The sequence below is a fragment of the Heterodontus francisci genome, chromosome 7 (assembly GCF_036365525.1).
Source record: "Heterodontus francisci isolate sHetFra1 chromosome 7, sHetFra1.hap1, whole genome shotgun sequence".
Lineage (NCBI taxonomy): Eukaryota > Metazoa > Chordata > Chondrichthyes > Heterodontiformes > Heterodontidae > Heterodontus > Heterodontus francisci.
In genome coordinates this window covers 87,936,178-88,080,356 of record NC_090377.1, presented here as the reverse complement: position 1 = coordinate 88,080,356, position 144,179 = coordinate 87,936,178, and the positions used below count along the sequence as shown (strand labels likewise).

Here is a 144,179-nt window from a genome sequence, read left to right as displayed (position 1 = left end):
CAGGCATGTCCACGAGGTAGGCAGAGTCCTGCACAGCAAAGAAAGCATTGAAAGAAGCAAAGTTGAGCGAGAAAGTGAACAAACTTTCCATACAGTAATGGTCACACAGCATTTGGATACAATCACACAACTGGAAGCTTGCACCACAATTGAAATTATATGTCCTTTCAAAAGTGTCAAACGCAAGCTACGACTGAAGATAGATACTGGAGCAAGTGCCAACAATTTACCGTTGTGGATACTCAAAAACATGCACCCAGCAAAGTGGGAGTCTACATTACAGCCAACAAGAACTAGACTCACCGCATATAACGGTTCACCAATCTACTGCATGGGAGCGTTGATAATTGGAGTGCAGGTACAGAAGTTCTGCATGGCCACCACAAGTCTTCTACGTTGTTGGCACCAATAGTCCAGCTTACAGTGAAATCCGGATCGTGATGATTCACTAGATCAGTAAAGCACCAATGCTAGATAATCAAGGCAAATGTGACCCTCTTGAGTCTATTCAAGATCTGCAACAGAAATACCCAGATAGATTTGATACCAGAGCAGTTTTATAGGAGAAGCCATTCTTCATCTGAAAGACAAGCAGTTGCCTCCATAGATCTACCACGGAAGTGCATTGTCCACATAAAGGATAAGCTAAAAGCTGAGCTTGCCAGGATGGAACAGCAAGGGATTACTGACCGTGTTCAGCAACACACTGATTGGTGTAGATCTATAACCACTGTAATTAAAAAAGGCGGTACTATCAGAGTATACCTTGAGCCCAGAAGATTAAATTGAATACTCGAAGGGTCTCCACACAAGATTCCTACTTTCGAGGAGCTCAATCCAAGGTTTGTTCGAGCCAAGTTCTTCTTAAAGTTGGATTCAAAACATGGTTATTGATCAGTCTACCTTTCCGAGGATGCACAGGAACTAACAACTTTTAGAACACCGTTTGAGAGGTATTGCTTTCTATGGTCTGTCAGTGAGTCAAGACCTGTTCCAACAGCATATGGATTGCATTACCGAGAGTGTTACTGTCTCTGTTTGCATTGTGGATGACATAGCGATCATGAGAAGTACCAAGGTAGAGAATGACAAGAATCTTCACATTCTAATGGAGATGGTTAGAAGAGAAGGTGTCATGTTTAATATCAAAAAATGTGCTATCGATGTGTGTTATATTAATTTCTTCAATTCAATCTTTTCTGACACTGGAATACGACCAGATCCCAGTAAAGTTGAGGATGTACAATCAATGCCTACTCAAGATAAGGAACATTTACAGAGGTGTTTGGACCTGTTTCACATCTTAGCACCATATATCTCAAATTTCTCTGAGGAAGCGTCATCACTGCGTGAACTTCTCAAGAAAGATATGCAATTTTTGTGGCATGAAGATCATCAGTGCACATTCGATTTGTTAAAACAGTCACTTTTCTGTTGAAGCATGTTTACAATATTATGACCCAAGAAAAGAAACATCACGTGAAGTAGATGCTTCACAACAGCTCTCGAAGCATGTCTGTTACAGGAAGATAGACCAATTGCATTTGGTTCTAAAGGTCTGTCAGCCACTCAAGTGAACTAATCGAACATAGAATGAGAAACATTGGCATTAGTGTTCAGTATCACCAGATTCCAAACGTACCTATTTTGAGAAAGCTTTGTCGTCAAACACTTGCCAGCGCACCACCTCAACTCCAAATACTTCTAATCAAAGTACAGAGGTAGGATTGTGAGATCCAATACCAACCTGAAAACCTCAAGGTTATGGCTGATACATTGAGCAGGCTACCCAACCCCAAGAAGACAGAAGATATACCATTAGATGCCCAATGGGCAAAGTAAATGTGGAATTAGAAGATGTATACAACATTGTCCAAATGTAATTTGGACAGAACAAATGCAAAGAGCTCCAAAGAGAGACTTCCACAGATTTTGCCCTCAGGGAATTATAGCAGCTCATCATTAGTGGATGGTCAGATACAATGCAAGAGGTTCCCACAGACCTCAGAACCCTTTGTCCATATTGTCATGAATTATGGATATCAAGTGGAGTAATTTTCAAAGGCAGATAAATATTGATACCAAAAACGCTTTGTCAAGATATCCTGACCCAATCACATTAAGGTCACAGGGGTGACCTTGAAAGATCAAGACAACATCCACGTAAGATAATTCATTGGCCAGGGATCAGTAACGACATAGAACGAGCAGTGAGGATGTGCGATGCATGTCAGGAGCATCAACTGAGCCAACACAAACAGCCACTCCATCTTCATGATGTTCCATTACATCCATGGCCAAGAATAGCTACTGACTCATTTACTGTCAGAGGTGATGACTTCTTACTTATTACTGAATACTTCTCCAAATTTCCTTTCATTTGCCAACTGGGGGATACATCAAGCGCATCAGTAGCAAACACGATGAGTGCAATTTTCAGTCTTTTTTGTTCCCCGGAGGAGATAGTGTTGGATAACAGTCCACAGTACACCTAGAAGCCATTTCAAGATATGTCTGCAAAGTGGGTTATAAATCACATTATGTCATTTCCACACTATCTAAGGTCACATAGACTAGCAGAAAGGATGGTGCGGACTGTAAAATCACTAATCTTGAAATGTAAGGAGACCAATCAAGACATTCAAATACCAATGTAGCACCTACAAGCAACACCACTAGATAAGGGATTACCATCCTCAGCAGAGATTATGTTTGGAAGGCAAGTCAGGACAACTCTTCCCAGTCTTCATCTGATCAGATCGTCGTCAGTCCAAGATAAATTACTGGTAAGACAAGAGAAAATGAAAATCACGCATGACAAACATGCAGGTGTGGAGTAACCTACAAAAGGTCTGAGTGATCCACCCACAAGAGAAGACATGGTTCCCTGCGGAAGTGTCCAAGATATTTATTCATATGAGGTAACCACCCTGAATGGAGCAATATTGAGAATGAATAGATGTGAGCTGAGAGAGTTATCCAACAGCATTGTACCTAACAATCCTGTAGCTTCAAGAACACATTCACATTCAAGTTCTGCGCATGGATTTAAGGTAGATGACACGTACGACACTCAAGTATAAGATAATTGTCAATCTAGACCAGTGAGTCAAGAGAAAAGAATTGACAAATCCAGATCTCAGCAAAGTTTCACCGTTACCAGATCAGGTCGAGTCAGCAGACCACCAATACGTTTCAGAGACACTTAATGTGACAGTCCAGACATCTGTAAATACTGTTCATAATTTTCCTATTTCATTACATACATAGCTTATAACTTATGTAACTTTCATTTAAGGAGAGGGGATTGTTGTGATATTGTTTTAATACAGATTAACATACTACTGAATATGTCATTAGTTTAGCATACGTCATCACAGGAAGTGATGCAAGTTAACCTGTGATACAGTAGTTGGAGCAGTGTTAGTCAGCAGGTAGCATGTGTATTGAAGAGCTCTTCTAGAATCCTGTATTATTCAATAAGGAACCCTTTGTTTAGTTTACCAATCATTGTCATAGTGTTTAGTATGTTTGTGTTAACAGCCAATACGCAATTAATGGGAAAATACTGAGAAGTGTAAAGGAAGTGAGGGACCTCGGAGTGAATTTCCACAGATCCCTGAATGTAGCAGGACAGGTCGATAAGGTGGTTCAGAAGGCATATGGAATCCTTTCCTTTATTAGCAGAGGTACAGAATATAAGAGCAGGGAGGTATGCTGGAACTGTATAACTCATTGTTTAGGCCACAACTTGAGTACTGTGTGCAGTTCTGGTCATCTCATTACAGAAAGGATGTAATTGCACTAGAGAGGGTAGAGAGGAGATTCATGAGGATGTTGCCAGGACTGGAAAAATGCAGCTATGAGGAAAAATGCAGCTATGAGGAAAAATTGGATAGGTTGGGATTGTTCTCCTTGGAACAAAGAAGGCTGAGGGAAGATCTGATTGAAATGTACAAATTTGTGAGGGGCCTGGATAGAGTGGAGGTGAAGGGTCTAGTCATCTTAGCAGAGAGGTCAGTGACTAGTGGACAAAGATTTAAAGTGATTGGTAGAAAAATTGGTAGAAAAACGTTTTCACCCAGAGGGTGGTGGGGGTCTGGAACTCACTGCCTGAAAGGGTAGTTGAGGCAGAAACCCTCAACTCATTCAAAAGGAGTCTGGATATGCATCTCAAGTGCCGTAATCAGCAGGGCTATGGACCAAATGCTGGAAGTGGGATTCGAATAGGTGGATCGTTTTTCAGCCGGCACAGGCATAATGTGCCAAGTGGCCTCTTTCTGTGCCTTAAAATTGCTATGATTTCTATGATTCTAACACAACAAGGCAGATAGAGGGTGCCTCCACATTGAGGTGCCCTCTCAGCACTTTGTAAAAATCTTTGAAAAAAATGGCCATAGCTGCTGGACCAGCATTGTGAGGGTGACCCATAGCCACAGCTATGACCAGGTAGGCACCTACAGCGCTCAACCCCTGGTCTGCTACCTCTGATTAATGGCCTTAATTGGCCTATTAATTACCTTAACTAGCTACCCATCACTTTTGGGTAGGTTGCCGTTCCGCCCCCAATCAGTCCTTCCCCAAAATAGGTTGGGGATGGGATGGTGCCAGCAAACTGGCACGCCGACTGGCAGCTCGAAATTATGTGCCCACCCGCCTCTGTTTCCGTCCCCATTGGCTCCAGAATAAACCTTTTGGGAGGCTCCCTATAACCTTCTACTACAAAGCAGTAAAGTAGACTGCTGCTTACCAAAAAGCAGCTGGTATCTCAACTTATCCTGTAGCTGACTCCCAGGGCTCTTTTGATCTACTGTTACCATTCCTGTGTACTTAAGCATGTCAGAAAAGGAAGAAAGTATTATAAATAACTGTAGAAAGATAAAACTCAGAAGAACTCTGAAGAGGAAAGAGAAAGGAAAATAAAAAGACACAAAAAACAAAAAGGAGAACAGCCCAGTAAGTTGGGAAGGAAAAGGGTAGAGGAGATGAAGAACAGAGAACGTTTTTTGAAAAAGAAAGATAACCTCACATAGCCTTGCTTGGCCTTCAGCTTCATCAGTACCATCATGTGTCTTACCTCTTTTTCTTTATGCAGCTTTTTTTTAAGAAAATATCAGTGAACTACATCTTGGGGGTCACAGAAGGGGTGTTCACGTCGCAGTCCTTGACAGGTTTTGTCTAGCCTGCGAATCCTTCTACAATGCTGCACCCAACTTCCTGCCACCCAGAATTCTCAATCTGGTACTGGAGAGTGGAGAATGAATCCAAAGTCAAAACAAATCTAACATGGCAGTGGGCATCAATGTCAGAAGCTTGGGCCCTTATCATGACCGGCATTGACTATCATCTTGGCCAACATTGAAGTACTTTCAGCAGTCAAGCAACATTTATTGGCTGATATTTACATAAGAAACATATATGACGTCCTTTGCCAACAAGAAATACATCAGGGGCTAAAAGCATCCGGTCAGGAATGTGTCTTGTGGTAAACAGACCCGATGATCGGTATGGAATTGTTGTTTCCATTTGAAACAGAATTACTGTTGATTAATCTTCCCTGTCAGAACATGTCAATATCAAAGTCCCAAACATCCAGCTTACGGGAATATCAGTCAGTGCAGTATATAAGCCACCAAATAAGCAGTTCATTTTCCCAGTTCCAAAAGTTGTGATTGGCGACTTCAACAGTCGCAGCATGCAATGGGGGTCCTCAGAAACTGATGAGGATGGAAAATTCGTAGAAAGATGGTCAGAGACAAGCCAGCTATCTCTCATTCATAATACAAAACTACCAAGATCCTTCAGCAACAGCCGATGTAGACATGGTTACAACCCGGACATGGTGTTTGCATCTAGCCACATAGCTAATCAATATGAGAAAATTGTCCTGAATCCCATTCCAAACTCCCAATATCATCCAATAGGAATCAAGATCAATGCAATAGTCATTCTGTGATGGGATATAGGTATAATAGGCTTAATTAGGTAGCATTTAGATTAGTTAATCTATTATACCTTTTAGAATTAAAGATTGAATAAATGGTCAGTTTTTAAAACTCACTGACATTCCCCTTTAAGAAGGTAGAGTTAAAAATTTCAATTCCTGTAAGAATAGAATTTCTGTTGCCAGGGAATTGAAAGATAAACACACACATTGAAATATCCTGTGTGACATCAGTAAGATGTAGCAATAAACTTAATTAGTTTATGGGGTTGTTGATGCAGACAAATTGGCTCAAAAGATTGCTTTAAGGTACCATAAAAAGGCAATTATAGATAATAAAACAATAAATGAAAATGGACTTACAGGAACAAGAGGTCAAGTAAACACAATTATAAATATTTTAACCAGCTAAATGCTCACAACTTCAAAAAACAGGGGGTTTCCAGTAAAACATTAAGTAGAGAGTTAGTTAGTGATGCTTCAAATATGGATTTTGAAAGCAAGAAAAACACACACAGAAAGGTAGCACCTTTATGCTAAGAGGTCATATGACATCTTAGTACAAAAAATGAGAAGTTTTGAAAGCAAAGATTAGAAGCATTGAATCCTCAAACAACGCTTCTCAACTAAGGGGCATTAAAGGTAAAAGTTTACTTTAAATTTTGATAGATATTCTAAGATAGTTTTGCTGTAACATTAGCAAGGTTAAACTTTTGGATTCTATGTTAGAAATAAGAATATGCGCTACCTCTTTCAGTGATATTTGATATACCTATCCACTTAAGAAGTTTATTGCATGTTAAATTCTTTAATATATATATAAAAGGTAATAAATCATCTCATGTAGTATTCTGTATATAACTACAAGAACCCCCTCTCTGTGTCTCTTTAAGTGGAGAGATACATATTGAAGAGAGTTTCCCAGACCCTTATAATATCTGGGATATTTATGACTTAGCCATAATATTAAAAATAGGTTATCCGAAAGATGGTAATATTCTGTCGTTTTCCTTCTTTCAGGGAAAGCTAGTACAATTCTTTGGACCCAAATAAGTGTCTGAGAATTTGTCTGGTTTGAACGTGATTAAAGGAGATTCATAGGGATGTACTCCTGATTTGGTTAAGTCCCTATAAGGGGTTAAAGTCATAAATCACTTTAGTTCCTCACTCAGTATGCCTTTGTCGATGTTTCAATTTCAAAAAGACAAACTGGGAGAGGTTCTCCCCAGACCTCAACACTGCAGTCAGAGACATCCCTCCTTCTCCAGAAAATTATGACATGTTTGTAGAGATGGTGAAAACCTCCTCTAAAGATAGCACTCTCCGAGGATGCCGGACAAACTACATCCCAAGTCTATCAGAGGATGCTAAAGACCTCCATGAAGCCTATGCCAACTGTTTTCAGGTGGATTCATTTGAAAATGATGCCCTGGAAGCTGGACAAAGGCTTGTAGATGCCATATCAGATGAGAGAAGTGGCAAGAATTGATTTAGTCCACAGATGCGTCGCACAGCAGCAGGAGAGCATGGAAAACAATCAGGATGCTAGGAAATGACTTCACTAAAGCACAACCACAGTACAAGGTCATAGCAGAGCAAGTCTCTCATCAGCTCCTCTTGAACAGCTGAGGAAACCCAAGTCATCGTACCAGCAAGGCAAAATAACTAAGATCTACAGAAGATTCTGACTTTACAAAACCCTTTACCATGGGTGAGCTGTTACTTGGTATCAAAATGATTTTAAAAAAATCAAAGCAGCTGGACTTCATATTTTATGTGAACAAATCAAGCACTTTGGACCTGTGGCTATACTATGGCTACTATAGGGGAAAGTGGTGGCATAGTGGTAATGTCACCAGATTAGCAATGCAGAGACCCAGGCCAATGCTCTGGGAACATGGGTTTGAATCCCACCATAGCAGATGGTGAAGTTTGAATTTAATTAATAAATCTGGAATTAGAAAGCTAGTGTAATGATGATTCCATGAATTAATTGCAGCAGCTTATTTGGGAGCAGAGAGTGCGAGCGAGTGAGCAGCTGGGAAGGTCAGTTTCAGCTTAAACTTAATTCCCTTTTGTTTTCGGCGGACCAAGGGGCTGCTGGGTAAGTAAAACCCTATATATTTGGGCCTTTTCTGAACCCGAGAAACTACACGGGTAGTGTCTCCCACCCGCCCTCCTCCTCTAACCAAAAAAAAAGGACTCGGTGGTGTGTAGATAAGGTAAAGCTTTTTCTACTTTTTTTTTAATCGTGTGATTGGTAAAAACTTTTCGTTCCTTTTTCATTTTTTCTAAGTTTCAGACTAAGTTAAGCTTAAGATTAAAAAGGGCAGGAGATCTCAGACCCGTGTTATGCTCCTCTTGCTCAATGTGGGAGCTCAGGGACACGGCTGATGTCCCTGACTCCTTCACGTGCAGGAAGTGTGTCCAGCTGCAGCTCTTGTTAGACCGCATGACAGCTCTGGAGCTGCGGATGGACTCACTTTGGAGCATCCGCGAAGCTGAGGAGGTCGTGGATAGCACGTTTAGTGAATTGGTCACACCGCAGATTAGGATTGCTGAGGGAGAAAGGGAATGGGTGGCCAAAAGGCAGAGAAAGAGCAGGAAGGCAGCACAGGTGTCCCCTGCGATCATCTGCCTCCACAACAGGTATACCGTTTTGGATACTGTTGAGGGAGATGGCTCACCAGGGGAAGGCAGCAGTAGCCAGGTTCATGGCACCGTGGCTGGCTCTGCTGTTCAGAAGGGCGGCAAAAAGAGCGGAAGGGCTATAGTCATAGGGCATTCGATTATAAGGGGAGTAGATAGGCGGTTCTGTGGTTGAAAACGAGACTCCCGAATGGTATGTTGCCTCCCAGGTGCACGGGTCAGGGATGTCTCAAATCGGCTGCAGAACATTCTGAAGGGGGAGGGTGAACAGCCAGTTGTTGTTGTGCACATAGGCACCAGTGATATAGGTAAAAAACGGGATGAGGTCCTACAAGCAGAATTTAGGGAGTTAGGAGCCAAGTTAAAAAGTAGGACCTCAGAGGTAGTAATCTCAGGATTGCTACCAGTGCCACGTGATAGTCAGAGCAGAAATGAAAGAATAGTCAGGATGAATGCGTGGCTTGAGAGATAGTGTAGGAGGGAGGGTTTCAGATTTTTGGGACATTGGGATCGGTTCTGGGGGAGGTGGGACTATTACAAATTGGACGGTCTACACCTGGGCCGGACTGGAACCAATGTCCTTGGGGGTGCTTTTGCTAACGCTGTTGGGGAGGGTTTAAACTAATGTGGCAGGGTGTTGGGAACCAAATGAGGAGGTCAGTGGACAGTAAGGAGGTAGTAACTAAAGCCTGTAAGGAATTAGATAATGACGTCAGCGTGACTGAGGGAAAGAGTAGGCAGGGAGCAGATGATGAAAGCAAAGGGACTGGTGGTCTGAGGTGCATTTGTTTTAATGCAAGAAGTGTAGTAGGTAAGGCAGATGAACTTAGGGCTTGGATTAGTACCTGGGAGTATGTTGTTATTGCTATTACTGAGACTTGGTTAAGGGAAGGGCATGATTGGCAACTAAATATCCCAGGATATCGATGCTTCAGGCGGGATAGAGAGGGAGGTAAAAGGGGTGGAGGAGTTGCATTACTGGTCAAAGAGGATATCACAGCTGTGCTGAAGGAAGGCACTATGGAGGACTCGAGCTGTGAGGCAATATGGGCAGAACTCAGAAATAGGAAGGGTGCGGTAACAATGTTGGGGCTGTACTACAGGCCTCCCAACAGCGAGCATGAGATAGAGGTACAAATATGTAAACAGATTATGAAAAGATGTAGGAGCAACAGGGTGGTGGTGATAGGAGATTTTAATTTTCCCAACATTGACTGGGATTCACTTAGTGTTAGAGGTCTAGATGGAGCAGAATTTGTAAGGAGCATCCAGGAGGGTTTTCTAGAGCAGTATGTAAATAGTCCAACTCGGGAAGGGGCCATACTGGACCTGGTGTTGGGGAATGAGCCCGGCCAGGTGGTTGAAGTTTCAGTAGGGGGCTACTTTGGGAATAGTGATCACAATTCCGTAAGTTTTAGAATACTCATGGACAAAGACGAGAGTGGTCCTAAAGGAAGAGTGCTAAATTGGGGGAAGGCCAACTATACCAAAATTCGGCAGGAGCTGGGGAATGTAGATTGGGAGCAGCTGTTTGAAGGTAAATCCACATTTGATATGTGGGAGGCTTTTAAAGAGAGGTTGATTAGCGTGCAGGAGAGACATGTTCCTGTGAAAATGAGGGATAGAAATGGCAAGATTAGGGAACCATGGATGACAGGTGAAATTGTGAGACTAGCTAAGAGGAAAAAGGAAGCATACATAAGGTCTAGGCGGCTGAAGAAAGACGAGGCTTTGGAATGTAGGACCAATCTGAAACGAGGAATTAAGAAGGCTAAAAGGGGTCATGAAATATCTTTAGCAAACAGGGTTAAGCAAAATCCCAAAGCCTTTTATTCATATATAAGGAGCAAGAGGGTAACTAGAGAAAGGATTGGCCCACTCAAGGACAAAGGAGGAAAGTTATGCGTGGAGTCAGAGAAAATGGGTGAGATTCTAAATGAGCACTTTGCATCGGTATTCACCGAGGAGAGGGACATGACGGATGTTGAGGTTAGGGACAGATGTTTGATTACTCTAGGTCAAGTCGGCATAAGGAGGGAGGAAGTGTTGGGTATTCTAAAAGGCATTAAGGTGGACAAGTCCCCAGGTCCGGATGGGATCTATCCCAGGTTACTGAGGGAAGCGAGAGAGGAAATAGCTGGGGCCTTAACAGATATCTTTGCAGCATCCTTAAACATGGGTGAGGTCCCGGAGGACTGGAGAATTGCTAATGTTGTCCCCTTCTTTAAGAAGGGTAGCAGGGATAATCCAGGTAATTATAGACCGGTGAGCCTGACGTCAGTGGTAGGGAAGCTGCTGGAGAAGATACTGAGGGATAGGATCTATTCCCATTTGGAAGAAAATGGGCTTATCAGTGATAGGCAACATGGTTTTGTGCAGGGAAGGTCATGTCTTACCAACTTAATAGAATTCTTTGAGGAAGTGACAAAGTTGATTGATGAGGGAAGGGCTGTAGATGTCATATACATGGACTTCAGTAAGGCGTTTGATAAGGTTCCCCATGGTCGGCTGATGGAGAAAGTGAAGTCGCATGGGATCCAGGGTGTACTAGCTAGATGGATAAAGAACTGGCTGGGCAACAGGAGACAGAGAGTAGCAGTGAAAGGGAGTTTCTCAAAATGGAGACGTGTGACCAGTGGTGTTCCACAGGGATCCGTGCTGGGACCACTGTTGTTTGTGATATACATAAATGATTTGGAGGAAAGTATAGGTGGTCTGATTAGCAAGTTTGCAGACGACACTAAGATTGGTGGAGTAGCAGATAGTGAAGGGGACTGTCAGAGAATACAGCAGAATATAGATAGACTGGAGAGTTGGGCAGAGAAATGGCAGATGGAGTTCAATCAGGGCAAATGCGAGGTGATGCATTTTGGAAGATCCAATTCAAGAGTGAACTATACAGTAAATGGAAAAGTCCTGGGGAAAATTGATGGACAGAGAGATTTGGGTGTTCAGGTCCATTGTTCCCTGAAGGTGGCAGCGCAGGTCAATAGAGTGGTCAAGAAGGCATACGGCATGCTTTCCTTCATCGGACGGCGTATTGAGTATAAGAGTTGGCAGGTCATGTTACAGTTGTATAGGACTTTGGTTCGGCCACATTTGGAATACTGCGTGCAGTTCTGGTCGCCACATTACCAAAAGGATGTGGATGCTTTGGAGAGGGTGCAGAGGAGGTTCACCAGGATGTCTGCCATGTGGGGAGACCACCCAGAAACACCAGGCAACCTCCCTGCGGGTTGGGGTGGGGGCCCTCCTACTTGGGAATCCGTGGTCCATGGAGGGCCCCCGTGGCAAAGACTGCACCAGTGCCAGCCCCCTCCACTGCTTACAACAACCACCACCCGCCCCAGACCCCTCACCAGGGCCTGCCTCACTGGCTACGGCAAGCCAGCTCCCCATTACTTGCAGCCAGGGGTTCCATGGCTGCTCCTGGTCCCAGGCCTACTGCAGTTCCAGCAGTGGCCACTGCTCCAGTTGGCACTGCCGAACCTGCTGAACTGCCAGCTCTCTGAATGAACAGCAGCTCTTGGAAGTGGGCACCCCTTCCTTAAAATGACAGGGACCCCAGTGCCGGGCAGTTAACTGCCTGAGCACTGTAAAATGCAGCCGGGGTTCCCCTCACCTTTCTGACCCAGTGTCGGGATCCCTGCTGCCTGCATAAAATCAAGCCCCATGTCATCAAATTAAAGGCAAAGGTGGCAGCCAGAAACAACATCTTAAGGAAGCTGGCCAACTCTAAGTGGAGAACTGACCCAAGAACATTACAAACAACTGCCCTTGTCCTGTGCTGCTTAGCAACTGAATATCTCTGCCCCGTCTGGGAATGCTTTCCCCATACCAAGATGTTGGACCCCATCCTCAATGCAGTTTGTAGATCTATTACTGGCTGACCGAAATCTACTAAAGTGGGCCATCTGTACCTGCTTTCATCAAGTATAACAAAAAAAGCAGACCAGTGATCCTTGTCAATCTCTCTTCCAGAAAGAGCCAGTAACAAAGAGACTCAAGTTGAAGGGCAGCTTCTTACATAATGTCCAGCCCCTAGATTGCAACCCCCACAGCTGCTGCCTTGATGATTGGTCAACACATTGCAAATGAAGGCACACGAGTTGTCTAATGACTCAGAGGAATCCCTCCCATCAGCAGCCTACAAAACGTGGCCGAGCTGGCTGTGTCTCAATCACCTCAAGGTTGGTGTCAGCTGCTGCAAAGCCCTTATACTGAAGTGAGGATACATCCAAACAAATTCTGTTGACTGTGAAGAAACATGCCAAACAATGAAACATCTCCTAGAATGCCCTCTACTACAAGAGCCATACAGCCCTGAAGATCTGAAGGTCAACCTGAGCCAAAGCCTGTGTGGAACAGTGTTGAGGGAAGATGTAGCAACATGACAAGAAGAAGAAGAAGAAGACTTTGGGACATCAACATGTTGGGAGCACACTTCTTACTACAAATGCTTGTTTCCTGGCTGATTCAGATAGTACAAAGTGATTGGTTTTTAATTGCAAAGCTTTCATATTAGCCACACTGCAATACACTTTGTTCAAGGTGAATTCAGCACCCTATGCTTCATCTGGAGAAACAAATGTCTGCTAAGCTACATGGTAAATATGAGTAAGTCAAACTAAAAGGAAAAAATGGTTCTTCAGGTTTCATTAAACAAAGGTGATTCAAAAGAATATATTTCATTCGAAAACTGTGGAATGCTGCAAGAATTACTGTTCACCTTAGAAATGAATCCTTCAAGTAAAAATTTGATTGCCCCTGAAAACGGGCACAGGGATCGTGATGAACCCATGCCTGCTCAAACCAAACTTTGTGCTGCCTACTAACTATATTGATAGTGGTGTGCAGCCCAGTGCTGAATGGTTGCGTGCTTCAGCAGAGGGCCCAAGTTCATTGAGGCTAGCACTACTTAAAGCTAGCCTTTCGTAGTTAAAACCAGCCTGCTCCTCTTAAAAGAGAAGTGAATTTGGCTGCGACAGGGGCTGAAACTGCTTGGAGAAGAGTGGAAGACCTAGAGGAAGTCACTGAAATGGCACAACAGGCCAAAGAGTGTGCTCTAAGGTTCTCAGCAGCCATTCTGAAGGCCGTGGTGCAGGAGGAGAGATGTCCTCTTCCCTCAGGGGGCTGGGAGGCCCTCCAAAAATGTACTAAAAAGGTAGTGAGAGCAGATAGCCATTGTTGTCAATGTAAGTAGTCTGGCCCTGAAGACTTGGATGAAGCGTTGAAAAAAGTTCACACAGGCAGTCCAGTCCAGTGCATGGATCCTCACATACCATATGCTACCAACGTACCAGTAGCTTCACACACTGCTCCATTCACTACACCCATTTCACTCACTTACTAACAATCTCTATCAACAATGACCTAAAACTCACATGCATATACTTCACCTCACCCCCGTACTCATAGCATTGCTGCAAGCCACACATTGACATCTAACAGCCTTCACATACTGCCAGCTATTCAACTGTGGCAGGCACATCACTCAAACACATCGCACCACACTGACTGACACACGTCCCTCTCTTTTGCAGGATGAGGTGGTCCACAATAGGTGGCAGCAGCAGATAACAGGCGGAGGCAGACATGGCTGCATGTTGTCACCCACACGGGCTGGGAATAATTGGTGCAACCATCAAACAGGTCGTAGCCAGTGGAGTGGCTGAAACCATCGAGGATGGCGCAATGTTCCTACCTAATGCATCTTCTCAAATCCCACTTCACCCTCATCCTGCAATCTGTTATGATACTGTAAACATGCACCTCTTGCTTTCCCCACCCTTCACTCAACCCAACCCTTCCCTTGTGCCTTTATGCTTTCAGATCCCAGCCAGTGTAATGAGAGGTTCAAGACCTCAATGGAGCAGAGACGAGGAAGAAGAACACCATCACTCAATCTGACATTCACAGTTAGCAGTTCAGTTACTGGCACTGTGTGAAGTTTAGAAGGCAGCATAGAGGTCGTATCTGCATGTGGTGAGTCACTAGACATAAGTGGACTGCAGCTAGGCCAGGGGGAAAGGATCACGTAAGTGTCAGCTCACTGTAAGGCGAGACCGCACATCAGATCTGCAGAGAACTTAAATGGGGCCTTCAATAAGGCAGCATATGGAAAAAGACTGAAAAGTATGTGCACAGAAATGTTTGAGGCATTGACGGCTTGCCAAAACGCCTGCTGTCACTGTCAAGAGCATGGAGTCTGGCTCCAACTTGGCACAGGGTTTCATGCAGAGCTTGGATCCCATCCTTTCCAGCATGGAAGTGGAGGCCAATTCCAGTTGAGCACTTGTGAACCCAATCAGTTGCAGCGTCTGATGGCCATGTCTCAACTTCCATTCGAGCACAAGCAAAGGCCACCTAACATCTGGCTGCTGCAGTGGAAGCTCAGACTGAGATCATGAAATCTCTGCTTGTTGCTATGCAATCCCACCTTGGTGCAATGCAGGTTCAGACCATCATGGCTGAGGATACCAGTGCCCAAAAGGACTTGCAGAGTCTTATGGCAGTCCGGCAATCTGTTCACCAACAGAGTGCCAGTGGCGTGTGGGGCACAAATCTTTTGTCATGCTCCCACCACTGCCACTCTGCCGGTGCCCTTGCTGTTGCCTGTCAGCCAACAAGCTCAGACTGCTGCCATCCATGCTGAGATGGTTCTGTCTAAAGCTTGGTTTACTTGTACCACAGCTGCTCATGGTCATCCTGCAAGACCATCTGAGTCTCCCCCAGTGAAAGTCAGCAACCTTCCATGGGCCATGCTGCAGCCACTGGGGTAGCACTGCATAGGAGCACTTCTTTGGCCTCCTTGTCTCGAGCGACAATGGGTAAGTGCCTGGAGGTGGTCAGTGGAGCACTAGGACAGGCAAATGAACATGGATGACAGGCACTAAGGGAATGCATAACCTTGATTATTTGAGTTTTGCATGGAATATTGGATGTTTTGTTGGATAAAGTTGGTGTGGAATGGATGTTTTGTGGCGTCTTTTATTTCAGGACTGTGACCAAGAGGACACTGTGATGGTCTGTAACAGAGGAATGATTGGGGATCTGGAGTTGTATTTAGGGGAATCAGGGTTGAATGATGCGCTCACAGAGAGCCTGTCCAGAATGTGGATATGCCGGCTGCCACGTCCCTTCTTCCTCCTCCTCATCTTCCTCTTCTTGTGCTCACCGAATCGTTGCTGGTCACTGAATCATTGCTGGCAAGGGCTGTGCCCAGGTCATGAAGCATGCCACAAACCACCACAAATCCAGCTCTGGTGAGTACTGGAGGGCTACTTCATAGCATTCGAGGCAGCAGAACCATTGCTTCAGCATCCAATAGTCTGCTCGATGACATTCCTTGTGGCAGCATGGCTCTCATTATATGAGTGCTGGCCATGAGTGGCTGGATTGCAGAGGTCAATCATCAATCAGGTGTATAGTAGATAGCCTTTGTTATTGAGCAGCACCCCCTGGTTCGACATGGTGGCTGGAAATTTGGAACAGTGGACTGGCACAGAGGAATGCCAGGACAGTGGGTATTCATCAGCATAATGGGTTTGCATTTTTTAAATTCTTTCATGGGATGTGAACATTGCTGGCAAGGCCAGCAATTCTTGCTGATCCTTAATTTCCCTTGAGAAGGTGGTGGTGAGCTGCCTTCTTGAACCATTGCAGTCCATCTGGTGCAGGTACACCCACAGTGCTGTTCGGAAGGAAGTTGCTGGATTTTGATCCAGCAACAGTGAAGGAACAGTGATTTGTTCCAAGCCAGGATGGTGTGTGACTTTTCGGGGAACTTGCAGCCGGTGGAGTTCCCTGCGTCTGCTGCCCTTATCCTTCTAGGTGGTAGAGGTTGCGGGTTTGGAAGGTGCTGTCGAAGGAGACGTTGTGAGTTGCTGCAGTGCATCGTGTAGACGGCACACACTCCTGCTACTGTGCATCAGTGGTGGAGGGAATGAAGGTTTAAGTTGGCGGATGTGGTGCCAATCAAGCGGGCTACTTTGCCCTGGATAGTGTCGAACATCTTGAGTATTGTTGGAGCTGCACTCATCCAAGCAAGTGGAGAGTATTCCATCACATTCCTAAATAGTGCCATGTAAATGGACAGGCATAGGGGAGTCAGGAGATGAGTTACACATGTCAGAATTCCCAGTCTCTGAACTGCTCTTGTAGCCACAGTATTTATATAGCTGGTCCAGTTCAGTTTATGGTCAATGGTAACCTCCAGAATGTTGATAGTGGATGATTCAGTGATGGTAATGCCATTGAATGTCAAGGGGAGATGGTTAGATTCTCTCTTGTTGAAGATGGTCAATTCCTGGCACTTGTGTGGCATGAATGTTGCTTGCCACTTATCAGCCCAAGCCTTAATGTTGTCCAGGTCTTGCTGCAAAAGGACACGGACTGCTTCAGTATCTGAGAAGTTGCGAATGGTACTGAGCATTGTGCAATTATCAGCGAACATCCCCACTTTTGACGTTATGATGGAGGGAAGGTCTTTGATGAAGTAGCTGAAGATGGTTGGGCCAACGACACTACCCTGGGGAACTCCTGCAGCAATATCCTGGGACTGAGATGATTGGCCTCCAACCACCACCTTTGTGATAGGTATGACTCCAACCACTGCCGGGTTTTCCCCGAGATTCCCATTGACTTCAATTTTGCCAGGGCTCCTTGGTGCACTCAGTGAAATGCTGCCTTGATGTTAAGGGCAGTCAGTCTCACCTCCCTTTTGAGCTCTGCTCTTTTGTCCATGTTTGGACAAAGGCTGTAATCAGGTCAGGAACCAAGTGCCCCTGGCAGAACCCAAACTGAGTGTCAGTGAGCAGATTTTTGCTGTGTAAGTGCTGCTTAATAGTACTGTCATAGACACCTTCCTTCATTTCGCTGATGATCGAGAGGAGGCTGATGGGGTGGTAATTGGCCGGGTTGGATTTGTCCTGCATTTTGTTGACAGGACATACTTGGGCAATTTTCCACATTGTTGGGTAGATGCCAGTGTTGTGGTTGTACTGGAAGCTTGGCTGGGGGCATGGCTAGTTCTGGAGCACAAGTACTACTGCCGGGATGTTGTCAAGGTCCATAGTGTTCAGCTGTTTCTTAATATCACGTGGAGTGAATTGAATTGGCTGAAGATTGGCACCTGTGATGATAGGGCCCTTGGGAGGAGTCCAAGATGAATCATCCACTCGACACTGCTGGCTGAAGATGATTGCAAATGCTTCAGTCTTGTCTTTTGTACTGATGTGCTAGTATGAGGATGGGAATATTTGTGGAGCTTCTTCCTCCTGTTAGTTGTTTAATTGTCCACCGCCATTCACAACTGGATGTGGCAAGACTGAAGAGCTTTGATCTGATCTGTTGGTTGTGTGATCACTTAGCTCTGTCTACTGCATGCTGCTTATGCTGTTTGGCATGCAGTAGTCCTATGTTGTACCTTCACCAGGTTTGACACCTCATAATTAGTTATGCCTAGTGCTGATCCTGGCATGCCCTTCTGCACTCTTCTTTACACCAGGGTCATTCCCTTGGCTTGATGGTAATGCTGGAGTGAGGGATATGCCGGGCCATGGGATTACAGATTGTGGTTGAATACAATTCTGCTGCTGCTGATAGCCCACAGCGCCCCACAGCGTCCAGTTTTGAGCTACTGGATCTGTTCAAAATCTATCCCATTTAGCTTAGTGATAGTGCTACACAATACCATGGAGGGTACCCTTAATGTGAAGACAGGACTTTGTCTCCACAAGGACTGTGTGGTGGTCACTCCCAATTATAATGTCATGGGTAGATGCATCTGTGACAGGTAGATTGGTGACGACAAGGTCAATGTAGGTTTTTCCCTCACCACCTGCCACAGGCCCAGTCTGGCAGATATGTCCTTCAGGCCAGATCAGTCAGTCGTGGTCAGTCGGTCACCATTCTTGGTGATGGACAATGAAGTCCCCCACTCAGAGTATATTCTATCTCCTTGCCACCCTCAGTGCTTCCTCAAAGGGGTGTTCAACATGGAGGCATAATGATTTATCAGGGAGGTCAGTAGGTGGTAATCAGCAGGAAGTTTCCTTGCCCATGTTTGACCTGATGCCATGAGACTTCATGGGGTCTGGAGTCAATGTCGAGGACTCCCAGAGCAACTCCGTCCTGAGTATATGCTAGAGTCTATTATAAAGGATGTAGCAGCAGAACACCTGGAAAGCATAAACGGGATTGGACAAAGTCAGCATGGATTTACGAAAGGGAAATCATGCTTAACAAATTTACTGGTGTTTTTTGAGGATGTAACTAGTAGAATAGCTAAGGGAGAACAAGTGGATGTGGTGTAGGCTTTTGAAAAAGTCCCACATAAGAGGTTAGTGTACAAAATTAAAGCACATGGGATTGGGGGTAATATACTAGCATGGATTGAGAATTGTTTGACAGACAGGAAACAGAGAGTAGGAATAAATGGGTCTTTTTCCGGGTGGCAGGCAGTGACTAATGGGGTATGGCAGGGATCAGTGCTAGGGCCCCAGCTATTCACAATATATATTAATGGCTTGGGTGAAGGCACTAAATGTAACATTTCCAAGTTTGCAGACGACACAAAGCTGTGGGGAATGTGAGCTGTGATGAGGATGCAAAGAGGCTCCGATGTGATTTGGACAAGTTGGGTGAGTGGGAAAATACATGGCTGATGCAGTATAACGTGGATAAATGTGAGGTTATCCACTTTGGTTGTAAAAACAGAAAGACAGATTATTATCTGAATGGTGATAGATTGGGAAAGGGGGAGGTGCAACGAGACCTGGGTGTCCTTGTGCACCAGTGACTGAAAGCAAGCATTAGGATGCAGCAAGCAGTTAGGAAGGCGAATGGTATGTTGGCCTTCATTGCAAGAGGATTTGAGTCGAGGAGCAAGGATGTCTTACTGCAGTTATACAGGGCCTTGGTGAGACCACATCTGGAGTATTGTGTGTACTTTTGGTCTCCTTATCTGAGGAAGGATGTTCTTGCCATGGAGGGAGTGCAAAGAAGATTTACTAGGTTGACTCCTGGGATGGTAGGATTGATGTATGAGGAGAGATTGTGTTGACTGGGCCTATATTCAGTAGAGTTTAGAAGAATGAGAGGGGATCTCATAGAAACCTATAAAATTCTAACAGGACTAGACAGGCTAGATTCAGGGAGGATGTTCCCAATGGCTGGGGAGTCCAGAATCAGGGGTCACAGTCTCAGGATACGGGGTCTGCCATTCGGAACGGAGAGGAGGAGAAATTTCATTACTCAGAGGGTGGTGAACCTGTGGAATTCTCTACTGCAGAAGGCAGTGGAGGCCAAGTCATTTAACATATTCAAGAAGGAGATAGATATATTTCTTAATGCCAAAGGGATCAAGGGATATGGGGAGAAAGCGGGAACAGGATACTGAATTAGATGATCAGCCATGATCTTTTTTGAATGGCGCAGCAGGCCCGAAGGGCTGAATGGCCTACTCCTGCTCCTATTTTCTATCTTTCTATATATATACCACTGTGCTGCCACCTCTGCTGCTGGTGGAGCAGGACATATCCAGGAACGGTGGTGTCAAGGACATAGCTTGTAAGGTATAATTCCATGAGTATGACTATGTCCGGCTGTTACTTGACTAGTCTGTGGGACAGCTCTCCCAACTTTAGCACAAGCCCCCAGATATTAGTAAGGAGGACTTTGTAGGGTTGGATGAGCTATTGTCATTTTTGGTGCCTATGTCAATGCCAGGTTGTCCATCTGATTTTATTCCTTTTTAGCAGTTTGGTACAACTGAGTGGCTTGCTAGCCTATCTCAGAGGGTAGTTAAGAGTTAACCACATTGCTGTCTGTCTGGACTCACATGTAGGCCAGACCAGGTAAGGACGGCAGATTTCCTTCCCTGAGGGGCATTAGTGAACCAGATGAGTTTTTATCATAATTGATGGTAATTTCATGGCTCCATTAATGAGACTAGCTTTTAATTCCAGATTTGAACACATGTCCCCAAGGCTTTAGCATGGGCCTCTGGATTACTAGTCCAGTGACATTACCACTACACCACTGCAACTCCATGCACGGTCACATGGTGGGTGGCTATTTTGCATAGTGGGAACCCGGGCTCGGCACAAACACTTGGTGGTGGCAGGATGAGAGTCGCCGATTACAGCATCATTTGACTCCAATGCAAGAGCTGGTGCCATGTTTAAAAGCCTGTCAGCCCAGCATTCACTCCTGCCTTAGAGTCATTGTCAATTTTGTGCACAAGAAATCATTGCCTAACTGGTTTCTGGACCCCCAAGCTCCCTGAGAAGGACAGCACAGGATGGCCGGGGCAAGACAAAAGGTGGCCCCATGGTTCAGTGATGCCACCATGCAGAAACTCCTCCAGGCTGCAAGGGAAAGATGGGAGGTTCTCTTCCCCAGTGATGACAAGAAGAGGTCCTCCCGCTTGACCAAGCAAGCTTGGGTGGAGATCGCAGAGGAGGGGGGACAGCAAACATGGGGTCACCTGAGTCCAGTACAGGAAGAGGACCAATGACCTCCTGCATTCAACCAAGGTGAGCGCTCCATATCACTCTGTGTGGGAAGGTGCACGACATGGGGAGTGTGGCATTACCATGGCAATGGCAGAGGGGCTAGGGTGTTACCTGATCCTGATAGATGCATGACTGCATCTCAGCCACAGGCCAGCTTCCTTCATAGCTCACCCCCATTAACTCACCTGACAGCAGGTGCACAACATGAGATATATCAGATCCCCCAGTAGGGGACAAGGTGTTGACACTGGCAGAACTGTCATGTTGATCTCACTGCCATGCTCTACTATCTCCATCTTTCCTCTTGCAGGACAAGACGACCCACAACGGTCCAAAGGATGGAGACAGCCCGGACTGGAGAAGAAGTTCCTGATCTGCATTCTTTCACCACCGCTGAGGAAGAGGCCTTGGAACAGGTGGGTTCCCAGGGTGGCTGCGCAATTTCAGATCGGGAGACTAGAGACCCTGCGCAAGAGAGTGAGGGTTGGCTTCCATCAACATACTCATCACTTTTGGAGACCTACATCACGTTTGGTTTGTAGGATGAGATCTGAACAACCTAACCCACACTTGTTTATGATCTCTCATGCAGGTCAGTGTCCGCAGGTGACTGCAGCTATGGGGGACAGTTGTCAACCTCTGAGGAGGAGGACCAGTCAGAGGATGCACTGCCCATGACTCTCCTGTGCCTTCCATCAACACAGATACTTTCACCTCAGTGGGTAATCACTCTGCTTTAGAAACAGGGCCATAAGCTGGTGAGAGCACCACATACACACCTGATCAGCTGTCTGAGGCTAAGACAGCCAAGGCGTATGGCAGTCAGAAGACTCGGGGTGGCCAGACCCATGCTGAACCCCAGGCTGATGATGAGCCTCTGGTGCTGACAGCATAGGGCATGCTGGAGTTGCAGAGAGAGGTAAAGCAACATCTGGTGGAGATGCCAGAGGCCACGCACAGCCATGAGTGGACAATGGAGGAGTCCAACCATGTCATGAGTGCTGCCATGTCTCAGGCGTGTGAGCACATGGCTTCCTCCATTAAGATGTTGGCGATTCTCATGGAGATCCAGATCTCACAGATGCAGCTCCAGCAGCTTGCCTCTAATCCAGCTGCTGCCACAGGGATCAAACCATGTAGGAGCACCTGCAAACATATTAAGATCACCTAGCCACACTTTGGGACTCACGTGTGTAGGCAATATGTAATTTTTAATGAAAAGTTCTTTTGTGCAAATCATTAGCCATCATTGTCTGAAAGCCATTTTCCAATATGCCTTTATTGTGAGCTAACTTCCCTCTGTCTGCTTAGAGCAATGCCAATGTGACCACAGACCTCATTAACATATGTTTTCCTATGAGCACTAGTGGCACTGCAGTTGGTCGCATGTCAGAGAACACAAATGTGAAGGAGGCGACAGAATACATGCATTAAGGTGAGTCTTTATTGGGTTCTCTGAGTGGCCTCCAGGGTGGTTGGAAGTGGGTAATTATGTGGTTGTCTCTTGCCTCTTTTGGTGCATTGCTGTGACAACCAGGTGAGAAAGAGTCCTAGGGTTTCCTTTCAGCCTTCACCTGGTCTTACTGTAACAGTGTTTAAATTTTAAACACAATGTGTTTTAGTTCCCCCTTGGTGAACCCTTGTTCACCACTTTCCAATTATAAGGCAAAGAAACAAGCACAACAGGCTTTCTCAGGTTTAATGGAGCCATGGCAATTGTTGCATTTCCCCTCTGCTGTAGTGCAAGGGTTCCTCACAGGCATAGGAGCCATGCTTTCAATGGGTAGCCCTTGTCCCTGAGAATCCATCCCTGAAGATGAGCAGGTGGCCTGAAAAGCTGTGGCACCCGGGACTGTCAAAGTATGTAAGCATCGTGGCTGCTTCCTGCGAAGCAGTCACACACCTGCAGGAAATGCTTTCAGTGGCCGCAGACCAGATGTACGTTGATGGAATGGAAGACCTTCCTGTTGATGAATGTGACTGGCTGATCCGTTGAAGCCTTGATGGCCACAAGTGTGCAATCTATCGCACCTCGCACCTGGGGAAATCCAGCAATGGCCCTGAACCCGAAGGCCCTGAACCCAATGGCCCTCTCTGCTTGACTGTCAGGGTCGGTCTGGTAGTGCACATACTCACCGGCCCTCTTGAACAGGGCATTGGTCACTTCCTTGAGGCCACATTTTTTGCTGACTGGTAGACCCCATACATGTCCCTAGTGGATCCCTGGAAAGATCCAGATACGTAGACATTTAGTGATCTTCAGGGCCACTGGCATTGGATTACTCCCAAAGTCCAGAGGTTGCAATTCATAATGCAGCAGGGCACATAGGTCGATGTTGGCATTTGGAGGAAGCTGATTTGAGTCCAGTGCACTCTCTGGCATATGTGGGCCCTTCTTGGCATAGCTGGCTGCTGTTGCTCTTGTCATGGAGCTTCACAGGCAGGCGCAGTGGCTTGTTGGCTCTTCCTCTATCGGAGGTGCGCATCACGCCATGGGGGTCCAAAAATACAGCATGTATGAGACCCATGCCTGGTGATCTGTGGGCCTGCAGATCACTGTCGATGCAGAGACGACCCTGTCTTGCCAACTGACCTTTGACAATTCTTTTGGCGGAGTCCCTGATCAGCCTCAGAGCCCAACCTTGCTGATGGCCAACCCTCTCTTCCAGCAGTAGGTGACCAAGTCCAACACACAGCAGTTTGCTAACCCAATACAGCCTCCGAAACAAACAATGAACCCCTGCAGAGCCCCCAAGATCCCAAATCCCCTTGCAGAGCCTCCAAACCCCCTTGCGCAACCCACAAGGCCCTGAACACCCTTGCAGAGTCCCTGAGACCCCAAAACCCCTTGCCCATCCCCCGAAACCATGGACCCCCTTGCACAGCACGCTGCAACTCAGTCCGACAATTGCCTCCGAAACCCCTTTTTCCACTATGCAGCAATGCCCAGGGCTGTCTTCCAGTCATGGCAATGAGGCCTCTTGCCTTGGTGTCGCCCGGTTTTAACCGTTGTGAACCTGAAGGCGTATGAGTGCCACCCGCATCTGCTAAATCGAGGGCCAATCATTAGATTGGCAATAATTGCATTTAAATAGAAGCAACGGCAGCTTGAGAAAAACCTTTTTTATGCAGCGAGTGGTTAGGCTCTGGAACACACAGCCTGAGAGAGTGGAGGAGGCAGATTCAATCAAGGCCTCCAAAAGAGAACTGGACAATTATCCGAAGAGAAAACAAATTGCATGGCTGCAGGGAAAAAGCAAGGGAGTGGGACTGGGTAAATTGTAGTTGCAGAGACCTGGCACAGACATGACAGGCCAAATGGCCTCCTTCTGTACTGTAACCTTTCTATGATTCTATGATAAATGCATTTAAAAAAGCTGCTCAGCAATTTAAAATAGCTTCCCATTGTGTTAGAGTGTCTATGCCGCCATGGTGCTTTCCCTCCACTGACAAAATCCAGAACCGATGTCACAACGCCAGATTTCTGGACAGATGGTTCCTATGTGATTCTCCATCTCCCCACACCACCATTCCAGCCTTAAATGGCTGCATTAAATTCTGCCCTGAGTGAGTGGAACCCTGTGTGGTTTTGGTACATCCCACCAATGAGATACAGTGCCCGCAAAGCCGTATGTACAGTCGATGGCACCCTGTGGCACAGGGAAACCAACTATCCTGCCAAGATCACATGTGTGCTTCTCTTGCTTCTCTCTGCTCTGAGAAAGACAATGAATTCTCCTCTCCTGGCTATAGTGCCTCTGTTACCTCCCGGATGCAGCAATGAATTGCAGCCACTGGTTTAGGTAGAGGTAGGAGAAGTGCTGCCGGAAGACCCTAGGTGGGTAAGGCCTCCTGCTGAGAGTCCTCCTTTTCATCTCTCTGTGATAAACTCGTCTTCTTTGCTGCCTGCGTTCCATCTCCCTCTGATGCTTCAGCCGAAGTAGAAGCATTACAATAGCCTGAATGCCTGGGGGCAAGTGGTGTGCTGAGAGCCATTGCAGTAGCAACCAATTCTTTCCCCATGTCCAACACCACACCCTACAGACTTTACCAACTGTTATGAACTCCTCCAAACACCCACTACATGCACAAACCCAGCAAGAGCCAGTAGAAACTTATAAGCACCTGGCCTACAGGTTGTTAATGATCCCTGTAAATAGCCCTCATGGGAGGTCCTTCATGCTGCTGAACATATGTTCAGATGTGTGTTTAAGAGAGGGTATTAGCTGGAAGGATGAGATCCAAAAAGGCAGGCCAGACTTTAAAAGCTGACTGATGTCATGATAGAAATCACAGAAATTTACAGCAAGGAAGGAGGTTATTCGGCCCATTGAGTGTACATCATCCAACAAGTAGCCATTCAGCCTAATCCCACTTCCAACTCTTGCTCCGTAGCCTTGTAGCTTACGGCACTCCAGGTGCATATCCAGGTACTTTTTAAATGTTACGAGGGTTTCTGTCTCGACCACCTTTTCAGACAGTGATTTCCAGATCTCCACTACCCTGTAAGATTTGATAAGATAGGGGTGTTTTATACCCCCTTCAAAGTGGGAACAGACTTGGCAGCACAAAGCTTGTTATGAATTTACTTTATTGAGATAAAGGTAAGGATAAGTTTGTTAAAGTTCTCAGATAAACCATAGTCACAAACTCAAGCAGTAATTAACAGTCTAACACAGATAATATCCGTATTAGAGACTGGATGGCAGAGCGTACGACTCTTTCACTTGCAACTTTGGGTCCTCAAGCTTTTGGCTCTCTCTCTCTCTCATAGTTTTTCTTGTCTCTTGCTGTTGTTGTCGTTCTCTGCTGTGCAATAGCAAGGACAGGGCTCATTTTATCCTGGTAGCTTTCCAGTTAACCCTCCCTTCTCCCAATCAGCGAGTAGTCTTGTATTAAAGAATGCCTTTTTTAACCCACTGAGGATCGTTCTCTGATGGTTGCTAACCTTTCAGATTTGTGCAAATAGAACACAAAAAGGGGTCTTTGTGTTGACTGCTTTTATCTCAATGCTTTTACTTTTAGAATGTGCCTTATCTCACTACGAGCCAAATCTATGCAGAAGCTGTTTTCACTGTCTGTTCCCATGGTCTCACACTTTTGCTGCAAGTACGCATTTTAAAACTTGACATAATCTCCCAGAATCCCTCTGCCTTGACATCTTGTCTATACTGTGCCCTATTTCCTAAATTTTTCCACTTTATCATACGACAAAGAAGGGTTCTAATAAAGCAAAGTGCTAGTTTATCATAATAAGTCATTTGTTAGTTTATAATAGCCAGATTTTAACAATTGGTACAAAAACAAGAAATGCTGGAATCACTCAGCAGGTCTGGCAGCATCTGTGGAAAGAGAAGCAGAGTTAACATTTCGGGTCAGTGACCCTTCTTCGGAACTGACAAATATTAGAAAAGTCACAGATTATAAGCAAGTGAGGTGGGGGTGGGGCAAGAGATAACAAAGGAGAAGGTGCAGATTGGACCAGGCCACATAGCTGACCAAAAGGTCACGGAGCAAAGGCAAACAATATGTTAATGGTGTGTTGAAAGACAAAGCATTAGTACAAGATTAGGTGTAAATACACTGAATATTGAACAGCAGCAAGTGCAAACCTGAAAAAAAACAGTGGGTAAGCAAACTGAACAAACTAAGATGAAATGAAATAAATGCAAAAAAAGATTGTAAAAAATGTAAAAAAGAATGTAAAAAAAAGGAAGAAAAAATAACTAAAAATGAAAGTAAAATGGGGGGCTGTCATGCTCTGAAATTATTGAACTCAATGTTCAGTCCGGCAGGCTGTAGTGTGCCTAATCGGTAGATGAGATGCTGTTCCTCGAGCTTGCGTTGATGTTCACGGTGAAACAGAGTCAAATTTTGCAGCCATGGAGTTTATTGAAATCAGCCTAAAAGAAACTTGATTGAAAATCTTTTTTCTTAACTTTTAAAAATAACTTATGTGACAGAATGTGACATTGCTTGGGTTTCATAAGGAAAAGTAATCTTTTCCTCCTGAAAGTGGTTTCATTTTAAAAACATGATATTGATAATTTTTCTGAACCTATTGTGCATCTGAAAATTCCATTACTTGTTCTTCTGTGCTGTATTTGATTCAATTTATGCTGAAAGCATTCAATTGTAACATTTTTTTCTTGGACTGTTTAATAATCTAATGCAGTTTCATATAGATAATCGATGAAAGGTCATTGACCTGAAATGTTAACTCCCTTTCTCTCTCCACAGATGTTGCCAGACCTATTGAGTATTTCCAGCATTTTCTGATTTAATTTCATATAGATAATGTCGGTTGGTTTGCACATTTGAGTTTATAGATATAGCTTATTTTTAAACAAAGTAAGAACATTTTATTTTCCAGCTTTTGGGTAGTGGCAGCTGCAGCAACTCAAAGCTTTTGATTAAATATTGTCTCTCATATTGAGACAAAAGGAACACTGAAATCTATTTCAACTAGAGTCATCGAATCACATACAGCACAGGAGGCCATTCAGCCCATCAAATCCATGCCAGCTCTCCACAGAACTATGCAGTCAGTCCCACTCCCCAGCTCATTCTTCGTAGCCCTGCAAGTCTATTTCTCTCAGGTGGCCATCTATCTTCCTCTTGAAGTCATTGATCGTCTCTGCTTCCACCACCCTTGTGGGCAGCGAGTTCCAGGTCATTATTACCTGCTGTGTAAAAAAGTGCTTTCTCATATTCCCCCTGCATCTCTTGACCAAAACTTTCAATCTCTGTCCCCTATTCATTGTACCATTTGTTAAAGGGAACAGCTGTTCCTTGGCTAAATTATCATAAGCCTGTCATAATCTTGTTCATTTCTATTAAATCTGCCCTCAATCTCCTTTGTTCTAAGGAGAACAAACCCAGCTTTTCCAACCTAACCTTGGAACTAAAATCCTCCATCCCTGGAACCATTCTGGTAAATCTCCTCTGCACCCTCTCAAGGGTCCTCACATTCTTCCTGAACTGTGGTGATCAGAACTGGACTCAATACTCCAGTTGGGCCCTAACCAGAGCTTTATTGTGGTATAAACATAACTTCCCTGCTTTTGTACTCAATACCTCTATTTATGAAGCCCAAGATCCCATATGCTTTACTAACAAAGCTCTCAATATGTCCTGTCACCTTTAAAGATCGATGCACATGCACACCAGGTCCCTCTGTTCCTACACGCTCTTTACAACTGTGCCATTAAGTATATATTGCCTCTCCCTATTCCTACTGCCAAAGTGCAACATCTCACACTTGTCAGCATTAAATTCCATCTGCGACCTCTCTGCCCATTCTTCTAGCCTATCTATGTCCTGTTGCAGGCAGTTCATATTATCCTCACTGTTTGCCACTGTTTCAAGTTTGGTGTCTTCAGTAAATTTTGAGATTCTACTCTGTATTCCAAGATCCAAGTTATTTTATATATGGAAAAAAAATGCTCTGGGATAAAGAATAGAGACCAATAACTTAACAGGTAAGCTATCTAATACTGAACTATATTTCTAAATGTGAAAGAATGTTAGACTGATGACCTGAGAGAATTGCTTTCTTCTCTAATGGTTGTCGATTACTCCTAACTAAATGTGAGAGTTCAAAATTAGAGGGCAGCAACTTTAATTTTCACCACACTTCATTGCTATTTTTGGAAGTGAACTGGCCCTTCTCAAAGGCAATTAGGGATGGGCAACAAATGCTGCCTTTGCCAGCGATGCCCACATCCCATGAAAGAATAAAAAAAATTGCTGTGTGCTATCCTGGGAGCACCAGCACCACAACAACTGCAGTGGTTCATAGTGATGTCCCAACACCAATTTCTCAGATCAACTACGGGTGGGCAATAGTATGGCCTTCCTAGCATTACCCACATCCCATGAAAAAATCTTTAAGAAGTGCAGTTTTTTGTGGCAATAAACTGGAGCACACACAATAAAAAGAGACAAAACATTGTTGTTGCACAAGCAGTTTCCTACTGACAACAGTGCCTTAATTGTTTTAATCTTATTTGTTAAAAGTATGACGCATACACTAGATAGGTACAACTGTTAATAAATGAATAATTAACAGATTCATGTTTACATTTGTAACAACAGGGTGTGGATTTTAAAACCATACACTTAATTTGCCCTGGTGTTGTACTGCACTTAATAGGCTCCAGCATAACCTTACTCACATGAAGGCATTTAATGCAAGAGTCCAACAGAAATGAATAGTTGAAAACTAGTTTTAAAAAAACATACGAACATACGAATTAGGAGCTGAAGTAGGCCATTCGGCCCCTCGAGCCTGCTCCACCATTCAATAAGATCATGACTGGTCGGTTTCTGTCTCGAATTCCACACTACCATCGAACCCCAATAACCTTTGATTCCCTAAAAAGAATCTATCCACGACCACCTTAAAAATATTCAATGACCTCGCCTCCACCACCTCTGAGGCAGAGAGTTCCAAAGTCGCACAACCCTCTGAGAGAAAAAATTTCTCCTCATCTAAAAGGGTGACCCCTAATTTTAAAACATTGTCCCCGAGTTCTGGACCACAAGACGACCCACAAGAGGAAACATCCTTTCCACATCCACCTTGTCAAGACCATTCAGGATCTTATATACTTCAATCAAGTCTTCCCTCACTCTTCTAAACTCCAGTGAAAATAAGCCCAGTCTGTCCAACCTTTCCTCATGAGACAATCTGCTCATTCCAGGTATCAATCTAGTTAGGGCGGCACTGTGGCGCAGTGGTTAGCACCGCAGCCTCACAGCTCCAGGGACCCGGGTTCGATTCTGGGTACTGCCTGTGCGGAGTTTGCAAGTTCTCCCTGTGTCTGCGTGGGTTTCCTCCGGGTGCTCCGGTTTCCTCCCACATGCCAAAGACTTGCAGGTTGATAGGTTAATTGGCCATCATAAATTGCCCCTTGTATAGGTAGGTGGTAGGGAAATATATAGGGACAGGTGGGGATGTGATAGGAATACGGGATTAGTGTAGGATTAGTATAAAGGGGTTGTTGATGGTCGGCACAGACTCGGTGGGCCGAAGGGCCTGTTTAAGTGCTGTATCTCGAAACTAAACTAAACTAAACTGCCTCCAATGCGTTTACATCCTTCCTTAAATAAGGAAACCAAAACTGCACACAGTATTCGAGATGTGGTCTCACCAATGCCCTGTATAACTGAAGCATAACTTTTATTTTCAATTTCTCTCATAATAAAGGATAGCATTCCATTAGCCTTCCTTCTGACTTGCTGTACCTGTATACTAACTTTTTGTGACTCATATACTAGAACACCTAGATCCCTCTGCAACTCGGAATTCTGCAGTCGTTCCCCATTTAAGAAATACTCTGCTTTTTTATTCTTCCTGCCAAAGTGAACAACTTCACATTTTCCCACATTATAGTCTGTCTGCCAGATTTTTGCCCATTCACTCAACCCATCTATATTGGTCTGCAACCTCCTTATGTCATCTTCACAACATACTTTCCTACCTATTTTTGTGTCATCTGCAAATTTAGCTACCATGCCTTCGCTCCCCTCATTTAAGTCATTGATATAAATTGTAAAACGTTGAGGGCCCAGCACAGACACCTGTGGGTCTCCACTCGTCACATCCTGCCAATCAGACAAGGACCCATTTATGCATACTCTCTGTTTTCTGCCAGCCAGCCAGCCAATCTTCTATCCATGCTAATATGTTACCCCATACAACATGAGCTCCTACTTTGCGCAGTAACCTTTAATGTGGCACCTTGTCAAATGACTTCTGGAAATCCAAGTACAGTACATCATCGGGCTCCCCTTTATCCATAGCGCATGTTACTCCTTCAAAGAACTCCAGTAAATTGGTTAAACATGATTGCCCTTTCATAAAACCATGATGACTATTCCCAGTTACTTTGAGCTTTTCTAAGTGCCCAGCTATAGCCTCCTTGATGATCGATTCTAACACCTTCCCCATGACAGACGTCAAGCTAACTGGCCTATAGTTACCTGTTTTATGCCTCTCCCCCTTCTTGAATAGAGGGGTTATATTTGCTACTTTCCAGTCTGATGGAACCTTTCCAGAATCTAGCGAATTTTGAAAGATTAACACCAACGCATCTACTACCTCATTAGCCACCTCTTTCAAGACTGTAGAATGAAGCCCATCAGGATCCGGGGACTTGTCAGCCAGCAGCTCCATCAGTTTGCTCAGTACCGCTTCCCTGGTGATTGTAATTTCACCAAATTTCTCTCTTTTCACCTCCTGATTTACAGATATTGCTGGAATGTTTTTTTGTATCCTCTATAGTGAAGACAGAAGCAAAATATTTGTTCATTTCTTCTGCCATTTCCTTATTATTTACTATTAACTCTCCATTTTTACTGTCTAAAGGACCAACACTCACTTTACTTACTCTTTTCCTTTTTAAACACCTGTAGAAACTCATGCTATCTGTTTTTATATTTCTAGCTAGCATCCTCTCATACTCTAATTTCTTTCTCCTGATTAATCTTTTAGCTATAGTTAAGTAATGAACTTGTGAAGTATACTCAACCCCCTCCTCAACTTCCAAAATGTGCTTACAAAAATGTAAAATGTGCAATGCAGTCATATGCACGTATCCCACACAAGCACACAGTACAACCTATAAAACATTTTAGATTATATTGAAAGTGGCCATCATTACAAGAGGGCTATTTACTCAAATATTTTATGTATTTAAAAAAAATTGTTTTCTATCAATTTTCTTGGAAATGAATTTTTAATATTTTACCATTGCAATCTCAGTTGTGACCCATCTCTTCCTAAATCATTTTTTAGTTCAGAGAATTGAGAGACAATTTCTTTTCCAATGTCTTCCAATACTCTTATCACCATTTGCTAGTAGGTGTTTATGATTGGCCTGGGGTGACTCACCAACAGATCATTTCCCTTCTCTGCAGGGGAGCACTGTATCTGGGAATTAATTCTGAACCAACTATCTAAACTCTAATAGCATGACACACCATTAAGCCAACATGCTACATCATTGTATTTACAAACAGAGAACATTTGTATTTAAATGCTACAGATAATTGGGTCTTTTTAAGAACTTTTTCCAACAAGGTTGAAATAAACTTTGCTGGTGCACAGCATATAGATTAGCATCTGCTACAAAAATTCATTTATATTGTTTAAATAACACATTCCATGGTAAAAACATCTCACAGATATTGTTTGCTATAAGTATCTCAATTTGGTATAGGAAATGGAAGTTATTCAACAAAAACTCATTTATTTTGTGATTTTAATGCAGAAAATCTATCCCAAGGGACTTCACAAAAGCATAAGGACAATGGACATTTAGCAGACAAAGAGGGAGATATTTGGAAGTGTGACTAAAAGAGGTAAGTTTTGTGGAGGAAAAAAAAGGTGCATTGGTGGAGGGGTTTAGAGAGGGAATTCCAGATAGTGGGATCTCGGCAGCTGAATCAGAGAAATGCGAATGTGGCAAATGTGGAGGGGAAGAAAGAAAGACTTGCATTTATATAGCACCTTTTCTGACCTCAGAACGTCACAAAGCACTCTCTCCTCACTATCCAAGGCCCCAAACACTCCTTTCAGGTGAATCAGCGATTTACTTGTACTTCTTTCAATTTAGTATACTGTATTCGCTGCTCACAATGTGGTCTCCTCTACACTGGGGAGACCAAATCTAGATTGGGTGACCGCTTTGCGGAGCACCTCCGCTCAGACTGAAAGCATGATCTCAAGCATCCAGTTACTGGCCATTTCAACAGCCCCCCTGCTCTCATGCCCACATCTCTGTCCTGGGATTTCTGCAATGTTCCAGCGAACACCAACGCTAGCTCGAGGAACAGCACCTCATTTACCGATTAGGCACGCTGGAGCCTGCCGGACTAAACACAAGGGAACCCCTTTTTATTTTTAGTTATTCTTTCTTTTTTCTTTTTTAAATTTTATTTTAGTTTGTTTAATTTGTTTCTACTGTGCCTACCCACTGTTTTTTTTGTTTGTGCTTGGGGCCAGGGCTGTTGATTTTTCTGTCAATTGACACCCTCTCTGTACTAACGCTTTGTCTTTCACCACACCAATAACATGCTCCATGATCTTCTGGTCAGTTATTCTCTATGACCTTGACCTATCAACACCTATTTTGTTATCTCTTGCCCTACCCCCCCTTTCCTTGCTTAAAACCTTTTACATTTCTTATATTTGTCAGTTCTAAGGAAGGGTCACTGGCCTGAAACATTAACTCTGCTTCTCTCTCCACAAATGCTGCAAGACCTGCTGAGTATTTCCAGCATTTCTTGTTTTTATCTCTTGTAGAAGGTCCTGTTTGAGATGCAATGCCAAGCGGTTTAGCAGGACTCGTGGAAGGGAGCAAGATTCCTCAATGGTTGTCGCAAGGTCGACAATTTCTCTTCCTTTTGTAAAGATGGGTGATTGGTGCATCTTTGAATTCCTGAGGAATGACTTCCTGGTTCCACGTTATCTGGAGTAGTTTGGTGAGTTTGTCAGTGAGTATTGTGTCTCCTGTCTTGTATATTTTACCTGGTATTGCATTTGACCCTGGTGTCTTGCTGCTGAGATTGATGGCTTTCATGATCCCCACTTTGTTGGGGGTGTCAGCAAGTGACAGGTTAACTTCAACTTGGGGCAAGTGAGCAATTGCCTCATCATTAATTATTGAGGACTGACTCAAAACATTGTTAAAATGTTCTGCCCATCTCTCCAGGATTTTGGTCTTGTGCGTAATCAGTGCTGGTCCATCATAGAGTCATAGAGTTGTACAGCACAGAAACAGGCCCTTCGGCCCATCGTGTCTGTGCCGGCCATCAAGCACCTAGCGATTTTAATCCCATTTTTCAGCACTTGGCCTGTAGCCTTGTATGTTATGGTGTTTCAAGTGCTCATCTAAATACTTCTTAAATGAGGGTTCCTGCCTCTACCACCCCTTCAGGGAGTGTGTTCCAGATTCCAACCACCCTCTGGGTGAAATTTTTTTCCTCAGATCCTCTCTAAACCTCCTGCCCCTTAATTTAAACCTATGCCCCATGGTTATTGATCCCTCTTCTAAGGGAAAAAGTTTCTTCCTATCTATCCTATCAATGCCCCTTATAATTTTGTATGCCTCGATCAGGTCCCCCCTCAGCCTTCTTTGCTCTAAGGGAAACAGCCCTAGCCTAACTATTTTGCCATTACTATTACTGAGACTTGGTTGAGGGAAGGGCATGATTGGCAACTAAATATCCCAGGATATCGATGCTTCAGGCGGGATAGAGAGGGAGGTAAAAGGCGTGGAGGAGTTGCATTACTGGTCAAAGAGGATATCACAGCTGTGCTGAAGGAGGGCATTATGGAGGACTCGAGCAGTGAGGCAATATGGGCAGAACTCAGAAAGAGGAAGGGTGCGGTAACAATGATGGGGTTGTACTACAGGCCTCCCAACAGCGAGCGTGAGATAGAGGTACAAATATGTAAACAGATTATGGAAAGATGTAGGAGCAATAGGGTGGTGGTGATAGGAGATTTTAATTTTCCCAACATTGACTGGGATTCACTTAGTGTTAGAGGTCTAGATGGAGCAGAATTTGTAAGGAGCATCCAGGAGGGTTTTCTGGAGCAGTATGTAAATAGTCCAACTCGGGAAGGGGCCATACTGGACCTGGTGTTGGGGAATGAGCCCGGCCAGGTGGTTGAAGTTTCAGTAGGGGACTACTTTGGGAATAGTGATCACAATTCCGTAAGTTTTAGAATACTCATGGACAAAGACGAGAGTGGTCCGAAAGGAAGAGTGCTAAATTGGGGGAAGGCCAACTATACCAAAATTCGGCAGGAGCTGGGGAATGTAGATTGGGAACAGCTGTTTGAAGATAAATCCACATTTGATATGTGGGAGGCTTTTAAAGAGAGGTTGATTAGCGTGCAGGAGAGACATGTTCCTGTGAAAATGAGGGATAGAAATGGCAAGATTAGGGAACCATGGATGACAGGTGAAATTGTGAGACTAGCTAAGAGGAAAAAGGAAGCATACATAAGGTCTAGGCGGCTGAAGAAAGACGAGGCTTTGGAATGTAGGACCAATCTGAAACGAGGAATTAAGAAGGCTAAAAGGGGTCATGAAATATCTTTAGCAAACAGGGTTAAGGAAAATCCCAAAGCCTTTTATTCATATATAAGGAGCAAGAGGGTAACTAGAGAAAGGATTGGCCCACTCAAGGACAAAGGAGGAAAGTTATGCGTGGAGTCAGAGAAAATGGGTGAGATTCTAAATGAGTACTTTGCATCGCTTTTCACCGAGGAGAGGGACATGACGGATGTTGAGGTTAGGGACAGATGTTTGATTACTCTAGGTCTAGTCGGCATAAGGAGGGAGGAAGTGTTGGGTATTCTAAAAGGCATTAAGGTGGACAAGTCCCCAGGTCCGGATGGGATCTATCCCAGGTTACTGAGGGAAGCGAGAGAGGAAATAGCTGGGGCCTTAACAGAGATCTTTGCAGCATCCTTAAACATGGGTGAGGTCCCGGAGGACTGGAGAATTGCTAATGTTGTCCCCTTGTTTAAGAAGGGTAGCAGGGATAATCCAGGTAATTATAGACCGGTGAGCCTGACGTCAGTGGTAGGGAAGCTGCTGGAGAAGATACTGAGGGATAGGATCTATTCCCATTTGGAGGAAAATGGGCTTATCAGTGATAGGCAATATGGTTTTGTGCAGGGAAGGTCATGTCTTACCAACTTAATAGAATTCTTTGAGGAAGTGACAAAGTTGATTGATGAGGGAAGGGCTGTAGATGTCATATACATGGACTTCAGTAAGGCGTTTGATAAGGTTCCCCATGGTTGGCTTATGGAGAAAGTGAAGTCCCATGGGGTCCAGGGTGTACTAGCTAGATGGATAAAGAACTGGCTGGGCAACAGGAGACAGAGAGTAGCAGTGGAAGGGAGTTTCTCAAAATGGAGACGTGTGACCAGTGGTGTTCCACAGGGATCCGTGCTGGGACCACTGTTGTTTGTGATATACATAAATGATTTGGAGGAAAGTATAGGTGGTCTGTTTAGCAAGTTTGCAGACGACACTAAGATTGGTGGAGTAGCAGATACTGAAGGGGACTGTCAGAGAATACAGCAGAATATAAATAGATTGGAGAGTTGGGCAGAGAAATGGCAGATGGAGTTCAATCAGGGCAAATGCGAGGTGATGCATTTTGGAAGATCCAATTCAAGAGTGAACTATACAGTAAATGGAAAAGTCCTGGGGAAAATTGATGTACAGAGAGATTTGGGTGTTCAGGTCCATTGTTCCCTGAAGGTGGCAACGCAGGTCAATAGAGTGGTCAAGAAGGCATACAGCATGCTTTCCTTCATCGGACGGGGTATTGAGTACAAGGGTTGGCAGGTCATGTTACAGTTGTATAAGACTTTGGTTCGGCCACATTTGGAATACTGCGTGCAGTTCTGGTCGCCACATTACCAAAAGGATGTAGATGCTTTGGAGAGGGTGCAGAGGAGGTTCACCAGGATGTTGCCTGGTATGTAGGGCGCTAGCTATGAAGAGAGGTTGAGTAGACTAGGATTATTTTCATTAGAAAGACGGAGGTTGAGGGGGGACCTGATTGAGGTGCACAAAATCATGAGAGGTATCGACAGGGTGGATAGCAAGAAGCTTTTTCCCAGAGTGGGGGATTCAATTACTAGGGGTCACGAGTTCAAAGTGAGAGGGGAAAAGTTTAGGGGGGATATGCGTGGAAAGTTCTTTACGCAGAGGGTGGTGGGTGCCTGGAACGCGTTGCCAGTGGAGGTGGTAGACGCGGGCACGATAGCGTCTTTTAAGATGTATCTAGACAGATACATGAATGGGCAGGAAGCAAAGAGATACTGACCCTTAGAAAATAGGCGACATGTTTAGATAGAGGATCTGGATTGGTGCAGGCTTGGAGGGCTGAAGGGCCTGTTCCTGTGCTGTAATTTTCTTTGTTCTTTGTTCTAACCAGTCTCTCTTTATAGCTGAAATGCTCCAGCCCAGGCAACATCCTGCTGAATCTCCTCTGCACCCTCTCTAGTGCAATCACATCTTTTCTATAGCGCTGTGACCAGAACTGTATGCAGTACTCCAGCTGTGGCCTGACTAGAATTTTATACAGCTCCATCATAACCTCCCTGCTCTTATATTCTATGCCTCGGCTAACAAAGGCAAGTATCCCATATGCCTTTCTAACCACCTTATCTACCTGTGCTGCTGCCTTCAGTGATCTATGGACAAGTGCACAAAGGTCCTTCTGACCCTCTGTACTTCCTAGGGTCCTACCATCCATTGTATATTCCCTTGCCTTGTTAGTCCTCCCAAAATGCATCACCTCACACTTCTCAGGACTAAATTCTATTTGCCACTGCTCTGCCCAACTTACCAGACCATCTATATCGTCCACCACCAATTTTCATGTCATCTGAGAACTTACTGATCATACCTCCTATATTCACGTCTAAATCATTAATGTGCACTACAAACAGCAAGGGTCCCAGCACCGATCCCTGTAGTGCACCACTGGTCACAGGCTTCCACTCGCAAAAACAATCCTCAACCATCACCCTCTGCCTCCTGCCACAGCCAATTTTGGATCCAATTTGCCAAATTGCCCTGGATCCTATGGGCTCTTACCTTCTTAACCAATCTCCCATGCGGGACCTTATCAAAAGCTTTACTGAAATCCATGTATACTACATCATCTGCCTTACCCTCATCTACATATCTAGTCACTTCCTCAAAAAATTCAATCAAGTTTGTTAGACACAATCTCCCCCTGACAAAGCCATGCTGACTATCCCTGATTAATCCCTGCCTCTCCAAGTGGAGAGTAATCCTGTCCCTCAGAATTTTTTCCAATTGTTTCCCGACCACTGATGTTAGATTCAGTGGCCTGTATTACCGGGTTTGTCCCTGCTACCCTTCTTGAATAATGGTCCCACATTTGCTGTCTTCCAGTCCCCTGTGACCAGAGAGAATTTGAAAATTTGTGTCAGAGCCCCTGCTATCTCCTCCCTTGCCTTACATAACAGCCTGTGATACATCTCATCTGGGCGTTGGGATTTATCCACTTTTAAGCCTGCTAAAACAGCTAACACTTCCTCCCTTTCAATGCTAATTTGTTCAAGTATATCACAATCCCCCTCCCTGATCTCTACACCTACATCGTCCTTCTTCATAGTGAACTCAGATGAAAAGTAATCATTTAAAATATCACCTATGTCCTCCGGCTCCACACACAGATTGCCACTTTGGTCCCTAATGAGCCCTACTCTTTCCCTGGTTATCCTCTTGCCCTTAATATACTTATTAAATGCCCGCCAGTGTTTTTTCATGTCCCCTCTTTGCTCTCCAAATTACATTTTTAAGTACCCCCCCCCCCCCCCCCTACACTTTCTATACTCCTCTAGGGCCTCCGCTGTTTTCAGTGCTTTGAATCTGCCATAAGCCACCTTTTCTTTCCTTATCCAATCCTCTATATCCCTTGACATCCAGGGTTCCCTGGACTTGTTGGTCCTACCCTTCACTGAATCCTAGCCAATACCATTGCATCAATCTCAGACCTACTACTTCTTGTCTCACATATTCCCTTTCTTGTTCCTTGTATTCCCTTCATCTTCTTCATCATCATCATCATCTTCTACTAATTCCAGATGTTTAGCTATTATGTCAATTATCTCTGCTTTTTTGGCACCTAATTTCAATTCCATTCCCCAATTTCACTGCCAGTTCTTTTAATTTGTTCTTATAAAGTTAAAGTTATCAAGTCACTCAGGGAAACATTCTGCTTTCCCAAAAAGTCTGCTGGAACCACTAATGCCATTACAAGAGATAGACTGTACCTTATTATACAAGAGACCTGGTTGTTTTAATTTCTTTGCAATTGATGTTAGGTTTAGATCCCAACAACTGAGTTTCCAATTGCTATGATCCCAAATGTAAGCAAAATAAATGTGACGCCAAACGCAGGACCCCAATTTAAATGTTATCCCAGAAACGAGTAATTAATATGATTCCAAATGCGAACACTCCAAATTAGTCTGATTCTGATCCCAGACACTGAATTAAATATGATTCAATCCCGGATGAGCCCCCAATTAATAAGTTATGAGCGACTGCTCAAGACAAAGCCCCCAGTCAAAATATACGATTCTGATTTTGGTGGGAGAAACGCACTATTGATTCAGTCCCATCCCTCCACAGATTGCCTAACATATCATTTTTAAACTTTCCAAATTAAAGACCCAGCCAAATTGTACCATCTATTAACCCCTGAATGAGGCTTCCCAAAACACGTGTCTTTAGATCAACAAATTAAACCGTTTAATTAGAAAAAATAAATTCTTAAATGCTACTAAGATATTAAACAACATTTAAAATGGAAAAAATTAGTGTCCTTGCATATTTACGCTCCTGCCGAAGTGAAATCTTCCAATGTGCAATAGTCCAAGATTGCTTGAAGTCCTCACTGCCATCTGCTGGGGGAAAAAAGTTCTTCAACAGTAAAACACTCCATAGTCTAGTTCAGCAGTTGAATTGATGGTCTTCTTTTCCAGCGATGAATTTCAACAATTACAGTTCAGTCGTTAAAGGAATTGGTTATTTTCTTTTTTAAGAAATTAATCTGCCTTGACATCAGAATTCTGAGAGTATAATAAACTGAGAGAGAGCTCTATTTTCCTTCAGTATATGCTGGCAGACAGTCTGTGTGTGTCTCTGTTAACTGTGTCTCAAAAACCAGTTTTTCAACTAATTTCCAATGTCAATCGGCAACAATATATCTCTCGATCCTCAGTCTCTGAGTCACTGTATCCCGGGGCAATCAGAATGCACCCTTTGAATCACAGTCTCTGAGTGGCTGTATCCCAGGGCAACGAGAATGCATTCTTTGACTCTGTCTCTGGAGCTTGTTGCCTTAAAGCAGTACTGCTCCTTTTCCAGCCTTAAAGGCATACTGCATTCCTCCCGGAAAAAAAACAGGATCATAACAACCTCCTTTTCAGAGGTGAATAGCAGGATCCTGAATAGCTGCTGTCCAAAAGAAAAAGAAAAGGGAAATGAGAGAAAAACAAGAGCATAAAAATAACAGCAAAGCAAAGTAAAACAAAAGGGGGCAGTGATCTGAATCTAAAAGTGGTAATATTCACTATAAGCCCACTGACTGCCACAGCTACCTTGAACGTACTTCCTCACACCCTGATTCCTGTAAGGATTCTATTCCATTCTTCCAGTTTCACCATCTCCATTGCATCTGTTTGGACGATGCAACCTTTCATACCAGCACTGCTGATATGGCTTCCTTTTCCCCAGCTTTTTTCACCCTATCACAGACCTTCCCTTTTGGTCTTCTTCCCACACCCCCGCAACCCCCCCCTCCCCCGGCACCCTTTCGCTTGCTCAGAACCTATTACATTCCTAACTTTTCCCAGTTCTGATGAAAGGTCACTGACCTGAAACGTTAACTCTGCTACTCTCATTACAGAAGCTGCCAGGTCTGCAGAGCATTTCCAGCATTTTCTGTTTTTATTTCAGATTTCCAGCATCTGCAGTATTTTGCTTTTGTAGTATTCTATAAGGCTCCTTCTGAAATCTTGAGCACCCTCTAGGCACATGCAAGGAACTCCACTCAAACTGAGAAAGTTCCGACCATAACTATCTATAGAAGGAACTTTGTGTAGATATAACGTGTAATGTGTTTGTATAATTTAGCAATAATGTGATGATGTAATGACCTGATAACGTCATGACGTAAATAAACACTTCCTTGAACTGGTCATGCTTGTGTCTATCTTGTCTGTTAATGCCACCCAAATATATCACAAAAAGTGTCAATGAGGATGAGATAAAAGTCTGTCAATTTAGGCAGCAAACAGCAGCAGGGCCTGCAGTGAACAAGATCAGCCAGCTCCCAGTGACCTATCCGCTTGGATGGGGGAGATTTTGGCTTTTTTGTGTGACGCCTGGGCCTCAAGCTGTCTCCTCGGTTGACTGGGATGCCGCAGCGTCCTAGTGTGAGTGGGTCAAAGTGTTCATTTTAGTAAGAAAATATTTTCAACCACCAACTAGACTGGTTTTAAGTATCACTGTTATGCACAGTCGCAGTAAAATATTTACTGGGTTTCTGTGAATTTGCAAACAGAACAATACGGCTGTGCCAACAGATACATTGGAAGTTTATGAGGGCTAAAGAAACATTCAGTTCATATGTTGGAAGAATGGACATGTATTTCAGAGCCAATAACATTCTTGAACTTAAAGGTGATCTTGAAGAGGTCAAGACTCTGAATAAGACAATTCTTAATTGTAAGTACGCAATTTTGCTAACGGAAATTGGCCTGGAATTGTATGGCTCGCTAATAAATCTCCTTGCTCCCAACAAGGCAAAAGATGTACCATTCAAAATAATCATCACCAAGTTGAAGCTACTTTTCAACCCTAAGCCACTAGACATAGCAGAAAGCTACAAATTTGGAACGAGAAATCTGTAAAGTAGTAAATCAATTGGTGGGTTCATTGTGGCACTGATGAATTTATCATTACATTGCTAAATTTGGCACATTGTTAGACCATGCATTGCGAGACAGATTTATGTGTGGATTGGTGGATGAAAGAATCAAATCGAAGTTAATGAACACATAAAATCTTACATTTGAGCTAGCGCTTAAGATTGAAGTTTCGACACAGATGGCATCAAGGAATGTTCAGGAATTTTGTCCTGTGACAGTGATTAGTACAATTCCTGTCCACTGTCAGAAGGCTTATGTCAAGCCGAAAGTGGAGAGACCTAGTCAGAAGAGTGCTGATGCTAGCAGTTTAGTGTCTTGTCATCACTGTAATGGCAACCACATTGGCATAAGCATGTCAGTACAGAAATGTCAAGTGCTTTAATTGCCAAAAGGTCATATTGCAACTGCTTTGCTGAGTGAAGGCCAAAGCAGGAAAGGGAACTCATTCCAGTTGTAATGGAAACAACAACATCACAAGGGTGGAGTTCACAATTTTGAAGTGAATCCAGAGGGCCTAAATGAAGAGAAGCTGTGGCTGTACAGCATTTATGCCACGAGCACTCACTCAAAAGATTGAGACTTTTGTACAACAGTACAAAATCAAATACATCAACATGCGCATTGATAGAGCTGCAGATTGCTCCATCATAAGTTGAGACATGTACGAGAGTAAATTCAATGACGTACCTCTAGCTGAGAGCACAGTTTGGTTGAAAACTTACTTTGGTGTTGTGTTAGAAACGTGTGGACAAATGGAGTGCAATGTCCAATATAAGGGCAAGTCCCTCAAGTTACCCATTGTTGTAGTGAGATATGTCAACAAACCAATGTTAATGGGAAAAGACAGGACTTGTAAGCTAAATTTAGACTGGAAGCATGTTTTTCAAGTTGAGAAGACCAAGAAGCTTGATCAGCTATTGAATAGTTATCACAAATTTTTGAGGATTGTTATGAAGCTATAATCAGTGTGAAAGCACACATCCGAATCAGGCCTGATACAAAACAAGTATATTGTGAGGCTAGGCCGGTTCTTTATGTTCTCAAAACCTAGGTTGAAGAGGAACTAAAGAAGCTAAAGAGGAATGATGTGTTAGTGAAAACTGACCACAGTGATTGAGCAACCCCAATTGTAGTAGTGCCCAAGTCAGACAAAATTATGAGTCCATGCGAGAACTGCAAAGTCAGAATCAACCAGACAGTGAATGATCAGCAAGATCCACCAGCGACCTTCAAGATTTGTATGTGGTATTAGTGGGATCCAAGCTGTTCACAAAGTTGGATTTGGCCCATGCTGATGCACAGCCCAATCAGGAGCGACAGAGTCAACAGTATACAAAGAACAAAGAACAGTACAGCACAGGAACAGGCCATTCAGCCCTCCAAGCCTGCGCCGATCTTGATGCCTGCCTAAACTAACACCTTCTGCACTTCCAGGGCCCATATCCCTCTATTCCCTTCCTATTCATGTATTTGTCAAGATGTCTCTTAAACGTCGCTATCGTATCTGCTTCCACCACCTCATGATAAACACATTCACGGGGTTATATTCCTACACAAAGCTGCCCTATAGTGTGACATCTTATCCAAAAATCTTCCAAGCTACAATGGATAGGATTTTGCAAGGAATACTGCATTGCTTGTGTAATCAGGATGATGTGTTGATCGCAACTACAACAAAGGAAGAGAATCTTCAAATGTTGGATGAAGTGTTAAAAAGGCTCCATGATCACAATGTGAAGTTGATAAAGAGAAAGTGCTTTCGTGCAATTTGAGGTAATGTACCCTGGCCTTAAAATCAATGAAAAAGGACTACAGCCAGTGAAAGATAGGATAGAGGCTATAGTCAATGCCCCAGAGCCAAAAGATGTGTCTGAGTTAAGATCTTTTCTAGGCATTGTCCAATACTACCGAGGATTTCTGCCTGAGCTTGCAATGGTGTTAACTCCACTACATGAGCTGTTGAAGATAGAATTGAAATGGGAATGGTCTAAAGCACAACAAGATGCTTGACCAGTGATGCACTACGCATTCATTGCAACACAAATCGTGACCTGAAGCTAGCTTGTGATGCTTCAATTATGCAGTTGGAGCAGTGATCAGTCATGTCATGGATGATGGTCAAAAGAAACCCATAGCATTTGTGTTGCGTACCCTGACCAAGAGTGAATGCAACAATGTGCAGGTAGAAAAGGAAGTGCTTGGAATTATCTTTGGAATCAAAAGATTTCACCGAATATTTTTGGGGGGAGAAACTTTACGCTAGTAATAGATCATAAACCTCTAATAGCTATTCTGAGAGCAAAGTCTGCAATACCAAAAATGGCAGTGTCAATGCTGCAGCAGTGGGCTGTACCTCTCTCCCAGTATAAGTATAACTATAACATTGAATATTGCAGTTTGAAAGTGAATGCTGTCGCTGACGCAGTTCTCATATTTGCCACATGAGGACTGAGAAGTAGGCTGTGAATGTGCAATCTTCACAATAGGAAAAGTACATGATGGGCTGAATTTTATGAGCCCCTTGAGATGGGTTTGGAGGTGAAGCGGCCCATAGAAGTGCAACATGAGGTGGAGGGCGGAGGGTCTATTGCCTTCCCATTGCAATGCAATTTTGTCGGGGCGGGATAGGCCGAAGATAGCCTTCCTGCCCAGAGGCCAATTGAGGCCCTATTGTGGACTATTAACAGCCACTTAAGGGCCTCTTCCTGCCACCACTGGGATTTAACAAGTGGCAATGGGCCCTTCTCTGTGGGCAATCTGTGGCCCATAGAGGGCCCCCGCTGGGAAAATCTGTACCTGCCTGATCCACTCTCCCCCTGTAGTGAACATACATACAAACATACGAGCATATGAATTAGGAGCAGGAGTAGGTCACTTGGCCCCTCGAACCTGCACCGCCATTCAACAAGATCATGGCTGATCTGATTGTAACCTCGACTCCATATTCCTGCGATCCCAATAACCTTTCATCCCCTTGCTTATCAAGAATCTATCTACCTCGGCCGTAAAAATATTCAAAGACTCTGCTTCCACTGCCTTTTGAGTAAGAAAATTCCAAAGACTCACGACCCTCTGAGAGAAAACATTTCTCCTCATCTCTGTCTTAAATAGGCGACCCCTGATTTTTAAACACTGACCCCTAGTTCTAGATTCTCCCACAAGGGGAAACATCCTTTCCACAGTCACCCTGTCAAGACCCCTCAGGATCTTATATGTTTCAATCAAGTCGCCTCTTACTCTCCTAAACTCCAACGGATACAAGTCTAGCCTGTCCAATCTTTCCTCATAAAACAACCCACCCATTCTAGGTATTAGTCCTGTAAACCTTCTCTGAACTGCTTCCAGCACGTTTACATCCTTCCTTAAATAAGGACACAAGTACTATACACAGTACTCCAGATGTGGGCCAGAATTTTACCATATAAAAACGGGTGTCCTCCGAGGTGGCTGAGGCGTAAAATGGCAGGCGATTACATCAGGTCCCTGACGTCATGACACCCAAACGCCATTTTACACTGGTCGGACGGGGTGGGGGGGGGGCGGGATTGAGACACCGCTTGCCATCCGCTTAGAGTTAATTAAAGGCCAATTGAGGTCGTTAATAAAGCACTTGACAGCCATTTTACGTCGGCTGTCAACCAAAAAGTGACATGGCAGTCTGAGATGAGGCATAAACAGGAGCTGGAAGTGCAGAGGCACTCACCTTCGAGGGAAATCTCAGCTGATACGGGCCACCTTGCCATCAAACACCACACAGCCCTAATGTGTCACCTCTCAAATTATCCTTCTCATGCAGAACAACCAGCTCGCCTAAAACATCAGCATTGACTTGTGATATATGAAAATGCCAAGTGAAAAATTTAATAAATGTTAGTACATTTATACATCAAATAAATATTTACAAATTGCACCAGTGACCCTGGAGTGCTGTTAGTTTGATTTTTTGAAAAATTTGCGAGTGCTCACGCGTGTAGACACCTGTCACCGCCAGCCACAACAGAGGTAGGTGGCTGATCAGGCTGCCGCGTTGCTTTGGATGACTTTGGTGGGCATCCTCTGCCTGCCCAAGGCTGTGCGGACTGCAGCAACTCAAGGTGACCCTGAGGAGGCTCAGGACCACCCTCTGACACCCTGGGATTATGCGGTGCTGATGTCACTGGTAGAGGGGACAAGGAGCTGCAGGATGCATTAGGAGCAACATGAGAGGAGATTGCATATGAATTCTGCTGCTGTCCAGTGCACTCTTGAGGCTCATTTGGTCCTCTCTGCTGACCTCAGAGGGATGAGCAGCTTCCAAATGTCGCCTGAGCATCAGAGACAGATCTCTAATGCTCTGGGCCATGGAGCCCACTCTCTCTGTGAGGTTATGCATGGCCTCCAGGATTGGGCCCTCCAGCACAGCACCAATCTGTCAGTGGAGGAAACCTGATGGGCAGATGACAGGGACTGTGCAGTACTCTCCAAAGTCCGAGTCATAGCACACAACGTTTCTGGTATCTCCTCCAGGTCTCCGCGCACCACATGCTGCACTTGCAGCATCTCCCGCCAAATGGATGTCATCAGAGGCTCGTCATCAGCATGGGGCTCTGCACTGGCCTGGTCTCCCACAGTCCTCTGAGTGTCAGAGATTTCGGCCGGTACTGCCTCTGATATCTGGTCTGGTACCTGTGTGGTGCAGGCATCAGGTTGTGACCATGAATCCAACCAAGGTGACTGTCTCTAAGCTGGCACTTGGTGTGGGGTCAGGATGTGATGCTACACCCTCTGAGGTCCCCTCCTGCTCCTCAGAGGTGGACGGATGTGCCCCAGAGACGATGCCTGGCCACTGCTGTGTTTCACCGACAGGGAAAATCAGAATGATCAGCTGTAACCAGCACTCATGACTGGAGGACATGGTATAGACTGCAGTGTGGGCACATCTGTGTGATTTTACATTTGACAGCACCCTTCAGTGCCTGAAACAATTGCCGCCCCACACCCTGCCCCCGCCCTCTGCCCGCTGCCCGCTCCTCGACCACACTCCGGGGAACTCACCCTCCGGGCCAGGTGTGTTGGCCTTACCATCAGCTATTGCGCGTCCTCAATCCTACCTTGCTACCGTTAACGTATCCTCCTCCAGTCTGGTCAAAAATGCCAGGTTGGCCACGCTGCCACCGGTCCGGGACCTCTCATGGGCATTATGTGCCCTCTTCTCCTGTGTAGACACAAGGCAATTAGTTAAGACATATCATTTGAAAGATCACCCACTCACCCCTTGGGCTGAGCACTGCATCTCAAACCAATGCCAGTGAAGTGCACAAATGGAACACATCTGGACCACTGTGCATCACAGATGTGCCCATTATACGGCCCAAGGCATGGCTGCAGCCAATCACTGACCATGAATGGCTTCGACCTTGCAGCATCAGCACCCATTGACCCTCTCATATCAGTTAAAAGCTGCGATGATTGCGGAATGCCCTTTACCCTGGCAGAGCGCAGAAGGTCATTGACCCACTTGTGGCACTGGAGCCATGTCTTCCTAACAACTCTGTAGCTGCTGATGTCCTCCGCTACCTTCTTGCTGACCTGGGGAGGCCTCCTCCTTCCGTCTGATGGGAAGAGGACCTCCCGCCTTGCCTCAGCCACCTGGAGGAGGACATGCAAGGAATCCTCTGAGAAACGGGTGCCATGCGTCTATTTCTCCCTTCCGTTGCTGCCAGCGGGATCTGGTAGGCTTCTGTTTTATTTACATTTGTTGGATTGGTGGGTACTTTAGGTCCTTTCACCCTCAGGCTCCTGTTTTTCCTTTTGGAGATATGCAGTTTCTCCTCCCAACGTCCTCCTTGTTGCAAGTAAGCCTCTTGGAGCCACAGAGGTTGCTAAAAGCCCTTTTATATGGCTTTCAGCAACCTCTTCCAACTCTAGCCTTGCTCCCAACGACATTCGGCGTCCCGCCCGCGCACCCCCTTTTCATTCAGAAATACGCCGCGGAGCTGATAAGTGACTGCCTCACGCGCGATAGTGGCACAGAGCGGGAGCGAGTTCTGCACCCGCTTCTGCCTCCCTGAACTCTGAGCCGCCGACAACTGCAAAATTCTGGCCATGGTCTCACCAGTGCCTGTATAACTGAATCATAACTTCCCTACTTTTTGTATTCAATTTCCCTTGCAATAAATGACAACATTCTATTAGCTTTCCCTATTACTTGCTGAACCTGCATACTAACCTTTTGTGATTCATGCACTAGGACACCCAGATCCCATTGCATCTCAGAGTTCTGCAATCTCTCACCATTTAGATAATATGCTTCTTTTTTATTCTTCCTGCCAAAATGGACAATGGCACATTTTCCCACAGTATACTCCATTTGCCAAATCTTTGCCCACTCATTTAACACCCACCCTCCCCCAACTCTTGCCGGAGCCTGACTGTCTGTCCCTGACGACCCCACCTCGCTTACCTTGGATTCCGGTCTCCAGTGCTCGGCCTGGGTCCAAGGCCCCTTGCAGTACCAGCAGTGGCCACTGCTCCTGGTGATGTTGCCGATGCTGCTGAGCTGCAGGCCCTGTGATTGGCTAGCAGCTCTTGGAGGCGGGATCCCTGTCTTTAAAGAGGTCAGAGATCCCGGTGCTGGACTGTTAATTGGCCCGGCGGCATGGAATAGTTCAGGGTTGGGGAGTGCTCCAGCTGGTTGAGATTGGTTCCCCCTACCTTTTCGGCTCGGCGCCGGGAGCCCCACCGTGGGCACAAAATTCAGCCCGATTACTTTCCAATCGCTGCAACTGAAATTGCAGCTGAAACTCAGAAAGATTCAGAGTTGAAAAAAAGTCATTGAATGGTTGGACAGAATTTGGCAGTGTACAGATGAGGAACTGAACTCATTCCGCAATCATTGTAATGAGTTGTTATGTAATCAGGGCTGTTTTAAGTTGGGTCATAGAGTGATATTTCCTAGTTCTTCGAGAGATAGGATTTTGGCAGAACTTTGTGCTGAACAGACAGGAATAGTCAGTATGAAATGCATAGTTAGAGACTTTGTTTATTGGCTGGGCTACCGAGTGATCTAGAATCATTGGTTAGTAAATGTACTATCTGCCAAAACTATAGAAATAAGCCACCTAAAACTCATTTGCAATCGTGGACATGGTCAATCTGACCATTTCAAAATGTTCATGTAGACTTTTGTGAGAAGGAAAATGACAATTTTTTAGTGCTCATTGATAGCCACTCGAAGTGGATCGAAGTCAAGCATTTGAGTCAAAACACCAGTGCTGAACAAACAATAGACAAGTTAAGCTCTATTTTAGCTTGCCATGGACTACCAGAGGAGCTTGTCTCAGATAATGGTCCTCAATTTCATTCTGCTCTTTTTCAAAATTTCATGAAGCAAAAAGGTATCAAACATACCATCAATCCTCCTTATAATCCAACATCAAATAGAGCAGCTGAAAGATCTGTGACACTTGTTAAATATGCAATCAAGAAACAAGTGCTGCATGGGTGTTCAAATTTCAGTATGAAACAGCGTTTGGCTAATTTTCTGCTGAAGTATAGGACAACCCCACACTCTATGACAGGATTTACACCTGCTGAGCTTTTGATGAAGAGACGGTTAAGGACAAGTTTGAGTCTAGTCCTACCTAACTTGACTGCTAAAGTTAAATGCAAACAGTTTAGTCAGAAACGTCAATTTGACGCAAACTAAAGAGTTTGCAGTTTCAAGCAGAGTGAGCATGTTCGTATTCTGAGTCCCCCTCACAAATCGCACAAGTGGGGTATGAGAAAAGTAGCAGATGTGTGTGGAACCAAAAGACACTTGGTTGAGACCGAATGTAAAGTGAGAAATGTCCATGTAGATCCCATGATCCCGGCAAGGGATGAACGAAAACATGAGCACGATCTGCTTGATCATGAGTTCATGTCAGAGTTTGAACCAGTTCAAACGTCAGTGTCTGAAGTACCAATTTCTGACAAAGAGACAAGATCTTCTCCAAGTTCTGGGCCTAAATCAAGTATTCCAAATTCTGACTCTATGACAAGATCTGTAAGGAGATCAGAAAGACTTTGTAAACCAGTTATTAAACTTGATTTGTAAATATAGTTCATTGTAAAGTAAAAATACTTTTCTTTGCAATGTATTTGTATAATATGCTAATAGTGTGATGACACAATGACTTCATGACATAAATAAACACTTCCTTGAACTAGCTATTCCTGGTGTATATCTTGTCTGTTAGTGCCACCCAAATATATCATAAATGGGATAGAATTCCCACTTTTGCACAATCTGGTGCAAATTGCACCAAAATTGAAACCGTCTTGAAAAGTGATTCTTTTTCCCCCTAGTTTCCACTGAAACTCATCCGCCATGAACCAGCACACCTGGGCACCATTTTAGAACGAAGTTTAATCTTTTTTGAATTACATTTTGATATAGTTAAGAATGGTCATTTGGGGAAGTTTGATTTATACAGCTGAAAATGGGGTTATCACAAAAAAAAGCATATTTAATCACAATGTCAATTCACCACCTGTGAGTCGTAATTTGGAAGTACTGTAAACTACTTTTAAAAAATAAAATATTTTCTAGTTATATTAAGATACAGTTGTCAGTTTCTTAGTAATTAAAAAAAAAATCAAATCCTTTTTGAAATGTACCTATTAGTGTTATTGTTTAATTTTTAAGAGCCTCCTTGAAGGCCTGCAAGCAAGCTTAGTTAGCAGTAAGTCCCAGCGGTGATTAATTCAACCTGGGGATGTCACCAGTTCTGTGGGCAGGGCCTGCTTCTAGTACAATGTTTTTAAAACTAGTTTAAAAAACGCAGAATCTCCATTTGTGCTTAAAATACCACAATCTTTTTCGCTGGTCAAGCCGGTTCCAGGTGAATTACGATGACAAATTCAGCAAAATTGAGAAGAAACTCCAGCTGAACATGTTCTGGAGCTTTTTGGGGGGAAATAGTGATGACTTATTTCTCCAAAGCAACCAAAAGAAAATGGTAGTGTAGTGGCAATGTTAGTGAGCGAATAACCTTATGACCTGGAGGCATGAGTTCTAATCCCATCATAAAGCCTGGTGAATTACAATTTAGTTACTTTAACCTGAAATTAAAATGCTGCTATCTTTGAGGGTCCAAGAGAAGATGTAGAATTTTAGGCACAAGGTTAGTTTGGAAAAGCTGGGATCATTCTTCTTGGAGCAAATGATATGGAGGAGAGATTTGACACAGATGTATCAGATTATGACAGGTTTAAATAAAGGTAGACAAAGAAAAGCTGTTCTCAGTAGCTGATGATACAAGGACCAGGGGACACAGATTCAAGTTTTTGGTAAGAGATGCAGGGGGGATGTGAGGAAGAAGTTTTTTTACGGACCAATTGATTACGTCCTGGAACTCGCTGCCTGCTAGGGTGGTGGAAGCAGAGACGATGGATGATTTCAAAAGGGAATTGGATGGAAGCTTGAGAGAAATAAACTTTCAGGGCTACAGGGATAAAGCAGGGGAATGGGACTGACTGGATTGCTGTACAAAGACTCAATGGACTGAATGGCCTCCTGCTGTGCTGAAATGACTCTATGACTGTATGATCATAATGGTGATCAGGGCCAGGATTTTATGCTGGCGATGGGGATCTAACATCTGGAAAAAGCGACACCAAGAACCCCGTGTTGCCTCTTCTCCGGAAGGCCCACCGATTCTAGTGCCAATCAGGCACTTAAATGGACACTTGCGGGCCTTCCTTGGGATCAATGACTCCAGTGCCGGAAGTCCACCCTTGGAGAGCTGCCAGCCAATCAGAAGCTGGCAGCTCTTCCACTGTGCAGCACCACAGCTGCTATCGGAAGAGAACCTACCTGAGGCCCAAACCACAGGTAGGTCAGGGCAGAGGGGTCTCATGGAGTGGGGGTTGCGGGGAAGGGCGGTGTAGAGAGGGGTGGTTAATTGTGGCGGTGGTGGGATGAGGCCCTTAACTGGGGATTAATTGCCCAGTTAAGGGCCTCAACTTGTGGCGGGGCGGGAAGGCCGTTCACAGGCCTTCTCGCATCAGACTAAATTTTGGCGGAGGCAGGAAAGTGGCGAGAAACCCCCTCCATCCTACCCGATTGTATGCTCTCCCCACCTCCAAACCCACTGCGGGCGAGAGCATAAAATTCCCCCCCCGGAAACTCAAATTGTTGTAAAAACCCATCATGTTCACTAGAGTCCTTCAGGGAAGGAAACCTGCGATCTCAACACACAACCACTCAATTGGTAGGAATGGGCAATAAAATGCTGGGCATGCCAGCAATGCCCACATCCCATGAACAAATAAAGAAACTACACAATGGTTTCTTTTTCCAGTCTGAAATCCGGGTCTCCTTATATCCTGCCATCTTGCATTCAACCATAATTACTTTTCTTCCCAAATACTAAGTTACTTTTAGGCTTCAAAATCTAGAATTTGCGATACATTACCAATACTGTTTCTTGTGTGCTCACATACTTCAGCTAAGCTGGAAGGAAGGGCAGTTTTAACCTAATCTAGCCAGCAGGAACAGCATTTAAAATGGAGAAATGGAACATTCACTTCCAATGGGGTTGCTGGATTGCTACAGAAGCAGTAGATTTAACTGAGTTTTCTCCTCTTTAGCAAGGACACCAAGACAGGTAAAACATTCTACTACTCACCTGCTTGGTTATCAACTAATGCAACAGCTTCCTAGTTTATATAGCTCAGTATGACACCAAACAGTACAGCTAACAATTAGGTTCTCGGGGGAGCAGACACAACAGAAGTTTCATGTGACATTTGTCAAGTTGTTGTACCATTAACAAATTGACATTCAAGTCAATTTAAACTTAGAGATAATACACCTGACAGAAAATAACCACTTCATAATTGAGTTATATTATTTTATAAAATAAGTTGCTACATTTTTAAAAAGTATTGATTGGCTTGTATTTTAATGACGCTTCAGTGAAAAATTGGCAATGTTATTTTAAGTTGCCCGTCTGCATCTATCTAAATGTAAATGCAAGTGCAGAAGGTTTTAGTTTAGGCAGGCATCAAGATCTGCGCAGGCTTGGAGGGCCGAATGGCCTGTTCCTGTGCTATACTGTTCTTTGTTCTAAACAATAGGGATGCAACATCACCCAGTCGTATCAGGTTTGTAAATGCATGCTGTGGTATAACCAAAAAGAAACAAACCAACTATTAATGGATGTAATAGATATTCAGCTTTCAGGTGGTTTGAATGTTTGAATTTCTTTGGAACTGTATCAAATACCAGTTAAATTGAAAGTTGTATTACAAATTCTATTCTCTGATTGCAGTTAATAGCGAACACATTTTTTGTGGATTGTTGTTGTACTTTAACATAAAAATAAAGCAAGACTACAAGCTTTAATTGTTTAAAAAAAACAATGCAAATACACAGCAGATTAGCCAGCATTTTTAAAGAGAAAAGGGAAGCTCATATTTCAGATGTAAACTTCATTGGAACAAAAGTTTTATTCATTTCCACAATTAATTTTTAAGTCTGCATTATAACATTTTTCCTTGGGAATTTACACAGATATCATTTTTGCAAATGTTACATAACAGTAATAAGGTGTGTTTCTTAAAAGCTAAAAAAAAAATGCAACTTCAAGGGTTAAGAAAGAATTCTAATAAGCATGATACAGAAGGATTATTTCTGCACGCTGTCTCTGCCGCCCTCCACAGAGCAGTAGATGATTGTTTATTACTACTGGTAATAACATTAACCAGAGAGGCGATAGCAACCTCGAACTTGCCTAGTATGCATGTGAATTAATAGAATGATTATTAAACATTCAGTGTAGTAAGTTCAAGAGAAAACAAAAGTTTATTCAATCTAAGTAGAACTATCAAACAACTTAAGGATGTCGGCTTGACGAATCCAATTTAAATTAAATGCAAGGCTGAATGTTATTTTGTTTTTAAAACTGGCTCCAAGTGCTCTTTAAGATGAGTAAATGGTCACGTCCACATCAAGTTTGAAGTGTGTCACTGAGGAAGAGATTGTAGCTGTATTAATGAGGTGCTTAATCCACTACTATTGGCATTCTATCACACATGTAATGTGCTGCCATAGCCATTGTGAAAAGTATTAAAATAATTTGAACATTTAAAAGTCAGTCAAGTGTTCCAAATTGTATTGGTTCTTTTAATAAGAACCTGCTATTGCAGGTTGAAATAGCTTACAGCATTTTAGAAACCTGTTGTCAGACCTGCCCACCATTTTCAGCCAGATATCCTAAAGAAACACAAGTGGTTAAATGCAAATGCATATCAGAAACAAATTATCTCACTAATATTTATTCATTGATACAGAGCAGCATTAAAAGTTCTCAACTTAAGTAGCACCTTTTGCTAACTGTTGCTTAATACATAATGCACTGATATAGCCATCGATGCACTAAAATTAATAGAATTCAGCTCATATTGGAAATTGAGGCAGTGTCTATTGTCACATAAGGTTGATGGGTTACAAAGCTGAAGTTTTACCCTGTGTACAAATAGGGGAGGGTGTGCTAACACTCCTAATTATTGTTCAGGTTTTTATTTGGAGGTGGAGATACTTTTTTAATTCAAAAAAATTTATTTTCAGCCCTTCCTTTTGCTCGAGTTTCCCCAGTGCTATTCCTGGCTACGAGGGCAGGACAGTGACCTGGGTGCAAAGTGTTGCCCAGAGCAACGTGTTAAATATTCTTTCATTCTCTGTTAGATCTTCATTTATGACTTCTCCATGATGGCACAATTGGGACTTTGTAGAAAATTACATGTGCAAATTTATTGTTCCGTGGTGTACATAATTGGAGCTCCAGTACTTTCAATTTTTAATTTTAATGAAAAATTCTGCTGTAACAGATTTGTTGTAGCAAGCAACACATCATTACAAATAAGATCTCCCTAAGAGATTTTACAGCCACTGAACCTACCCACGAAGTTCTTGAGGAGGCGAGAACATTCCTTTAAAATGGAACATGGTTTTCATTCTTTGCTGAAAACAACATAATGGATAACAGTTGTGTAAAGTTCACAGTTGTGACCTCTTGGTTAAAGTAGCACAAGAAAGTGGCAGAAAAATTGTTTTATTACAACATGAACATGAGCAAGTCATTAGTAAGGCTATTAGTTTTCAGCTATAATTAATGTGGTTGTTGACCAGTTTTATTAAATCCCTTGTGGTTGGTTATGCATTAATGTTAAACACAGCTATTCAGTGCTAGCAGCAGAGAAACACCTACCAAGTTCAAGAATTGTTTTTCTTGGCTGACTGCAAAGTTTAATAATTTGGGAGTGCGCATGCTGTGTGACTCAGTCGACCAATATTCTCCTATTTTGCATCCAAGAACCACTGCAAAATAAGTGGATTCCAACATCTGGGGAATTTTTGTCATAGATATTGATTTATACTGTTAGCTGGATGGAAATAGTGTTTGTCCAGATGACTGCGCACAGCAATTTTAGATTTAAAAAAAAAAGTGATTGCATCTTTTACAAACCTCTTCACCTCCACTTCTACCTCCACCTCCCAATTGTTTCCCCTCCCTTTGTCCTAAAGACATTGAATGTATGGATATGGTCACCCTCTTAAATCTAGCTGGTTTGACTATTCTTGATGCTAACGAGAGATAGGGCCAAGAACCTCTGGAGCACTGGATTGACTATATGCCTGAAGGTCGCCCAGTCATCCTCGATGCAGTGAGTGTCCATTTTCACTGTACATAGGCAATTCTCGAGTTTCACTGAGAGAGATTCATTCATGACTGCCTGTTTGAGCCTTGAGACATTGAGATGCTTTTGGACCTTCATGCCCTGGGGGCATCGAGGGGAATGGATCTTGTTTCACTACTATTCATGTATAAACATTGATAATGCATGTCAATAGGCTGTAAAACCTCAGCTGGACATATACCTTCCCTTACCTGATGTCCGCATGCGCAATCTTTCAGCAGGGCATTGTCAATAGGAGCCACAATTAATTCTCCACCTCTCTAATTCAGGGATGATTAGACTAATTGTAGCATCCCTATATTGCCTCAAGAAATCAAGTACTCAGCATAGAGGAGGGTTCAAACATTAGCATGTTGCTGACCTGTATAGCTCGGCTATTCCCTGTCTAAATTGGCTAAACCATCAAAGGAGCCTTTCAACCCCAAGTATTATGGGCATGAAATAGAATTTCTTTCGAAATCTCTAATTTTAATAAGAGGTCATCATAAAAGGATTGATCAGCAATACATAAATATCTACGCTATACTTATATTTCTGCTAATATTCTAATCTGTGATGTAAGTAGAGCTTTATTCCTGCAACAGATTGGGGAAGCTTTCTTTGTTATATGACCTTAAGCAGACAAAGTAAATGCTATTCTAAAAAGTTGGCTTCCGATATCTATAGCTGGTGAAAAAATAAAAATTGAAGTCCTTTTTCTCTATGACCAGGAGTTCCCAATACACAAAACTGTTTAATCTTTCTACCTTTCCAATGAGAGAGAAATGGTCTATGCAAATAAAGACAGGTTGATTGATATTTAAGTATCTAGAATACAGCAGCTTTGTTCTAAGTGATACTTGAAATAATGAGGCCTTGCAGGACAATGGCTATTTGATGCACGGACCTCAATTACTGTCCATCAGACATTAGGAATGATTTTGATTGTTGGCAAGTGTTGTTATATGAGATTTTGCAGACTGGAGGAAATAGATGATTACGTCATTTTTAGAGTCGGACCCACCAGATGAGATATTTGAAATGAAGATGGTTAATGTCTTTCAAGATTAACAGCTGGGATGTGGAAGGCTGTTTTTGACATAAAGATATTGCTTTCATTTTAGTTCAGTGTTCAATATCTTTGGTCAAATTTGATTTAGTTTCTGGATTTGACACTTGGAGGTTGATTTTTACTCCCAAGTGGGAATGCGACAAAGGGAGTCGCTAGCTTGACCGGGAGCGGAGCAGGGTGGCTTGGCCAATTTTAATGGCTGGACTTCATCAGTAAGCTGCTTACCAAATTCCTGATCAAAAGGGCCAAGGCGTTGGTGAGAAATAGCTGCCGATCTCTAAAATCCTGCAGTCAAAGGCCACTGCTGGGGACTGTGGGAATGGTCCCAGAACAAGGTACGTGGTCTGGAGAGGTCTTGGAGGGGAATGCCTATTGGAGAAAGGGGGAATCCCAATGCAGGGGAAGTCCAGAGTTTCCTTGTGGGCTCTGCAGGAGCACTCTTTCCCCTCCTGATTCACGAGGGTGCCTGTAAAAATTTTGAAAAGACTTATTTTCCTTGCTTCTTCTAGCCTAGGCTGCTGTTTCCAGCAGGTTTACAGCAATCTCCATGGCTTGCCCTGCTCAGACCTCAGATTAAAATAGCAGATAGAGCCCTAATGACCATCTGCAAATTTAAAGAGAATCCTCCCAACTTGGGGTAAATATGCTTGCTACCCGCAATTTAAAATTGCAGTTGGTCAAATTGGAAAGGGAGAGGACCCCCCGTTTCATTTTAACTGTTCCGCCATCCCTAAGTAGGGAGGTTAAAATCTCCCCCTTGGATTTTCATCCCATTCATGTGAATTGTGAAGAATATGAAACATAGTTTTCTGCAAAAAAAAAAATTACTGATAATACAATTGTGGAAGAAACAGCTTTGGAAGAAATGATTTTAACTTTGTTCATACTGACTTGATCTTTGTTTTCTAAGCAATTATCATCAGTGAACTGTATCTATTTTGACTTTTGTGTCTTATTTACTTGGAAATAAACTTAACTATTAGTTTTAGCCTGTCTGACAATATGGTATTATTTCACTTTTCAAAGTAGCCATGAAAATGTGATGCACATTCCAACTTGGTCCCTGGTTTGTTATAATGTGGTTAATGGCTAACTGGCGGGCAAGATAAAGGAAAATCCCAAGGCGTTTTATAAGTATATTAAGGGCAAGAGGATAACCAGGGAAAGAGTAAGCCCCATTAAGGACCAAAGTGGCAATCTGCGTGTGGAGCCAGAGGACATAGGTGAGGTTTTAAATGATTACTTTTCATCTGTGTTCACTATGGAGAAGGATGATGTAGATGTAGAGATCACGGAGGGGGGTTGTGATATACTTGAACAAATTAGCATTAAAAGGAAGGAGGTATTAGTGGTTTTAGCGGGCTTAAAAGTGCATAAATCCCCAGGCCCAGATGAGATGTAATCCAGGCAAGGGAGATTGCAGCGGCTCAGATACAAATTTTCAAATCCTCTCTGGCCACAGGAGAGATGCCAGAGGACTGGAGGACAGCGAATGTGGTATCATTATTCAAGAAGGGTAGTAGGGATAAACGAGGTAATTACAGGCCATTGAGTCTAACATCAGTGGTAGAAAAACTATTGGAACAAATTCTGAGGAATGGGATTAATCTCCACTTGGAGAGGCAGGGATTAATCAAGAATAGTCAGCATGGCTTTGTCAGGGGGAGATTGTGTCTAACAAATTTGATTGAATTTTTCGAGGAGGTGACGAGGTGTGTAGATGAGGGTAAAGCAGTTGATTTAGTCTATATGGACTTCAGTAAGGCTTTTGATAAGGTCCCGCACAGGAGATTGGTCAAGAAGGTAAGAGCCCATGGGATCCAGGGCAATTTGGCAAACTGGATCCAAAATTGGCTTAGTGGCAGGAGGCAGAGGGTGATGGTCAAGGGTTGTTTTTGCGACTGGAAGCCTATGACCAGTGGTGTACCGCAATGATCAGTGCTGGGACCCTTGCTGTTTGTAGTGTACGTTAATAATTTAGATGTGACTATAGGAGGTATGATCAGTAAGTTCACAGATGACACGAAAATTGGTGGTGTCATAAATAGTGAGGAGGAAAGCCTTAGATTACAGGACGATATAGATGGGGTGATAAGATGGGCAGAGCAGTGGCAAATGGAATTTAGTCCTGAGAAGTGTGAGGTGTTGCATTTTGGGAGGACTAACAAGGCAAGGGAATATACAACGGATGGTAGGATCCTAGGAAGTGCAGAGGGTCAGAGGGACCTTGGTGTACTTGTCCATAGATCACTGGAGGCAGCAGCACAGGTAGAGAAGGTGGTTAGGAAGGCATATGCGATACTTGCCTTTATTAGCCGAGGCATAGAATATAAGAGCAGGGAGGTTATGATGGAACAGTATAAAACGCTAGTTAGGCCATAGCTGGAGCACTGTGTACAGTTCTGGTCGCCACACAATTGCAGTGGAGAGGTTGCAGAGGAGATTCACCAGGATGTTGCCTGGGCTGGAGCATTTCAGCTATGAAGAGAGACTGGATAGGCTAGGGTTGTTTTTCTTTGAGCAAAGAAGGCTGAGGGGAGACCTGATTGAGGCATACAAAATTATGAGGGGCATAGATAGGATAGATAGGAATAAACTTTTTCTCTTAGCAGAGGTGTCAATAACCACGGGGCATAGGGATTTAGGTAAGGGGCAGGAGTTTAGAGGAAAAGATTTTTCACCCAGAGGGTGGTTGGAATCTGTAATGCACAGCCTGAAGGGGTGGTAGAGGCAGGAACCCTCACAACATTTAAGAAGCATTTAGATGAGCACTTGAAACGCCATAGCATACAAGGCTACGGGCCAAGTGCTGGAAAATGGGGTTAGGATAGATAGGCTTGATGGCCAGTGCGAACACGGTGGGCCGAAGGGCATATTTCAGTGCTGTATAACTCTATGACTCTACGTTACTATCTTATTCATCACATGCACAAGGGTACAACTTTTGGTTCAAAGGAGACTTGGTCTATTTATGGAAACTGCTTTGTTTGCTCTGTCCACAGGTATTGGGAGGATTACAGGATGATCTACCAGCAGCATAGGCTTATAGTTTTAAAGGACATTTCAAAAGTTCTCAAATTTTGGACAATTATGATCATTTCAGTTTTGATTGGCCCCTGATAGTGTGACTATCCTGCCATTATGGCATAGTTGGCTAACCGCTTTTTAAACTTAATCTAGGATGATCAGCTGTCAAGTCTTGTCACAATAAAATTGAAGAACAAGATTTCTTACTGAGACTTTTTACCAATGCAAATTATAAGGAATTTACCAACTCTCTCTCTCTCTGTATATATATATTTAGTAATTGTGGGAAGTATGATCAGGGATGATGGTTAGAGAAGTTAATAAGCCTGTTAATTTGTAATGATTAGGAGAAAAAACAGTTTATTTTCCCTTCCTTTACCATGGATGCATTTAAGGGAAAGCTGGATAGGTGCATGAGGGAGAAAGAAATACAAGGATATTCTGATAGGGTTGGACGAAGTAGCGTGGGAGGAGGTGGCTTGTGGAGCATAAATACTGGTATAGACAAGTTGGGCTGAATAGCAAGTTTCTGTGCTGTAAAATTCTATCAAATTGTATGCAATCAAGGGCTCTATGGCCAATTGCAGATGTGCAACATATTGCTTTATGTGTCTACCTTTAATACCTGTTCTTTTTCAACTCACCCAGAATTTGATCAACTTTCACATTCCAAACTTAATTATGCCCAAAGGGCCTGTTCTAATTCTTGTGTTTATAGCAAGCAACAGTTTCCATAAACAGATCAAGGCATTTCTGCATAAATATAGGACTCCTGCCTCTTTGCATGTTTCATATAACAGGAACCAGTAACAGTAACTGCTAGTCTTTCTCTTTTATATATTGAATTTTTCATGACTATGCTTACAAATTCCTCAAGAAATCCATGTCTGTAGTGAGCTATTTCTTCTTCCCTCACCTAATTGAGCCAGAAACAGTGGCAAGCTAAATGCAAATTGAATGATGATGATGGCGGCAGATTCTTTGCAGGTGAATATCATGGGAAGGCTTATCTCTCTGGTCATTGGCATGATCGTTGGTGACTGAAGAGGCCAATTCTTGATCTGCAGGCTCTTGATTTGGATGGGCTCTGCTATAAGCAGACTCCTTCCATTGTCTGCACCTTTCTTCAGTGGCCTCGTGTCTGTTTGTTTCAAACTAGTAGGCTGCTTTCCTGGTTGTTGTGTGTCAGCTGTCTCTTTTGGCAGCCTCCTGCTCCTACACCTGTTGGTCAATGTCAGCCAAAGACAGCTGTCTTTTCAGCTGTCTTTGGAAGCATTTGCAAGGTACATCTCAATCTTACTTAGCGAAGCATTGTTCACCATAAAGCACTGCTTGTGGCATTCTGGAATCCTCCATGTCCTGCCCAGTACAATTGGCGTTGTAAGAGAATACATTCAATGTGGACAGATTGGCTGTGTTGAGGACTTCATTGTTTTTGATGTAGTTCTGCCATCTGATATTCATGATAGATTGAAGACAGCATTGATGGGAAGTGCTCCAGCAGTCGCATTTGTTTTCTGCACAGAACCCATGATTCTGACCCATATGAGAAAGTGGTGATGACAATTTGTCTGTATACTTGAATTTTGGGAGAGATGCGGAGTGAATGGTTGTCACAGAGACTGCCGTCTGTTCGGAAATGGATGTATCTGCCCTCTGTCAAGCCTGCCTTTGGCTCTTGCAGAATCATGCTGAAGAAAATGGAGAAAGGGTCAGTGCCAGAACAAACCCTTAATTGACATCATTGGAGATAGGGAAGCTGTCCGAGAGGGCTCCATTCTGCTTGACGTGACCTTTCTGACCTTTGTACAGATGATGGAGTATGATGAGGAATCTTGGAGGGAATCTCAATCTAGATAGTATCTTGCAAAGTCTGTCCCAGCTGACTGTATAGAACGCCTTGATGAGATCTACAAAAGTAGTATACAGGCCAATGTTTTGTTCTCTACACTTCTCCTGGATCTGTCTCAGCACAAAAATCATGTCTGTAGTTCCCCTATTGGGTCTGAATCAGCACTGGCTTTCAGGGAGGCTTTCTTCAACTATTGTCGGAACAAGTCTATTTAGAAGCTCTCTGGTCAAGATTTTGCTTGCACTGGTGAGTAACAATCAGACTTCCCTCCCTTGTTATTATAAAGGGAGACAATCACTGCATCTTGAGGCACTGTCCCTTTCTCCCAGCATTCTGTAAACAGATCTGTAAGCCTATCAAGGATCACCTCTCCTCTCTGATAATAGACCTCGTCTGGAATCGCATCTAGTCCAGGGGCTTTGTGTGGTTTCAATTTTTCTGTAGCAGTCTTGATCACTTCACAGGTTGGTGGTTCATCCAGCTCAGACTTCACTTCCCTCTGGGAGATCTTTGTGATGGTCATCTCCTGCACCAACGGCTGGTCACCCAATAGGCTCTTGAAGGGTTCTGACCATCGGTGCAAAATGGACTCTTTATGTATGAACAGGTTGTGCCATCTGAAGATTTTAGTGGTGCCTGCCCCTGGTGGGAAGATCCATACACACATCTCAAGAAAGAGCTCATATCTCCCATACCTGCATACATTTGTATCCTCTCAGCGAGCACTGTCCACCAGTTGCTTTGGATGACTCAGATATTGGTTTTCAGAGTGCAGCAGGCTTCCCTATATGCAGCTTTGGTAGCTTGGTCAGCAGGGCATACAAGTAATCTATTGCGGCAACTGTTTCTTTTGAAGAAGCTGTTGGATTGCTATGTCATTTTCATTAAACGAATCTTTGTTTCTTTCTTCTGGTTGAGAAGCCAACCACTTCTGTAGTTGTTTCTTGTAGGATGGATTTCAACTATTCTCATTGCTTTGCAAGGTTGATATCGCTGCCCGGAGTCAGGTCACTGCAGAGTTTGTCTTCAAGCTTGTTCAGGAAAACTGTTGTTACATCTCGTAGATAGACTGTATGGACTTGCAGTTTCCTTGTTTGTGGGCCTTTCTTTTTGGGTGATAGTTTGGTTCTGAAGGCAACCTTAGCTCGTACCAGCCTGTGGTCAGTGAAACAGTCGGCACTGTGCATAATTCTGGTGTGTAGTACCTCCTGTACGTCATGTTGGCGCACCAGAATATAATCCAAAAGGTGACAGTGCTTTGAGTGTGGATGCCTGCAGATGGTCTTTAATTCTCCATTCTAGCAGAAAGCCAGATTTGTGATGTTGAGTTCATGATCTGTGCAGAATTCCAGCAGAAGTCAACCATTTCCATTACAGTTGCCAATGCCATGTTTGCCCAAGACATCTTGCCAATGCTCTTGGTCACGCCCAACTCTTGTGTTGAAATCTCCAAGTATGATGAGCTTATCCTTGGCATCAACCTTCAGCAGAAGGTTGTGCAGGTCACAGTAGAAACCTTATTTAGTTACTATATTGGCTTGTAGGGTAGCAGCATATACGCTGATAATGGTGGCAAGCTAGTTGTCCTGAATTGGTGGGCGTAGGATATGAGTTGATCAGAAAAATCAATGGGGAGGTTCTGAAGCCTGCTGGCAATGGATTTCTTAATCATAAATCCAAGAATCCAAAAATTCACTGACTGCAAATGCTTTAACTTTAATCAACCAAAAGTTAAAGAGAATCCTTCTGTATGGATATAACAGCAACAACAATAACTTATATTTATATAGCGCCTTTAACATAGTAAAATGTCCCAAGGTGCTTCTCCAGAGCATTATAAAACAAAATATGAAATCGAGCCACTTAAGGAGCTAATGGTCAGATGACCTAAAGCTTGGTCAGAGAGGTAGGTGTCATCAGCAACAGAAGCCTTCTCCTCAGCCACATGCTGCTCCACAGGACAGGGGAGATGGACACAGAGATCCAGCTTGAAGGAGATGAGACCCCCAACCGAGCACCTACAGGCAGAGGATCAGCTCTCTCGACATGTGTGAGCACCAGTGACTCAGGAATCTCGGGCTTTGCTGGCAGGCCATTGCTGATATCTGCAACCTCCTGGAACAAAACCTCCTTCCCAGTGGGCCAGCTGGGCACGCATTGATAGTTGCCATCAAGGTGACTATCACTGGAGGGCCGCAACCCCGCCCCTGGTTCTCTGCCTCTCCCTGGAGTTCTGCGCTCTCTCCTGCAAAGAGAGAAAGCAGAGAGTTGTGAGTGTGTGAAATGGATTTTGTGGAGAGGAGGGAGGGACAACATTTGTGGAGGGTGACTGTGAGGCATGGTTGGGAAATGGCACAGAGATGAGGGTGAGTGTGAGCATTGGCTGTTCAGGTAGGGATGTGAAGAGGTGCCTTGAGAAAGAGGAATTAATGGAGCTGCAAGATGAGGAGTGTTGTGTGGGAGAATGCTAGGGGTGTGGGGATTGTCATCTGAAGTTGTTATGCCACTCATCTTTTCCTCCTCCTGAGGTCCTTGAACCTTTTGGGGCACTGTCTCCAAGTTGGAGGGACCGTATTCCTGCAGTTCATTTGCTTGCCAACTTCCATCCATGCCTACTTTGCTTGAGAGGCTGGCCTCTTGCTCCTGTGCTCGGGAAATGCCAGCTTACTTCAGGCCCTCAGATCCCATAGCAGGTAAAAGTCAGAGACCTGGGAGCCATTCTGACCCCTACTGAGATCCCTTTAACTAGAAATACTTCCTTTGATACAGACACAATGGGCCAAGTGGCCTCTTTATGTGCTGCAAACTTTCTACGATTCTATGCCAGATTCAGTGCGTCATCCCACCCACACTCTTTGGTCGGAAAACCCAGAAGCAGGATACCAGTGATGTGGCTGAATTACAGAGACATGGAAAAGCCTGCTTCAATGATAAACAGGTTCCTGACCCACGACTGGTCTTCCTGCTATGTGCGGATCTGTTTAGATAAAATTCCACACAATATCTTCATTAAACATAGCTAGGCCGGAGGAGATATCCAAGCCACAATGAAGGAGAAGGAAGTCTGCACTTATGTGAAACCATTTAATCATTGACTAAGGATTAAGAATGGCAAAGCTTGATTCAAACTGAAGAATACAATGTGACAGAATAAAGTGATGAAACTGCATGTTGTTCATTCATTCCATACATCATGACGTAAATAATAACAGTAGCATGATTATACTTCCATTATCTAGTACACTACATGTATCTATAATTAAACATCTATATCTGATGATTTCTCATGAAAATGTTGCTTACCAAAGCAAATGTGAGGTAATGCATTTTGGAAGATCTAATGCAGGTGGGAAGTATACAGTAAATGGCAGAACCCTTAGGAGTATTGACAGGCAGAGAGATCTGGGCGTAGAGGTCCACAGGTCACTGAAAGTGGCAACACAGGTGGATAAGGTAGTTAAGAAGGCATACGGCATGCTTGCCTTCATCGGTCAGGGCATAGAGTATAAAAATTGGCAAGTCGTGCTGCAGCAGTACAGAACTTTAGTTAGGCCACACTTAGAATATTGCGTGAAATTCTGGTCGCCACACTACCAGAAGGACGTGGAGGCTTTGGAGAGGGTACAGAAGAGGTTTACCAGGATGTTGCCAGGTCTGGAGGGCATTTAGCTATGAGGAGAGGTTGGATAAACTCGGATTGTTTTCACTGGAACAACGGAGGTGGAGGGGCAACATGATAGAGGTTTACAAAGTTCTGAGCGGCATGGACAGACTGGATAGTCAGAAGCTTTTTCCCAGGGTGGAAGAGCCAGTTACTAGGGGACATAGGTTTAAGGTGTGAGGGGCAAAGTTTAGAGGGGATGTGCGAGGCAAGTTCCTTACACAGAGGGTGGTGAGTGCCTGGAACTTGCTGCCGGGGGAGGTGGTGGAAGCAGGTATGATAGCGACGTTTAAGAGGCATCTTGACAAATACATGAATAGGATGGGAATATAGGGATACGGTCCCCGGAAGTGCAGAAGGTTTTAGTTTAGGCAGGCATCAAGATTGGCGCAGGCTTGAAGGGCTGAATGGCATGTTCCTGTGCTGTACTGTTCTTTGTTCTTTGTTCAAAACAAGAAACAAACAGCATCAAAATACTACATCTTGATGGTTTCTAGCTCTGTGTACATTGGAATTGGAAGAAGGTAATATATACAAGTTAATCTTCTGTGGTGGTACATAAGGGAAGTCAAGAACAAGTATAGTTTTCAGTGGTGAGGTTAGAGAACTCGGGTATGTGGGCATCATTCAGTCCTCATTTTAAAGTCATACAATACCTCCACTGTGGGTAGGTGACAAATCTACACAGGCAATTTTCATTACGAATGTGGACATAGGAAGTTCTAATGGAAAAAGTTAACAGGAAATACATTCAAATAGAATTTGTAATATATTAATTAAAATGAAACTTCAGCAGAAAATACCAACAAGAACATTTTCCCTGCCTCTCTTGTGTACTAGGTATGGTTGGAAAGCCTCTCTTGCAGAATTTAAAGCAAACAGCTGATTTTTAAGCAAATTACAAAACTAAATGTCTGGCTCAAGCACATTAATATTGAAGTGGTGTGTTCTTCCAACTGGCCTAGGCTTGGGAGCAGAGGGGAGAGAAACATCTAACGCTCCTGCTCCTGATTGCTATGGATTGACCTCTTTTGCAGCTTTTCCCCTCAACTAATGATGACTTGCAGAATGCTAGTGCCAATTGTTCTGTCACATTTATAAATCCCATGTCACATACATATAAAACAATTGGTGCTAATGGCCACATACATGCTTTATTCAGATAATAATTAAATTCTTCTTTCTCTTCTTCTTCTTCTTCTTTGGCCTCTGTCTCAGGAGACAATGGGTAAGCACCTGGAGGTGATCAGTAGTTTGTGGAGCAGCGCCTGGAGTGGCTATAAAGGCCAATACTAGAGTGACAGACACTTCCACAGGTGCTGCAGGTAAAATTGGTTGTCAGGGCTGTTTTGCAGTTGGCTCTCCCCTTGCGCTTCTGTCTTTTTTCCTGCCAACTGCTAAGTCTCTTCGACTCGCCACACTTTAGCCCCGCCTTTATGGCTGCCCGCCAGCTCTGGCAATCGCTGGCAACTGACTCCCACGACTTGTGATCAATGTCACAGGACTTCATGTCGCGTTTGCAGACATCTTTAAAGTGGAAACATGGACGGCTGGTGGGTCTGATACCAGTGGCGAGCTCGCTGTACAATGTGTCCTTGGGGATCCTGCCAATATCATTCAGTAATTGCCCAACTGAATTATGCTGCCATAGAGTTTCAATCATGCAATTTGAAATCCTCTAGTTAGTAACGGAATTACTTTTTTTTATGTCTTATGTACCTTTGTTCTCCATAAAGAACCAAAGAATAGCCAAAATGACAATTTTACAGGTGGCTGAGTTACACTTAAATACTTAAGACATAACTCGAATGACAGAGATAAGATGCACACAGTATTATAATCAGTAAATATTGACACTTGGTTTGTGCTTTTATATTCACTTAATGAAACCAAACATTCACTATTACCAACAAAATATCCAAGGAATCCATTGATTAGATGATGTCACTATTGTCAAGACCTACTAATATAATGTTCTCCTTTTTTTGTCACACAATCTCCATTGTTCTTTGTACCTTTCTCTGTCAGGGATCCTTTAACCACTGTCAGTAGATTCTCAAAACCTCAGGTAATGACAGTGAAACAATTACTTGGGAATGCATGAAACTAGCCAGTTTTTTCATTCCTTCTAGTAACCCATTACTGTTTGTTGGATCACGTATGCAGTTGGCTGTGGGATTTTCTTATACAATAGTAACTAACTTCAAAAGTACTTCATTGGTTGTAAAATGTTGAGATGCCCTGAAGACGTGGTAGGCACTAAATAAATCCAAGTTCTCCCTTTCTTTCATGTGAATATTCTAATTTAATGAATACTCCTCTCACTCTAAACTTACATCCCTGGACAGGTGAATAAGATTATTTTCACATCTTTACTGTGGTCAATATTTACAAATATCAGATTGCTCTGATACTTTGAAATTCTCAGCATAAAATAACAGTATGAACATTGCATTTTCGAGAGTCACATTTGTATTTTCCTGATTGTAGAGGCATTAGAGTTGAGATACAAGCACAAGCAACAAATTCAAGAGTGAATCATATATATTTTCATCACAGACTTTTGTTTTACTGCACTCATTATTCATTTATTCCACATGTAAGTAGAAATTCATGGACTCAAGTTTGAAAAGGATTAAAGCATTCTAAATCCTTTCCTAGACAGCAAAACAGAAAGTCCCTTTTCATCACATTGACAGCACAACACCACTAAGCGAAGGTCAGGCAGATACAAGTGAGAACCGGAGAGTACATCACCCATTCCAAGCACAAAAATAGTGAATCTGCCTCTACAGAAGATGAGACAAGACTCAGCGCAGTTACCCATGGCCATCACCAACAAATAAATCCTGCTCTTAAAGCTTATTTAATGTTACTATTTATATCCAAGCAAATACGTCCATGGCAACCAATTTGTTGTTATCAATGTATTCTGGTATTCACTTGAAAATGCGATGCATAGAAATTAGCCATAAAATACAGAACTTGGATTCATGTCTGTGGTTCACCACATGCTGATTTATAAATTTCAGCAGTATTGGTGTAAGATCACTGAGGAAAAATCATACATTTGCTTATAAGGTTAAAGGAAATCTTTCAGACCAAGTCAGCTGAGCTCTTCTGGTAAACTGGCCATAGCTGTAGACCTGAGAACAAATAGTTCTCCTGCCCTTTTAGCATGGACAGTACATGATCTTTAGATTAGTTTAGAGATACAGCACTGAAACAGGCCCTTCGGCCCACCGAGTCTGTGCCGACCATCAACCACCCATTTATACTAATCCTACACTAAGCCCATATTCCTACCACATCCCCACCTGTCCCTATATATTTCCCTACCACCTACCTATATTAGGGGCAATTTATAATGGCCAATTAACCTATCAACCTGCAAGTCTTTGGCATGTGGGAGGAAACCGGAGCACCCGGAGGAAACCCACGCAGACACAGGGAGAACTTGCAAACTCCGCACAGGCAGTACCCAGAATCGAACCCGGGTCCCTGGAGCTGTGAGGCTGCGGTGCTAACCACTGCGCCACTGTGCCGCCTCAGATACCATAAAAAGGGAAAAGAATACAAGTGCATTAAAATAAAAAATTATGTAAAAGTAATGTTTAAAGAAAATGTCAATAGGAAAATAATTTTATTTTATTTAGAGATACAACACTGAAACAGGCCCTTCGGCCCACCGAGTCTGTGCCGACCATCAACCACCCATTTATACTAATCCTACACTAATTCCATATTCCTACCACATCCCCACCTGTCCCTATATTTCCGTACCACCTACCTATACTAGGAGCAATTTATAATGGCCAATTTACCTATCAACCTGCAAGTCTTTGGCATGTGGGAGGAAACCGGAGCACCCGGAGGAAACCCACGCAGACACAGGGAGAACTTGCAAACTCCACACAGGCAGTACCCAGAATTGAACCCAGGTCGCTGGAGCTGTGAGGCTGCGGTGCTAACCACTGCACCACCCTACTGAACAGTGTATTTTGTGTGGATTGTATGTATGGCGTGCAGATGCTGCGATGACACAACTAGCTCCATCAAAATGCACATTCGCTGACATGCAAAGCTTCTTGAAATCCCCCCCTACTGTCAGAGTGCAGGCCATGAAATGGAAATGGCCATGACTTCTTAATCCATTCCCAATCTTCACCATGTCCTGACATAATGATAGATGCTTGGTAAACTCTTAATTTCAGATTCACATTCTAAGTCATGTTATTAAAAGGAAAATTATAGCTAGCACCAGTCTCCTAGGGAGTGCAACGAAAGTGAGTTGCGCAAGAGAGTCATCAACAAGATTGTCAGTGGAAAATCCTTGCCACCCAATAGCCACCCTTTGGTTTGCTGTAGTGGCTAAAATGCAGCTTGCACATTGGATTGCTGCAGAATGAAGGCATTGTGACTGCAGCCAGGATACTGGGCATTGACCAGCATGAATCTCTGCCTATCATTGCACACCAGCTAGATGTCGAGGGAGTGGAATCTCTTTAATTTCTGGTGTAGGGTAGAGTTGACAAGTGGTACCTGCAAAGCAATGCACATGCAGTCATTGGCATCCTGCACGATGGGAAGCCTGCAGTTCTAGCATGCTTGTTCTACCTGCTTCTCTCTGGCAAGAGACAATGAATTGCAGTTAGCTGTCATTGAATAGAGAGCCACAGTGACCTCCCTTACTCAACAATGGATGGCAAACTATGAGATGCTGCAAATAGCTCCAGCCCCAGCTTGGAAGGAGCCGGATGTATAAAAGTTCATCACAATTGTTACCTTCACAGCTACTGGCAATGTGGTACTGTAACTGCTCTGAGGTTGCAGTTGTAACTGCAGTAGATGGCAGATTTCAGTGAGGATGTCTTTACTGAAAGGCAGGTGTCACATACATTTTTCCTCACTAAAGTTCAAGGAGGAGAATTGCTCCCTAAATACCCTGGGTAGATATAGCCTCCTGCTGAGAGCTCTTCTCCACCTCCTCCTCCTCCCACACCCAGCAGCTTGCCCTGCTCTGCATGGCCTCTGTTCATTCTGTATGTCATGCTCTGTTCCAAGGGGAATGCCAGCGAGTACACCCATGTATGGGAGGAATTGATTTGTGAAGAAGCCTTAAAGTCAACAAAAAAGTCCTTCAGCAACACCACTTCCTACAGACTTTTGCAACTTGAAACAACTTTGGAAAGTACTGAACACTTGTAGAATTATAACAACAGCCAGAAGAAATCAACCAGCAACTAACCTGTAAGAACTAGTTGGGGTGTCCTTCCTTCTGCTGAATGCGCACTCAGCTGTGTGAGGTCAAGAGAGGGGATTAGTTGGAGCACTGAGCTCCAGAATGGTACCATTGGCATCAAATCAGCATCACATGCTGATTGGCATCATGATCTGCCTGCTCTGCATACTTCCCTGGGCAGTCACTGCATTCATGCGTATGTCTTCACCGATATGGCATCCAGCGCAATTCATCACAAAATTGTGCGTGCAGACGCGGATACCATTTTAGAGATCTAAATGAACTTGTACCACTCAGAATAAAGGGGAACCTGTGGATGTGGTGTATTTGGATATCCAGAAGGCATTTGGCAAGATGCAACATCGAAGGTTACTAAACAAAATAAGAGCCCTTGGTATAGTGGGTAACATATCAGCATGAATAGAGGATTGGTTAGCTAACAGGAAACAGAGAGTAGGCATAAAAAGGTCGTTTTCAGGTTGGCAAGATGTAACTAGTGGAATGCCACAGGGATCAGTGATGGAGCCTCAACTATTTACAATCTATATCAATGCCTTGGATGAAGGGACAGAAGATATGATTGCTAAATTTGCTGATGACACAAAGATAGTTAGGAGAGTAAGTTGTGAGGAGGATATTAGGAGGCTACCAAAGGGATATAGATAGGTTAAGTGAGTGGGGAAAGATTTGGCAGATGGAGTGTAACGTGGGAAAGTGTGAACTTGTCCACTTTGGTCAGAAGAATAGAGAAGCAACATATTATTTAAATGGAGAGAGATTGCAGAACTCTGAGATGCTGAGGAATCTGGGTGTCCTCGTGGTAGAGGCAGGATCATTGAATGTTTTTAAGGCAGAGGTTGACAGATTCTTGACAAACAAGGAAGTCAAAGGGTATCAGGGTTAGGCAGGAAAGTGGAACTGAGTCCACAAACAGATCAGCCGTGATCTTATGGAATGGCAGAGCAAACTCGAGGGACTGAATAACCTACTCCTACTCTTAGTTTGTATATTTGTATGTAAACAGGGTGCCCGGTCTTACCCCTAACCTTGTGTAATTAACATGCTCAAATTTTCTTTTCAGGATTTTGAGATTGAAAAGAACTGCAGACAATGGAAATGATTCTTTTAGCTGCAGGCTAACACAGTTTGCCTCCACTGAAACATGACCCAATCTTATTGACGCAATAGTGACTCAAACTTGTTCATCATTCCCATTGACACTCCAGCAACTCACATTTGCTCATGATCTGTATCTTTGAGAATAAAATTAACGATATTAAAACTAAGTTCTTAGAATTTACATGCAAACAACAGAAAGATGGGCAGTGTACTGCTTTCAAAAATAAATTCACCTGAAATGCATTCATATCATTCAGTGATCACAGGTGACATTCGCTCAATGGTGAAAACACAGAGGTGTGTATTCAAAAGGGCATTTCAAAACTCCTTCCTTACCAATGCATGGGGTGTTTGATGGAATTGTTGAGTCTTGTATCTGGAGCACTGACATTTACAATAAAAGCAATGCAATAATCCCCATTCCTCCCCCACAGATCTCTGATATTTTACCATCAGAAGTTGACGTTCATGTTACAAATAACCTATGCCTCCGGAGAATACTTGCATCAGGTGGCAGGACCGTATCTCCAACACAGAAGTCCTCAAGGCGGCCCACATCCCCAGCTTGTACACACTACTGAGTCAGCGGCGCTTGAGATGGCTTGGCCATGTGAGCCGCATGGAAGATGGCAGGATCCCCAAAGACACATTGTACAGCGAGCTCGCCACTGGTATCAGACCCACCGGCCGTCCACGTCTCCGCTTTAAAGACGTCTGCAAATGCAACATGAAATCCTGTGACATTGATCACAAGTCGTGGGAGTCAGTTGCCAGCGTTCGCCAGAGCTGGTGGGCAGCCATAAAGACAGGGCTAAAATGTGGCGCGTCGAAGAGACGTAGTAGTTGGCAGGAAAAAAGACAGAGGCGCAAGGGGAGAGCCAACTGTGCAACAGCCCTGACAAACAAATTTCTCTGCAGCACCTGTGGAAGAGCCTGCCACTCTAGAATTGGCCTTTATAGCCACTCCAGGCGCTGCTTCACAAACCACTGACCACCTCCAGGCGCGTATCTATTGTCTCTCGCGATAAGGAGGCCCAAAAGAAAAGAAAGAATTGAAGGAATATGATCAAGACATGAACCTACTTGCCAGTTTTGTTAGTATATTTGCATTGACATGGACTTTGCATAGTTTCAAAACCCTTTAAAATGTAGCTGTATCCAAGAAAAACATGTATTGCGTTTGTGGCTGATTTTTCAGAAAAAATTACTCAGCTGTTAAATAAACTTCCACACTTCATTTGAACTATACTTTCTCGATCAGTAATGAGGAACACTAATCGATTACATGTCTTGGTGTTACGTATACCTGTAATGATTACTGTATGTATCACAGGATATGATAACGTTCCGGGTTTTGTTTGGATATAGACGGGTAGGATGCCAACGAGGAGTCATCCAGTAGCCGGAAGTAGGTGGGAACTTACTTCTGAGGACTTCGAGAACAAGAACAGAAGAGACGTGGAGAGATCGGCGCCCACTTGCAGCAATCCCTGAGGTGACAGTGACCAGCCCCACCGAAACCGTTCTCAGCTGCATCATGCTCTTCACTCTACTGCGAGTAATCGTGCTCCTTCTCATTGTGGACTGCGAAGCGATTGCCCAGACATCAGGTAAAGACTAGGAAAGACTGCTTGAGAGTAATTTCGGAGTTGTTGATTTGAACCAAACTTGCGCAGCTAATCAGTATGAGTAGGTTACAAATCGCGCAGAGATCTGAAGTGTAAACCCTTTCGCCGGAAAGTTTTGGCTGAAAGTGTCGTTAAGGCAGGAGTTATTGATGTACTACGTGCGCACCACATGTATACAGGGGAAATGTTAGAGCAGTAGGACAGTGGTGCACGTACTGTGGAGCCTGGAAAAAAAAAATCAAGTCCAACTAAAGATCTCAAAAACTGACTTTCTCACTGACCTATTCTTTTGAGCATGACATAGAACTCCAATAAAAAGGCAGCGGCTCGCAAGTTAGCACAACCCATCATCTTTGGATTCCGGGGAAATGTCGTTAACAGTACCACAATGGTGGGTTAACCTACTAACGTCAGTGCAATGCTTCATACTTCGAACTAAATTGTATCATTATCACTATATGGTTTTGATGTTTATTCTCACAGTCCACATGATTCTTATTTGACGTGCGAAATGAAAAGAAAACTAAATAAAGACTTGCATTTGTATAGCGCTTTTCACCACCTCAGGACGTCCCAAAGCGATTTACAGCCAATGACGTAATTTTGAAGTGTAGTCACTGTTGTAATGTAGGAAATAGGAGTTAATTTGCAGTGCTCCAGAAATAACTGAATAAACTGCGGATGGCTGTTTTAGTGACGCTCGCAGTTTTTGTCCCCGGTTCTCATTAAAAAAAAACACATAACTTCGATTCAATTAAACCCTCATACTTTGTCCAGGTGTGCCTATTTTGTGTTTTCTACATATTTTCAACCTGCATAATTGATTAATTTAACTATTGAATTTACTCTATAAAACATCAAGGTAATATTTTTTTGGGGGGGGGGGTGTGGTAGCGGAGTATAGTTAATACTTAGGAAAGCTGTAACATAAGACAATAACAAACCTGCAGAATGGATATGCAAATGACAAATTAATTTCAATATAGGTAAAGTGTGAAATGCTGAGTTTTGGTAAGAGAAATAAGTGAGCCACTTACTCCTTGGAAAATAAAAGTCTAAATGTGGTAGAGGAGCAAAGGGATCAATGGGTACGGATTCACAAATTGTTAAAAGTAGCAATGTAGGTTAACAAAGTCATAAAAATGCATACAATGCTCTTGGGTTTATTTCGAGAGGAAGAGAATTCAAAAGCGGAGAAGTCATGTTAAACTTGTATATAACCTTGGTTAGACCACACTTAGTTTTGGTCTCCATATTACAAAAAAATGTGGAGGCATTGGTGAAGGTGCAATAGAGATTTGTAAGGATGATACCAGAACTGAAAGGTTATAACTATCAGGAAAGACTCAATAAGCTGGGGCTCTTTTCCCTAGAAAAGAGAAGGCTGAGAGGTGACCTGATAGAGGCTTTTAAAATTCTGAAGTGATTCGATAGGGTAGATGTGGAGAAGATGTTTCCGATTGCGGGGGTGTCCAAAACTAGGGGCCATTAATATAAGATAGTCACCAATAAATCCAATAAGGAATTCAGGAGGAACTTCTTTACTCAGAGTGGTGGAACTTTCTACCACATGAGATGACTAGTATAGATACATTTAAGGGGAAGCTAGATAAGTACATGAGGGACAATAGAATAGAAGGATTTGTTGATTGGCTGAGATGAAGTAAGGCGGGAGTAGGCTTGTGTAAAGCATAAACACCAGCATAGACCTGTTGGGCCAAATGGCCTATTTCTGTGCTCTAAATATTGTGCTGTATATTTTAGTAGCAACAGTGAGGTAAATATATGTAATTTTTTAAAGTATTTCTTTTGTTCTTTCAGTGAAATATTAAATTGCTGATCCCAAGGGCAAATAGATTGGGGCTGAAATTTGTGGAACACTAGTACATTTCACCAAAGTGTTCCTTGATGTCAAGAAATGTGTGGCACCTATCTAATAATTTGGTTCACAGACTATAGTTAACTTGAATAGAAAAATAATATACTATTGCAGGAATACTGTTACTGAGTTAACATAGAATCAATACCTAAGAAAGTAACCAGGAATTATGAAGAAGTCCAAGGAATGATGTGGTACAGCTTGCATTTGCATTTGCCTTGCACTTTGAGTTTTTATATTATTCAGGGTTATACATTGTTCAGTTTAAAAGTACGTTGATCTGGAAGAGTTTAACATTTTGTAAGATTCAAATTATTTTATTTTTGTGTGCTTTGTTCCACTGTGAAAACAAGAGTGAGAGTCAATTGCAGCTCCGATATTAGCTATCTCTATAATGTTATTTTTTTCACACAAACATGCAAGAACAGGTAGAATAAATTTTTGTTTGCATAGGACTTTATTAATTTTCACAGATCTGTCAGAGATTCCCCAAGCGAAGCGCTGGAGGATTTGTATTCTATTAAATATTTCTACTGTCCCACATGTTGCTGTACAGCAGCAATACCATACTGACTGAAAAAAGGAATGGGAAGGTTGATAATTTGAGTTCTTCTATTTCTTCTGACTATAAGTTATACATGCTATATGTTGCTGGTCAACATAGAAAATCCATCTACATTTATTGAATGACAGCTGTGCAAAACATGGGATTTGCTCGAACCTGCACTTAACTCTATCAACAGTAATCCACAGAAATGGAGTGAACCATGCCAATTTATGTCAGATGGGTTTTGTATAGACTAAGTCACTGTAACTAGATATTTCACTTAAAAAACATAGGAACATCATAAATTCTGCTGTTATAATTTTGTACCATAATGGAGAAGCACAGTACAACAGTGACTACACTTTGGGATGTCCTGAGGTTGTGAAAGGTGCTATTAAAATTCAATATTTTCCTTATTCTTTTTGTTAAATTTTGTATATCTGGAGCCAAAACAGGTACAATCCAATCACAAGAGATCTCAAACTAATATGTGTGATTTGTGACATTACTGTGTGATACAAACATGTTTTCAGATTACTAACAGGAATAGCACATTCATTAGAATGTACAACCTCAGTTTAGAGAATAACAATCAGGATTTCTGAACTCAATTACAATAGTACACCTTGCACTTAGGCATATTTTCTATTTTGCATTTATAGAATGACCTCCTTCCCTGCACTGAAATAAAAATGTGGGTAGAATGTCATTAACAATCAGAAATTGGATGAGAATTGGCAGTCACATATAACAAGTCATTTCTGGCCTTGTGACTTTCCTCTCAGCCTGTAACTCTTAACCTTAAGCAATTCATTATCTTCAAGATTCATTTCATCTTTCCCTTAAAATTTATACGGGTTTGTCTCTAACCTTACATCAAGTGATTTCCAACCTTACATCAAGTCTACCACAAGGTAGGTAACTTTAACATTTGTGTAAGATGTGGAAGATTGCAGTGAATACAATTTTCTCTGACATAGTTCTCTGAGACATTAGCATGCACAGTTGTGTATTGCTAGATTAGGAGAACTTGTGTTAATAGTGTCTGTACCGAAAGTATACAGGAACCTAGAAAAATTACTCATTTCAGTTGTCACGCTACAAAGCACGAGGACTTTCTTAACATTCTACATCCCACAACATAGATTGATATGATTGCAGTTGGCTGAATACATGTCTCCAATGTGAATTTGTGCCAACTTGTATACTGCTCAGTACACTGCACATTGTTGACTAATAAGGATAAGATTTTGGTTAAAATGTGGAGTAAATTGCAGAACTAAAAACTAGCATTCTTTAAGAATGAAGGCAATCCTTTTTCTGATCAATTTTTTGTGTTCTTCTATCTGTGGATTCTACACTTCATTTGTTTTTACTTTGTTGCATTAATATTTTCTAAAGATCTAATATACCTTTTTTACTCCATCCCAATTTGTAGAGGAACATTGGAAGCACATATAAAGTAATTTTGTTCATGACATTAAGAGATCAGTTTTCCTCTGCTACACCACCCAAAACAGGGCGGTATATTAGCAGTGGGACTAGAAAATGTGGCAGGGAAGATTACAGCTGGATCTCTGCCTCTTAAATCTCTGTTTACATGCTTCCACCACCTTCCCTGGCAGGAACTTGGCCACCCATTGACCATCCTATTATATTTAAATCATGGCGGCAGTAGGGTTAAGGAAACACTATTTCCCTGCCTTCCCGTCTCTGTACTGCCAACGCCATGTCGGAAGAGAAGGGGAATGATGTTTAATGTTCCCTCTAAGCTGCATGGGTGTGCAGCCATGCAGCACTCCAGAACTTACCGTGCAGGGGGCCAAACAGGTCGCGTGCAAGAGGTGGTCCCTTAAAGATGTGCATGTGTGCAGCCATAAGGCAATCTTAAGGAGACCATGCAGTGCAACTAATGGGTTGCGCACAGCAAAGGGAAATTAGAGGGAACATTGGTGGTGGTCCTTCCTGGAGCAGCAGGAGGAAGAAGCTGAATGAGGGAGAAGACCTGGTAGACCTTCCCTCTTTTCTGAATGTCAGGTCATTCAAAACCCTTTCACAAAAATTCCTAGAAGTCTTCTGGAGGAATCTGACCCATTTAGATTTTGCTCCTCCTCATTTTGGGTGTTACATTGAATACCCCGTACAGCCATCTATGTAGAGTGAAATATTCATGAAGAGCCTACCGTACTGGTGTATTAAAGCCTGACCCAAAAAAATGAGTCAGAGTCACGGTGGGATTAAGGCAGTGAATGGCAGACTTATTTACCCTTAATATTTCCACTTTACTTTAATACTGCAGTATTTCTGAATCCTACATTTAAAGTTGAAACTTATAAAGACGTCAACATAAACAGTGTAGCTTCTCCGGGTTATTTCTGATTTGTAATCGTGGTAAGTATAGTCGGTGTTTTAAGCAGTGATATTTTTGTAAGGAAATGTGTTTGTTTTAGTCCTCATGCTGTATTCCTCGACAGTTTAGAATGGCTTACAAAGGATCGTCACTGATTTGAGTTTACTTCAGATGGAGCATCGATAATTTGAGATAAGCTACACTTGGACTGCATTGTTCTCAGATTGCACAGCTTTCTTTGGCATTGAGTTTAGTGCTGCCTCCTCATGGTTGACTTTATAATACTCGATAGTTCAGGCAGTTTTCTGGGGACCAGTTCTCACGAATAGAGTAACATGTCAATTTTTTCACAACACACTACTCTTCTTTAATAACAATCTTCTGTTGTGTTGCTTTGCAAGGTTTTCATTAATATTGATAAGAACAAGCTTAACATTTATCAAAGAAAATTTAAAAAAATGATTGAAACATCTCAAAAGAGGGGATATGAGAAGATCTTTTTTATGTAGTGACCTGCTTTGATCTTCTTGAAAGGGTGGTGGAAACAGATTCAGTAGTAACTTTCAAAAGGGAATTGGATCAATACTCAACTCACAAAGCAAAAATTTGTAGGGCAGTGAGGAAAGAGCAGAAGACTGGGATGATAGCTCTTTCAAAGAGTCAACACAGGCGTGATGGGCTGAATGGCATCCTTCTGTACTGTATGGCTCATCATCACAAAATGCTCCCACCTCTGTAATAAAAATATGAATGCAAGTCAAGTCTCTTATTAAAAGGAAAGCCCACATTCATCTTCAAACTGTAAGAAGAACTTTGCAAGTGTTCACAATATAAAAAACTTAATTTTTAATTTAAAAAATTAATTATTTTGAAATATTGTAATGGATTTAAAGTTGTTCAGAATTGTAGCTTGCAATTTAAAACACAGATTTGTATCTAAAACAGTGTAAAGGTTGTGATCAGACATGCTAAAAACCTTCAGTGCCTGTTAGGTTTCTGCATTCCAGCACTAAAAATGCTCGTCCCATTATTTGTAGGAGTTAAGCATATGTCCTTCTAGTTGATTCAGCAGGTTAAGGGTTAGAATCATAGAAACATAGAACATAGAAAAATAGGAGCAGGAGTAAGCCATTTGGCCCTTCGAGCCTGCACCGCCATTCAATACGATCATGGATGGTAAACCAAACTCAGTAACCTGTTCCTATTTTCTCCCCGTATCTCTTGATCCCTTTAGCCCTGAGAACTACATCTACCTCTTTCTTGAATATATTTAATGATTTGGCCTCAGCTGCTTTCTGTTAAACTCTATCCAGTGGAAACTGGCAGTATTCTGCAAATAGGGAAAATAAATTACATCATTTTGAAGTCAGTGGGTGTCTCAACAGTAAAGAAAGTGGAAACAAATTACTACAGTAATAGTAGGTATCTGTCACCAGAACTGTGTGGGATCAGGTTAATAATGAGTTACAATGCTCATAATGGATGAATATGGCATTTTCAGTTGTAGGGAGGTTTTCTTAATATTTTAGAACTCTGAACACTTAATAACAGGAAAATTCAAACAACATTTAACGAATAATCTTATGTGAAAAACAGGAACACATGGAACTTTCACTTGAAATCAATATTTAATTTACTTAAATCCAATAAGAGTAACACTTACCTTTTTTTCATGCAGATCACAGGCTCCAGGAGCTGCCATATGGTCATGAAATATGTACACTAAAAGCCGATGGTGGGCGCTGCAAAGCTGTAAACATAAGATATTACTACAACCTTTTCACACAGAAATGTGAAGAATTTATCTATGGGGGATGTGGTGGAAATGAAAACAACTTTGAAACCAAGAAAGAATGTCTGGTAAAGTGTAAAGCAAAGGGTAAGCTCATTAACCTCACTGTGATTGATCGAATATAACACACACTACCTTGACTCTGAATATCTAGAATTGGTCAGTGGTGAACAAACTTGGCAGCTATTCGTTACACTTGCCCGTAGAGTTTCTATGTGTTTTTGCTGGAAATTCCTGTCAGGCAACTCTCCAAGAAGCACAGCACCCTCCACAGGACACCTGGGAGCTGTGTGAACAGGGCAAGCAAACTGTGTATCTCAGACTGAAGAATATGAATGAGCCACGCAGAGTCTGAACTAGGAAGTCTTAGTTAGAATATTTGAATTCAATGTCAAATTAGGTACAGAAAGCGAAATAAAGAGAAGGAAAGTGTTACAACCAGGTGAGCAATGTGTCTCGGGGGTCTCTTACTGTCTTCTCCTGATCTTATTGTAACAGGGTTTAATTTTTAACACACCGTGTTTTGAGCTCCCCTTTTTGTGCCTCTGTGTTCACAGTTTCCAATTATCAGGCAAATAACAAAGCACAAACAGGCTTTCTGTGGTTTAAAGCAGAAAGATGCAATTTATTAAACCTTAACCTTAATTCTAACACGGTTCACGCCTGCGGATGTATAGCGCGCTCACGCTAGCATGCACATGTGATATAAACATGCAAGATAGGGACAGAAAAGAATAGAAGAACTAAGTAGAACCGTTTGAGTCAATATCTTGTTACTGTTTCTTGAGCTCTCTATAGTCCTTAATTGAAGTTATATTCTTGCGTTTTGTTGGGGCCCAGTAATCTTCTTAAAATTTTCAAGTCGACAATGGTTTCAGTTCCCTGAGAGATAGGCAGGCACCAGGCAGGAGGTGTTCTTGGTTCCAGGAGAGCACACAACATTCTGCCTGGCAATTCTTTTGTTTAGGAGTTCAAATTCAAAAAGTCCCCAGGGTGCTCAGCAGGTTAGTCATGTGACTAGTTCCTTATATGGAACAGTCACTTCACATCCCTTGTTGGATGGTGAAATTTCTCCGCCCCAGCCAGCTAGCCATGTGACTAAAACTAGTCTGACCACTGTATTGGAGAGCAACTTCAGAGTCTACATTGTTTCAACATTGTCTGTTACCGTGGAAATGTCTTTCCGGTCAGGGCTTGCAATTTTAAGTTTAATGTTCATGTGGCGAAATAATGTGTGCCTCAGTCTTGGCAGGTGAGGGTTTGCCTGACAGCTATTCATTACACTTGCTCATAGACTTTATATGGGTTTTTGCTGGAAATTCCTGTCAGGCAATCCTCCAAGAAGCACAGCACCCTCCACAGGGCAACTGGGACCTGTGTAAACAGGGCAAGCAACTGTGTATCTTAGACTGAAGAATATTAATGAGCCATGCAGAGTCTGAACTAGGAAGTCTTAGTTAGAATATTTGAATTCAATGTCAAATCAGGTACAGAAAGCAAATAAAGAGAAGGAAAGAAAGATTGGATCAAAAGAGAGAGATGATAGAGTCCCATAAAAAGTTTAAATAATTAAGATCTGAACGAATGAGACCCCACATTTGTAAAAGTAAATATTTGGTGCCAGAGAAGTTATTTGGCAATAATTAAGATTTAGCATGCCTTTAGACAGGTACTTGCACTGGAATGGACAGGCTGAAACATTTCCTGACACATTTAATTCATATTCATTAAAGAGTAAGGTTGATATTTATGCGCAGTAGATACAGACTCAGCTCACCATGGAGAATTAAGTCTCTTCCATTCTAGTCTGTATACCCTCTTAACAACATAATGTGTCAAATACAGCCAAGCAGTCTCTCTGGAATTGAAAATGAAGTATTGCACATTTAGGGTCTCATTTTTCAGGTTTTAATTGTTGTTGGACAGTTTAAAAATGTCATTTTTTTTAACTTTTCCTTTCTGTCTTTTTTCTCTCTCTCCTAATCCAATGCTTCAATCCATCTCTTTATTTCTTTTTCTGTACCTGGTTTATTATTGAATGCATCTGCTCTAACTTGCAATTCCTTCTCAGTCCTTGCGCCATTAATTTCATTGTCCTTCAATCTGATTGATTAAGGAGATACAAGGAGATACACAGTCGCTTGCCCTAGTCATTCAGCTTTCAGATGCTTTGTTTCCTTCACTGTGACGTTATCAGCTCACACATTCAGCAACTTTCCACACAAAAAATGTAAAATCCTAAACATGAAAGGGCAAGTCTAACCAATGGCAGATGTTGTTAGATACCCTGCTACAGAGAATTCTGGCCCAGTGCATTAAAAAAAAAGTCAGTTTTAACCCTAAATGGGTAGTTATCTGCTCGGACTTCAACCCTGCTGTCTCCAGTATTTGTTTTGCAGGCAGGTGAGTCCTCACCAAAAAGCAGGCGGGAGGCTTATGAATTTAGGTAAATCAGGGCCCTGTTAAAGCATATGTGTCCAGTGGTATTTCATCTGGGGTTTAAGCAGGGAGGCTGCTGCAGCCTTCCCACCAGGTTGAATCAGATTGAGAGCTGGTGGGAAGGATGTGGATGCCCTCTGGTTCAGCTGCTCTGTGCCCTCAAACTGTCTGGAATAGGTGAGGAGTAGCATTTAAATAAGGCCTGAGAGTTAAAACATCCCAGGCCTGAAACTTAGGCCATTTTGCATTCACCCCATCCCCCCACCTGCTCAACACCTGCTCCAGATTAATAGCAGTTTATAGTCAATGAAAAAAGTTATTTTATACTGTGCACATTGCAAATATATGTAATTTTACTTATATTCTCTCAGTATTTCCAGGAGAAAAAGACCTGGGAAATGTGCTGCAAGATACCTATTTAATATATCCATTGGGGCACCTGCCAGAATAGGGCAGCACAATGGTGCAGTGGTTAGCATTGCAGCCTCTTAGCTCCAGCGACCCAGGTTCGGTTCTGGGTACTGCCTGTGCGGAGTTTGCAAGTTCTCCCTGTGACCACGTGGGTTTCTCCCGGGTGCTCTGGTTTCCTCCCACAGCCAAAAACTTGCAGGTTGATAGGTAAATTGCCCCAGTTTAGGCAGTGGTAGGAGAATTGTGGGGATGTGGTAGAGAATATGGGATTAATGCAGGCTTAGTATAAATGGGTGGTTGATGGTTGGCACAGACTTGGTGGGCCGAAGGGCCTGTTTCAGTGCAATATGACTTTATGAAATGTTATCTGTGTTAGCTGAGCCAATACATACAATATTGATGTTAATGAAACCACTGACATACAGTCCATATTAAAACTATTAATGACATGTGAGAACAGCTGTCTGAATCTCTTGAATTGCTGCTTTTGGCAGGATGCTAGTCAACTTGTCCTTGCTTCATTATAGACAACACTGTTGGAGACTCATTGCTAAATATATTAGCATAATCTGATGTTTGCTGCCTTGGATGACTAATCCATCAGTCACATGCAGCAAACAGTTACACCAGGGCACATTTGGAATCATTGTACGAAGTTAAAAAGCACAGTTTATCAATTTATTATAATGAATGGCGTTAGACTTTCCCAGTGATATACTACATGATGCTGAAATATATAAACATACCGCAATGATTGGAATTAGTTCTTAAGTGATGATTCCACTGAACTTATCACAATGGGAAAATTGCCGTCACTCATCTCTCTCCCGTTTCTCTGTAGTCTGCAGGTGTTATGCAAACTTTGCTTGAAATTTTGTTGTAATTGTAACATTTTTTTTGCCTGAAAATGGAGCATTGGTACGCAAAGACTGAAAGCACCAAGCTAGCTGACATAAGCCCACATAAACATTAATAGTTAATCATTTTTCTCACCCAATTATTCACCACAACTGAACAGTATAAAATCATTCAGAAATACTGTTGATAATTCCAGGCTAGCTACACCCCTCCTCCCAGAGAAGCAGCAGCTACTAACTTGTTTCTGCTGACCATTTGCTTTCTCCCTGCGAACAGACATTATTGAAGCAGGATAATGATGTTGTAACTTATAGTGTGATGCATGTGAACAGACAGGAGAGGCTGGATCAACACAAACTCTAAAATCCATGGCAACACATTCAGCAACCAGAAAATCTTCTTGCATTCCATGAAATTGGTAATGCAAAACAACTTGATTTATGGCACAGTGACTAAAGTTTTCTGCTGCAGGACTTAAATTTTGGCAGTTAAAATGCATTGCAGCTGTAAGTCTGAAAGAAAAATCAACACCTTTACATAGATAAAAGAGAGCAGCTTGTGCAGACTAATGACTATCACAGCTTATTATACATTTTTAAGGCATCTTTCTCGATCCCAAATAATAACTTTTGAATATATATGTATAAATATTTTCCTTTAAAACAATGTAATCACACTTTTGAGATAGCAAGTATAAATAATTCCCTTATTCCTTGTCTTAGTAATTTTGCGTGGTTGTTATGCTGATATTTATCAGGGAAATATGCTGAATATGTGGAGTACTGGTACGCAAAGACTGAAAACATGAACCAAGCTAGCTGACATAATACCACATAACCATTAATAGTTAGTTAATCATTTTTCTCACCCAAGTATTCACCATTAGCCAATTCACATTACATATTAATTTCTTGTTTCAATTGGCTCTTCTCTGTTATTCCCAGCATGTACATACCTAGAATGTTGGTAATGGTCCAGAGTTGATGTGAAAAGACAAGCTTGTCAAGAGCAGTCATGCACTACCATTTAGTTACAAAGGAAAGATTCACTGTAGTCATAAAGTTACAGGGATAGAAATATGCCTATTTCAGGCCAGACTAGGTGCCGCATGACCAGTGTGTGCCTGAACCATGAGGCCCAAGGGCGAATGGAAATTAGTCCTTGGGCTTCATCACCCTACACCATACCAGCTGCTGGCACTGGTCATGCCCCCACAGGTAGCTTGCCCCAATGGGAAACGTCAATTTAAAGCAGCCAGCTTCAACAGCTTTGGACCTCAGGTAAGTCCCAGGTGGGGATTGGAGCAGACTCTGGGATGGGGTGGGTGGGGGGGGGGTTTGGTCTCGGTGGCTGTGGAGTCAAGCAAATGGTGCTGCTCCTCCTAGCTCCACAGGAAAGGGTTTTATCAACAAAATGTTTCACACTTTCCTGTTGTTGGTGGCTGCAGAGCCTGCTGAAGAATAATGAGCAAGGTGGATCTGACATTTGTCCAGCTCATCATTGACTAATTTTGAAAATAGGTATTAGTCTCCCCATTAATATATTCAAAGAACCTAACGTTTAGCGATGCCTACAAATAGGACGGACAAGCAGTGGGATCAAGGCCTGCGCAAATTGGGCTTGGTATTTAAAAATTAGCTTCCTAACGATAGTCAGTACTCGAAAAGTGAGTATATTTTCAACTTCTCATATTGTTCCATCTGCATTTTATTTGGAACTTTAAATGTTGTTTATGCTTAGGTTTTTTTATTTTTAACTGTTTCTTCTTACAGCAGTCTTTCTTTTAGGTACTGTTTCATTTATAGCAAAGTGTGCAGGGTGTGAATTCCTTTGGGGGGGGGGGGGTTCTAATAGTGTTGCTTTTTTAGAAGAAAAAGAACCATTGCTGAAGGGACAAGAAAGGCAGGTGCAACTGGACCTCATGCATAGTGTACACACCCATCCCAGGGTCTTCATGGATTAGACAGTCTTTCCTGGGCTTGCCAGAGAGATCTGTCTTTAGTGCCTCTGCCACAAAACAGACTGCCATGTAGTTGTGCCAGCCCTTGGAGGCCAACCTGCGGACAGCTTGTACCTGGAATTTCCCATGATGTGAAGGCCACTACTGTAGTGAGACTTTTGCATCACTGGATCCTTCCAAGCCACCACTGGCGGTGTATGATAAATTAGGCCATACAGTATCATTGCTGTGAAAAGGAGGCATCAGCTGAACAGGGCACAGAATTTTTTCTGGGTGGTAGGGTTCTTGAGAGAGAGAGAGCAGAGTATCCTCAATGATAGCCATGTACTGTACAAATCATTAAGCATAGCTGCTATCTCCTGACAAGCATCGTACCCCTAGGAACATTGTCAAAGTCTCATGCAGCAACACATCCACTTTATCAGCCATCAAATGGGTTCAGGTAATGTGTTGCTCTGCTACATCCCACAGACTCTGTTTAATGCTTCCACATTGGGGTCCCTTTCAATTCCTTTTTGCCTGCCACTATTTCACCCTTGGCAAATATTGACAAACATTTAAGATTCATTTACATCTTTATAAAGAATGAACCAATATTTGCTCCCATATGCAGATATTTGGCGCGAAATTGGGATAGGTAACGCCTGTTGTTTGGATGCTATTGGTGCAATATGGGGACGAAAATGGCATTTCCAGCGTTCCATACACCTATGGGGTGAGTCACACTCGGCACCATGTTGGTGAGGATGTTAGTAAGCATGCAGTGAAGGGCAGGCAGATCTGGACCTCAATCAGTGTGCAAATCGCAAAGCTGATTTGGTGCCAACAGGCCCATTTTGGAGATCAGCACTCCAGATAGGGCCTTCGCTTGACCTCGCACAGCTGAACACGTATTCAACGTTCAGAAGGATCCCTCCCCACCGATATTATGTAAAGGGACCATCTACTGCCTACATGTTGGTTACTTACATAAAATCATGAGAAATAGGAGCAAGAGTAGGCCATTTGGCTCCTCGAGCCTGCTCCGCTATTCAAAAAAATCTTGCCTGATCTGATTGTGACCTGAACTCCACTTTCCTACCCGCCCTCTATAACCCTTGACTCCCTTGTCAATCAAAAATCTGTCCAATTCAGCCTTGAATATATTCAATGCTTGCCAAGGAAGAGAATTCCAAACAATGCTGACCCTCTGAGAGAAGAAATTCCTCCTCATCTCTGTCTTAAATGGGAGATCCCTTAATTTGAAACTGTGCCCCCTAGTTCTAGATTCTGCCACGAGGGGAAACATCCTATCATCTATCCTGTTAAGCCCCCTCAGAATCTTATACATTTCAATAAGATCACCTCTCAATCTTCTAAACCCCAATGAGTATAAGCCCAACCTGCTCAACCTTTCCTCAAAATGCAAACCCCTCATCCCAGGAATCAGCCTAGTGAACTTTCTCTGAACTGCTTCCAATGCAGCAATGTGCCTCCTTAAATAAGGTGACCAAAACTGTACACAATGATCTAGGTGGGGTCTCACCAATGCCCTGTACAGGTGTAGAAAGACTTTCCTACTTTTATACTTGATCCCCATTGCAATAAAGGCCAACATTCCATTTGCCTTCGTAATTACTTGCTGTACCTGCATGCTGACTTTTTGTGATTCATGTACAAGGACATCCAGGTCCCTCTGTACCACAGCATTCTGCAGTCTCACTCTATTTAAATAATGGGTTCTGCTATTCTATTCTTCCTGCCAAAGTGGGCAACCTCACATTTTCCGACATTATACTACATCTGTCAAATTTTTGCCCACTCACTCAACCTACCTGTATTTCTTCACGGATTCTTTGTATCCTCCTCACAACTTGCTTTCCTAAGTATCTTCGTATCGTCAGCAAATTTGGCTTCAATACTACAGTTGGTCCCTTCATCCAAGTCATTAATATCGATCATAAACAGTGAAGCCCCAACACTGATCCCCGTTTGCCACCCTGAAAATGACCTCTTTATCCCAACTCTGTTTCCTGTTGATTTGCCAGTCCTCTATCCATGCTAATACATCATCCACAAGACCATGAGCTCTTACCTTGTGTAGTAACCTTTTATGTGGTACCTTATTGAATGCCTTTTGGAAATCCAAATACACTACATTTACAGGTTCCCTTTTATCCACCCTGCTTGTTACATCCTCAAGGAACTCTAATTTGTCGAACACGATTTCCCTTTCATAAAGCCATATCATATCTGCCTGATTGTACTGTGATTTTCTAGATGTCCTGCTACCTCTTTAATAATGGATTCTAGCAATTCCCAATGACAGACGTGAAGCTAACTGCCCTATAGTTTTCAGCTTTCTGTCTGCCTCCTTTCTTGAACAGAGGTGTGACATTTGCGGTTTTCCAATCCGGTGGAACCTTTCCAGAATCTAGGGAATTTTGGAAGGTTACAACCAATGCATCCACTATCTCTGCAACCACTTCCTTTAAGACCCTCAGATGCAGGTCATCAGGTCCAATGGACTTGTTAACCTTTAGTCCCATTAGTATTCCCATTACATTTTCTCTAGTGATAGTGATAATGTTTTAAGTTTCTCCCTTTTGCCTCCTGATTTTCTACTATTCTAGGGATGCTTTTTGTGTCTTCTACTGTGAAGACAGATACAAAATACTTGTTCAACGCTTCTGTTGTTTCCTTATTTTCCATTATTAATTCCCCAGTCTCACTCTCTAAGGGACCAATGTTCACTTTAGCTACTCTTTTCCTTTTTATATATTTATAAAAGCTTTTACTGTCTGTTTTTATATTTCTTGCTAGTTTTCTCTCATACTTCAATTTCTCCCTCTTTTTTGTTTAGTCATCCTTTGCTGGTTTCTAAAATTTCCCCAATCTTCTGGCCTATCACTAATCTTTGCAGCATTGTATGCCTTTTCTTTCAATTTGATACAATCCTTAACTTCCTTAGTTAGCCACGGATGGTGCATCCTTCTGGTAGAGTCTTTTTTCAATGGAATATATCTTTGTTGAGAGTTATGAAATATCTCCTTAAATGTCTACCACTGCTTCTCTACCATTTTATCCTTTAACCTATTTTCCCAGTTCGCCAACTCTGTCTTCATACCCTTGCAATTGCCTTTATTTAAGTTTACGACACTAGTTATGTACCCACATTTCTCACCTTCAAACTGAACATGAAATTCTATCATGCTATGATCACACTTGCCTACAGGATCCTTGGCTATAAGGGCATTTATTAATCCTATCTCATTACACATTACCAGGTCTAAAATACCCTGGTCCCTGGTAGATTCTAGAATGTATTGTTCTAAGAAGCTATCCTGAATGCACTCTATCACAGAATCAGAAAATTGTTACAGGACCGAATGAGGCCATTCAGCCCATCTTGTCTGTACCAGTTCTCCGAGTGAGCAATTCACTTAGTGCCATTCCTCTGCCTTCTGACCGTAACCCTGCACAGTCTTCCTTTTCAGATAACTGTCTAATTCCCTTTTGAATGCCTTGATTGAACCTGCCTATACCACACTCTTAGGCAGTGCATTCCAGATCCTTACCACTTGCTGCATGAAAAAGTTTTTCCTCGTGTCACCATTGCTTCTTTTGCTAATTACCTTAAATCTGTGCCCTCTCGTTTTTGATCCTTTCATGAGTGGGAACAGTTTTTCCCTATGTACTCTGTCCACACTCCTCATGATTTTGAATACCTCTATCAAATCACCCCTCAGCCTTCTTTTCCCCAAGGAAAACAGTACCAACTTCTCCAATCTATCTTTGTACATTAAATTCCTCATCCCTGGAACCATTCTCGTGAATCTTTTCTGCACTCTATCGAATGCCTTCACATCTTTCCTCAAATACGACACCCAGAACTGGACATAATATTCCAGTTGAGGTTGAATCAATGTTTTATACAAGTTTAACATAACGTCCCCGCTCTTGTGCCCCTATTAATAAAGCCTAGGATACTCTACGCTTTATTAACTGCTCTCTCAACCTGTTCTGCCATATATACACCCAGGTCCCTCTGCTCCTGCACCCCCTTTAGATTTGTACCCTTTATTTTATATTGTCTCTCCATGTTCTTCCTACCAAAATGAATCACTTCACATTTCTCCGTATTGAACTTCATCTGTCACTTGTTGGTGCATTTCACCAATTTGTCTATGTCCTTTTGAAGTTCCACGTATATTCCTCACAGTGCACAATGCTTCCAAGTTTTGTATCATCTGCAAATTTTGTAATTGTGCCCTGTACACCAAGGGCTAGGCCATTAATATATATCAGGAACAGCGAGGGCTCTAATATTGACCCCTGGGGAACTCCACTACAGTTCTTCTTCCAGTCCAAAAAAAATCCATTAACCACTGCTCTCTGTTTCCTATCATTCAGCCAATTTCATATCCATCTTGCTACTGTCCCTTTTATTCCATGAGCTGTAACTTTGCTCACAAGTCTGTTGTGCGGCACTGTATCAAATGCATTTTGAAAGTCCATGTAAACCACATCAACAGCATTTCCCTCAGCAACTCTCTCTGTTACCACTTCAAAAAACTCCAGAAAATTAGTTAATCTCGATTTTCCCTTAACAAATCCATGCTGGCTTTCCTTAATTAACCCAAATTTGTCCAAGTGACTATTAATTTTGTCCGGAATGATTGTTTCTAGAAGTTTCCTTACCACCGAGGTTAAACTGACTGGCCTGTCGTTCCTGGGCTTATCATTACACCCTTTTTTGAACAATAGTGTAACATTTGCAATTTTGCAGTCCTCTGGCACCGCCCTGAGCCTAAGGAAGACTGGAAAATTATGGCCAGTGCCTCCACAATGTCCATTCTCACTTCCCTCAGTATCAATCGTCTGGGCCCCGACGAGGGGGCAGAGGTCAATCAGGAGGATGGTAGGATGTGCACTAGCAGGGATGGCAGGAGCTGCTGGGGGGCCCTTTGTGGAGCACAGAGTGCCCAATCAGAATGCCCCCCCCCCCCCCCCCACCACCACCACCAGGGCCCGCAAGGAAGATACAAAGCAGCTTCAAGGGGATATGGACAGACTTAGTGAGTGGGCAGGAACATGGCAGATGGAATATAATGTGGAAAAATGTGAGGTTATCCACTTGGTAGGAGGAACAGATGTGCAGAATATTTCTGAAATGATAAGAGATTAGAAAGTGTAGATGTACAAAGGGACCTGGGTGTCTTCATCAATAAGACGCTGAAAGCTAACATGCAAGTGCAGCAAAGCAATTAAGGCTAATAGTATGTTAGCCTTTATCGCAAGAGGATTTGAGTACAGGAGTAGCAAAGTCTTGCTTCAGTTGTATAGAACCTTGGTTAGACTGCACCTGAGTACTGTGTGCCGTTTTGGTCCCCTTACCTTAGGAAGGATATTATTGTCATAGAAGGAGTGCAACGAAGGTTCACCAGACTTGTTCCCGGGATGACGGGACTGTTCTATGAGGAGAGCTTGGGGAAACTGGGCCTGTGTTCTCTATTGTCCTGAAACGTTAACTCTGTTTCTCTCTCCATAGATGTTTCCAGACCTGCTGAGTATTTCCAGCACTTTCTGTTCTTTATCTCAGATTTCCAGCATCTGTAGTATTTTGCTTTTAATATAATTGTGCATTGTATATTCCTCTGACTATATGGCTAAAAACACAGCTAAAAGGGATCTAAGATTCATCCTGTTTCAATCATAAAAATTTGAACATATGTATCTTTTCATGTGAAATTTCAGTCGGCCTGTACTAACAAATTCAAATTCGTTTCTGTGAACTAGTGTTTGTTTAACAGTTCTTCCATCATTGGTACAAATTCGATATTTTCTCGAGTTCATTGATACTGATCACTTCCATTGGTCGGACCAATTTTTAACTCCATCTACTGCAGCAGCAGCACTTTCCCAAGGCTTCTACCAATTGATGCCATAACTTCAGTAGAAGATTGGTGGAAAGTTTGTTTACGTGGCATAAACAGGGTCTCTGATAATCCTATCCTGAAATTACGATGTGTCCTGCGGGAGAACTCCTAGAAATTCCTGGCAATGAAATTTTATAGCTTCCTGTAGGATTGTGGAAAAGTTACACGGCTAAGGATGAAACATAGGGCAAGAGAAGTAGAGCAGAAGACAGATAGTTCCAGTATTCATGCAGGGAACTTACTGAACTGAAAGAGTGCCAATTGTTGTGGACATGGTGAAAAACAACTTACTGGTTTAGACAGTGCTCCCAGCGCCAGTTAATTGTTGTTGCTATAGATGTCAGCTGTGGTTCAGTGACCTTTGACTTAGAAGGTTGTGAGCTCAAGTCCCACACCAGAGACTTGAACACAAAATGTGGGGTGATAGTCCAGTACAATACTGAGTGGATGCTGCCTTTCAGGTAAGATGTTAAACTGAGGCCCCTTTTGCATTTCTATTGGTTCAGTTACTGTGCTTTGTCATTTTAGTGTTTAGGCTGCAGTTTTATCAATATAAACTTGAATTGTATAAAGTACAGTTTATTGGATAAACTTCAGCAGCCATAATAACACAAATAAAAAATATTGTTGCCTATTTTCACACATTAAGTAACTAAATTTACAATTTTTAAAGTATGGTTATAAAATACTTTGCTAATTGTTTCCTTGGTAGTTGAATAAGGTCATTTCACTAACATACCTTTCCTTGGGGATATGCTGAGCAACTGAAACAATGGGAATGAAGAAGCTGAAACCATTCACTGAGTTAGTTAAGATAAGGCCACAAAAAGACTCATTGTTAATCATCACGATCAACCAAGTACTCATCAGTAATCAAGTAAATTTACATTCACCGAATTGATTTTTTTTCATTGACATTTCAATTAATCCCTTCCCTACGTCTATAAACCTACGGATTTGTTGCTGAAGGACTGGCTGAGTCAAAAATGACGTTCCCTGCTCTTTAGACATGACTTAACTCTCTTTCCTGACTCCCTAATGATTTACTGGTAAAGGCACCGATCTCTGGTTTGTGTGGAGTCTCTAATGATTTAATGACTAAAACAGTTATGGTGCATATGAGCATCCCTAATTCTTTCCTGATGCAGATTCCATTTGCTTGGATTCTTGCACAATGAAACACAGCAACTCAACCTTAAGGTCCTGGCAACAGCCAGTCTCAGCTTTTAGTCTAAGAAACCTCTGTGGCAGATTTGCTTTGCTTTGTCCTCTTAATAACAGGCAAGTGTGGCAAATCATGCTATTTATAAGTCACCACAATAACAACTATTTATATGGCACCTTTAATGTACTCAAATGTCCCAAGGCACATCACAGGAGCTTTATAAAGTAAAATTTAACACTGAGCCACATAAGGCAATATTAGGGGAGATGGCTAAAAGTTTGGTCAAAGGGATAGGTTTCAAGGAGTGTTTTAAAGGAGGAAAGAGAGGTAGAGAGTCAGAGAAGTTTTGGGAGGGATTTCCAGAGCTTAGAGTCTAGACAGCTAAAGGCATGATTAGCAGTGGTGGAGCAATTAAAATTGGGGTGCTCAAGCAGCCAGAATTAGATGAACGCAGATTATGTCTCAGAGGGTTGTGGGCTTGGAGGAAATTACAGAGATAGGGAGGGAATTGAAAACAAGGATGAGAATTTTAAAATTAAAGCATTGCTTGACCAGGAGCCAATGTAGGTCAGTGAGCACAGGGGTGATGGGTGAATGGGACTTGCATAGGTTAGGACACAAGCAGCAGAGTTTTGGATGACCTCAAGTTTACGGAAAGTAGAGTGTGGGAGGTTGGCCAGGAGTGCATTAAAATAGTCAGGTTTAGAGGTATCAAAGGCATGATTGAGAGTTTCAGCAGCAAATGAGCTGAGGTAGGGGCAGAGTCTGGCAATGTTATGGAGGTGGACGAACAGTCTAACTCAGCCCCAGTTGTCAGGGAGAGGGATGGAGTCAGTAGCTGGGATTGGAGTCATGGTGGGGACTGGAGACAGTAGCTCTGTCATCCCAACATTGAATTGGAGGAAATTTCTGCTCCTCCAGTATTGGGTATCAGATAAGTGGTCTGATAACTTAGCAACAGCGGAGGAGTCAAGAGAGGTGATGGTGAGCTTGAGCTGATTGTTGTCAGCAAACATGTGAAAACTAACGTTGTGTTTTCAGATGATGTCACTGAGGTGCAATGTGTAGATGAGAAATAGGAGGGGGTCAAGGATAAATGCTTGGGAGACACCAGAGGTAATGGTGCAGGAGCTGGAAGAGAAGCCATTACAAGTGATTCTTTGGCTACGATTAGATAGATAAGAATGTAACCAAGCAAATGAAGTCCCACCCAGTTGGACAACGATGTAGAGGCGTTGGAGGAGGATGGTGTCAACTGTGTCAAAGGCTGCAGACAGGTCGAGAAGGACGAGAAAGGAAAGTTGAACTTTGTCACAGTCTCTCGGATTGTTATTTGTGACTTTGATAAGAGCTGGTTCAGTATTGTGGCAGGAGCAGAAACCTGACTGGAGGGATTCAAACATAGAGTTCCGGGAAAGATGGGTACAGATTTTGGAGGCAACAACACATTCAAGGGCCTTGGAGAGGAAAGGAAGGTTGGAGATGGGGCGGTAGTTTTGAAGGACAATGGGGTTAAGAGTTGTTTTTTTGAGAGGGGTGATGATGGCTAATTTAAAGGAGAGAGGAACAGGACCTGAATGAGAGAACTGATAACGATATCAGCTAACATGGGAACCAGGAAGGGAACTTGGGTGGTCAGCAGGTTAATGGGAATAAGGTCAAGGGAGAAGAAGGTGAGTCTCATTGACAAGATAAGCACGGAGAAGGCATGAGAGGAGATAAGAGAGAAACTAGAGCAAGGTGTGATTTCAGGGCTAGGGCAGAGGTGAACTTTAAAGGAAGCTTGGCCCAGTGGGCTAGTGGAAGGAAGGGAGGCATTATGGGTAGCTGTTTTGATGATCTCAATCTTAGTGACCAAGAGGTCCATGAGCTCCACGTGCTTATTGTTGGACGTAAGGGTGGAGGAGACAGGGAGGAGGTGTTTAAGAAGCAAAGTGATTCCTGACAATGAAGCAGCCCGCTGGTGTCATCTGAGTGCGCCAAGCTGCGCACATGCGCAGCTACATCTTGCCAGGACTAAGTATGCGTTCGTGGGAGGGCATCATCGTGCATCCCCAACGTCATCGCATATCTGCGCCTGGTCCATCTTCGCACATGCGCAATAAAGCGTCATCGGGTATCCAGCCCCACACTCAGCTGGAGGAAGCGGCTGAATGGGAGACTTTGAGGCAAGACCTCTCCCCCCTCGGCAACTCGCTCCAGGCCTCGCTGCTCCCTCCCACTCCCCTGGCTGATTGTTCCTCGCTTTGTGCCACCCTGCTCTCCAGCCGCTCGCTCCCCGCTTCCCCACCCCCAGCCGCTAGCTGCAGGCTGCGCCGCTTCCCTCCTCTCGGCCACTCGCTCCTACGTCGCCCCTTGCGGCTCGCCTTGCTTCTTTGGGCGGAGCATGGAGACTGATGAAACATAGGAGCGAGTGGGCAAGAGGAGGGAAGCGGTGCGACCTAGAGTTAGCAGCTGGGGGAGTGTTGCGGGGAGAGAGCGAGTGACCGGAGAGCAGGGAACAATCGGCCAGGGAAGTGGGGGAGAGCAGCGAGGTCTGGAGTGAGCAGCTGAGGAAGGGGGTGAAAGCGGCCAGTGGGGAGGAGGGGGAGAAATCGAGTTGCCGAGGGGGGGAGAGCGGCCAGTGGGGCGGGAGCTAGGAGCTGCATTCGGGTGAAATCAGTCCTGCTCAGTCATATAAACAAATCACAATAACGAATTGGCAACACATTTTATGCTCTGTCCGATTTTCGATCGGGATGACAATTCATTATCTTACAATGGAAATTCAATCATAAAATTCCTTTTGTATTTAATAGGATTACTGGAATATTAAATAGATCCAAGGATTACAGTTAGTATCCAAGAACTACATAGTAGCATATTACTGGGCTTCCATCCAACTTAATGTAAGGTTAGTTTGTTGGAATCTAGCCATAAGCATTTCCTGTGATAAATTGAGCAGTGCCATCTTTAATCCTGACAGCTGCTTGAATGTTGCAGACATTGATGTTCCAGTTGAAGAGCCTACATTTGCGCATGTGCAAGTACTGCGCTACCTAGTGATTGCATTGTCAGCAAACACAGTCTTTAAGAAACAAAAACAAGAAATGCTGGATTCACTCAGCAGGTCTGGCAGCATCTGTAGAAAGAGAAGCAGAGTTAACGTTTCGGTCACTGACCCGAAACGTTAACTCTGCTTCTCTTTCTACAGATGCTGCCAGACCTGCTGAGTGAATCCAGCATTTCTTGTTTTTGTTTCAGATTTCCAGCATCCGCAGTATTTTGCTTTTATTACAGTCTTTAAGAAGACGGTTTGCAGTAGAGAAAAGAAGCCAGGGGGTTATCTTTGAAATTAGGATCATCCTGGAATAGTATAAAGTTTTGGCAGATGAGAGCAAGACCCAGTACTATTTTTATGTGGTCAAGCCAGATCTAGAATCATGGAATCATAGAATAGTTACAACACAGAGGGAGGCCATTTGTGTCTGTTCCAGACACAATCTCAGACAGTGCATTGCAAATACTAACCACGTGCTGCATAAAAAGGTTTTCCTCATGTCGCCCTTGTTTCTTTTGCCAGTTACTTTATTTCAGTGTCCTCTGGTTCGCAACCCCCTCTTGATCTCAATGTTTCCACCAATGGTAACAGTTTCTCTCTATCTTCTCTATCTAGACACTTCATGATTTTGAACACCTCTACCAAATCTCCTCTCACCCTTCTCTTTTCTAAGGAGAAGAACCCCAGATTCTCCAGTCTGTCCATGTAACTGAAGTCCCTTATCCCTGGAAGTATTCTTGTAAATCTTTTCTGCACCCTTTCTAAAGTCTTCACATCCTTCCTAATGTGTGGTGCCCAGAATTGGACACAGTACTCCAATTGACGCCAAATTAGTGTTTTATAAACGTTCATCATAACTTACTTGCTTTTCTATTCTATGCCTCCATTTATAAAACCCGAGATCCATGTGTCTTTTTAACTGCATTCTCAACCTGCACTGCCAACTTTTGTGATTTGTACGCATATACCCCTGGGTCTCTCTCTTCCTACACTCCCGTTAGAATTGTACCCTTTAGTTTATATTGCCACTCCTATTCTTCCTGTCAACATGTATCACTTCACACTTCTTTGCATTAAATTTCATCTGCCACGTGTCCGCCCATTCAACCAGCCTCTCTATGTCCTCTTGAAGTCTATCACTGTCCTCCTCAGAGTTCACAATACGTCCAAGGTTTGTGTCATCTGCCCATTTTGAAATTGTGCCCTGTACTCCCAAGTATAGGTCATTAATATATATCAAGAAAAACAGAGGTCCTAACACAGACCTCTGAGGAACCTGACTGTATACCGTCCTCCAGGCAGAAAACAACTGTTCGCCACTACTCTGTTCCTGTCACTCAACCAACTTCATATCCATGCTGCCATTTTCCCTATTAGTCCATGAGCTTCAATTTTTCTGGATAGTCTATTATGTGGCACTTTATCAAATGCCTTTTGGAAGTCCATATACACCACATCAATCACATTACCTTCATCAACCCTCTCTGTTATTTCATCAAAAAAACTCTTATCAAGTTAGTTAAACATGATTTGCCTTTAACAAATCCATGCTGGCTTTCCTTAATTAATCCACACTTATCCATTTGATGGTTAATTTTGTCCGAATTATTGTTTTTAAAAGCTTTTCCACCACCAAGGTTAAACAGACTGGCATGTAGTTGCTGGGTTTGTGACTAAACCAGTTGTTCGCCATATTCGCTCAAGTCTGCGTCCTTTGGATTAACAGAGCGGAGATGAGAGCTATACTAGGGGAATGGCGAAGGTGAGTGAGAGTAATGGTTTTATCGGGGACTATCGCATCTAGTGTGGATATGAGGGTAAGCTTAAGCAAATAAGTAGCTGCAAAAATATTGTGGTGAATGGAGGGCCAAAGGCTAGACAATTTGTATTTTGAAAGAATAAACCCCAATCCTACCTTCAGAATCCATAGATTCAATATAATTGATTGCTAATATATAGGAAAGCTGGATGACTAAATGCAGCGACCTTCATCCCACCAATTGTGGCCACACCTTCAACTGCCTGGGCCTCATGCTCTGCAATTCTGAATCCCTCTCCTCCTTTAAGACCCTTCTTAGACCCCACCTCTTTGACTAAGCTTTTGGTCCATTATTTTCCCTTACCATTCTCAAGCGTCTCAGGTGGAAGATGCTGTATAAATGTTGCTGTGGTCCCAAGTGATCTCTTAGCACAAAAACATTTGAAAGATCTACACAGGAAACTTTTTCAGCACTAAAATGTTAATTTACCTTTTTTGTATTTAAAAAGTATATGCTTTGGTAAATGTGATTAGATATTTTTGATTGAATTTAATGGAGGAACATATGCCTATCTGCAGTGGATAGTCTGAATGTGAACAGTGATGTTATTTTGTTATTTTTGTTATTTAGAGATACAGCACTGAAACAGGCCCTTCGGCCCACCAAGTCTGTGCCGACCAACAACCACCCACTTATACTAATCCTGCATTAATGCCATATTCCCTACCACGTCCCCGCCATTCTCCTACCACCTACCTACACTAGGGGCAATTTACAATGGCCAATTTACCTATCAACCTGCAAGTCTTTGGCTGTGGGAGGAAACCGGAGCACCCGGCAGAAACCCACACGGTCACAGGGAGAACTTGCAAACTCGCACAGGCAGTACCCAGAACTGAACCCGGGTCGCTGGAGCTGTGAGGCTGTGTCAGCATTTATTGCCCATTTCCAATTGCCGTTGAGTTGGTGCTGGTGCTTTTTTGAACTGCGGCAGTCCACGTGGTGTTGATACACTCACAGTGCTGTTCGGGAGAGAGTTTCAGGTTTTTGATCCAGTGACAGTGAAGGAACAGCAGTACGGTGTGTGACTTGGAGGGGAACTTGCAGGTGATGGTAGTCCCATGCATCTGCTGCCCTTCTCTGAAACAGTAATTTAATTGCTATGCAGATACCCAAAATGAATAGTAGATAGCACCAATGGAATTAATTCTCTTCACTGTTGGTTGCTACTGTGAAATAGAGTGTAAACAAACTACTAGAAAACTTTGAAACTTTTGTTTTGTGATATTAATAGTATATAAATATATCCATTTAACAGATCGAAGAAGCCCTTGCCGTATGGAAGCTGATGGTGGACCATGTCGAGGGCTTTTTTATCGGTATTTCTATAACAAGCAAACAAAAAGGTGTGAGGAGTTTATTTATGGAGGTTGCCTTGGAAACAAGAACAACTTCAGAACTGAGAAGGATTGCCAGAATGTATGCAACAAAACAAAATGTAAGTGAGTTCATCCTGAATCATTTCACTCCAAGCTTATTCTCTTCATATCTGGTGATTGTTCGGGATACACAAAAATGTTAAAGCTTATACAGGTATAAGACAATGCATCAAATATACTTTCCTAAAATATTTTACATTTATATTTTTTGTTTGGGCTATAGGAAAGAAAGAACTTGCATTTATATAGCAGCTTTCATTACCTCAGAACGTCCTAAAGCATATTACAGTCAAATGAGAAATCTCTGTTATAATGTAAGAAAGATGGCAGCCAATTTGCATGCCGTGCCCTAATAAATAAAGAGATAATCTGTTATAAATATAGCTGATGAAGGTAATGAATTTAACCAAACCCAGGGCTAGATTTTACCAGCCCTCTAGGAATAGGCTGGGATGTGGGGCGGGAGGGGGGAATAAAATAAGGAGGAAGGCAGGGATGGAGTGCTCATTGCCTTCCCAATGCCATGGAATTTTACCAGTGGAGGAGAAGGTTGAGGATGGCCTTCCTGCCCAGAGACCAATTGAGGCCGTTAACTGACCAATTAAGGGCCATTTAAGGGCCTCCTGCTGCTGCTGGCATTTTACCAGTGGTGAGGGGAGGGGGGGCCCTCCGCCACATGGGGAGGCCAGCCAGTAAAGGCTGGGGGCCTTCTTGTGGGCTCGGGTGAGGGGGGACCCTCCTGATCAGGCACCCTGTGGCACATGGAGGGCCCCCCGACAGCAAGGGCCACTCACTCGGGAAGACCCCTCCTCCCCTCACGACTGAACTCCACCACCAACGCCCCCTCCCCCCCCCCTGCCCTGCTGGGGCCTGCCTCCATGCTGGCTGATCCAGGCCTGCTGCAGTCCCTTCAGTGGCCACCACTGCTAGTGGTGCTGCTGAGCCTGAGAGTTGCCAGCCCTCCGATTGGTCAGCAGTTCTTGGAGGCTCGCTCCCATCTTTTAAAGGTACAGTAGCTCTGGCGCCAGGCAGTTAATTGCCTGAGCGCCAAAAAATGCGGCAGGGTGTTAAAGGCCTGCTCGGGTCTGCAATTTAAACCTGATGCAAGCCCGACAGAACCACATCCGACCCAGCCCGAGTCCTTTGATTTTTTTCCCGCGCCCGACCTGACCCGACCACCGGAATGAAGTTGATTATATTAAAGAGGTTGTGCTCTACCTTGGACGGAATCCCTCACTGCAGACTAGTATTGAGTCCAAATGCATGTTTCCCACCTTGATGTCCTGGCTGTCTCTTTGCCCCACCCGACCTGAGTCCAAATGCCGGACCCAGAAGAGCGACCCGACCCGAAACCAACACATGTCGTCGGGCCCGGTCAGGTTCAGGTCGGGTAACCATGCTCTACAGGGCATCCCCCGAATGGCCAAGGTGGGGTTGCCATTGATTTTCTGGCCTGCCATCAGGACTACCACCGTGGGTACAAAATTCAGCCCCAAATCTTAGTAGCAATTGCAGCTGCTTTTCTTAGCTCTGATTCCATGATTGTGTGCTCCGCTTGAGGAGTGACACTTCTTGAAAGCATAGGTCAAGGAATGGTGGGCCTGCACACGTTAGTTTAGCATCATTGATTTTAATAGACAGAAACATATGGTTTGGGAGTGTTGAATTTTCTAAGCTGCATCCTTTGCAAACACTATTCTTCATTGAGAAAGCAGCCTTCTTAGTAACAATTGTTATTTTAAGCAATGTTCATGTTTTGCAACCAAATAATTTCCTTGCAAATATTTTGCATCATAATTTGTGCGAAGATCAACATTGCCAATCGAAAATGCTGATCTGTCACACAAATTAAAAATTGCAGGTAAAATAAAATTGCAAAGTGCAAGTTCTTTGAATTGCTCTAGAACCCAGATTTATAGCCCTGATTTTAACTTGAGGCAGGAATTGGGCAGCAGGGATTGAGGCGGAAGGCCTGATTGCAGCAACATGAGGCCAGGGCAATTTTAACTCCCACCCACCTGAAACTGGCGGGAAGTGACAGCTGGCTGTCAATTGTGAGTACAATGTTAAGTGACAGAAGCCTGCTGCTGGGGACCAAAGGAACGGTCCCTGGCACTCAATTAAGTTGCTGGGAGGATGTTTATGAAGGCTTTATGATAAGGGTGAATGGGGAACCCTAAGTTGCACCCTAAGGTAATGAGGAAATCACTCTGTTTCCTCAGAAAACCAACCAAAGTCAGTAGTAGACTTTTGACCACCTCCTGCACCACTTCTTGTGCACCTTATAACATATAGTTGTATTATGCCATTGGCGGAGATCCAGGCTTAAGTTACCTATCGTTTTTCAAGATTTGTGTCCTAAGACAAAGAGAAGGTTAAATAGACAATATACAGTAAACACCTCACCCTAACAGAAAATCCGGAGCGGAACCCCGTAGGCGGTCATGTGTCACCTTTGGCATGTTACCGGCAGTTCCTGCAGCCATACTGGTGCCAAACGTCGTGTCCTGCACTCCTTTGGACCCCACCAGAAAGGCCGAGAGGGGGGTTTTGACGACTGGGCAACTCTCAACCTCCATAAATTTGCCCAGGCATGCGCCATGGAGAGGTCACTCCATAGTTGCCTCACAGCGACTAAAACAACACGGAAGGCAGCAGTTACGGGTTATAAGTCCAGATAAATTGGCGTAGAAACTGGGCGCCACGGGTTGCCTTTGTCGGTGGGAGAGGTCATTGCACCTCACTGGACAGCTACCGCCCGCCTCAAACCGGGCAGCCCCCGGTCAATAAGGTTCTGTCCCGCCACAGTCTGCCTGCTTCAATGGGTGCTTGGAGCTCAGGGTCATTGCCCGAAAGGTGGACTGATACACCGCACCAAACAACATGAAAAAAGGAAAGAAGGTACCAGCCCTTCGCTTTGCAAGCTGGAACGTCAGAACTATGTGTCCTGGCCTGTCGGAAGACCTTACACAAATCAACGATTCTCGGAAGACCGCCATCATTAACAACGAGCTCAGTAGATTCAATGTGGACATTGCAGCACTTCAGGAGACTCGCCTCCCCGCGAGTGGCTCTCTAGCAGAGCAAGACTACACCTTCTTCTGGCAGGGCAGGGATCCTGAAGAACCAAGACAGCATGGAGTGGGCTTCGCCATCAGAAACTCCTTGCTCAGCATGATAGAGCCTCCCTCAAATGGCTCGGAACGCATACTGTCCATCCGACTGCTCACCACCTCTGGTCCAGTACACCTACTCAGCATCTATGCTCCAACACTCTGCTCCGCACCTGAAGCTAAAGACCAGTTCTATGAACAACTCCATAACATCATTAGCAGCATCCCCAACACCGAACACCTATTCCTGCTGGGGGACTTTAATGCCAGGGTTGGGGCCGACCATGACTCATGGCCCTCCTGCCTTGGGCGCTATGGCGTTGGAAGGATGAATGAGAACGGGCAGAGACTGCTTGAGTTGTGTACATATCATAACCTCTGCATCACCAACTCGTTCTTTCACACTAAACCCTGTCACCAGGTTTCATGGAGGCACCCAAGATCACGTCGTTGGCACCAGCTAGAACTCATTGTCACAAGGCGAGCCGCCTTAAACAGTGTTCAAATCACACGCAGCTTCCACAGTGCGGACTGCGACACCGACCACTCCCTGGTGTGCAGCAAGGTTAGACTCAGACCAAAGAAGTTGCATCATTCCAAGCAGAAGGGCCACCCGCGCATCAACACGAGCAGAATTTCTCACCCACAGCTGTTACAAAAATTTCTAAATTCACTTGTAACAGCCCTTCAAAACACTCCCACAGGGGATGCTGAGAACAAGTGGGCCCACATCAGAGACGCCATCTATGAGTCAGCTTTGACCACCTACGGCAAAAGTGCGAAGAGAAATGCAGACTGGTTTCAATCTCATAATGAAGAGCTGGAACCTGTCATAGCCGCGAAGCGCATTGCACTCTTGAACTACAAGAAAGCCCCCAGCGATTTAACATCCGCAGCACTTAAAGCAGCCAGAAGTACTGCACAAAGAACAGCTAGGCGTTGCGCAAACGACTACTGGCAACACCTATGCAGTCATATTCAGCTGGCCTCAGACACCGGAAACATCAGAGGAATGTATGATGGCATGAAGAGAGCTCTTGGGCCAACCATCAAGAAGATCACCCCCCTCAAATCTAAATCGGGGGACATAATCACTGACCAACGCAAACAGATGGACCGCTGGGTTGAGCACTACCTAGAACTGTACTCCAGGGAGAATGCTGTCACTGAGACTGCCCTCAATGCAGCCCAGCCTCTACCAGTCATGGATGAGCTGGACATACAGCCAACCAAATCGGAACTCAGTGATGCCATTGATTCCCTAGCCAGCGGAAAAGCCCCTGGGAAGGACAGCATTACCCCTGAAATAATCAAGAGTGCCAAGCCTGCTATACTCTCAGCACTACATGAACTGCTATGCCTGTGCTGGGACGAGGGAGCAGTACCCCAGGACATGCGCGATGCCAACATCATCACCCTCTATAAAAACAAAGGTGACCGCGGTGACTGCAACAACTACCGTGGAATCTCCCTGCTCAGCATAGTGGGGAAAGTCTTTGCTCGAGTCGCTCTGAACAGGCTCCAGAAGCTGGCCGAGCGCGTCTACCCTGAGGCACAGTGTGGCTTTCGTGCAGAGAGATCGACTATTGACATGCTGTTCTCCCTTCGTCAGATACAGGAGAAATGCCGTGAACAACAGATGCCCCTCTACATTGCTTTCATTGATCTCACCAAAGCCTTTGACCTCGTCAGCAGACGTGGTCTCTTCAGACTACTAGAAAAGATCGGATGTCCACCAAAGCTACTAAGTATCATCACCTCATTCCATGACAATATGAAAGGCACAATTCAACATGGTGGCTCCTCATCAGAGCCCTTTCCTATCCTGAGTGGTGTGAAACAGGGCTGTGTTCTCGCACCCACACTTTTTGGGATTTTCTTCTCCCTGCTGCTTTCACATGCGTTCAAATCCTCTGAAGAAGGAATTTTCCTCCACACAAGATCAGGGGGCAGGTTGTTCAACCTTGCCCGTCTAAGAGCGAAGTCCAAAGTACGGAAAGTCCTCATCAGAGAACTCCTCTTTGCTGACGATGCTGCTTTAACATCTCACACTGAAGAATGCCTGCAGAGTCTCATCGACAGGTTTGCGTCTGCCTGCAATGAATTTGGCCTAACCATCAGCCTCAAGAAAACGAACATCATGGGGCAGGATGTCAGAAATGCTCCATCCATCAATATTGGCGACCACGCTCTGGAAGTGGTTCAAGAGTTCACCTACCTAGGCTCAACTATCACCAGTAACCTGTCTCTAGATGCAGAAATCAACAAGCTCCTGGGTAAGGCTTCCACTGCTATGTCCAGACTGGCCAAGAGAGTGTGGGAAAATGGCGCACTGACACGGAACACAAAAGTCCGAGTGTATCAGGCCTGTGTCCTCAGTACCTTGCTCTACGGCAGCGAGGCCTGGACAACGTATGCCAGCCAAGAGCGACGTCTCAATTCATTCCATCTTCGCTGCCTTCGGAGAATACTTGGCATCAGGTGGCAGGACTATATCTCCAACACAGAAGTCCTTGAAGCGGCCAACACCCCCAGCTTATACACACTACTGAGTCAGCGGCGCTTGAGATGGCTTGGCCATGTGAGCCGCATGGAAGATGGCAGGATCCCCAAAGACACATTGTACAGCGAGCTCGCCACTGGTATCAGACCCACCGGCCGTCCATGTCTCCGTTATAAAGACGTCTGCAAACGCGACATGAAATCGTGTGACATTGATCACAAGTCGTGGGAGTCAGTTGCCAGCATTCGCCAGAGCTGGCGGGCAGCCATAAAGACAGGGCTAAATTGTGGCGAGTCGAAGAGACTTAGTAGTTGGCAGGAAAAAAGACAGAGGCGCAAGGGGAGAGCCAACTGTGCAACAGCCCCAACAAACAAATTTCTCTGCAGCACCTGTGGAAGAGCCTGTCACTCCAGAATTGGCCTTTATAGCCACTCCAGGCGCTGCTTCACAAACCACTGACCACCTCCAGGCGCGTATCCATTGTCTCTCGAGATAAGGAGGCCCAAAAGAAAAAAAGAAAGAACAAGAGAAAACAGGATCAGAGAGAATTAGTGCTGCAATGACATTATACACATTAACGATTACATAACTGTGCTACCTTTTGTGTAAAGATGTGACTAAGCATTTTGTCAACAGTTTTCATTGGTGATATCATCCCCTTGAAAGCAGTAGTGTGACCCAGAACCAATCTAACAATTATGCTCCTATCTCACACAACATTGAGAACTGTATGTTGCTCAAAATAGTCTCCAAAGCAAATATTTTAAAAAGAGACAACTAAATTTTGTGCCAAGAATTTCGAATTAAGAACAGTAATTATGTATTTCATCAATTTAAAAATATACTCCTCATGGTTATTCTTAATTGCCTGGTATCATTGAATTGAAAGATAAGAGGGGGTTTGTACCACTGGTGGTACAAGTATTGACCAGGAAGAATCAGGATTCTGGGTAAACATTTTGCTCACCTTTTGTTTATTTGTTCTCAGGATGTGACTAGGCTGTATTTATTGCCCATTCTTACTTTCCCTAAGAACCTGGTGGTAAGGCTTTCTCCTTTAACTGCAGACCTTAAGGCGATAGTGCTTCCACAATACTCTTCAGGAACTTCAGGATATCGACCGAGCGATAATAAGAGTGGCCAAGATGGTATTTGATATTGAGGGGATCCTGTAGATGATGGTACTCCCATGACAATGCTCTTGTCTTTCTCTGGGATGAAGGTTACAAGAAAGGGAGGTGCTGTCAACATAACCAAGCTGAGTTGCTACAGTGCATCCTGTAAATGCTGCAGTCACAGCATATTGGTGATGGAGTGGGTGGGTGTTGAATCCACTGGCAGGGAATCTGATGAAGCAAACTGCTTTCTGCAGGATGGTGTTGAGTTTCATAAGTATTGTTGCAGCTAAATTCAACCAGGTCAGTGATTAATATTCTGTCTATTGAGCCTCGTAGGTGGGAAGAAACTTTGAGAGGTTTTGAAGTGAGCCACGAACTTCAGAATACTCAGCCTCCATCCTGTTTTGATATGGATGATCTAGATATGCTTCTGGTCAGTGGTAGAACTCAAGGTGTTGATGGTGGGACAGTCACTAATGGTGGTACCATTGAAGATCTGCGAATTGGCTAGTCATTCTCTTATTTGAGATGGTCATTACCTTGCACTTATGTGACATGACTGTTACCTGTCATTTATTTTAAGGCCTGCTGTAATTCAGCTCTTACTGCAGGTTATCAGAACCTGAGTGCTATGGAATTATCAGCAACCAGCATACCTCTTGTCTTTTTGATAGAGGGAAGGTCACTGATGAAGTAGCTGAACATGGTTGGACTGAGTATACTTTCCTGAGGAACTCCTGCATTACAGCAGTGACTATACTTCCAAAAAAGTACTTAATTGGCTATAAAACACTTTGAGACGTCTACTGGTCATGTAAGTCGCTGTATAAATGCAAGTCATATTTTTCCTACAATGATGTCCAGGGGCTGTGACATTTGGCCTCTGATAACTATAACTAACTTCCCTTGTGTCAGCTATGACTCGAACAACTGAAAGATTTTCTCTTTTAATCTCATTAACCTTATTTTAGCTCAGGCTCCTTGGTGCCATACATGATGTCAAGGTTAGTTACTCTTATATCTGCATCAAGCCTGTGATGAAGTTTGGAACTAATCAGTTATGGTGGAACCCAAACCAAGCATTGGTGAACAGGTTATTGGTGATGGTGTTATTAATTGCTCTTTCCATCACTTTACTGATGGGTTGAAGGAAGCTGATAGGACAGTAATTAGTTAGGTTAGATTTATCCTGTTTTCTGAGATGTCAGTGTCATAGCTGTATTTGGTCTCCTTTCAGCTTCTAATTGGGTGATATTTGTGAATAGTAATAGCTTAATTTAAATATTAGAATTAAATTGAAACATATTTGAATGACTGCACATGCAATTTTCTGATATATATGTGATGTGCATTCAACCTGTTTATATAAATAAGACACTCCTTCGAGCTGTTCTATTGCATGTTGACAAGAAGCCAAAATTTATGATGTGGTGTCAGTCAAAAATTCAGAACTTTGAAGCCTGCAGGATTTTTTTTTCTTTATTTTCTAACCGTTTCTGCCAAAAGTTTTGGCACTACCATTTTCAGTTGGTGAGAATTACTTTGTCACCATGGGTCTTTCATTGGAAAGAATTTTATACTTAGATTGTTTGAAGGCAGAAGAAAAGCAAAGGAGGGATGTCAGACAAGTCAGGTTGCACCAGAGGCAGACTTCCCCTCAATCCCGGATCAAGAGGCAAAGGCAATGTCTAGAAAACATGCTTCAGCTAGTTAAGAGATGGTACTTGTAAGTGGAGAACATTTTCAGAGAAGGAAAACAGAAAGAAAAAGAAATGACCTTTGCATGAACTGCTGTTATGTGCATGTTTTATTTGGGCAGAGGGAACATAGAAATCTGTCTGAAAGTTATCTTTGGCTTTGATTGAGGACTGTTGTGCTTGGCAGTCATACCACTGTGAGAGGCTGCAGAAGCAGATCAATATTTGGCGAATAAGTTCAAACACATAAGGAATTGATTTAACCTAACCTACTTGGCAGGGTATGCTCAAGTTTGAATCAGAGGCTTGTTTAATACCTCGCATCCTTCCGTCTCCCTCGACACACCCCTGTGGTGCAGAGAAAAATCTACAGAGGCTTTGACTGAGTATCAATAATGGACTACGTATGCACTGTCCAGAAAGTAGATAAGCTAGATGATTGATGGTCTCCATTGATCATCTTGTTCTTCAGTTGTCCTAGCGGTTTAACAAGAGTGTGCAATGTGTGTCCATTATTAACTTAGTTAATGTGCAAAGTTCTTTCCACAACATTTCTTGAGCTAACAATATGGAGTTACTGTTTATTCATCAGTGAGGGGTAGTCAGTGATTTCTACATAGGTGCAACATTTTTAGGAATGGAAGTATCTGTAAATAACTTATTGGGTGTAATTAAAATAAAAGAAAAATAAGGACAAGAATTAAATCATTTTATAAATCTAAACTGAAGACAACATCCTTTCTTATGCTTGAGATTTCAATCGATATAGGTCGCAAAACATTCTGAGAAAGGAATATTGCTTTTCTAATGGCAATTAAACCTTAATTTGGAAGCCCCCCAGTCTGAAAGATGTTTGTGACTATAACTCATCAGATTACATGCACTTCTCCACCATTCATAAAGGGAATCATTTCTGCTGTCGACATTCTAATGGCTCTTTTAATTTTAGAAACTGCAGCCATTCAGAAGCCACCCAGCCAGGTTCTATACTTGTGTCTATTTACACCTGTGTAAAACTGTACTTTCCCCAGTTTCAAAATGGTGCACAGTGATGCTGTAACTCCATGCTGTTCAATTGCACTGCAGTCCCCACCACTCACACTAACCCGCTTATCCTCCTAATCCTGGACAGCTGCCTATATCAGGCAAATGGTACTGACCATTAGCCAGTGTCACAGGTAGCAATTACAAAGATGCCACTGAAAACATATTAAACATGCCAACTATTATGGACAGTTCAAGCAGAGTAAATATTTGCCTTAACTGCTCATGTCTTGTTAAAGCATAAATACCATCAAGTCCTTTCATGGTTCTTGGTGACGATTTCACGATTACACTATTTAAGGACAAGCAACGTGACTGTCATTGAAATGACTATTACTCATTCAAATATGAAATGGCAGCCCTGCCACTTTCAGTCCCTACCCCCTCCAGGTCCTCTAAACCTTCTGTGAACCCTTGTTACCAGCTTGTTGACTTCCTTGTTGTTGCCCCAAACTACTCTTTTTAAATTCCTTGGTTACAGCGTTCACTGCATATAGCAGACATATTGCATTGACACCAACACATTGGCTATAGGAGGTGAGGATAGTACTAAAATGCTACCGGTATTATCCCTGTACAACAGTAAAACTGATGAAAAATGTACCTTATTTATCCAGTGGAGTCGTTCTTAAAGAATTCTAAATGAATTTTGTTCTTGTTATATAAATCAACTAATCTTGTTTTAATTCCTGGTTGTGAAGCTTTCCAGCATCAAGTTCAGGCATGAAGCACAGAGTTACCTCCAAGTAAGGTTAGAAATGGGAAGGAAAATTGAGCAAAGTGAAAACATGCTGCTGATTCACTATCACCTGTGTTTCACCCAGTGATTAAAATTAAAATTACCCCCATTGAGTTTATGACCAACTGAGGCAAGCTGTGGTTAAGGTTATAATCAGGTTACGAGTGAATGAAGTCAGTGGAAAATAGCACAGTTCAAAACAAGATGACATGTTTTCTCGACAATTGCTGGGTGAGAAATTGGGATCATTTGCGCCTTTTTTGGGTGCTACGAGTGCCCTTAGAGATCCAAAATGACGTCTGGGTCCTGTGCGCATACTTTTGGGCGAATCGCACAGGTGCTATATTGATGAGGGCATTAGAAGGTGCTGTGGACATCTGCCAGAATTATGCAGAGCGGGCAGATCATGATGTCAGTCCGTGTGCAATGCTGATTTGAGGCCAACAGTGCCATTTTGGAGCCGAACATCCAGCTAATGCACTCTCTTGATTTCTCATAGCTGAACAGGGGATCAGTAGCAGGAAGGACCCCTAACTGCCAGAACTATATTAAGGGATCATCCACTATTTGCTGGTGATTCCGTCTGGCTGTTGCTTTGATTCTGCAAGCATTTAGTGCTCCCTATAATAGTTTCAAGAGGCGGAAGTCTACAGGGAGGGGTGTGGAAATTGCTGAAGGAGCTTTTGCTGACTTCAAGACTTTGCACAAACCAGTTGCTCTCAGACATGGGTGCACTAGCAGCATTTCCCTTGGAATGCAGCATGGCTTGTGGAATGAACAGAGGCCACGCAGAACAGGAAAAGCTGCTGGATGAGGAGGGAGGAAAAAGGGGAGAAGGGCTCTCCACAGGAGATTTATTGGCCCAGGGTGCTCAGGGAATAATTCTCCTACCTGAATCACAGCAAGGAACAACATGTAAGGTATCTGAACTTCGTAAACTGTTCTCATTGAAATCAGCTAACTGCTTCAGCCTCAAATGCACCCTCAGAGCAGGACAAGGATGCATTGACTGTGACTTAAAAGTGACTGTTGCAATAAACTTTTATACTTTGGGGTGGCACAGTGGCGCAGTGGTTAGCAACCTCATAGCTCCAGGGACCCGGGTTCAATTCTGGGTACTGCCTGTGCGGCGTTTGCAAGTTCTCCCTGTGACCGCGTGGGTTTTCGCCGGGTGCTCCGGTTTCCTCCCACAGCCAAAGACTTACAGGTGATAGGTAAATTGGCCATTGTAAATTGCTCCTTGTGTAGGTAGGTGGTAGGGAATATGGGATTACTGTAGGGTTAGTATAAATGGGTGGTTGTTGGTCGGCACAGACTCGGTGGGCTGAAGGGCCTGTTTCAGTATCTCTAAATAAAGCATCTGGCTCCTTCCAGGCTGGGGCAGGAGATATCTGCAACATCTCACAATTTGATGTCCGCTGTCGCATGAGGGAGGTCACTGACACTCCCTACTCCGAGAGCTAACTATATTCCATTCTCCCTTGCAAGAGAGAAGCAGGCAGAGTGAGCTTGTGACTTTGCCAGGATTGCAGGCTGCCCTATGGTGCAGGGTATCATTAACTGCACACACATTGTTTTGTGGATGCCACATGTCAACTCTGTCTTATTCTGGAACCAAAAGGGATTCTACTTTCTCAACTTTCAGCTTGTGCGTGACCTTACAGGTCAATGCCCAGTATCCTGGCAGTAGGAATGATGCCTTCATTCTGCAGCAGTCTGCTGTGTCAGCTGCATTTGGGCCATTGCAACAAAACCAAAGGGTGGCTACTGGGTGATAAGGGGTGTCCGCTGATGACATGGTTGATGACTTTGATGCATAACCTATGCAGAAATGTGCAGCATACGTAGAATGAAAGCCATGCTACTACATGACATGTGATAGAGCAAATGATTGACTCCAACAACGCTTGCGCTGCCTGGACTGCTCTGAAGAAGCCCTGCAGTATTCAGCAGAGTAGGTGTCAAGATTTGTGGTGGTCTGCTACATGCAGACTTTCTGGCAGGCATCCCAATGCACCACACATTTTGTTGTGTAGACCCATCAATGTTCTTCTGTACACTGCCTCATTGAAGACTTCATCTGAGTCCTCTGCAGTAGAACTCATGTGTGACCATGCCCTCCAGCGAACTGATATGTGTGCTGTCCTTGCCCTTGCAGGCCGTTCATGTCCAGTGTTTCACCATGTGCAGATCCCACCTCTGTGCTATCCTCTAAGTTACACATAGTGTCTGTATTTGAGTAACGCTGCTGTGATTTCACCATCACTGGCTTCTTGCTGTTCCTCCACTAACTGGTCAGGTTGCACTTCTTGGGTATCTGAGAGGAGGAAGGCACAAGGGTAAGGGTGTGATGAAGTAATGGGGGAAAGTAAGAGGTGCATGCTTACACCATTTGCAGCTTGTAAATCAGAAGAATATGTGATGAGGCAGAGGTTGGATGAGAGAAGGATGATTAGGTATGAGGATCATGTCAGCTTTGATGGTTATAGCCCCCTGCTGACCACAGCCTCTGCAAAGGCTGTCCCAATAATGGCCAGCACCATCTCCTCCATGGGGGTCAGAACATGGAGATGCATCTATCCACCTTAGATTAGATTCTACTGCCTGCAGTAGTACGCTATCTCATTCTGCGAGGGGGAGGGAAGGGTATCCATGAATGTTGTGCAATCTGTTTGGCTCATGTGGCTACCATAGTTGAATAGCTGCCAGTATGTGCAAGCTGTGAGATGTGGGTGTGAGGCTTGGAGCAATGCTAAGTGTCTGAAGAAGAGGTGAAGCTATGTCAGGTATGAGTCCCAATTGATAGAGATTATTGGTAGATGAGTGATAGGTATGTGGTGAATTGAGCAGTGTCTAAGTCTAGTGGTGCAGTTAGTAGGATATGACATTTGAAAATGCATTCACTGACCTTGAGCACTCATGTGAGGTCTTTGAACTTCTTGAGGCACTGCGTGTAGGTCCCTGGGGCTTGATTCCTGGCATTGGCCTCCATGGCTGTCTGATTCCAATGTCTTCTAAGTGTATGTCTGGAGGGGCTCCTGGCCCCTGGACATCACTCCTCCTTTCCACCTCCTCCACCAAGGTCTCCTGTGCAGTGTGTGAAAATGTTGGCACTCATTCTCTCCTATATTGTGCCATTCTTCAATGATTTCTAGGTCAGATTCACTTCTTGCATGACTGCCAGCACCTGTTGCAACCACAATGTACTTCCCACTTTTCTCTCTTTCCACTTCTAACTCGTCGTCAATTCAGTAGAACTATAGACAGCTACTGCAAGGCAGCCATTCAACTGATCATGTCTGTGCTCTTTGCTAGAGCAAACCAAAAATAATCCAATAAGCCACACTTGAACTTAATCGTCTTTCAAAATGAAATCCCATCTCACTTCCACATTGTTTTAAGATACAGTTTGCAAAGTTGAAACTTACAATGTAAATTTGTCACTAAGTATAAACTAAATATGAGTTATAATTTTTCTTCCATACAAGATTGTTTTTCTCTAAATCATCAAGTTCTTACCAGTGCCAGCTCCATTCTGTTCTATTTAAGCTTGCATATCATTGCCTGAAGGAAGTGATGCAAATGTGTGACTATGTATCGTTATCTCCTTGTGCTTCAGCCAGGCGACTAATCCACAGGCTGTCTGCTTTGAAGCTACCTTTGCCATTAATCTTTGACTGGCATATTTCCGTTGTTTCACCCCCCCCCCCCCCCCTCCCCCCACAGCTCCCCCCGAACATAAAAGTGTGTGCAATTTGTACATCTAACAATGATGGTTGTTGTTGTTTTCATATCTTCTCACCCATCCCTTGAACAATAGTGGGTAATAGTGAAAGGATTTGCAAGCTGATTAGCAGACCAATGGGTCACAGTGAAAATGATCCTTCCATGGCCATAACCATCTTTATTCCAGTCGATAGGGTGTTTAGTCCTATAAGGTGGGAGGGTTTTATAGACTATGTTGGTGGTTAAAAGAAAAGAAGAAAGCCTTACATTGATATAGCACCTTTCATGACCACTGGGAGTTCCAAAGCATTTTAGAGCCAATGAAATGCTTTTGAAGTGTAGTCACTCTTGTAATGTAGGAAACATGGCAGTCAATTTGCACACAGCGAGGTCTCACAAACAGCAATGTGATAATGACCAGATATATGTTTTTTTGATGTTGATTGAGGGATAACTATTGGCCAGGAAACCAGGGATAACTCCCCTGCTCTTCTTCAAAATACTGCATGGGATCTCTTAGTCTACCTAAGAAGGCAGGCAGGGCTTTGGTTTTACGTCTCATTCAAAAGATAGCACTTCTGACAGTGCAACACTCCCTCGGTACTGCATTAGAGTGTCAGCCTAGATTGTTGAAGTCCTGGAGTGGCACGTGAACCCACAATCTTCTGACTCAGAGGCAAGAGTGCTACCAACTGAGCCATGGCTGACACCGTATGTTGAATTTTATTAATACATTAAAATGGTTATTTTGTGATCTCACAGTGTCAACAGGGAGCCATGCTTACCGTGAAGGTGGGATAGAGACAAGGCAACAACTCTATAGCTTGATTCTCGAGCCCATGCTCCTTGCAAGTGCAGCTCCCCATTGAGAGAATGAAATCACCCCTTAAATTTGCAGGTATAGTTTGGCTATTTTCTCGTGACACCAGTCTAACATATGTGATTGCAGCTCCCCTTGTAAACTGAACAGCTTTGCAAAATATCCCCATTAGTGTCAGGAGTCGCTGCAGTAACGTTACTTTATATGGCTGCAATAGGATTTCTACTATATACCGTCGGGTGTGGGTGGTGTGGGCGGTAGTCAGTCAGCTGCAATACCTGTAATAGTGCCTTATCTAGCTGCTAGACATGTAGGTGATAGTAACAGGAATCTGCCGCTCTGGCTTCTTCTATTGCAAAATACTTTAAATACTACTGTTAGCTTTTACGTGAACTGACAAGATTGCTGAGGATTTGTGGAATCTGACAGGTGATATATACTGTGGAATAAATCCCGACTAGAATTTAACCGGTTTCATACGCAAAAGCCACTACCACTAATAATGTTTTTGTTTCATTTTTTAAAAAATAGAAATATTTAGCTTTTTTAAAAAATTGGATGGTTCATAAACCACTGATTTTATCTCTTGAAAAGAAACTGGTGCTGAATTTTATCACCAGGGAAGAAGTCCCTCCTCCGGGACCAAAAGTGGAAGCCAATTCCATGCCGGCAGGTGGCGGGACCCTGAGGTGGCATTTTACCAGTGGCAGCCAATTAAGAGGCCACTGCCGGGACTGCCATCTAATTGAGGACAGCAGCCTGCCTCGCAGATATGGTGACCCAATCAGAGGGTTGACAATTCGGCAGCCTCAACAGCACCACCATCACAGGTGGCCACTGCTGAGGCTGCAAGATGAGGGAAAGGGCGCCTTCATGCCAGGGCGCCTCAAAGACAAGATATGTTTTTTTTTAATGAGCTGGGTCCAGGCAGGTAGGACCCGGCGTTTGTGGGGGGGGTTGGGGGGAGGGTGGATGAGGAACACCTTCAGGTGGTGGTGCTGCAGCCACAGGGGCAGCTATTGCTGCCGGGAGACACCTCGTGGGCAATGGAGCAGCCACAAAGGAGGGCCCCTTCCCTGTGAACCCACTGGAAGGCTGCCAGGGTTTATCTGGCAGTCTCCTCATGTGGTGGCGACCCCTTTCACTGCCAGTAAAATGCAGGCAAGGGCAGGAGCTAGCCCTTAATCGGGCAGTTAAATGCTAACTTGGCTACCCAGTGGGCAGCCGCGCTGTTGAGGTTCCAGCCGTTGGTAAATATGCCTTGGTGGTGGGAAGATGTCGGGCTCCCCTCCTGATGCCTACTGCCGCCATTTTGCCAGTCCTCTCTCCATAGGGCTGGTAAAACGTAGCCCAAAGTTTCAAAGAAATGCTCGGTCTGTTTTGTTCAACATTTTTATAGCACAATAATGATTCGCATTATCCCATGAGAAATACGACACTGCGTGAGGTGGGATATTCTGGGCCCTGTGCATTGATAATTCTGTGCTGTCTTTGATACCAATTTATTAGTTATGTGGGTCGGACTGAATATAAGGCAATACTAAGATCCGATGCTGGGAAAGTCTTCAGTTCTTCTCATCATTTAGTTAATTTAACCATTAATATTTCATCACTTTCTTTATTTGCACTCTGAACATAGTCTAGGTCTTGCCTAAGTACAAGTGTTTGTGCAGCAACTCAGGAGTTGGACAATATTTCATTGATCCCAATTTGCCTCAGCTATTTTTCTTTCCCACCCTACATCTGGAATTTCCAACCATTTTTTTCTCTTAGAAATTTATTTTGGGGTAAAATCTTTAAATGAAGGAAATGTAATCTCCTTGGGGTCAGTGTTGGACTTGTGAAATAGTGCATTTTGAAAGTGCTTTAAAAAATTATATCTAAAATATGGATTGTCCTGCACATGGTTAATACTCCTCCAAACTTTTCTACCTTTTTCCTTATAAGCTACATGCTCTTCCTGACTGCAGAATCTTAGTTTGTTCAGTTTGCTTACCCACTGTTTTTTTTCAGGTTTGCACTTGCTGCTGTTCAATATTCAGTGCACCTAATCTGTACTAATGCTTTGTCTTTCAACACACCATTAACATATTGTTTGCCTTTGCTCCGTGACCTTTTGGTCAGCTATGTGGCCTGGTCCAATCTAGACCTCCTTTGTTATCTCTTGCCCCACCCCCACCTCACTTGCTTATAACCTGTGACTTTTCTAATATTTGTCAGTTCCGAAGAAGGGTCACTGACCGAAACGTTAACTCTGCTTCTCTTTTCACAGATGCTGCCAGACCTGCTGAGTGGTTCCAGCATTTCTTGTTTTTATTTCAGATTTCCAGCATCCGCAGTATTTTGCTTTTATTGCAGAATATCCTAGTCTGTTTCTTTCCCAAGAACTCTGTCTTTTCTTCCTCCAACATCCTTAAGGTGTTTTAAAGCCAAACTTGGATTCATCTAATCACTGCTTCCTGATAATGTATTGTCTTCCCTCTTCATCTTTTCAACTTTGCTGATGTTCTACCCTACGGGCCTTGTCACTTCACTTTGGTTTCTCAATAAAAAGAATAACTTCCCCATTTTGGTCAGTAAATGTGTTTCAGTACTGCTGTTAATTATCTCTGCTGTTAATTAAACTTCTTTGACACTCAAGCCCCAAATTATGTTATTAGTACTCAATATTTCAAGATATACACCCATTGTTGGCAATATTAGCCAACAAACACTTCTTTATCAACTCTGGTAGTGGAGCTGTTAATATCTTTGTAAGCATAGACTCACTGGATAATGAAAAGTGAAATGTGGTAGAAGTCGCCACTGGTAGATAACCCGTTTGTTCCAGAGGTCACCCAGATTTCATCACCATCAAAATCACCCGTTCAGGAAGGCAATGTGAGTATTGGTAGTAGCACTAACACATGGTCTCCGGGCTGAAAAGTTCTGGCCTTGTCATGTTTACTTGCCTGCCTTTTCATAGCTGTTTGGGAGATTTTTAGCTGTTCCTGAGCCACCGCACATGCTCATGTGAGTCGTTCTCGGAACATGGAGATGTAATCTAACGGGGAAGATTTGTTCCTGGGTCCCAAAAGCCTCTCCTTGATTAGTTTTAGAGGACCTCTCACCTCCTGTCCATAAACTATTTCAAAGGGACTAAAGCCAGTGGACTCATTGGGTGAGTCTCTGGTCGCAAACAGAAGAAATCCCAGCCCTTTGTCCCAGTCATGGGGGCACTCGTAATAGTATGCTCTGATCATTGTCTTTAGGGTATGATAGTACCGCTCCAAAGCCCCTTGTGACTGTGGGTAGTAGATTGAGGACTTTAGCTGGGTTATTCCCAGATTATATATGACTTTTTGAAAAATACTGGACATAAAATATGTGCTCTGATCCAACTGGATCTCAGTAGGCAGCCCATATCAGGTGAAGAATTGGGTTAGCCTCCACCACTATCTTGGCAGAGATGGTTCTTAGAGGGATAGCCTCTGGTAGCCACTTCCACAATGGTCACTCCCTTTTGTTTTTGGCTGGGGCCCCACACAATCTACCAGCACTCTGCTGAATGGTTCCCCAAAAGCCAGTATGGGAATTAGGGGTGCAGGTTTTATTGCAGGTTGAGGCTTCCCCACAATCTGGCACATGTGGCAAGTCTTACAAAACACCGCCACATCCGGAGTTGTGGCCAATAAAAATGCTGTCTGATGTGGGCTTAGGTTTCTCTGATACCGACATGTCCAGCCATTGGAATCTTGTGGGCCATTCTCAATATTTCCTTACGGTACCTTGGCGGTACCACTACCTGGTGAACCGCTGTCCGCTCTTCATCTGCAGGTCTATGAGGAGGTCTCCACTTCCTCATCAGCACCTCATTCTTTAAATAGTAGCACTGTGGAACTCCCTCTGTTACGGTCAAGTGAGGAGGGTCGAAGGGCTTCCCTCTTTTCCCTCTCCTTGTTTGACCACAACAGGTTTAATTCTTTCTTAAAGTAGATATACTGGTGTTGATTACTTTCTTACTATGATCATAACAAGAACCAATTGGACAGGTTTTCTTGAGTTAACAAAGAAAGAGGTTAACTTTATTGTACCTACACCGAACTAATAAAATAATAAACAACGCACCAACTTTCACTCTCACACACGCAACTAGAGGTTTATGCACACACAAATAGGTTACAGACTGGGGAAAGGTAGATTGGTTGAGTTGGAGTCCATTGAAAAGGTATACAAGTCTGTGGCGTTTACTGATTCGGCTGGCTTCTAGCTGAATTCGGTCATCCTGAGGCTTTTTGTTTGAAGGGGTAGATGACTGGTTCGGTGAGTCTCTTGGAGATAGCAATGTGGATGATTTCCTCCAACGGGGTTTCGAATTGTAGCTGGTGTATGCAAAGCTAGTCAGTCAACAAGCAGGATTTGAAAGCTTTCAAGCTGGAATGGAGAGAGAGAGAGGGCCCCTCACTTGGGTCTGCTCATGTCAGAATCCAGTTGCTTCTCCTCTGCTGCAGAGATAACCACCAATTTAAAATCCACAGATAGAGTGGAGCTTATCTCATGACAGTCACTCAGTGATTGAAACATAGCAGTTAGCAGTATTTATCTGCTTGCTGAAAAGAACACGTAGTTCCTTTAAACTTCCTGGGTCTTGGTTCTTGCTGGGAAATGCACAGACATTTCACCTCCCTCCTCACAATCATTTGCAATGTAGGATACAGTGTTGTAAACTAGGTGATCATCTTAAACTGCCAGCAGTCATCCTATTTTAAATGTTTTTAAATTTCTTCAAAACAAATAAATTCAGATTTCCAGTCAGTGGACCAAAGAAAATTATCATTCAACAAAACACATTGGTGTAATAGCATACAGAAGGTAAATGATAAATTAATTTTTGAAGGCACACAAGTGGAAATGGAAGTGTGCTAATGCAAACAAAAGGTGGGATAGAAAATGGACCTTATTGCATCTCATTTTAAAATAGTATTGGGGACCAATGTTCAGTGCCCGAGGAGGCCTGAAAAACGTCTGACCCGAAATTGGTCCAGGCCATTTTTCAGGCATTCCTGGTGGCCACTTAAAACAGGTGTTTGGTCCTCTACGTATGTAAATAAGGAGTCTGACATCTGTTTAAAGCCCCTTCTATGAAACTGAATAGTGATGAGCAGGGCGAATATTGGGGCTCTTCATTCAGGAATCTTCAGCAGCTGTTGTCCACTAAAAATAGTTTTTTTTATGCCAATTATTACAAAGATCGTCTAATGAAGCTAGGAGAAGCAAGATTATTCTTACAACTCCACATTCATTTCAGCCATCCCTGCTCCCAAACCCATTGCCCCCACCCCATTGCCTGCTTGTAATCTGCCCCCACCCCCCGGGAATTACCTTGGAGCCTCTGCTGGTGAGGAAGTGGCTTGACATGCTGCTCAAATGCATATAAAATGTTAATGAGTCCTGGGGCCCAATTTCAGGCTTGCCTCAAGCCCCTTGTTTGGGGCCCAGACCCCGCCCCCCCAGACCCCATGTATGTCACCCAGAGTTGGTATTTAATCTTCCCTAAGAACATACCTTGTATTTGTGTTGGACTATGCTTTAAACTGAGGAAATGATCCTTATGGTCATATTCCTGATCAAAATGGTCTTTCCTCAGTCAATGGAATTGACTTTTTAGTCAATTGCTGTACCTCATCTAAGAATTGATTATTCATCAATTGCACTTTGTTTAGGAAGGGGTTTCTGATCACAATCATCGCACTATGTATAGCTTCTAGCATTTTTAAAATCACATCATTTTCTCATAGTATTAAGGGATGGATATCTGAAAGTCATCTTCATGACTTTGCTGTTAATTTTTCAGAAATCATGACAGCCTAAGCATCTGACAAAGTGACCTTGCAGTCAGCCAGTGGTCAGTCATTAATGCAAAATCGTTTAATTGACAGAAAACTAATGTTAACTCTTAATCTTCCTCACTGTGCCCCTTATACAACTGCACTTTGGAAGAGAATTTCAGTAATCAGATGTATACAGTCTTCACCAAAGGATTGGAACATTACAGCAGATATTCAATGACAACAATTTTAAATTTATTACTTTGACTGTAAAAATGTTCAACAGTCAAAACTCCCCCTATTCATTTCTTTGGAAGCTAAGACTGTGCCATTAAATGTATAATTATAGAGGAATTGTAAGCCTGTTTTTATGTGTCCAATTATTTAATTTTATGTTCAATGTGTAGTTGAGTCACACAGTTGGTTCAGTGTCAGACTGTTGGCCCTAGATTTTATTGTGGCCACTCCTTCATCCTTCTGAGGAGGAGTAAGATGTAGCATGTGTTTGTGCATAAATAGGAGACTGCACAATGCTTGGCACACGACAGAGAATGCTCCTCCTCAATCCCTTCTGAAATTGTGCTTTTGTAGTAGCGAGGGTAGAATTTTCTGAACTTAGAAAATTTTCGGCTGTCAGGACCATTTTTGGGTCCCAACTTGTTCACAACAACAGTGCGCCTTCTGGTTCAGTGTTCTGGAAGGCGACCAATTAAGAACCCGCCTCTGGAATTGCTGTCCAAATAGGGAATCCGGGTGGCCCAAGGAGGCAGGAGGTTGATTCAGTGCGCCCCATTGCAATGGTGACCGGCAACATTCACTGCGTCTGTAGTGAGAATGCTACTGAGGGAATGCAACAGGAGTGGGAGGGACACAATGAAGGTGCAATCAATCTGATAGGAGTGTCCGCCACTGCAGCACCCCCAGCACTATCAGAGACATCAGTCTCCAGGAGCTCCTCATGCAATGGTAAGCCTCTGCCAGCAGAATACATCAGCCTTGCCATTTTTTTGTTGTTAAAGGTTAGAAAGACTTGAACTCTTATACTGCTCCTACCTGCCTCTGTGCAGCTACCTTCTTGGAGTTGCCAAGGTACTGACACAGCTTGGAACCCATGTGACGCTGGGAAAATTGCAATGTCTGTGAAAGATTGCATTTAATTGCTTAATTATCCACCTCAATTGGCTTCCCACCACTGCCAGACAGGTTGCCAACAGCGGACTTGTCTCGTCCCCGAGAAAGGGTATGTGAACACGTTGGGAAACTGGCCTGATGCATTGTTCTCTAACTTTGCTCACCCGCCACCAACCCCTCCTCACCCTGTGCCTCCACCCCTGTTTCCAAGGCCTGGTTAAACTCCCCCCAGAAAGCCAGCAATGTGACCTATGACTTCCATATCTGTGCCACCCCTGCACACACTAGGACTGCTGCTGGCTGCTCCATCCATGCCTGCCTCATGCAAGTGGTGATGGAAGGGAGCCCTTGTCCCTGGGGATTTCCTTCCTTTCCACCTCAGTTACCAGATCAGTGGAAGGTGATGAAAGGCCTCAGCAAGCAGCAGTTATGGTCCCAAACTCCCCAGTGGAAGGAGAAGGCTTTGTTATTCACCTCTTCTCCTTTCAGTCAGCCACAAATACCTACTTAAGGCTTCTGTCTTGTTCATGGCCTTCAGTAGGAGCTCACCTTATGATTTTTGGGGTGCCTATTCCCCTCTAAGATCAATTGCTGCCTATTCTGGTGAAACCCAGTGAAGCACCATCAGAGTTTCCTCACTTGCAGTGGCAAGCTCCCTCTTAGGAGCATAGGAACAGGAGTAGGCCATTCAGCCCCTCGAGCCTTTTCCACCAATTAGATCAACTGTACTTCAACTCCATTGACCCATCTTTGCTCCACATCTCTTGATCACACTGGGATCTTGCTTTGCATATCCAATGAGCACATCCACGCTCAAAGCATTATTTCGTAAAATTGTTCCTTGTCTGCAACTTCTTGCGCTATTATTCAAAAAGTGGGGGTAGGTCAGTATAAGCCGGCAGAGTGTGAAACCCTCATTACTGACCTGCATAGTCATATAGATCATTTCTCATGAAGGTTAAAAAATGGGAGGCTTTTACGAGCAACTGAAGAGGAAAGCATAGGACTGTGAGGTGTGGAGAAATGAGCAGAGGACCTGCCCTTGGGCAGATCACTGCTACTACTATAGGCAGCTGAGAGCTCCACCCACTCACTACCAGAACAAAACAGGGCAATGGGTTTGGGAGCAGGGATGGCTGAAATGAATGTGGAGTTGTAAGAATAATCTTGCTTCTCCTAGCTTCATTAGACGATCTTTGTAATAATTGGCACAAAATTAGTCTGTGTTGTTATATTCTATCATTTTAAACATTTCAAAATCTTTTAATTGAGTACTGAGAGTGAGGGCTTAACAAGGAGAAAGCCAGCTTAGGTAATGAGGAAGCAAACAAAAGCTATTAAAGACAAGGGAAAAGCATTCAGATACTGTATGTTTTCTATATGGAAAAGGACATGGAAAGGACAGTTAGGTGGACTGCTGCTTCCCGACATTTTTGGGCAGGAATCCACAATGCCAAGGATGGTGCAGTTTGCTCTCTGCCTTGGGCTGTCCGGCTACCCACACATCTCTCACCCTGAGTTAAAATCAGGGCCTTGTTCTATTTTATAATATAAAGCGATGGAACGTGTTGTATCATACAAATTACGCTTTCATTGGAAAGTGATGAAAAGATTCAGGAATGTTTAAGATGGAAAAACAAAGTGTTTTAACTGAGACAAAAATGATGGAAGCACCAGAATCCTGCTGGGCATTTCCACAGAGATTGTGGTATTAAAAGTGGTAGGATGCTGATTTAATTTATGCTACACAATGGAAGCAGTAGATGATCACTGCAGCTTGGAGAATATTGCCTCGACCACAATTGATCTCGGAATTTTGGCTTTACTTGATGGACATCAAATACGTCAGGGTTAATTGCTCTGTTATCTTTGCCTCAACAGTTTTGCATTCAGATCTCCTAACCTTCTGTAAAGCCCCTGCAGCCAAAGGTGACTGCAATAAATCCATAAACAGATACTTCTACAACTATTCCACTGGCAGCTGTGAAACCTTCACCTACAGTGGATGTGGAGGAAATCAGAACAATTTTATCAACAAACAGCAATGTCGTCGGACCTGCAAAAAAGGTATATACAGATATAAAGTGAAACAAAAACCCATGTTTTTGTGCTGCTTAGCACTTTAATAGGAGCTGGTAAGATAAAGTTAAATATCACAGAAGTAGTATGAGTTACAGTGAACATAATGAGCCCCACAAGGTTTAAATTTTAAACATTTCAAAATCTTTTAATTGAGTACTGAGAGTGTGCTCTTATGCTGTACAGTGCATTCTATTATAGACCAAGTATATATAGAATGCGGATGCATTTAAAAAACCTTTTGGGATATATCCAGCATATGTAGGAGCTGATGTTCATTTTAAGATGGATGTTGAAACAATTTTGCTATGATGTATGCTTTCTGTTGAAGAAGCCTCAAATTATTTTAAACTTGATCAGACCATGTTAATCAAACTAAGGAACCCAATGACAAATCCAAACTTGAAATCAGCTGTTTGTCTACAGAGTTTGGCTACATTTCCTAGAATACATCTTATTGACATATTTTGTCACTCTACTACAAGCTAACGATTTAATGTTGGCTCATTGTTTTTTTTTACTTGGTTCGTGGAAAATCTTGGACATTAAACCAAAAAGCAACAGCCCCCTCTACTGATCAGTGATGACATTAAATGAAAAGTTCTTACTTTTGTGGCCGGGGACCAGTGGAAGTCACCCTGCGGAAGTAACTAATTTTGAATGTTTAGACCTAGGTTCCAGAATAAGAGTTCAACATTCTGTCACTAGAGCCCTCAGGGCACCAGTAATTTAATTACCAGAACGGGTGAAAATTGTTGCCTGCAAACTATTAGCTTTTAAAAGGAAAAGCCTAAGTGACAAATGTGAATGTTCAACAGCAGAGGTTATTTATTATTGAAAGCTTTTCTCCAGCCAGTCTCTTCCTTCCGAACCAAATTCAATAGATCCCTCATCCTGTAACAGATGAAAAATTTCAGGCAAATTACTTCCAAGATTAATGGCTGATAAATGGCCTACTCTACGTGACATGAAAAGCCCTGACTATAAAAGATAAGAAAAATTTTTAAATACTTTAAGAGCTAGACTGGTAAAATACTACATATAAACACACAAGGAAAGCATGAACATTTCCATCCTGTTCAAGTATAATTAGCACTTGCCTTGTTGCCATACACTTCATCTCTCCATTAAAGAGGTTCGAAAGTCCTGAGAGTACTTTTTGTTCAAAGTATTTCTTCTTTTCTATAACCTGACTCTAAATTTCTTTGTTCTTTTATTAAATATTGGTTTTCTTGCTGGCACGCAATGAAAAATTCTATGTTATTTGTAGAGAAATTGTAAAAGTGTTCTGATCAAAGGAAAACTTCCTGTTGTGTTTCTGATGTAATTACCAAATTAAGGTCAGAGGACATCTTTTACCATAGAGCCCCCCTCTCTGACAGATTACTCCAGCAATGCCTGTTACAGGAAGTACTCTGAAGTGAGTTCATTGCAAACAGTGTAGAGCGCACCTTCACGCCAACCTGATTTATCAGTCTGTTGTGTCAGGTGGCTTTCTTGGGTCAGGTGGTTAGGGAGCAATCCTCAGACCAGCTTGCAGTCATATTGCCCACTGTTCACAGTGGAACTGCTTCAGGACACATGAGAACGTTACATCATGGGAACGCCATAATAAGGCAAGAGATTCTATTTGAGAGGCTTCAGCTCTGCAATAAAATTGTTGTCAAACAATAAAAGGCAAAGTAATTTAGTCCATCTATTATTTTCTTTTATAAAAAGAGTATTGAATAAAAACTGCTGCCCTAAACACTCATTCCCCTTCAACCTCCATTCCAAGTTATAAGACTATTTTGGAATATTCCACACAAAGCTATTTTTTTGTGTAACTTTGGCTTCACTTATGAACACATTTTTAACCCAGGTGAGTGATTTGCATACCATGCTTATTAGTTGTTGCTTTGGTAAGTCGCATTATGATTAGAGTTTCTGAATGTCATAGAAATTAAGCATCCTGCATGAGGCCTACAAAGGCCCCTTGTTCCATCCTTCCCAGTTTTACTTAACATGTTCTTGTGAACATCTTTGTGTGCCTCTCAGTACAACAGCAATTGCCTCAACCATAAAAAAAGCAAGTTGAACAATTGTGCAAGCAGATTTAAATACATTTCACAACGAGTAAATTTCTTTATTTTAACTTTTAGGAATCAGAAGACAATAGCCCTAAAATTGGCTGAAAATACATGAAATGTTCAATCACTGAAAAGATTGTCACAGGATGCCTTTCAATCTCTTGGAATTTAAATGATGCTTGACCTGAAGATGCCACACACTGCCCTTTTAAACATCCCTGTTTAATCTGTTTTCTTGTTTGCAAAAGCATTGTTAGTGAACACAGTAGCTTGTTGTTAAGTCACCAGCTATCAATATCTGCAAACTTGCATCCACCATAGGTAGCAAGTCCTGAGCCTTTTAGGCAATGCCAGAAAGATGCAGTTACTATTGGGCCTGAGACAAAAAAAACAGAATTGTCTTTATTGCCAGACAGCAAGCGAAGTAATCATGTTTTTTGCAGTGAAGTTATACATTTAATTGCAAATTTCTTTGTCACATTGATCGTCCAGCAAACAAGCAAAAAAATCTGCCAGTCACTTCTTAATGAACACTCTGACCTTATATATAATTCTGATGGTTGGAATTTAATAATTTAACTATATAGTCAGTCCCATTCATTTTAATGTGCAGGAGAATATGGAAGTGTAACGTCCCGATCCATATGTTTTACAGTTAGTTGTAAATGGAGTGCTCAGTTATTCTTTTCATCCTAGCTCAGCACATGGGTCCTTTACCTTTTTAAGTAATGTGTTAAAATACTCGAGGCTAGTTTGGCTCTACTGCTGTACACTATTTTAATATAATAAGAATCTTCCCTTAATATGTTTGTATAAAAGGTAAATGAATGCGAGTACCATTATATGAAAGTAGGTTGCCATTGGGTCAGGAGTTTGAGGTTGTTGGTTGTCTAAGTCATAATGCTTTTCATTTATATGATTGCCCTCTTTTCAAAAACGAAATCACAGTGTTTTTAATCGTAGTGGTTCACAGGTCAAGATGCTATTTCTATCAGATTAAGTATGTTTGATATAGTATAATGTAGTATAAGAATTTATAACATTAGAACACATAACCAGTTCTGAAAGAAAATACACAGCTTTGTATTCCAAGCTGAAGTAAAGCATCCTTTTCAATACCCTTACATATATGGTTAGGGATGTTGTGTTAACTGTGGCAAAAAATATTGTAGTCCTACATTCTTCTTTTTCTTTTCTTTCTTTTGGGCCTCCTTATCCCGAGAGACAATGGATACGCGCCTGGAGGTGGTCAGTGGTTTGTGAAGCAGCGCCTGGAGTGGCTATAAAGGCCAATTCTGGAGTGACAGGCTCTTCCACAGGTGCTGCAGAGAAATTTGTTTGTTGGGGCTGTTGCACAGTTGGCTCTCCCCTTGCGCCTCTGTCTTTTTTCCTGCCAACTACTAAGTCTCTTCGACTCGCCACAATTTAGCCCTGTCTTTATGGCTGCCCGCCAGCTCTGGCGAATGCTGGCAACTGACTCCCACGACTTGTGATCATTACATTACACAGTCCTACATTAATTGCAACATTAATATGGCAGTTAAGAAAAGATGCTCTGCTTTTGTGACTTAAAGTACTTGATAATCCATCAATGTGTTTTAGCTTTATTTAATGTTCCAGGCATTTTATCAAATGTTACTGAGAAACTGATAAGGCAACAAGAATTTCCCTCCTCTTCCCCTGAATGTATTAACTTCTGCTGCCCCCTGGTGCCACAGGCATGATCATTCCTCAGTGCCTGGCAGAAGTGGCCACTCTTCAAGGGAATTTTATGCTCTTCCCCCACATCGGTTTTGGAGATGGGAAGAGCATATAATCAGGTGGGATGGTGGTGGGATGGACCCCACCACCATCCCACCTCCACCCAAATTGAGTCCAATTAAGGCCCTCAAATGGGCAATTAATGCACCTAGTGCCTGAATAAGGGACCAGGCATCAGGAAGGGGAGCCTGTTGAGAGCCACCTCCTGCACTTGCTGACCACCCCCCTTCCCCACAACACCTGCTCTGTGAAACCCCTCCCACTGTGACTTACCTGTGGCCTGTGTCCAGGGCCTCGGGTGAGTCCAGTACCAGCAGCAGCCTCTGCCCCTGTAGTGACACTGCTCAGTTAAAGAGCTGCCAGCTTCAGATTGGCTAACTGCTCTGAGAAGGCAGGACTTCTGTCACTAGGGTCCTTGATCCCGGGGAAGGCCCACCACTGTCCACTTAAGTGCCTAATTGGCACTTGAATTGGTGGGCCTTCTCCAGAGGAGGTGACGTGGGACTCTCGCCAGCGCTTTTGCCAGTGGTTGAGACCCTGTCACCAAGACAAAATCCTGGCCCTCATCTGTGAGTCTAGATGGTGGATTCTTCGAACCTTCTATCTCAGGGAGATCTCGGGATGGATTTTGAAAGCCCGGTGGGAACAGGAGTAAGTGCATGTGAAATTTGAAGATTGTGTTCTTGGTGGTCGGCATTGGGTCCCACTGCCTCTGGAACGCAAAGCAATTTTTAAAGGAACTCTGGGATGAAGGGGATGGGGAGTGTGAGCGCCTCCAATTAATTGCCCACTGAGCTCATTGAGGAGCTCATTCAAAGGCTTGTCAGTAACAGTGAGTGAGTTGCAATAGAAGGGCATGGGGAAAACGTCATGTCTGGAATGCGGCAGGGTGTAGAAGTTGTGAACACTGCGGGGAGCTGTAAGGGCTGTGGGAAGGGCAAATTAACATTTTGCATAAGTCCAAAATAAAGCTGTTCTGCTCCAAATGTGCCACAGAGTAGTAGCATTGCTGAAACTGAAAGATTTGCATTTGTCAGTGGTGAGTGGTAGGAATCTAGAGAGGGATGTGATGCTGCTGGGACTGGCAGGGGAAGGCCTGCTGAGCAAACCTGCGCCAGGTGAGGGAGGTCAGATGGGAACAGGCCACTCTTGAACTGACAGATTAGCCAGGATGTGTTTCAGCAAATGCAACTTCCTGGACAAGAGGAGGCCAAAGGAGCATGGGGGCGGAAGGAGCCATTTGGTCCATTGAGTCCCTGTCCAGCAATCCAAATCAGGTCTACTGCCCAAGATGTCAGCTACCGACAAATGACAGAGCGCCAGTGCTGTAGGAGGCTGCGCCAACCCGGGGAGATTGTCTCAGTCCTGTAGGCTCTGATCCACAATGACCTGAGACCTCATGGCCCCCATGGCAGTCTCTTACCGCAGCCATCAAGGTCATTGTCGTCCTAAATTTCTATGCAACTAGGTCATTCCAGGAATCAGCTGTGGACCTGGGTGGCATCTCACATTCGGCAGCTTATCATGCCATCAGGCAGGTCACGGCTGCTATATTCCGAGGATGGGGACTACATCCACTTTGATACAGATGGACCAGGCACAGAGGGCTTTGGTCTTTGCCACCATCGATGGATTCCCTCAGCTCCAGGGAGTCATTGATTCGACGCATGTAGCTATCAAGGCACCAACAGACAAGCCAGTCAGATCCCTCAACAGAAAGGGCTACCACTCATTGAATGTCCAGCTGGCCTGTGACTACAGGAAGTGAATCTTGCAGGTCTGTGCCTGGTTCTTGGGGAGCTGTCATGACTTTATTATTCTGCGAGAGTTCCAGATGCTGCAACTCTGCAGGCCCACATCCAGACTCTGGGAGCTGCTGGGAGATAAGGGTTATTCCCTAAAGAGATGGCTCCTGATACCCGTCCGAAACCCAGACATGGATAAAGGCCCTACAATCAGAGCCATCTCCGAACACAGACCAGCATTGAACAGATCATTGAACATGTGCCAGCAGACGGAGGTCAGATGGAAAAAGGCTACTCTGACATTGGACAGAGCAGCCAGGATGTGCTTCAGAAGATGCAGCTGGAGGCCCGAGGAACACAGTGGGGGGTTGCAAGGGGAAGGCTCTACCCAGCACATTGGGTGTCCCGTATTGTGGTCGCCTGCTGCGCCCTGCGCAATATGACAATGCAAAGAGGACTGGAAATGGATGAAGAGGAGGAGCTGGAACACCACTCCACCTTGAGGGAGGACTGGGACGAGTAAGAAGAGGATGATGAGGTGGAGGAAAGGATGGTTCAAGAGGTGGCCAGTGCCCAGGCAGTGGAGGATGCCTGGCCATGTTGTCCCAGACCTCAGGGTGAACTGCAGGCTGGCATAGCAGCAAGGGCCACACTGATTCAACAGTGCTTCACCTGATCGCCCTCAAACCCATGCATCTGATGACCCCAAATTTCACCTATGTTAGAGAGCTATCATACTGCTATGACCCATATCTGCAAGGTCCCATTGCCAGCCATGAGCATGGAGAATGAGAGTTCCTCCAACAACATTCTCCAACATCACAAGGCATGGGAATATGACATTCCCATGGCTCCACATGCTCCCACCCACCCCACAATGATACATCCCCCTTCTGATAAGAAATATCAATAACACACATACCAGATTGATAACGTAAACAAGTGATATTGTGATGATAACAAAAGAACAGACAAATGTGCAGAACAGCAACCTCGGGGCACACCCTTTGTGGCAGAGGATGAGGTGGAGGCAGCCTGCTCCCTACTCTCTGCCTCTGGCTGAGATGTCCGTGGCTTCCGTCTTCGTCTTGCAGATGTTCTTGGGGGCTCCTCCACAGGCTGCCATGCCTGCAGCATTGCAGGGGTTGCCTCTGTCACAAGGCCTTGGCACACAGATGGTTCCTGAGTCGGAGGGGGTGAGGGGCTGCAGGGTGATGCCGATGCCCCCTTAAGCGGTGACCCCTTCATATGCCGCTTTGACCATCTCAGCTCTTTCCTTGTGCTCTTGAACGCTGGATGAGGCCATTGACTGGGATGCAGCTGGCATCCACTCCAAACAGCTCTGTGTCATCAGCGTCACTGAGTGGTCAATGCTACAGAGAGTCTCTCTCTTTCTGCATATCAGCACACTGTTCCTGCACCCACTCAGTGATGCTGCATATGGCTGTCCAAAGGGTTTCCCAATCTCTGAATGGAGGAACTCATGCGATCGAATCCCTGGGTCATGTTAGAGCACATGCAGTGCATGGAATCCTCCATTGCCTGCTTATGGCTCCTCAAGGCCTCAGAGAACGCTGACAAACAGGAACTTATCTGCCTTTGATTCTCGAGTAAGAACCTCCTTGTTTGTAACACCCATGACCCAGCATCTTCACCCATCAAAGCATCGTTGTGTCTGTTGTTATGACCGACTACTCCTGCCAAAGCCCCCAATCAAAATATATGATTCTGATTGTGGTGAGAGAGACGCACTGATAATTCAATCCCATCGCTCCACAGATCGGCTAACATATCATTTAAAACTTTCCAAATTAAAGAAAGACCCAACCAAATTGTACCATCTATTAACCCCGAATGAGGCTAACCAAACCAGGTGTCTTTAAATCAATAAATTAACTCTTTAATTAGAAGAACTAAATTCTTAAACACTATGAAGATATAAACAACATTTAAAATAGAAAAAATTAGAGTCCTTGCAAATTTATAGTCCAATGTTGCTCGAAGTCCTCACAGAATGTTGCTTTCCTTCTCCAGTGAATTTCAACAATTAACGACTTGCAAACACTTTCAACAGAATCAATCTGACTGAGGGATAAAAATTTGTCACAGTCTAACTTCCTTTTCTTCACTTTAAATTACCAGAGATCTCTGTTTTGGCTTGACTTTCTTTTAGAATTTTGAGAGATAATAATTAAACAGACTAAAATCCTCTTCCTTCAGTTTAAATGGTTGAGAGCTCTTTCTTCAGGTGCCAACACCAGCAGTGCCTGTATGTCTCTGTGTCTGTTAGAACAAACTGTCTTCAACTAAAAGCCAGTTCAAAACTGAATTGTAACAAATGCATCGCATGAGACTCACTCCCAGTGGCAGTTTCTATAGTAACGAGAATGCACCCTTTGAATTGCAGTCTCCAAATGGCTTTTTCTAAGGCAACAAAAATGCACCTTCCTATAACTCCTGAGCTTTTCTGGTTCTTAAAGCAATACTAAGCCCTTGCAAGCCTTAAAGGCAAACCACATATTCCAAAAAAAAACTACAGGACCATGACACTGTCCTCCATCCTCCAAGGGGACAGGCCACAGCTGACGCTGCCTCACCCTCCTCCTGCTCACACGTGATGTGAGGTTAACCCAGTGCTCCCCTTTCTATGCCGCTCCGTGGCCCAACTGAGGTGAGTGTGTCTGCGCTGGGGGAAGGTGCAGAGGTAGGATGTGACAGTATTGGTTCCGTGGAGTCTCTCCCTGCTGAGGATGCCAGCGCCAATTGGGCTGGTGAACTTAGCTTCCCTTTTGCAACAGGCCCTATGGGAAGCACAAGAAAGTGGAAATGAGAACTCTTACTACTCAACAAGTGCCCCAAAACAACCATCCCCTCAGATGACAGCAGTCAAAGGTCCACAGCACACATTGGGCAGGAGTCACCTCCATGCCCTTCACCTCAAGATAGATATCCAGTGACCCTGATGCTCATGGCCTCCCATCTCACCATCTGCACTGACTGCCTCGAGGGCACCCTGGCGATCTCCAGTGCCGTCTCCTCCATCTGGGTCAAAGTGTGCAGTTGGGCCACTCCACCACCCGATCCGGCAATCTCTCAAACGATATGGGCTCTCTTCTTCAGGATGAGTGAATGATTCATGAGTGGATTGCCCTCCCTCATCTCTTCCAACATGACATACACATGAGCAGATGTTTCCCTCAGTGATGTCCCCATCTGAATGTTGCCTCATATGTGAGGATTGCTGCTGTCTCAGTGTTGCGACTGGACACTTAATCTGACAATGTTAGGGAGAAGTGGACATTCTGTGAGCTCAGCTCATATGCATACTGGTGCTTATAGAGTTGGTGACCAATCAACCTGGTGCTGCTGGCCACTCACTTTACCAGACCGCAAGAGGTCATTGAAGCTCTTCCTACACGGGACCTACGTCATTCTGGTGAGTCCTGGCTGCTGACCTCTGTCGCAACCTCCATCCAAGCCCTCTTTGTCTCACCGGGTGGATTTCTCCTTCCAGAAGCCGGGAAGAACACCTTTCTCCCCTCTGCCACTGCATCCCTTAACGCCTCAAGGGAGGCATCAGAAAATCATGGTGCTGCCCGAGGATGCATACTCATGTGAGCACTGGCCATCTGATCTTCCTGCGCTGATGCAATGCAGGGTCAGGACCTGGACATGTACCAGGCATCGGGTTCCTGACCCCGGAATGAAAATCCAATCCTTCATATCTGAGCCAGACCCAGCGTCCACAATGCAGTCAGCATCACTGCATAACAATCACAAACATTGGCCAATTTTCCACTCTCTAACCCATTGGCCCTGAGGCTAATTTGCCTGAGGGTCGACCACAGATTCAGCTGACATCAGTTCGACTTAGTACAGACAAGACTGAACCTGGGACGTCTGGGTTTCAATTGCTTGCTCACATGTTGCTTTTATCAACTGGGCTGTCAGAGAAATTCTAAAACTTTGGGCTGAATTTTGTGCAGACCTTATGGACAGGACAGGTCGGACAAGAAGCCAACGTCGTAATGTCCCATCCCGATTTTCTTGCTAGCGGTGAAGATGGAGGGTGGAGTTCAAACGGCGATGGGGCAGGCAGGTAATTAAGGTATTTAAGAGGCCTATTGACTGCAATTTTATTTATTGTTTAAAATTTTGTAAATGGCACATGGGACTCACAGGGCTTCAGAGGCTCAGCTGCTTCATGGAGGAAACGTGGAGGTGTGAGCTCATTGCCGGCTGCAAGGGTAGGCCATCGGGAGAGGCAGCATCAACTGCCAGGCAGGGTGGAAAAGGAAGGGCATCGTCTGAGGAGTGGGGGCAAAGGTCCCAGAACTATGGGGATGCCATTCCAAGGTGGGGGGGGGGGGTGCAACAGGCAAGTAACACCTTGTCAGAGGTGACAGGTTGTGGGGTGGGGGTTAAGGAGAGGGACCGCTAAGGATTGTAAAGGTTCTACTAAAGGTGAGGCATCTATCATGGGCCTCATTCATCCAGGCTTTGGGGACCCCATTGAAGAGGAGATGTAGCAGAACAGGAGGGAGGGACAGGCACCGGCAGTGCCATCGTTACAACCTGTGAGCCCACAGGAGGGTCAACAGTGGCCTCCAGATGGTGGAAAAGGACACAGAGGAGAAACAGTGGTGGCTCCCCATGGAGAAGGATGTACCCTCCAGAGAGGGTCTAGCAGTTGAGGCTCAACTACCTGCAGATGTCTGAGAGTCAGTGCCAATGAAGGCGCTGCCTTTCCAGGGAGGCCGTCATGCCCTATGCATTATGATGCAAGATAAGCTGTGCCCCAGGGGACTTGGTGGAAATTCAGTGCCAGTGGCAGTGAAGGTTACCACGGCAATGAACTTCTACACCTCTGGAGCATTCCAGGGATCCACTGGGGACATGTGTGAGATCTCACAGTCAGCTGCCCGTCAGTGCATTAAGGAGGTCACCAATGCCCTTTTCAGGAGGGCTGGTGACTTTGTGCACTTCCGTATGGATCCCAACTCTCAAGCTAAGAGGGCCATTGGGTTCGGGGCCATCGCTGGATTCCCTCAGGTGCCATGTATCATCAGCTCCACGCATTTGGCCATCAAGCTTGCTGCAGTCCAACCAATGGCCTTCATCAACAGGAAGGGCTTCCACTCCCTCAGCTGGTCTGTGTCCACCATAAATGATCCTGCAGGTCTGTGCACACTTCCCAGGCAGTTGCCACAATGCCTATATTTTAAGGCAGTCTCAGGTGCCAGTTCTCTGCCCCTGTACACGTTCAGGGACTAAACCTTGGGGACAAGGGCTACCCCCTGAGATCATGGCTACTGATGCCTGTGAGGAACCCTTGCACAGATGCAGAGGAGAGGTACAACTCTTGCCACGGGCAACGTGAGCAACCATAGAGTAGGCCGTTGGTCTGCTGAAGATGAGATTCAGATGCCTAAATCAGTCCAGTGGATTCTTTCAGTATGACCTTCAGCAGGTCTCATGTATTGTGGTGGTCTGCTATGCACTGCACAACCTGGCACTACAGAGGGGGAAGGCCTTGAACAATGAGGAATGCAAGGAGCACAATGCCTCTTGGATGATAAGGATGGTGAGGAGGAAGCTGGCCAAACATCACCAGGCTCAAAGGTCAATGGGAGAGACGCCATGAGATACGTGCAAGGGAGGCACATGATGCCCTTATACATTCGCATTTCCTTTGATCATTACTGCCATTTGTACGTTGACTAATAAAACTTACCTTTATGCAACCCTGTTGCCAACTTCTTTTGTTCAGGGAACAATCGCTCATTGATCAGGTACGCAGTGCTGAGCTGGCAATGTTCCAGCCTGGACACCTTGCAGCATGATGCCTCACCTCGAGCCTCTTCACAGATGCAGGATAGATGCGAAGGGCCAAAGGCCTTACGGATGAGGAAGGCGATCTTGCTTGGTTTGAAAAAAACCTTAATGACTGCAACAGCAGACGATCCCCTTTCCACCTACAATACACAATCACCCGTGAAAACCTTGTGATTCTCGGTGTTCTTCTTCATTCTTTTGCATGCACTCCTACAAGGTGCTCCCACTGTGCTGTCAGCTGAGGTGGAGGCAGGTTGCTGACCTCACTGCCCTCTGGCTAGGGTGACCTTGGTGGTCAGCTCTGGTTGCTTGAGGCCTGGTGAGACACGGCATGTCGGGGTCTTCCCGCACAGAAGCAGTAGCACCCTCTGTTGTCAGGGATGATGGAGGCCCTGGTGTCACTGGCAGAGGAGCAGAGGAACTGCTGTCTGCACCGGGAGCACCCTGAGAGGAGCCCCCAGCTGCAGGAGGCAGCCACTCTCCTCCTTTGCAAGGCAGACTTGTGCCTCCCTGCTGACCTGAAAGAGTAAAGGATCTGGTGGTGCCTCCAGGTCACCTGTCTCCTTCTTGCCTTGTCACTGCTGCCTTGAGCTCATGGTTCAGACAAGGGTATGCAAATCTGCACAAATGTCCTGCAGACACCGAGTGCTCTGCTGGATGTGGCTCTCCAGGAGAACCGCCAGTCTCTCAATGGAGGACGCCACTCATGCACCTGTCAGGGACAGTACAAGCTCAAGGCATGGATGGACTCTTCCATCGTCTGTATGTGGGCACACATGGTCTCTAGCATCTCTGCCAGAATGTTGCCTGAACTCTCGCTGCACCTGCAGCATGTCCCATGACGCTGGCGACATCAGAGCCACATCATGAGCCTGGGGTTCAGCATAGGCCTGGCCTCCCACAGTCCTCTGACTGTCGGAGACCTGGACTGTCACAGCCTATGTCAGCTGTTCAGGCGCATCAGTACTGCCCTCACCTGCTTGTGTACCTGAATCTAACCTTAAGTGCATACCTACCAGTGCGAGAGTATCTGCACTGATGGAAGGTGCAGGAGTATGAGGTGATGCTGGATTCTCTGAGGCTCCATCCTCCTCCTCAGACGTGGCAGGCTCTTCCACAGTCTTGGATGCTCTTCCAGTAATCACCGCGTGACCTGCATGAGAGAACAGAGACATTGATGGATCAAGGGTCTCCCCACCCGACATAGCTCACACCAATGGAGATCCCTATAGGCACCGGATACCATTGCTGCAGCTGCACCCTTGTGCCTCATGATGTCCTCACGGTCTTGGGAAGGCACCCATGTGTCTCAGTCCATGATGCTCTGTCTATCCTACAGTCCAGCCAGCTCCATGGCCCCCTCCTCCATCAGGGTCAGGACATGGAGAATCAGCAGCCCATCACCAGTCTTGGCCTACTCTCCTGATTGTGAGCAATCTTGTTCTGCAGAGAGAGGGAAAGAAGCTGTTGATGCCCCAGTGATAACAATCCCAAGACATAGGCTGGTGGTAGTTGATCTGCGACAAATGGTGGTACACAGATACCTCCTGCATGTGACCCCTGTCCAGGGACCTCGTGAGAGTCTGAACTGAAAAACTGCCTCCTTTCAGGGCCATTTTGCTATGTCTCAGGCAGTTTGCCTGTATCCCCTGGTCTTTTGCCCACGTCTGGGTGGGCACTCCCTCTCCACCCAATGCACCCTCCTGCTTTACCAGAAGGCATTAAGAGGTACTCACTTTAGCAGTCCAGATGAGTTAATTGAGCCACTTGCGGCACTGTATTGAGGTCCTTGATGTGACTTCCTCTGCAATCTGCAGTCAAGCTGGCTTGGTCAGGCTCCCAGCTCTCCTCCTTCCATCCCTAGGGAAAAGTATATGCCACCTTTCCCTCGAAGCCTGTAGGAGCACCTGGAGGGAGGCATCACTGAAGCGTGGGACCACCAGGGTTTACTTTCTACCATCAATCTTCAGCCTCCCTGAACTCTGCCACTCCTACGCCTGCAGACAGCAAGATTGTAGGTGGGGTGGCACCCCTTTAAAAATGGCACCAGTACCTTCCGGGGCATCAGCTGATGCCTGCATCTGCACCTCCACCCCCGGCCATGTAATTGGTTGGCCCTCAGGCCTCATCGCCCTTAATTGGCTGGCCACTGCTGGATTGCCTGCAGCCGTCTGCTCCTGGCATCAACGTGGTGAGCACTCACTTCCATTCTTGGCAGTGGGACAGGTATCTGCCAAACAAAATATGGCCCTTTTTTCAAATTATTGAATTAATCAGAAGCGTTTTGTTACTCTCACGATTGAAAATACAAGAACTCAAACTGAAGAGTTATAAAAATGGACTTCTTTCAAAAAGTGGACAATGTGCTGCAAGATGGCCACCGAAGGTAAAATTTGTATATTCAAACGGTCTTGATGTCTGGGGTACAAATAAAAGAATACAGTCCAAGCTAAGAGGTGTCAATTGCAACCATCCTGAACCCATAGAGAGACATTTTTGAATTCTGAAACAAAGAAGGTGTAAAATAGTCATATTGTTGGTCAGCACAGGGAGGAAGATCTATGTTTTCCAACAGAGGCAAGATGTGAGACCATTTTGACCTTAAAAGGAGCTCTCTGGACAGAGGGAGAGAATCAGGACAAACACCACCAAAGCCTGTCTAACTGGAAGCTGGGTGAAAATTGAGCAAGACTGTGCTCTGCTGTGAGTTCTGCACTTCAACTTGTGCAGCGGAGAACTGAAAGTGATCCCTTGTCTCGAGACTGAAATGTTAACCAACAAAGAAATCTAGAAACAGCCCAGTCTTGCAACTTTAAAGAATTATTTGACCTCCGAAAAGATCCAACAGGTTACCATGGACCACAAAAACCTACCGCACTTCAAACCCCTTATATCTTTTCCTCTTTATCTAGCTCTTCTTGTGTGTGTGTGTGTGTGCGTGTGTGTGTGCGCGCGTGCGTACGCGCGCGAATGAATGCCTGCGTGGGTGCAGTTGTGATCATTACTGGAGTGAATATTTGCTCAATAAGTAGTTAATCTTCTGTTTTCAACCTACAAACAAACCAATGGCTTGTTTGCAAGGACTGGCAATTATGTCAACTTTTCCACCGATAATGCCAGTCGGAATGAACGGGAGCTTGGGTTTGCATCTCTGGCTGGTTTCCCACAAGTGCAGAGTGCCATCAACTGCACACATGTAGCATTCTGGGCACTCCAGAACAATGAGGAGTATTCATCAACCACAAGGGATTCCACTCCATCAATGTGCAACTGGTGTGCAACCACAAAAAGATCTTTATGCAGGGGTGCACAAGATTCCCAGGCAGCAGCCATGATGTTTTCGTCGTCCTCGTGTGATTCAGAGAGGGAGGTGGAGGAGAAGGAGGAGAAGAAGGCAATGCCCCCCCCCCCCCCTCCCAGCTGCTCGCATTGCTACCTGGGATATCAGGGATGTCCTTATTATCAAAAGATTCACTTAGGTCGCACCAGTGGATGTCACAAGGAAATGCAAAGGCCACTCATCGCTTATGAGAACTTAAGAACAAAAACTTAGCAAAATAAAATTTTCTCCTACACTTCTATGTGCACACCCTTATGCAACAATAAAGCCTTAATCTTACTTTTTCTGTTACTTCTGCATAGTACAACCACTGGGACTTCAGCAGAGCTAGGGCGGGATGCTCAGATCCTTGCTGTGACTGCTGAGATGCTCTTGGATGAAGTCCTTGGGTTTTGGAGCCTGTGAGGGTTGTGCTAAAGACTGCTCCACCTGCACCCGTGCAGGGGCAGACTTACCCATTGGGAGATGAGGCAGTATGTGGGGCTCTGACTGAGAAGTGGGCTGTGGTTGAGAAGTGGAAGTGCATTGAGTAGAGTTCCCACTTCCATGTCCCCTTTCGCCATCAACTCTCTTGACCCACCCGCATTTCACAACTACCTCTGTGCTGGAGAGCACTTTGATACAGATCAGTGCAGCCCTGTCAGGCCAAGGTGAAGGCATTTGTCAACTTATTTAAAATGGTATCCAGAGTCTGCATGGTGGTGTTGAGGCTGTGCATGGAGCGCATGATGCTCCCTGGTGCTAGGCACTCCATCCATGGAAGAAGGCATTATGTCATTGGCCTGTGACATCACCCTCCCTCATGCTTGAGGTGGATTCCTCCAATCTCTCCTCAATCATGGTGAGTTGACTTTGAAGACCTGTCAGTACGATGCACATTGCAGCTACCCAATTAATCTCCCCTTCAGTCCCAAGGCACAGCATCTGTGTCCAACTGAGCAGAACTTGAAGACTGCTACACCTTCCGACACGGACTCTCCACTGCTGTCCCAGTCTCCACCATCTGCTGTTGTTCGCTTGTGATGTGTGAGTTACCAGGTGAAAACCTAATTTTATGTCTTCTTGATCCAACCGAAGGGTGAATCCTGTGCCAGTGCACACTCAGAATGTCTCAGGAGGAAACATTGTCAGCCACCTCCACTGTCTTCTTCTAAAGGTTCTATCAGAGATAAAATACATAAGATAGTCATAACAAGGTAAGAATATGTTTCAAGTTATTACTATGATGATCATATTTTACTCACTGTTGAAATAGCTCAACAGGGCTGAGTGCCGAATGACGTGATGGTTTTTATTTAATTGTATCATTAGGTAGCTGGGAGCTCCCCATCTCTCCATCTCCAACAGACAGGGACGCCAAAACTCCACTGATCTCTGGTGTCTCCTCCTTTGTAGTTGTCAGCAGCCCTGGAGAACCACTTTCAGATCTCTGTCTCTCACTCTTCCTGGTATTCTGTGCTCTCTTCTGCAATGAGGGAAAGAAGGATGAGTGTAATGGCATGTGTTAATCCAATAGATGGAGTGTGTTTGATGAGGGTGACTGTGAGGGAGAGGCTTGAAATAGCATTTTTAAAGATATTTCATGTATTTTTTGCCCTGGTTCATTTCCACCCCCCTCCCCCCCCCCCACCCCCCACCCACAATCGCTCCTCGCCCCGCCCGCACGACCACTTTGTTTCTTTCCGAATCACTTTGTGCTTGGATGGCTGCTATCCTGCCATTCACACCTCTTCCAGACACATCTTTTGTTTCTTTATTTGTCCCATTACCACTTCCTTTGGCTTTGTACCATTAAACCTTTTGTCATTTAATCTCTCCTGCCTTCCACCCTATCAGAGACTTTCTCTTTTGTTGTTCTTCCCTCTTCCCCCCCACCCCCCATCCCCATTTCACTTGCTCACAAAACCTATTACATAGCTGCCAGACTGGGCCTGCGGCAGGTGGTGAGGGAACCAACAAGTGGTAAAAACCTGCATGACCTTGACCTCACCAATCTACCTGGTGCAGATGCATTTATCCAAGACAGGATTGGTAGGAGTCCTTGTGAAGACGAAGACCCAACTTCACATTGAGAATGCCATCCATCGTGTTGTGTGGCACTAAAACCAAGCTAAATGGAATAGATTCGGAACAGATTAGCAGTTCAAAAGTGGGCATCCATGAGACACTGTAGACCATCAGCAGCAGCAGAATTGTATTGAAGCACAATCTGTAACCTCATAGCCTGGCATATCCCTCACTCTATCATTACCAGAAAGCCAGGGGATCAACTCTGGTTCAATGAGGACTGCAGGAGAGCACACGAGGAACAACACCAGGCATACCTAAAAATAAGGTGTCAACCTGATGAAGCTACAACACGGAACTACATGCATGCTAAAGAACAGAAGCAACACATGATAGACAGAGCTAAGCAATTCCACAACCGACAGATCAGATCAAAGTTCTGCAGTCCTGCCACATCCAGTTGTGAATGGTGGTAGACAATTAAACAATTAACTGGAGGAGGAAGCTCCACAAACATCCCCATCCTCAATGATGGGGGAGCCCAGCATGTCAGTGCAAAAGACAAGGCTGAAACACTTACAATCATCTTCAGCCAGAAGTGCCGAGTGGATGATCCATCTCGGCCTCCAATTTGATTCACTCCACATGATACCAAGAAACGGCTGAAGGCACTGGATACAACAAAGGCAATGGGCCCTGACAACATTCTGACTGTAGTACTGAAGACTTGTGCTCCAGAACTAGTCGCACCCCTGGACAAGCTGTTCCTGTGCACCTACAACACTGGCATCTAATCAACAATGTGGAAAATTGCCCAGGTATGTCCTGTTCACAAAAAACAGGACAAATCCAACCTGGTCAAATACTGTCCTATCAGTTGACCATCAGCATAGTGATGGAAGGTGTCGTCAACAGTGCTATCAACTGACACTTACACAGCAATAACCTGTTCACTGAACCTCAGTATGGGTTCCGTCAGGGCCACTCGGCTCCAAACCTCATTACAGCCTTGGTCTGAACATGGACAAAAAGAGCTGAATTCAAGAGGCAAGGTGAGAGTGACTGCCCTTGACATCAAGGCAGCATTTGACCGAATGTGGCAACAAGCAGCCCTAGCAAAATTGAAGTCAATGGGAATCGGGGAAAACTCTTCACTGTTTGGAATCATAGCTAGTACAAAGGAAGATGATTGTGGTTGTTGGAGGCCAAACATCTAAGCCCCAAGACATCACTGTAGGAGTTCTTCAGGGTTGTGTCCTAGGCCCAAATATCTTCAGCTGCTTCATCAATTAACTTGCCTCCATCATAAGGTCAGAAGTGGGGATGTTCACTGATGATTGCACAATACTTAGTACCATTCACAGCTCCTCAGATACTGAAGCAGTCTGTGTCCATATGCAGCAAGACCTGGATAACATTCAGGCTTGGGCTGGTAAATGGCAAGTAATGTTCGTGCCACACAAGTGCCAGGCAATGATCATTTCCAACAAGAGAAAATCCACTTAGGACTGAGATGAGAAGAAATTGCTTTACTCAGATGGTTGTGAATCTTTGGAATTCTCTACCTCAGAGGGCTGTCGAAGCTCAGTCATTGAATATGTTTAAAGCAGAGATTGACCAATTTCTAAATACAGGTGACATAAGGGGATATAAGGATAGTGTGGGAAAAAGGCATTGAAGTGGAAGATCAGCCATGATCGTATTGAATGGCGGGCAGGCTCGATTGGCTGAATGGCCTACTCCTGCTCCTATGTTCCTAATCATCTCCGCTGGACATTCAACGGCATTAGCATTGCTGAATCCCCCACCATCAATATCTTAGTGGGTAACGTTGATGAGAAACTGAACTGGACCAGCCATATAAATTCTGTGGCTGCAAGAGCAGGTCAGAGGCTGGGAATTCTGTGATGTGTAAGTCACCTCCTGATTCCCCAAAGCCTGTCCACCATTTACAAGGCACAAGTCAGGAGTGTGATGGAATATTCTCCACTTTGCCCGGATGAGTGTAACTCCAACAACACTCAAGAAGTTTGACACCATCCAGGACAAATCAGCCCACTTGATCGGCACCCCACCTACCACCTTCAGCATTCACTCCCACCACCACCCATGCATTGGGGCAAAAGTGTGTAACATATACAAAATGCACTGCAAACTTGCCAAGTCTCCTTTGGCAGTACCTTTCAAACCCACAACCTCTACCACCTAGAAGGACAAGGGCAGCAGATGCATGGTAATGCCACCATCTGCAAGTTCCCCTCCAAGTCACACATCATCCTGACTTGGACCTATATCACCGTTCCTTCACTGTCACTGGGCCAAAAACCTGGAACTCCAATTGAACAGCACTGTGGGTGTACCTACACGCCAAGGACTGCAGCGGTTCAAGAAGGCAGCCCACCACCACCTTCTCAAGGGCAATTAGGGATGGGCAATAAATGCTGGCCTTGCCAGCGATGTTTACATCCCACGAAAGAATAAGAAAAAATATTTCTAACTTTTGACAGTTCTTATGAAAGGTCACAGTCCTGAAATGTTAACTCTGTTTTTCTCTCCACAGATGCTGCTTGATCTACAGAACTAATTGTAAAATGTCTTCTAACTACAAACAACTGTGCCATTACTTTGTATTTGTAAACAATTGGTAGAACAGGATTGTAACACAATATATACATACGGAATAATTTCACTTGGGTGAAACCTTACTGTGGCCGAAAGACCTCCTTTTATGTTGTAATGACTATGACATCTGATAGGTTGTTTCTCTCTGTAATGATGGAGCAACATAGGGTTGACCTTGCACATCCCACGTATAGGCAACTTATTAAAGGAAGAATCTCTGTCAATAAAAATTTATTTCTTGTAAATGAGAACTAGCAGATGAAGTTAAGCTTTATTGTATTTAACATATTCAAGCACCACAAATATGCTATGGTTTTTTGAAGAGCTTTGAATAATGCAAACTTTAATTGGAAGATTTTTCCCTAAAGTTTAAAAATGTGCTCATTAAGCCTATATACTAGTTAGTCAAATGCAATTACTTTGCAAATCAGAAAGAAATCTCAACATCAAAGTTACAGGTATTTTGCAATACGGTTATGTTTCAATAGATTCTGAATATCAAGGTTTTGAAATGAGACATTCTAATCTTGCAGAATTTGTAATGTTTGGTAACTTCTATATACACATTTTTTTTTATAAAAATGCTGGATTAAAAATTCTTGTTTATTGAATCCAGGGCTATATTGCATTTGCTGTGAAATGTTAAGTGTGGACAGCAGAGGGCTCTCTCTCTCATAAATGTTCTGACTTTAACAAACACAGGCAGAAAAAAATCCCATTAAGTACTTTCTGGTAAGACACCGAATATGTTACTGTCCTTTGTACATTGTAACACAGTCACCTGAAAAAGGCTGGCACAGACCAAAAAAATTGCTTAGAAGCAGAAACATTTGTGCCATCCCAATTTGGAGGAGTTTTGAGCTGAGGCCAGGTGGTTTCTTGTAGGGAGGGAAAATTGGTGTCTTGCACAGGACTGCCGTCGAACAATTGTAGCTTGTCATTAGTAGAGTGATACTGGCAGGTGCTGGGAGAAAGTCACCAGTCTAACCCTTCACCTGGGATGTGAGGAACTAAAAGAATGGAAGAAGAGAATAAGAAAATAAGGAAAAATATAAAATAAGTATCAAAAAGAATCAGAATAACTGGTGTGGGAAAGATGGATGTTTTTAAAGCAACCTTTGTTTCATTTTTGACTAACTGTGTTTCATAATAATGGATATTGAGGAAACAGGAATCTGAATGTTCAAGCACAGCTCCTATGGTGTTGATGAAAATGGACAGAGTGAGGCAAAACAGAAAATTAAGGCAGGAAAATTAAAGTAAGATCCCAAGCTTGAAAGTGGAAGGTGAAATAACTAAGAATTGGAAAGGATTTAGTGATAACTCGGCAGCATTATGCTTTAAACTGTGCATGCATATGTTCAGTCATTTGAAATAACACGAGATTTCCAAATCTACCACACATACAATAATATTTGGGAGGAAGATAAAGCCACCACCTGTAAATTAATTCCCTCAAAACAGCTTCAGCACTTTAACCAACTATACTTGATTTAAAAATATTGATTAGTTGTATGCATAAGTCAGAAATATTGAGTTGATGTTTCACAATATATTCTACTACCTATATTATCTTATAAGTTGACACCACAAAAATCAGTACGGTTATATTGCCATTCAGCTGATCGTGTGTACATTAAAATCTAATGCCAATCTAATCTATATAATCCTATCAGCTATATCATACATGAATTCCATTCTGCAGTGATTGAAGACCAATACTATGCAAATAAAGTGGTAAGCAACTAGGACAAGATGAATAAATGCGAACACTACCTTTTATATATTATAATGAATAAAAGTTGTATGATGGATAAAAGGTAATTAAACACTAGGCAAATAAATTGCTGGGTGAAATAATGGTGCCACAAGTATAAGCTCACAAAAAATACATCAATTTGGGGTGAGGGAGAGATATGCCATGAGTTCCAAATCTCCACAAGTTACTGGACGATTTGCACCATTCCACTGTTAGCCTCGACAAAACTGAAAAAACTGCAACTTCACTGTGAGCCTCCCCATTGAAACGCATTGAATGTCATGAAATTACTGGATTTGCACCTTAAATGATATCAAGTATAGATAGGGACTTCAAAATGTGGCCTACCAGTTCATTCTACATTTACTGCCCATCCATGCCCTCACACAATCTTACAACACTTACATTGCATCTCATGCAAATAGAGTACATATTCACACTGTAACATAAAATTGAAAGCCTTGCCACATATATATTTTCCAAAAGCGCCACATATAAACCATAGGAACTCAGTAAGTGACATCCAAGATGGGTTTCAATTACCCCTTCGGAAATACAGCAGTGCAGTAACAGCACGTAGCTGTTTCATGCTATTGAACTGGAAAAGTGATAAAAGTATTGACCAACGCATTACTCAGTATTATACTTGTGTGAGAATTCACAGACCTATATTCAAATTATGCTGGGTGAGTGGAGGATTGTCAGTGCAAAACATCTGCTCAAAGAGAGATAAAAGGTAAACCACATCAATTAGTCTTAGGGTAAACTCTTGAAATCC

General features: G+C 43.7%; 1 protein-coding gene across 1 annotated transcript; it reads left to right on the top strand.

The window, feature by feature from the left end:
• Positions 1 to 72,709: 72,709 nt before the first annotated feature.
• Positions 72,710 to 125,635, top strand: LOC137371748 (carboxypeptidase inhibitor SmCI-like). Its single transcript, XM_068034591.1, has 5 exons — positions 72,710 to 72,910; positions 79,383 to 79,583; positions 98,366 to 98,545; positions 122,066 to 122,251; positions 124,405 to 125,635. The coding sequence occupies exons 1-5, from the start codon at positions 72,838 to 72,840 to the stop codon at positions 124,419 to 124,421; spliced, it is 657 nt and encodes a 218-aa protein (XP_067890692.1). The 5' UTR covers positions 72,710 to 72,837; the 3' UTR covers positions 124,422 to 125,635.
• Positions 125,636 to 144,179: the final 18,544 nt, after the last annotated feature.

Excerpts from the sequence above, each read along its gene's own strand:
- LOC137371748 (XM_068034591.1), top strand. The coding sequence starts at position 72,838 with ATGCTCTTCACTCTACTGCGAGTAATCGTGCTCCTTCTCATTGTGGAC. Across the intron at positions 72,911-79,382 it reads AGCGATTGCCCAGACATCAG|ATCACAGGCTCCAGGAGCTG; the intron begins GTAAAGACTAGG and ends TTTTTCATGCAG. Across the intron at positions 79,584-98,365 it reads GGTAAAGTGTAAAGCAAAGG|ATCGAAGAAGCCCTTGCCGT; the intron begins GTAAGCTCATTA and ends TCCATTTAACAG.